The sequence below is a fragment of the Corythoichthys intestinalis genome, chromosome 7, assembly GCF_030265065.1.
Source record: "Corythoichthys intestinalis isolate RoL2023-P3 chromosome 7, ASM3026506v1, whole genome shotgun sequence".
In the NCBI taxonomy this organism is placed as follows: Eukaryota; Metazoa; Chordata; class Actinopteri; order Syngnathiformes; family Syngnathidae; genus Corythoichthys; species Corythoichthys intestinalis.
The window spans coordinates 27,365,187-27,474,882 of NC_080401.1; the positions used below are offsets into that span (position 1 = coordinate 27,365,187).

General features: G+C 38.6%; 1 protein-coding gene across 4 annotated transcripts; it reads right to left on the reverse strand.

Annotated features, from left to right (window-relative positions):
* Positions 1 to 32,936: 32,936 nt before the first annotated feature.
* On the reverse strand, positions 32,937 to 109,065 carry dnajc6 (DnaJ (Hsp40) homolog, subfamily C, member 6). Of its 4 annotated transcripts, XM_057840866.1 has the most exons (19): positions 108,536 to 109,065; positions 102,867 to 103,008; positions 90,242 to 90,377; positions 84,069 to 84,118; positions 82,911 to 83,059; positions 81,354 to 81,476; positions 68,859 to 68,992; positions 66,287 to 66,481; positions 66,014 to 66,131; positions 64,005 to 64,084; positions 62,399 to 62,592; positions 60,689 to 61,066; positions 59,410 to 59,553; positions 56,806 to 56,907; positions 56,529 to 56,666; positions 56,122 to 56,442; positions 54,583 to 54,731; positions 51,799 to 51,975; positions 32,937 to 37,931 (listed from the first exon to the last, which is right to left on the reverse strand). In XM_057840866.1, exons 2-19 carry the CDS (start codon positions 102,877 to 102,879, stop codon positions 37,830 to 37,832), a joined length of 2,703 nt encoding a protein of 900 aa, XP_057696849.1. In that variant the 5' UTR covers positions 102,880 to 103,008; positions 108,536 to 109,065; the 3' UTR covers positions 32,937 to 37,829. The 4 variants fall into 4 exon arrangements, with proteins under 4 accessions (XP_057696849.1, XP_057696848.1, XP_057696847.1 ...); XM_057840865.1 differs by lacking the exon at positions 108,536 to 109,065 and having other exon boundaries at positions 59,485 to 59,553; positions 102,867 to 103,195; XM_057840864.1 differs by lacking the exon at positions 108,536 to 109,065 and having other exon boundaries at positions 102,867 to 103,195.
* Between the last annotated feature and the right edge of the window lie 631 nt (positions 109,066 to 109,696).

Consider the following 109,696-nt stretch of genomic DNA (forward strand, 5'->3'; position numbering starts at 1 on the left):
ATTATGCATTCTGAAAAGCAACCTCAGCTCATTCAGGTTATTCCCATGTCATTAGTGCTTAAAGCAAGATGACGTCAGAGCACAACATCACTGCTTTCGATGAGTCAAACTCAAAATATGTGTAATTATGACATAGTTTTTCTAACAAAGAGGTTGAACTTATTATGTTTCTGTTTTACAAATAACACAGATGGAATCTAATCATGAATAATTCATGATCTTACATTTATCCAGAGAAAACCTTATCGGAGTGTAGGGCTGCATAGGGGACTCACATACCAAAGGGATGATGTCATGCTTCTAGACCTGTCGGGATGATGTCATTGAATGGTCTGATATGATCGGCTGTACCATTCAATTTCAAATGAAGATTGAGGCACTTCAATTGATGACATATGCAATGTGAGATAGTGTGACAATGTTAAGTTTTAAAATGTTCGTTCTTATTTTATGTTACAAAAAAAAACTAACAAGGAATTAATTTGTTTAAATCTAAATTATTACGGTCTTGTTGCTATCGCTACGGGAACCATCCGGTACCCATTGTTTGATAGAATAACGTTATTATTTTGGAGAAGTGATTGCTATAGGGTAGCACAGTGGGTGAGTGGTTAGCGCGTCCTGCTCACAGTTCTGGGCTCAAGGGTTCAATTCTGGATTCTGGCCTTCCTGTTTGGAGTTTGCATGTTCTCTCTGTGCCTGGGAGGATTTTCTCCCAGATCCCAAATACATGCATGGTAGGCTGATTGAACACTCTCAGTCCCCCATAGGTCTAATTGTGAGTGTGAAAGGTTGTCTGTCTATATGGCTAAATTCAAATTAATTTTGACGGTCTGAACAGGACAAGTCGCATAGAAGTGGATAATTTAAAATCCGATCTGGGTCACGTATGTGGTTTAAATCTGATCTGGGCCACATTTTTCCAGAATGTGGTGGCAAGCTGAACTATCAAGTCTCCCAAATCGGAATTCATGCAGAAATTACGTCAGCAAAGAGCAATAGCAGCACGCTAGATGGCAGCGATGTAGCTGTTCATTAGGGTTAGCGCCTAGCTTGAGCTCAGCTTTTACTACGCAGGAAGCGAGCTTGACCACAGTCATAAAAAAATACAGTTAAGAAAAGGATAAGCATAATAATGCTTGATTTATTACTGTGCGCCAAATGAGCAATATTTCAGTATTGTTTTCATAGCCGAGTCAGGGCAAACTGACGCACACGCAGCAGTAAGCTTAAGTGTATGTGTCATGCACGCACAGTGCGTAGTTACAGTGCCCTCCATAATTATTGGCACCCCTGGTTAAGATGTGTTTTTTAGCTTCTAATATATATATATTTTTAAATTCAAATAATATGGGACCTTAATGGAAAAAAAGAGAAAAATCCAACCTTCAATACAAGTGCATTTATTCAGTGGGGGAAAATTTCCACATAAAGAAATAATTATTTGACATCAAATAATGTGTGTCACAATTATTAGCACCCCTGGTGTTAATACTTTGTGTAACCCCCTTTTGCCAACAAAACAGCACCTAATCTTCTCCTATAATGTTTCACAAGATTGGAAAAGACAGAAAGAGGGATCTTCAGCCATTCCTCTTTGCAAAATCTCTCTAAATCCCAGACCAAGTGACGACCCATCTTCAGCTTTCGGGCAGAGGGCAACAGATTTTGATTTAAAATGTCCTGGTATTTCAAAGCATTCATGATGCCATGCACCCTAACAAGGTTCCCAGGGCCTTTGGAAGCGAAACAGCCCCACAGCATCACTGACCCACCCCCATACTTTGCAGTGGGTATGAGGTGCTTTTCAGCATGCGCATCTTTCGTGGCACGCCAGACCTACTTAGAGTGTTTGTTGCCAAAAAGCTCAATCTTGGTCTCATCTGACCAAAGCACACGGTCCCAGTTGAAGCCTGGGAGCGTGTGCTTTGGTCAAGCTTCTGCACATGCCGGTCAGTTTGCTCTTCGCGTGTCAGACTGCGAATTAGTGGTCATACGAAATACTTGAACGGGCTCAATGGACAAAGGCAGTCTGAATGGGCACGTCAAAAAAACAGATTTGACAAAAAATTGGAATTATGTAGTAAGACCTACAGTATGAACCTAGCCTATGTGCCTTGGCTGGCAACCAATTCAATGTGTATCCCGCCTCCTGCCCATAGTACCGTAGTAGCAGGACGAAAGACGAATGAATGATGGCTACGGATGGAAAAGGCCCTCTAATTATCAAAATTATGGTAAATAATTGTCATATTATTTAATCTAAAGGCACCTGAGCAGTAAAGATTATTTGTGTGTGGCCGTAGTGCTCCTGCTAAGCTGACTGAGTGCACAGCCTGGGGGCTAGGTGCACTAGTTTTAAGACCACACACAGGATGGGCTCAAAATCCCATTCGCTTTGTTTTTGTTCTTTTTGTTCCTCTCTTCCTGAACACAGTTAAAATCCCTGGATTTAAACGGGTAGCCCTTATACGTGAAAGCAATTTCCTGGGCCGACTAACACCAAGGTTATGCAGACATTTACCGGACATTTACATTTAGTATAATGTCCGAAAACTTGCCCAGGATGCGGAATGTGTAAAAATGGGCATTTAATTGCCTGTTCACTGCACGAAGGCTGATGACGTAAATATCATGGCAGGTCTATCATCATTTCCTTGATCATCGCAGTAAGACGAAAGCGGCAAACACACATCCCAGATAGCAGACCAACGTTGAAAAGATGTTGGATCAACATTCCGCTGTCAATCTTATATCAATGAATCAACGTCCACTTTTGCACCCTCAATTAATGTTGTTTAACCGTTGAAATCCTTACAAAACCTAAAGGTCATTTTGATTATTAATAATATTGGAACAACACTGAATCAATGTTATGTTTTTGACCAAAACGCCCGCTCATCCATAATTCAATGGCTTTTCAAATCATATTTCCCGGTCAATCATAAATCAACTATTTCTCAACAACTATAAAACAATGTTAACCCAACCATCACCTGACATACGATAGAAAAACGTTGTTTCAACGTCACTTGATGTCGATAATTTCGATGTCAACCATACTGATGATTTTGATGGAAAATCAACGTTTATTCAATGTCAGTGTGCTATCTGGGATCACAATTATCAACATGCAAACTGGAAATAGCAAAATTAAACTGAAAACATAACGAAATTAAATCGCTACTGGATCTTAGAGCCGAGGAAGAGTCCATCGTCGTCCATCTTTGGAAATCTGTGGTTTATTTTGTTGCGTATGCCGAACAAAAATGACGTAAAGTCCGTGTTATAAAATCGCGCCAGCCGCCCTCACGGCACACAGAGCCCAGTCGCCACCGGAAAAGTCTGTGAAAGTGTACCCCAGGTTATTTCTGCGACATCTCTCCATGTGTGAAAGCCGGTAAATCCTGTGTCAAATTACACGGGAATTTACCAGGATACAGTGGGTCAAATAAGTATTTAGTCAACCACTAATTGTGCAAGTTTTCCCACTTGAAAATATTAGAGAGGCCTGTAATTGTCAACATGGGTAAACCTCAACCATGAGAGACAGAATGTGGAAAAAAAAAACAGAAAATCACATTGTTTGATTTTTAAAGAATTTATATGCAAAACATGGTGGAAAATAAGTATTTGGTCAATACCAAAAGTTCATCTCAATAATTTGTTATGTACCCTTTGTTGGCAATAACGGAGGCCAAACGTTTTCTGTAACTCTTCACAAGCTTTTCACACACTGTTGCTGGCATTTTGGCCCATTCCTCAATGCAGATCTCCCCTAGAGCAGTTATGTTTTGGGGCTGTCGTTGGGCAACATGGACTTTCAACTCCCTCCACAGGTTTTCTATGGGGTTGAGATCTGGAGACTGGCTAGGCCACTCCAGGACCTTGAAATGCTTCTTTCGAAGCCACTCATTTGTTGCCCTTGCTGTGTGTTTGGGATCATTGTCATGCTGAAAGACCCAGCCACGTCTCATCTTCAATGCCCTGGCTGATGGAAGGAGATTTTCACTCAAAATCTCTCGATACATGGCCCCATTCATCCTTTCCTTTACACAGATCAGACGTTCTGGTCCGTTTGCAGAAAAACAGCCCCAAAGCATGATGTTTCCACCCCCATGCTTCACAGTGGGTATGGTGTTCTTCGGATGCAATTCAGTAATCTTTCTCCTCCCACACGAGAACCTCTGTTTCTACCAAAAAGTTCTATTTTGATTTAATCTGACCATAACACAGTCCTCTTCTGGATCATCCAAATGTTCTCTAGCGAACCGCAGATGGGCCTGGACATGTACTTTCTTCAGCAGGGGGACACGTCTGGCAGTGCAGGATTTGAGTCCCTGGCGGCGCATTGTGTTACTGATAGTAGCCTTTGGTACTGTGGTCCCAGCTCTCTGTCGGTCATTCACTAGGTCCCCCCGTGTGGTTCTGGGATTTTTGCTCACCGTACTTGTTATCATTTTGACGCCACGGGGTGAGATCTTGCATGGAGCCCCAGATCGAGGGAGATTATCAGTGGTCTTGTATGTCTTCCATTTTCTAATAATTGCTCCCACAGTTCATTTCTTTACACCAAGTATTTTACCTATTCCAGATTCAGATTTCCCAGCCTGGTGCAGGTCTACAATTTTGTCTCTGGTGTCCTTCGACAGCTCTTTGGTCTTGGCTTTAGTTGAGTTTGGAGTGTGGCTGACTGAAGTTGTGGGCAGGTGTCTTTTATACCAATAATGAGTTAAAACAGGTGCCATTAATACAGGTAACGAGTGGAGCCTCGTTAGACCTCGTTAGACCTTGTTAGAAGAAGTTAGACCTCTTTGACAGCCAGAAATCTTGCTTGTTTGTAGGTTAACAACTCTAATTTGGAAATAAATTCTTTAAAAATCAAACAATGTGATTTTCTGTTTTTTTTTCCACATTCTGTCTCTTATGGTTGAGGTTTACCCATGTTGACAATTAAGCCTGAGTTATACTCCCGCGTTGCGGTGACGGCGTAGCGACTACGGCGTCATTCGACATTCGATAGTTCTGCGGTGAGGGAACGCGTTGCTCTGTAATTCACCGCCAAGCCACTAGAGGGATGTGGCGTCATGTTTGTACGGTTTTGGGGCATGCTTGTTTACTTCCGCTAGTCGGAGAAAAATAAACAATGCAATATGGAACTCTTGAAAGTAAATATTCTGCTCATCAACACCGAATAAATATTGAACATACAAATGTTGAGGTGCAGGCGACGCAGAAGATGGTTTCGAGGCGGTCTGGCCGACTTTTGATGCCGCACAGAGTTTTAGACTCAGGTGGAGAGAGCTAGCTGTGGCGGCTAGCTTCAAACTGGCGTCGAGCACTGCGTTCAAGGTCTGCAAAGCTCTCCAGCCCGATTTGTTTGCCGTGTCCTACAACCAGCCAGTGGGAAGCCATAGCAGATTTCTGGCGTCTAGGGAACTTCCCAAACTGCGTTGGGAGGCTTGATTTTAAGGTTATCATAAAAAGCACCGAGGCACTCTCAATCAGTGATGATGTATCGTGTGTGTGAACTGTCTGTTATTGAAAATTAAAGATCAAAACAACTCATGACACCAAATCTGTGCTTTATTCTTTATATACTTGAAGTGTGACACGTAAATAAGTCACAGACTCACAGCAAACATATGTACACAGTAAATGATGAAGTGCACCAACCAAAAATACGACATAAAGTGATAAAAAGTTGGCAGTTTTTGGCCGACTGGGTCACCGCTTCGTGTGGCCACTCGATTCCGACCACCCACGTCTCGGTGGTTCTTCCATTTATTTATTTTTTCGATCGCCGACCTTGCCATTTGGCAATCACAATAATAATTTCTTGACGAGACTTGCTCTTCGATGATACTCCCGTCGGCTTGGTCCATTTTTGCGTGTAGAAAACAATGTTTGATTCTATTGTACAATGGCGGTGTTTTTGCGGTAAACCGGAAACAACAGTCTGAGCGGACCAATCACAGTCCGTTTTCGCTACGTCATACGCGTCTACGCGACGCGAAGGTTACAAAAATCGAGAGGTGCGCATCAGGCTACGGCGTAGGGTCGTAACTCGATTCTTCCTTGACGGCGTAGGTCTGACGCGGAAGTATAACTCAGGCTTTACAGGCCTCTCTAATCTTTTCAAGTAGGAGAACTTGCACAATTGGTGATTGACTAAATACCTATTTGCCCCACTGTATAAATCTGAAAGGGGCGTTACTAAAATGTCTGATCCTATGCTATTCATGGCCAGATAAGCTGTATATGAACTGTAAACTGACCGATTTTTAATATTTTGTCTCAAGGCTGATCAATTAATTACAGACTTATGCTGGGTGCCTGCTTTAGTTGTGCTTATCGTGTCTCCGGGCTGATGATAGTACTTTAGGGGAGACAGCAGTCGTAGTTTGTTTAAACTTGTTTAAAATTTGGCAAGCTTGTTAACCACATTGCACACTGGAGTATGTTGGATATAGCAACATTCAAAGGAACAGCATGGACTTTTAAGAAATATTCACAATATTTAAGAGGCAAAAATAAGCAGCATTGGTTTACCTGTGGGCTCAGTTTTTTTCCATTCACCCCTCCACTGCTCCACTGTGCCAGTCAGTCACGCCCACCTTATCAGCCACTCTCCTCTCCTATGTATATATTTGTTCCGGATCGGCAATCAGTTCACCATCTAAGCATCATCCGCTCCCTCACTTGGCACCTGATTTTTATTTCACCCTCATGCAAGAATCTACTTCAGAATTATCTCATGTTAACTTTGCCTGCCTCTGACCCGCTTCTCTTGACGCATACTGCACAGTGGCAATCACATCAGTCCCCTGTCCCTGAAAATGAGTTCTGTCCCTTTGGCCCATCTTGCTTTTCTGTTTATCCGTCCACATGGCTGTTTGGTGTTGAGCTGCAAAGACATTTCAGTGGGAGTTTGCATTTTTGTCACCAGTGGATCGGTTAAGGTTAAAAGTCATCAACAACTTTTTGTTTTGGTCTTTTGTACAGTATTTTGAGTCGTATTTTGTGTGCACACATGTGCATGAGTGTGTGACTGTAAATCACTAATTTCATGATGACATTGACACAATCTAGGTGTTTTAAAGACCAAGGTACAATATTTGCCAATCTCAGTCTGCCACCATTCAATTCGATTAGATCAGTGGTTAACCTTGCTGAAGGTACCGAACCCCATGAGTTTCACATGTGCATTAACCTGACTCTTTGGAATTAGAATTCTTTTTTTTTTTTTTTTTTTTTCAAATTCAAAATCGATATATCTAAACTAGCAAGCTAAAACCCAGGTGATTTCTATTCACATTTCTTGTCATTTAGACAGCATATTTTGCAAAATGTATGTTTTTATCATTATGTCTGCAGCATTATCAGACCACTAAACCAAGACTGACCCAATGCGCATATCTTAGAACTTTTCGTTCAAATTTTGAGGAATATATCTTATACTGTTCAACATTAAACCTGCTTGATTGCATTAACCTTGACCGTGCAGTTTTAGTCATGTTTAAATCTCAAATTATATCAATTTTAATGAAAAAACCTGCACAAATTTATCACCAAATTTGTACACAAAGTAATTATGTTAAAAAAAATAAACATGTATCTTCTCACAAATCCAATAAACAGTATGAATTTACAACAAATTAAACTCATGACATTCTCATTCTATCACATCTTTGCCTCTCATAGTATTTTCATGGCGTAAAACGTGACGCAAATTTTTATTTCTTGTTATGTAAACTCAGTGCACGGTACCCATAGCTCTGTTGTACTTCCTCATACCAAGTGAAAGTCAACCTTCCACTGAGCAAAGCAGTTTCTCTAGGACTAGCATGTTAAAAGAATTGGAATGAAGCCTGTAAATTGGGGACAAACCAGCCCAAAACATGGTTTAAAACACCACTTTGCCTAGATTTAGTCAGCATCCAAAGAAAGGGCCCTATGTGTGTTATTCTTCACTGAACCCCTTAGACTGGCTCACCGAACCCCTGGGGTTCGATCGAACCCAGGTTAAGAACCACTGGATTAGATTCAAGGGCTTTCAAATGATTGATATGATATGTACAAATTTAACACAATCACATCATTTTCATCTAAAAAAAAAAAACCAACAACACAAAGCATTTTGATATTTTTTTGAGAATTATGTTGCCAGACATTTAAGATCATTTTAATGAAAACTATTCTCTTTAGCAAAACTCCATCTAAACTATAATTATGTTGAACGATGTTTTGTATTTTGACCAATTTCGATTCAATCATGCTTAACTAATCAGTATATCCATTAAGACTAATTGCTTTTCTTTTATTTTTTTTTTTGCCTTTTGTATCTTGTGTTTTTGACTATCTAGCCTATAATTTCAATGTACAGTATATGTCCTACTTATTCTTTTTCTTTTCATTGTTGCTATTGCTGGTTGAGCATTTTTATTCTATCCCTGCTACTATAAGTACTTGTTTTTGTCATATAGTCATCATCTTATAATGCTGACAACGTTGCTGCATGATGTCTTTTCCATGGCACAGCTGAATCATGCCTCCTCGAAAGCTTTGCTAGCTGAAATAGAAGCTGATGTTACATTGGTCATGTGATCTGGCTAATGTAGTAGCTCTTTTGATCGATGAAGCAGACCACTTGTGAAAAATAGTGAATAGTACTATGCTGACATCAGCCATTGTGTCAAATGACTGAAGAAACGGCAAAACAATGATGAAAAATATCCCAGCAGTATAATGGTACTGAAGGCCTGTCAAGTCACAACTCTAGTTGTTCTAGTGGACAATAACTTTCCTAGTCCTACTCCTCTGTTATCCATAAACCGATTATCTTGAAACTAGTTAAGTATGTGGCATGGGCCAGTATGTATCGATCTGCGGCGCCTGATTTTTTTTTTTTTTTTTTTTTTTGTCATGGCTGAGTAATTCATTCAAGACAGCGGAGGACACGTACGCTTTTTGTCGTAGCCTTCAGCACATCATGTGCTGTAGCATACTCGCGCTTGTTATTTCTATTTTTATCATCATTTTATTCCATTATCTAATGCATTTGTTTGTGTCAGGATGCGTGGACGAGGTGGACCCAAACGCATGAAGACAAAGGGGCAAGGCAGAGTGGTGACGACCACAAAAATGTCTTAATAGTAGCAGGGCCGGCCCAGCCTATACGCAGACTATGCAGCTGCCTAGGGCCCCTGACCACTAGGGGGCCCCCAATCTGGCAATTGTTTAATTTATATTCTATTTTGTTTACTACAGTTTGCTTTATTTGACTTTTGTGAGTTTTGATACTTGATTACAAGCTTAAAAAAATAAAAGTTCTTCCTTAACTTCTTTCTTTCCTCTTTTAGAAAAAGGTTTGGCGCTATCTACTGTAAGTACTGACAATCATTTGGGGTGAGAAGTTTGAAGTATGCAGTGTAACAAAATCTGATTAATATACACAATATGTTTGGACGTATGAGTTGGATTGCATGTATGAGTTTCACAGTACACTGTGACGAAATGGTGGGCCAAAAATATGGGCCCCTTTGCATTATTTTGCTTAGGGCCCCCAAATGCCCTGATAGTAGTGACAAAACTTGAAGTACAAACAAAAGTCCAAACCAAAGTACAACCAAACTCAAGAGGTGAATAAAAGACTGGGTCAAAACTTACTCATTTGGAGAAAAAGAACACGAGGGCTGGACACATGAAAACAACACTGGGAGGGACAACAATTTGACAATGACGCAGCAAAGACTGACAGCACAGGGGCACTTAAAGGGAACCTTGGAATTAAAGAATTGTAAGCAACAATTGTTCTATTTTGCTAAAATATGTTATTAGAAACATATAAAATATTGCCATTGATTAAAAAAATCTATAACATTTAGTACATGTTTTGACCTATGAAGGGCGCCATGTTTTATGTGCGCAACGAACGCTCGGGGTGATGACGTAGTTTGTCACTCACTAGACGAACACTACTCGTCTTCTCCAATTCCTACACATGCGCACATCGGTTAAAAGCGGCGAGTACTTACTATTTGTGTTATTAAGTCTTTTATCACATTTTCATTGCCTCAAAATACTTTTTGTATGTGGTTCCCTCTCATACTTTTAAGCATTGTGTTTTCTTGTGGTAGCTTTAAAGCAGATTGTTCATCTGTTTGACCACATTAGTTATGTAGCGATTGAAACCACCCTTATTTGATATTACTACGTTTAAGTATTTTCTTAAGTCATCTTTAGCATGTTTTGTCTGTATGCATCTAAACAAAACAAGCTGAAAGCGCACGGTAGTACTTTGGGTGTCAAATTTGCCTCTTGTAGAATGTTTCGCCGGTGTAGCACATTTTGGAAGAACACCGGTTTTCTCATACTCTCGTCTCGTCTCATCCCGTCTTTCCTGTTCATTTTGCTTTTGCTGCTCGTTTTGTCAAATAACGACAGTGCTGTCATGCTCATTAATGTTCCTCTCGGGTTCAAATTGAAAGGGTTGAATAGATGACATGTTTATGTCGCGAGAGTCATACTCTGAAAGCCCAGCAGCGTAACCATGTGACGTCACCACCCTGCGACGCCAACAACAATGGCGACCTACTAGTAACAGTGTAACCATGTGACGTCACCACCCTGCGACGTCAACAACAATGGCGACCTACTAGTAACAGCGTAACCATGTGACGTCACCACCCTGCGACGTCAACAACAATGGCGACCTACTAGTTAAACTAATTTTACATATTTTATAAAACGAAAACATCAAAAAGGGGTTTTATATCAAATTGCTTTAACTCATAATGAAGTGTATCTTTTAAGAACTACAAGTCTTTCTATCCACGGATGCCTTTAAGTACAGACATGGGGTAACAAGATAATGAGGCACAGGTGGGTGAAACAAGAAGCAGCAGATTGGTCAACACACAAGGAGCAGGCCACAACAGGTGAGAGGCACAGAAGCAAACTCAAAACCATAACCGTTTGACTGCAACGGTTAAAAGCATTCTATTCTATTCTATCTGATAAGCATTGTCAGAAATTGCCTTGAGCCTTTTGTTTATTTTCTAATCCTGACTAGTTGAAAAATTCATAGTAATAAAAGACATTTTCTACTTGAGTATCACACCTTCCCTGTGAACAAACATGGAATCTAAAAAACTACAAGAAACTAGTCTTTTTTTTCTTTTTTAAATTATATTTCAATGACAATGTCTCCCGTCTCCCCCCTCCTGTATTTCTTTGGATTTAGTGTAGGAAAGTCCACTACAATATTGGATATACATTGCTCACAAATCTTATGAGACAACATTTTCCACATTTTACAGAATGAACGGAGACTTTTCTCAACCTCAGTGCTTCACATGTCCCAGCACCTGCTAGAAATTAATTCTCCAGGAAAATGGTGTATGCCAAATGGAAGGAAAAAAACCAGAATGAGTCAATGTAGCCTCTGAACCAATAATGTGTCTTTAACCACAAATCGAACGCTATTTCCCATTGCACTTTCGGGTTCGGACAAATGAACATTTCCCCTTCGTCCTTGTTTTTTCCCTAAAAAAATTCTAGTAGCCCACCCAAAAGTTATGAATCCATAAATTTTCTGGGGTGGAATTTAATGATAATGTGACTATTATTCTGTATAGCAAATCATAATTTGTAGGACTGCACAGGCAATGTGATTCAGTGATGAGTCAGTGAACCAGCATAAACCTAATGACACGGGTGCATGGATATATAATAAGCTATAATGAGTCCTATTACTGAAACACTGTGGCACAAACAAGGACCCCAGGAGAGAGATGTTTTGTAGGTTTCCAACATTTTACCAATACACATTAGGGCCAGATGTGAGTGGATAACATCCAGTAATTAGAAAAGCAGTGGCCAAACATGTGTTCCTGAGAATCACCTGGCAAAAAAAACGGAATATTGATCATCCTGTGTTATTGTGTCTGCTTCACCAACACAAATTAAGACCAGATGCAGTGTCACTGCACCATAAACCTTGCCAACACACTGACGCAAACACATGCATGGTGCATGCATTTTTAAAAAAAAATTAATTCAAAGCATGGTACACTCACCCGCAGAGGCAATGCCCTCATTGTCTCTGTCTTCAATATTGTCATACCTTCCACACCAAGTAGACCCCAGAAAAAAATGGGTGTGTCTCCACCCATTTTCCCCAGAGAAAACAATAGGAAAAAATAGCAAAGGTCTGAAAACGGGTAAATGCTGAGTAGCTCAATGCCAAACGTGTCATCCAGTTTTATTGACTATAATCCAATGAGCTGTCACCATCCTCAAGGAGCAGTCACGAAACAGCATGTTCTGGCAGAGCGCACTGCTGTCACTTATAACCCTTTACAGCAGGTTCTTAACCTTTTTAGCCTAGAGGTCCAAACTTTTCCAGTACAAAGTTGGCAACTGCCCATTCAAATAACTATTGTTACCTTCCAAAAATAATGGCCTTGCGATACAAAAAACACTGAGAAACATTGTGGTTATACATTAATAAACAACAATAATGTTTATTTGCATTACTTATAAAGTGCAAAACACTTTTTCAAAAAATGGGTTTGAGGCAGAAGTGATATTGAAGGATATATGTAAATAAAGTGCAAGCTTTCCACTTGACCTGCATATTATAAACATAGGCCTACTGCATGTATCAGGGAAAAAAACTTACAAAGTGCAGAACACTGCATTTAAGGAAGCAATTACAGCATTAAAAAAAAAATGCACTCTTCTTATAAAAGCAATGAGCAGGTGGTCAAAATTGAACTGCGATATCTAGGGGCCAGAATAAAAACTACAGGTATAATGTAATATTCCGCACCTCGCCCTGTATTCCGCATGTTTTGATTTCCATGGAATGTGTTAAAATCAGCGTTAAGTTCCTCGCGGACTCACAGATTGCTGAGAATCATATGTTTTATATGTTCAGTGCAGGGGCTGGACAGCTTGCACGGTCGAGCGTTTATAAACTCGCGAATATATTTTTAGTTCACGTGAAAGCTTATGTATGTTTTGATGGTATGCAGCAGCTTCAACATAGCGCCGCTCCTCCCACAGCTCTACAGGCCCTTATTTATAGAACTAAAATAGTTTTACAGCCCACTAGAAGGGGCTCACAGCCCAGTTTGTTAAGAATTTAAATTGTTGAAAATAGTGTTACAGTACATATGAATTTAATTCGTTTCAGGAACTGGTATGTAAGCTGAAATGTTCGTATGTTGAGGAGGATTTTCCCATAAGAAAACATTATAATTTAATTCATTCATTCAACAGCCAAAGAATCTACGCTAGATCGTTCATAAATAATGCAGGTACAATCACAAATAGCAATTACACATAGGAAAACAAATAAATTATAAATACAAATCGTAATTATAATAATATAATCATAATAATAGTGTCACGAATCAGGTTCTAATGTGGCGGTTTTCTTTTGCATGCTGTTCCTGAATGCACTGTTTGACTGATGAGAGGGTGAGAGAGGTGCAGAAGAGTGGGAAGTTTTTATTTCCCCTTTTCATGTTCTGTTGTTGTTGCCGTTGTCTACAGCGGAATGTAGCTGTGTTGTGTTGCACAAGTTCTGAAATAAATGATTAAAAACCTGATGAAGCTGGTGACTTATTTGCTGATGTTAGACTAATAATAATTGTCACCTTAGGTTAAAAAGACTGGCGAACGGAGGTCAAAGGAAGACCGTCGAGGTCTTAGACATATTCCGGCCATATTGTCGAGCCAGTTCATTAACGCGCACACTTTGCTTATATTTTTCTATCATTTTCACCTTAACTCATTCACTCCCAGCCATGTTCACCGGAGCAACCCCCTTCGCTCCCGGTCGTTTTACTGGGTTTTGACTGCTTTTGCAAAGCCCAAAGAAAATTCTGTTCTATTGCTATATAAACATGGAACCCACCAAAAGAAAGATTAGACTCTCTTCTTTCAGCAGGAAAAAAAAAAGTTACTTCATATCTTTTTCCATTCTTTAGAAATCAGCAATACAAAATACCTTAGTTTGAGCAATTTTCCAATTTCTGATGAAAAAACAGAGAAATTGAGCTTTTTGTCATTTCAAACATAACTTTGACTTTAACACAGCTATTTTTTTGCTTTTGTGACATCCCAAACACCTGAATAATATTTTCCTTCTACAAAATAACATAAACAACAAGACAAATAGAGCTTTTGATAGCTAAGTAACAGGGGTAAACTTCTCTCTCATCACCATCTGTCTCATCAAGATTGATTTTTGAATCCTTCTTTGACGATGGTTTCGTTTTGTTTTCAAAACACTCCTCCAGTGTCGTTTGCCTTTTTTTCCCCCCGATCGTTCGCCACATTTTTCTCATGAGTCTTCACAAGATCCCTTCATCTTCCGTATTTTTCCTCATTTCCTTCCGAGATGAGTTCTTACCAAATGTGCTACTGCCCTCCAGTGACCAGTTTTATTGCTTTAAAATGGGTTTTGAGCATTGTGCATTGCAGCTTAGTTGCATCAGAACCTAGAGATGCCTCTTGTCAAAAAAATGTAAAAGACATATAAATACGTTTTTGGGACACAGAAAAAATTAAAAATAGAACATATTTATACGTTTTTTGGAGCAAATGATTTAATTTCAATGGTAAGCATCGCGTTCACCACCTGCACTAACCTTCTTGGGACCCATATTGATTTCTATTACAAGACAAGCCGCCGTGCTGTCGTCTTACGGGAAAAGAATGAAATTGCGATGCTGTTGTAAATCGTCGTATTTCGAGCATGTCTTCATATGTCGGGACAAATGATGAGCCAAATTTTACATCGGATGCCGAAAGGATCATACGTCGAGGCGTTGTATATTGAGGTACCATTGTTATATTTATTTTCAAATAATAATTTTATTTCTGTTGATTTGCTGAGACAATTCATATGGTTCTATATTACACTTGATTGGTAATCTTGATGAGCAAAGCGCTTTAACGTAGTCACCTCCAGTCACATAATGATTAATGAAACACTTAGTGCTTAAACGTCCACCGATGACACAGCACTCTGCATGTTGCTCAGGGATAATTGTGCCACGTTAAGCATGGAATCAAGGCGGAACATTGGGGGTGAGGGACAAATAGGCTAACGATGGTCCTGTCCACTTTGCCTTGCATTCGAGTCAGCAAACATTGTTTCTTTCCAAGAAATTCCTTTCAGTAAAACAGGATGAGTGTGTCAATACATACAGTATGTGTATAGATAGATGTTATTAAAATTACAGTATTGAATTACACATCCTGCAGGAAAATCAATTCCTCACACAAATAGCATTTTCTCAAACTTTATTTTCAAAATACATAAAAATGACTATTGCTTATTTACTTATCTACCCTACACTGGGGATGCTGCTCCTTTTCCATCTTGACATTATTATTATATATTATCATCTAACATTAATGCTGAATTCAGAGGTTTACTGGAAGTCAATTCTCTTGTTTGAATCCTCTTGTTGTTGTAAGTTCTATACACTCACGTTTGTTGAGGGTGTGACTTGTTTGAATTGCCTATGTCTGATATTCTCCTCAACCTTACTCCAAGTCACTGCTTGTTCAGTTTTCATTTGGCACATTTTCATACTCACTTGTGCATGAAGAGTAAGAATATTTGGGCAATACCGTCTTTGAGTCATACCTTCACCCTAATTTATAAAATGACAGTTATGTTGTCAAGCCAGCTAGAGAATACAAATTTCACCTGAGTCAAGAAAATTACAGTATATTTGACTATAATGATGGTAACGGCAGTACATCCTCCAACACTGGTTCGTAGTTCATGTTGTTTTTATCCAGCTTCAAGTTTTTTTTTTTTTTTTTTAAAATAATAACGTACCTTGACATTTCAATTTACCGGCACAGGATGAATGAATGAATGAATGAAAGATCCAGCAACAACAAACTGTGTGTGTGCAGATGTGAGTGTGGGAAGGGGGTGGGGGGGTTCCGTGTGTCTGCAAGCGTGTGCAAGCGTGCTCAAATATTGCATTTACTATGTTTTATTTAAACTAGGTACCACATGAGAGTATCTCTGCATGTTTTTGTGCCTTTGATCATCAGTAGCGGAAAAGGAATAGACTTGTCTGTCTGTCCTTTCCTTCATTTGTCTGGCGATCCATCGATCTTAAACTTGCGGTTTACTAAATAGCTGATAAGTAACAATGACAGAGTCCTCTGTGTTTAATTTAAGGACTTGTTTATCCTTAGCATTAAAGGTCTATTGCTGCCAGAAGCACAGTGCAGAATCCCTTCGTTGCCATGGATATGTCTGGGTATGTGTTGTGCAACACCAGCTGAAATAACCCAAATGGTCAAATGGAAGACTAGGCCATTTGCGCTGACATATTTATGAAAAGTAAAAATAAAAATAATAAAACAGGCGTCTTGTGAGACACTACGAAATTGGCTTAAACTGGGCTAGACAGCTTTTCCTAAGGCTCTTTAAAATGTTTGCGTAACAACTGTATTAAAACTTTGAAATCTCATGGCTACCAAACCAAATAATGTGTAAGATACACGTAAATTGATTTGATCTCCTTTGTCAGTTTTGGGGTGGTCGTAGTGTCTCTTGTAAATGAGCCACTGCTTATGGACTCGTTCTGTCACTTGGAAGTGGTGAATATTTGGTGAGACTAGCTTCTAAATTATGCATGGAGTTATGTATTGTTACGTGACAATGCAACTAAATTGTGATTGTCCCCTTCACAGACTTAATAGTGGAAATATGTAGATAAGAACAGATTTACTTTGCTATTTCACACTTGACAGGTGACCAGGCACTCCAGACCCGAGTATGTATATTCAATCAGTGTAAAAGTCAACGTAATGAAGACTGTACTCTTTAATAGTATACTTTATTAGTATATGGCAGAAAACACAGACAAGACTGAAAAAAGCAGTTTCTGCTCTTGCACTCCTCTTTAAAAAAAAAACTGCTGTATTTTAAGCCAAAACAACTATTGTTTTTGATAGAAGAACATGCTATATGCTTCCATAGCGGTTTCATGGCGCATGAAAGCCCCCGAACTATTTTTAATTTGTCCGTTTTACCCTGAAAACCCCGTTTACAGACATCGCGCAACCGCTTTTTTTTTTCAACCCAGCCATAAGACGAAGGTAAATATATTTATTATTCAAAATGTTTGTCGTTTTTTGCTTAGAATTATTCATTGGTGTCCAATATTTAGTTTGGAAAAAAAAAAAACGACTTTAAAAACTGATTCACATGCATATTTTAAACTTTTAAACAAATTACGTCACAATGAAAAAAATGGCGTCTGTAAAAAAGTCACGGATAGCTACCTCATAACTATCTCTTAATAGTATTTTTTGTTACTGTCACATTTTCTCCGATATGTGAGATGATAAATAATCAATCCAAACAAAGAAAAATTGAAAAAAAAATGTTCAAAAGGGTAAATATATGAAAAAGAAAATATCAGCCAATCCTTGACGTGTGCGATTTCTGCATCGCGACCCTTGTTATATTACCATGTTTGACCTATAAAATCCCCCAAAAATCCAGCTGTGGTCATTCACAGCTGTGTCTTGACACTCAGTGATACATGCTACATGGAGTTTTTGGATCGAAACAAGGTAAGTACGCGATAATATCTCGTTAAAGTCATGGCGTCTGTAATTCTGCTCTTGCGTGCTGTCACCTCCAGATTGGATTTTGCTGTTTAAAAAACATTTAAAAAACAAAAAATGCTCTCCTGTTCAAAATTTTTCTTCCCCGAGAAAATTGAGATTTTAAGCTCTCCAAAGACGTATCACACATGCATATCGGACAATTTTGAAAGTTGGCCAAATTGGGGGTCTCAGAGCGGAACTTCAAGTCACCTGACTGTTTTCCACCATATACACTTTCTATCAATGATTAAGCAGAAGAAAACAAGCAAAATTGAAAGAAGTAATAATGTTCAAGTTACAAAACAAAAGCTGTTGTAACCATTTAGAATATTTTGTTATGAAACTCAGAGTTAAACAAACAATAACTCAATCTAAACTCAAAATAAATTAGTTGATCTTGACACAAGCACAAATTGAATGTGTCAAAAAGAGCCATGAGCTGATAAGAATACAATGTTACTTGAAAAGAATTAAACCAAACATAAGATTCAAATCAAAAGGCCGTGTGGGAGTTTCAACAGAAACACAGAAAAACTAACGAAGCTGGTTATCAATTTTCCCCCTCAACAAACTGAAAAAGGCGGCAACATTAACCTGACTATTAAAAGTAAAGTTAATAGGAAAAGTTAAGCGTGTGGGCTGTGTCACATTTCGTATCAACACATATTATATTTAATAATCATAATTAAAAAAAGACTCACCTGTTGCCTTGAGACTTGACTTCTCCAGAATCAGAGCTAGAAATATAAAGTTGGCCACCTGATAAAAGTCCTGACCTGGCGGAACTGTCAACAGCATTATGAGTCCAATGGACTGGAAACTCTATGCAGAGCGTGTCTCTGGGTATACTGAGCTATTTCTGATCTGCGATGTTATAATAAACACACACATGGCGAATGGACCAAGATGTGCATGAGTGTGTTTGCACTAGTTGTTGCGTAGAGTGTAGTTGGCACAGAGCGCAAGGCTATTTATGTATGTTCGTATGTACACATAGTGGGTGTTATAACAGCTGTGGGGCTCAGAGAATTTAACTGACAGGCAGCAGCTTAATGCAGGTCTCACCTTTTGAGTCGGTCACCTGTTTCAATTATACAATGAAGAGAGGGATTTCCCGAGTTGCTGAGTGTAAAAGCGGTCCATTAAAAGCGATGGATGAAACCTGAGCTGTCCTCTGACGCGCAATAACAGGAGGTGCCTTTGACCTGGAAAGCTTAAACATTTTACAGCACCCTGTCAAACTGACTGAAGCAAAGCAGGGCAAACTGTGGAAGCTAACCCAGCTGTTAATGCAGATTGTAATCTTACAAAATCCTTGCAAGTGAGGCCTTCAGCTCTTTACAATTTGTAAAATTAAAAAATTATCCATCCTCATATAATCATGTTTTGATAATGGTTAAGACATACATAAATAAATGTTTATTATTTCATTCCATCAACCAATGACAATAGGGAATCAGATAAACAGAACAGAATTGATCATATGCAGTCAGGTGAAAAAATTAGGACACCCTATGGAAGCCTGTGTGTTTTCGAACATATTTGGTCATATGCGTATTTAATATCAATTTTTTAATACTTTTGGGAGATTCGAGTAATAGAACAAAACAATTAAAACTGAAAAAAGATATTTTATAACTTTCTTTAAAATGTATTTTAAATAAATGCAATTTGTTGAGGAATAAATTAGGACACCCCCACATTCAATCCCACTTAAAATGGCTAAAATCACACACACAAGTATATCACATCAAGTGCAAATGGTTAGAACATCATTACCCAATGTTTTGAAGGAGACTTGCCTTATTTAAACCTCACATTTAGTTAGGGGCACACCAGACTGTTGACGTGAGAGAAAACACCATGGTGAGATCAAAGGAGCTGTCTGAGGCCTTCAGAAAGAAGATTGGTTACGCTTATGAGTTTAGCAAGGGATTTCAAAAGATCTCAAAAGAATATAAAATCAGCCATTCCACTGTCCAGAAAACAGTCTACAAGTAGAGGACTCAAAACAACTGCCAACATGCCCAGGTCTGACTGTTCAAGCAAGTTCACCCTGAGAGCAGACCACAAGATGCTAAAAGAAGTCTCCAAAAACCCTAGAATGTCATCATGGGCTCTTGCTACTGTTGATGTGAAAGTGCATGCCTCTACAAGCAGAAGAGACTTCTCAAGTTTAACCTTAATGGGAGGTGTGCATTGAGGAAACCTTTGCTCTCCAAGAAGAACATGAAGGCCAGACTGAAGTTTGCCAGAGTGAATGTAGGCAAAGACCAGGACTTCTGGAATAATTTTCTTTGGACAGATTAATCTAAAATGTAATTATTGGGACACCAGAACAGAGGATTGTTTGGTGTAAACCCAATACAGCGTTCCATGAAAAGAACTTCATTCCAACTGTGACTGTGTATGGAGGTGGAAATGTCATGGTTTTGGGGATGCTTTGCGTCATCAGGACCTGGCCAGCTCACCATCATAGAATCCACCACGAATTCTATCGTGTATCAGAGGGTGCTTGAGGAACATGTGAGATCATCTGTGAAAAAAAATAAAGCTGAAGCGAAACTGGACCCTGCAACATGACAATGACCCAAAACATACTGGTAAATCCACCAAGGACTGGCTGAAATGGAAGAAATTGGGAGTTCTGGAATGGCCAAGTTAAAGCCCAGATCTTAATCCCATTGGGATGCTGTGTGGTGACTTGAAATGAGCTGTACATGCAAGAACCCCCCCCACCCCCACCCCACCCCCAACATCTCACAGTTGAAAGTATTCTGCGTTGAGGAGTGGGGCAAACTTTCTTCAGACCGATGTCAAACACTGGTAGATTGTTACAAAAGCGTCTCACTGAAGTTATTTCAGCCAAAGGAGGTAATACTAGCTATTAGGTAGTAGGGTGTCCTAACTTTTTCCTCAGTTAGAATATGCATTTTTGTTGATATATTTAGTTTGATTGGATGGATGGATGGATGGATGGATGGATGGATGGATGGATGGATGGATGGATGGATGGATGGATGGATGGATGGATGGATGGATGGATGGATGGATGGATGGATGGATGGATGGATGGATGGATGGATGGATGGATGGATGGATGGATGGATGGATGGATGGATGGATGGATGGATGGATGGATGGATGGATGGATGGTGTTTAAACTTTAAAGGTTTTCAAATACAGCAACAACTGACAGTAATACAACCCCAATTCCAATGAAGTTAGAACATTGTGTTAAACATGAATGAAAACAATGAAATGATTTGCAAATAATGTTCAAACTAGATATAATTGAATAGACTATAAAGATATGATATTCAATGTTCAAACTGATAAACTGTTTTTATTATATAATTGTAAACATAGAATTTTATGACTGCAACACATTCCAAAAAAGCTGGGAGATGTTCATGTTTATCCCTGTGTTACATAAATTATTCTTTTAACAACATTCAATAAACGTGTGGGAACTGAGGACACTTTTCCCATTTTTTCTTGATGTACAGTTACAGATGTTGAAAAGTCCGGGGTCTCCATTGTCGTATTTTACGCTTCATAATGCTACAGACATTTTCAGTGGAAGATAGATCTGGAATGTAGGCAGGCCAGTTAAGTGCCAGCACTCCTTTACGGCAAAGCGAAGCTGTAACACGTGCAGAATGTGGTTTGGCGTTGCCTTGCTGAAATGAGCAGGGGCATCCAAGAAAAACATTGCTTGGATGGCAGCATATGTTTCTCCAAAATCTGATTGTGCCTTTGAGCATTACTAGTGCCTTCACAGATGTGTGAGGTATCCAGGTCATTTTCACTAATACCCATCCCATCACAGATTCTGGCTTTTGAATATTGCATCCATAGCAGTCCAGATGATTCTTTTCCATGTGCTATGAGCCACGTGGTGATATCCTTTACACATTAATGTCAGTTTTTGGAGCTATGCTGCCTGAGGGATTGAAAGTATGAGCATCCAGTGTTGGTTTTGGGCTATGGCGCTTACATGCCAGGGATTCTCCAGATTCTCTGAACCTGAATCTTTTTTGCTCACTGTCACAGTATTTTTTTAATTTATTTTTTTTGGTGGTGGTGGGGTGGGGGGGATTGTGCCACAAAATTCAAAGTTAATGATTATCTGCTAAAATCACTAAAGTTTATCAGTTTGAACGTTAAATTCAATTAGGTTGAACATCATTTGTCAGTCATTGATAAGCGGCTCGGAAAATGTTATTCAGTTTGGAATTGGGTTTGTATGTTTGACATTGAAAGAAGTCCACAATGTACAGTAAATTTACTGTATAAGAGGAAGGTTCATGCCTGCTTGAGTGTAAATGTAAGCATTTTCTATTTTTAGTGGTAGCAACAAGTTTCTGACTTTCCAAAATGAAATGCTCGATTGTACTGCCACATGGCTCACCAGGATAACACTAAGTCTTTTTTTAATAGACTACCAATCCCACCATCTATTTGGATATTATTCAGACAACATGATCATCAAGTGGTTTTTGGTCAAATCACATTGACCAAAAATGTATGGCTACCATACTCTCTAACATTTATCATTTGAAGAATAAGAATCTAATAAATAAATTATCATCAAATATCAGGGCAAATAAATGAATAAACTAAAATGAATTATGAATAAACGGTCAAACTCAGAACCTTATTAAAACTGTTTAAATGCCTTACAAGAGTTAATATTAAGACTATTATTTTCTATCACAGCTGCAGTCAGTTCGTACCCATAAGAAATGGAATGCAAAGGGAAAACTATTTTTAAATTGCCAGTAACCTTCTGGTGACCACAACAGAGTTGACAAGCAATGCACGTTTCAAAGTACTGTAGTTCAAGTCATGACAATACTGGCACATTACATTATTTATTGTTAATCATGATCTTTTTAAGGTACATCTAAAAAAACACAAAGATTAAGTAGACACACACACACACACACATACAGTGTATCACAAAAGTGAGTACACCCCTCGCATTTCAGCAGATATTTAAGTATATCTTTTCATGGGACAACACTGACAAAATGACACTTTGACACAATGAAAAGTAGTCTGTGTGCAGCTTATATAATAAAGTTAATTTATTTTCCCCTCAAAATAAATCAATATATAGCCATTAACATCTAAACCCCTGGCAACAAAAGTGAGTACACCCCTTAGAAACTACGTACATCCCTAAATGTCCAAATTGAGTACTGCTTGTCATTTTCCCTCCAAAATGTCATGTGACTCGGTACAGGAGTGCTGCCAGCATTGCTGCAGAGATTGAAGGGGTGGGGGGTCAGCCTGTTAGTGCTCAGACCATACGCCGCACTCTACATCAAATTGGTGTGCATGGCTGTCCCCCCAGGAGGAAGCCTCTTCTGAAAACGGTAAACAAGAGAGCCGGCCTGTCTCATCAGACCATAGGGCATGGTTCCATTAATCCATGTGCTTTGATGACAAGTCTTCAGCAAACTGTTTGCAGGCTTTCTTGTGTACTGTACACCAATTTGATGTAGAGTGCGGCGTATGGTCTGAGCACTAACAGGCTGACCCCCCACCTCTTCCTGCAGCAATGCTGACAGCACTCCTGTAATGAGTCACATGACATTTTGGAGGGAAAATGACAAGCAGTAGGCTCTACTAAAAACTCTGTGTAGCATGTATCACCGAGTGTCAAGACTCAGCTGTGAATGGCCACAGCCGAATTTTGCAGGCATTTTATGGGTGAAACATGGTAATTTAACAAGGGTCGCGATGCAGAAATCACAGACATCAAAGCGCGGTTGAGATTTTGCTTTTCATATATTTACCCTTTTAAACGTTTTTTTTTTTTCAATTCTTCTATATTTGGATCAATTATTGAGCATCTAAAATATTGGGGAAAATGCGCCAGTATCGGAAAAAATTACAATTAAGCAATAGTTATGAGGTAGATATCCGTGACATTTTTACGGATGCTATTTTTTGTTTTTTTATACACACAAAAGTATCGGCCAATGATTATTATTGATTATATACTGTATAACAATGACTATTATTATGATTATTTACATGGTAAATTCTCACTGAAGGTTATAAAACTCTGAATAAACATGTGTGGAATTATGTACTCAGCAAAAAAAGGTGAAATAACTAAAAACAAGCCTCCATTTGCTGTAACTACTTTTTTTTGCACACTCTTGCCTTTCTATTGATGAGTTTCAAGAGGCAGTCACCTAAATTGGGTTTTGACTTCACAGGTACACTGTATGCCTTTTCTGGGTTAATTAGTTGAATTGATTGCTTTATGAATGGACTTGGGACCTTCATTTGTGTTGCATTGAATGAGGTGTGTCCAAATATTTGGTCTGTATATACATGTATATACTGTATATGTGGGTGCTTGTGCGTGGGTGCGTACCTGTATGGTGCACAGTCTTGGGTACTTAACAGCGACCACCAAATAGGACCAACCCAAACCCATCACTACTTATTTACCCTGCCCACATTACAGCAGAATAATTGGGTCCAGAATTTGCCTCTATGCCCACCTGAAGACCCACAAGGACCAAGAGGGAGGACAGTCACACTAGACCACGAGTGATTGTTGATGGTGCGCAGTCTTGGGTACTTAACAGCAATTTATAAGTAAGTAACTGGATGTAGTCCTGTACCATGTAATTTTCTTGATGTTCTTTTCCACACAACAGAAACAAGTAATATCGGTGGTGCTGTGTCATGTATGTACAGTATAAGAAAAAATGGCCTCCAGTGGTCAGATTACATGCAAAGTAGAAGAACAAAATCCTTAACACAGAACCACAATTTCATTTTGTATTAGATACAGAGTGCAATTTTTGTCTTGACATCTTTAGATAAAGGTCTCAGATCCTTTACTTGTATCCTCTCCTAGTGGCAGGTGTGTTTAAGATTTTAGTTCAGTCATTTCGCTATTAAAAAACAACAACTTTGTGCATTTATCTTACTTAGGGAGTCATATTTCGTATGACCTAGTGATAAATGTTAACTGCCACAACTGCGTACTTGTGGTTTATTTAAGTGCTGCTACCACCACCAAAAACCACATAAAAATGGTTAATTTGGGGTTTGACTTATTAGTAAAAACAACTCAGCCCTTGTCACATATTAATAATACTGATGGAATTTATTTATACAGCGCTTTTCTAAAGACTCAAAGATACTTTACATTGTATTGCATTATTCACTCACACATTCATAAACCAATTGGTTGCTGCTGCCATGTAAGGTGCTGCCAACCCACTGGGAGCAAACTAGGGTTCAGTGTCTTGCTCGGGGACACTTCAGTGGCTAATCAGTAAGGAATCTAACCACTGATCCTTCGGTCCCAGTACAACTTGCATTAACAACTGTTCTCACATTATGCAAACAACCGACTCATACTACTAATACACATTGTTTCTCTCACTAACCACACCTATAGAGAGGCACATTGCACACAGATAGCTGCATGTGACATGCAGAGAAATACAAGATGTAGTTACTGTAGAATTTACTAACACAAACACCTTTTGTTTGGCCAAGATAATGATCTGCTTAACCTACCTGACCAGAGATACACAAAACAAACATTTGGGAGTGTTTTCAAATATAAAACGAAAGGTCACTAATGTGTCAGATTCAGTGTTGTTAATCTTACTTTTAAAAAGTTTTGTTTTGATAGCGCCGCAGTTTCTTTGCTTTGCCGGAAGACGGACGCACGGCTGATTTTCTTGAGAAAGAAATCAACACTGGATCCAAAAAGGGTAATGCAGGTGGAGAAAAAAAATGAAAACGTGACATTTACCATTGAAATGAAGATGTAAATGATAGCAAAATATAAGCATGGTGTGTGCATCCATGAACTGGGTCAACAATAGGGCCATAGAATGTCAATCTCGGCCGGCGGACCTCATCCGTCCGCTAGTCTTTATAAGTTGAGAATGAGAATGCTTTATTTTGGACATGAGAAAATAAAAATAATAAACAAACAAACTAAACTAAACAAAAAAAAATAGACAAACCAATTATAATGCTTGAGATAACAGCAACAATATTTAAGACAATAATAATAATAAATATTAGAATGTATTCATTGTATCCAAAAAGGAGTAGGATGAAGCATTTGCTTATTAAAACCTACCCCCCTTTTCTATTCCTCAATAATATCAGTCCACCTTATTTAATTAGGCCTCATATCAACAAAGAAATAATGCAACCATATACATAAGATGCAAGACAAAACAAAAATGAAAGGAAATAAAAAGTACCAGCCAATAACAGATATGTGAAAACCCCCTATATTAAAACCCTTCCTCTTCCCTATACCCTGTGAAAACCATGTGTTTATACCACTTCCTAAACTAGGTCATGCTTGGACATTGCTTGAGCCCCTCATCTAACTTATTCCACAGCCTTACTCCACGAACAGAAACACAAAAGCTTTTTAATATAGTCCGTACTCTCTGATGCTGTAAGTGAAGCTCCCCTCTCAAACTGTAATGACCTTCAGTAATGTCAGTAATGACCTTAATTGTAAAAAAAAAAAAAAAAAGATTTTAAGATAACACGCTAAATGCTAATGCTAACGAGAATGCTATGCTAATGCTGAATGCTCCAAACCACCGAACATCATCGCGTTTGCAACGGCGTCACTAGCTCCTTCCCTCTTCTGCCCCCCTCCCGCTCTGCTCTTTCCAGGGCAGATGGATGTGTAACAAACAGTATTGCTAATCTTACTTTAAAAAAATTAATTAGTTACAGTTACAAATTACTTCTCCTAAAAAGTAATTGAGTTAGTAACTCAGTCACCTCAACGTAAGAGTAATTAGTTACTTAGCAAAGTAACTGATCCATTCTATATTGTCTTTCACATCAAATATGTTTATATTAACAGATTGAATTGAATTGTCCTTTTCATTCCAAAAAAAAACGTCACCTTTTTTACATTTTTTTAAAATTTCACCTATACAAGAGTGTAATGGTATACAAAATGCAAATGCTGTGAGAAAATAAAAAAGCCTTTTTTCCCTGCTGTATTGAACACACACCAAACCATGTACTGAACACGCGCCAAACCGTGACCCCTGTACCAAAGTACGTACTGAACTGTGACTTCTGTGTACTGTCACACGCCTAATATAGATATATTTTTCAATATGCAGGTAAGGCTCTGAATCTCTTCCCTCTTCTATCTTTGCTATACCATTTTGATTTAAAAAAAAAAAAAAAAAAAATCACACATGGTTTATGGATATGTCATTCAAGAAAAGTTTAGGACAAGTGACTATTTTTGGTAATTAAAAACAGAAAAAAATTATTATTAAATTATAGAATCTACAAGGACAACGCCCACTTGGTGATAATGCATACTGAACAGTCCATTATTTTCAATTAAATGTACCCACCTGAACGCCACGACCTGTATGTAAAAAAAAAAAAAAAGTTGCTTGAGACATTAAGATGACGCTCGCTATGCTAAATGCTAGCGAGAACGCGACTGCTATGCTAACGCTATGACCTCCTAGCATCGCGTTTGCAACGGCGTCACAACCCCCTTCTCTCCTCACCTCTCCCGCTCTGCTCGCTACGTGTCTCCCAGACATCTCTCGTCATTCAACCAAATTGTAGTAACGCACGGCTGCAAATCCTCAGTAACGGTAGCGCCGTTGCAAAGATGTGAAAAGTTATTTATTAGAGTACTCACTACTGAAAAAATAACGCCGTTAGTAACACTGTTATACTCTAACGCCGTTATTAACAACACTGGTAACAAAATCAGTAGGGCTGTCAAAATTATCGCGTTAACGCGCGGTAATTAATTTTTTTAATTAATCATGTTAAAATATTTGACGCAATTAACGCACATGTCCCGCTCAGACAGTATTCTACCTTTTGGTAAGTTTTACAGCAAGGTTTTTTGTGCTGTCTAACAGCGAACTCTTGTGGTCGCTTTGCGACATGGTTTATTGCTTTCTTGCCAGTTCAATATGGCTGCACGACGTCTCGGGCTGACGCCTACGTTGTAATGTTGTGCTTATATGATCCTTGGACAAGATTTGTCCGTAAGTATGGTTGTTGTAAAGAATGTACATATTATGTTAGTAAGCGAAATGTTATATTTTTTGTATGAGACGCTTTTTGTTTATGTTTAGTGAACCTGTATAGCATGCTAAGCTAACGTTGTTGCTAATGCAATGCTTGTGTACTTTTTTTTTGTACTTTCACTACGGTCTAAAGAGGACAATGGTTTGAGGCCATTTTATTAATAAATCAGATGAAAAAGTAGGAAGTCTGATTATTAAGGCGTCGTTCACTAGCTGTCTAGCTTTGGAAAAAGTAGACGCTTCGGAGTGAGGACAGCATAGACAGATTTAAATGACAGTAGAGTGAAATGCCCACTACAGTCCTTATGTACCGTATGTTAAATGTATATATCCATCTTGTGTCTTATCTTTCCATTCCAACAAATTATTTTACAGAATATATATATAATTTACAGAAAAATATGGCATATTTTATAGATGGTTTGAATTGCGATTAATTGCGATTACTTACGATTAATTAATTTTTAAGCTGTAATTAACTCGATTAAAATTTTTAATCGTTTGACAGCCCTAAAAATCAGACAAACTGCGCTTCATTCAACCTAATTGCAGTAATGCTAGGGTGACCATATTTTGATTTCCAAAAAAAGAGGACACTCGGCCCGGCCTCGAGATACTTGAATTTTACTCGAAGTTCACTCAAAGATGCCTATATCACTTTAATATATTTAAAGTGTGCCTCCTCCGTCTGGATAGAAAAATTCAGTTTTATTTATAAAAAAAACAAAAACATAGCCCTATTGACATATAGTATACATTATACAATATATGGAAATATTTTTTTTACTTCAATGGTTACTCAACCATCTTTATTCTACCTAAAAAAAATAATCAAACCTTAAAAAAAACGAATAATGATTAAACAAAAAAAAAATTGCAGACCCATGGAAATGTAGTCCAGTCAATACGCACACACAGTAGGCTATGTGCCAACTCAACTTTTTTAAATTACTATCACAACAATTATCGTTGACAAATTGTTATTCTCACTCATTATTCTCATTCAATGTTCTAGATTGTACGCAAACAATAACCAAAATAAACTGACAAGCTATTCAACCAGCATGTTTCCGAACGCAGCAGTTCAAAACTACATTGCTCATAATGCCTAGCGCGGCTGAGCGAGCTGATGACTACCCTATTAGCGAGTACTGGGACCTGAGGCAAAATCGAACTTTGCTATAAAAGTTTACAATCATCGGCAGTGCAACGATGCGACACCAAACGGAATTTTACAGATTACGCCATGACAAATCTCCGACAGAAGTTAACCGTTGCCATTATATACGTATTTATCGTAAAAAAAACTCTTAACTGGGCAGGCGCTCCTACTTAAAATATAATACTAACATTCAACCAAATACACGAACGCAGAACAATTAATACAAGACTAATACAATATACTGCATCTCTGTGTACACATATAACACAATATACAACAGAAGACACGTGATCGACATTAACATGAGAGAAACTTACAGAAAGGTGTAGGGAGCCAGGTCTTAAAATTCCTTACTGTAGTCTGATCTCTCGCTAAACTGTCAACCGTCATTAGATGGTGGTAATTCCCCATGAAACCAAGGCTAAACTGCCAAATAAAAAACAAAAAGAAGATCTACTCCTTCTCCCGTCCCTACTGGTTGGAGCCAAGTCAAAGCAGGCAGGCGCTGCCTCCTAGCGGCCGGAGGGATTCTCTTCAAATTGGTCCCGTGAAAAATCATAAAAAACTGACATTTTAATGAATTTATGAAACCCGGCCGGACGCTCCGGAGAGCACGTAATAAGAGGAATTGTCCGGGCTAAAGAGGACGTTTGGTCACCCTAAGTAATGCGCCCATTCGCATCCACAGTAACGGTAACAGCATTGCAAAGATGGGAAAAGTAATTAATTAGATTACTTACTACTGACAACAATAACGCCGTTAGAGACACTGTTATACTCAAACTCCGTTATTAACAACACTGGTCAGTGTTTTGTTCCTCCAGCCCTGTTTTATTTTGGACGGGTCCTGTTACTTTGTGTTAACTTTGTCAGCTTTGATTTTCCTGTCTTGATTACATGATTGGACACACCTGTTTATCATTAGCCCTACTCCTTATATACCCCTCTTGTTTCTTGTTCTGTACCAGTGCGTTTTCGTTTGCTGGACCTGCAAGCCTAGTGTCTGTGCTTTAAAAATCCTTTTTTTTTTTTTTTAATTGCTCTCATGGGATAGTCTAACTGTAACTTCTAAAATATCTTCAATTCTTTAAAGTCTTTATGAACATATACATAGCTTAACCATGAAATGAGTGCAACTACAAAACCCAGTTGACTCAAACGATTGTAGGACTGAGGATTAACAATGTCACCAGCCTCCGAAGCAAAGGTTTGAAGTGAATCTAAAATCTGGAAGAAAAATGTTTTTAACACAATATACACAGTATGTGCACTTGGGGATTCTGATGACCAATATTGCAGCACATTGAAAAAATATCTGATTGGACAAAAAAAAAGTACAACTGGAAGCTTGGCAGTCAAAAATCACACAATAAAATAAATACAATAAAATAATAATATTGGAGATTATTGAAACAATTTCATTAAAGACATAAATGTAGGCCAGCGTCTCTGGTAGTCTTATGGAAAGTGGAGAAGTCCTTGAAGACCCCAACTATACGCCACAAGTACAATACTGTCAATCCATCTGCGGGATTCTTGAAACACTCCAATAAAGGACGTGCAGTGTTGGCTCATGCAGAGAAGTTGTGCTTAATTGAGTATGGTAAAACGAAAGATAAAACAGGATGTGCTTTCGGTTTTGGATGCACTTGCACCAATTTTCCCTCCTGAAATGTCAAGAATGAAACAGAGAAGGGTTCGACTGAAGAGTACACCAAATGAATATGTTCGTTCATTCATAGACTTCATCATATTGACGGGACACGGGGCCGATTAACAGGGGGGCTGCATTGTTGGCATGGCCGTCAAAGCTGACGGAGTGGAATCACAGACAAAGTGCTTTTTTCGTTGAACATTCTTGTGAATAAATGCTTAAATCCCTGAATTCTTTATAGATATGGACGTAAAACAGTCTTGATTCTTGGTTAAAAGCAAAAAAAAAAAAAAAAAGTGCAGTTAGCATTTATTTTATGTAAATTTCAAAGTACGATGCTCGTCTGTCAGTCAATATGGCGGCTGCCATGTGTAAGCAGAGCTTTTCCGGTGAAAATGTTTGTGAATAAATGTTTATATCCCTGAATTCTTTATAGATATGGACGTAAAACAGTCTCAATTCTTGGTTAAAAGCAAAAAAACGTGCAGTTAGCATTTATTTTACGTAAATATGTCGAAGAATGATGCTAGTCTGTTAGACAATGTGGCAGCAGCTTTACAGCAAAGAGCTTTCTACGTTGAAAATTATTGTGAAAAAACGAAAAATCCTCGAACAAATCACTCCTGAAACAATCCTACCTGTTTGTATGCGGTACAGTTTTCGTACTTTTTCCAACATAAATCTGGTGTTGGATTGCTACATGTCTCGCTGCGACCGACTGCGAATAAATGAAGCGGATTGTGGGATGGCCCCTTACTTGAAGGCGTAGCGCAGTGAAGGTCGAATCTGACCCGTCAATATCATTATGAAGTCTATGGTTCATTCATTCATATTCTGTACCGCTTATGTTCACGAGACTCATGTGGGTGCTGGATCTCATTCCAGTTAAATATGGGCAGGACTTGGGATACACTCGAATTGGTTGCTGGACAATTGCAAGGTAAAAGAAGACAATTATTCAAACACACACACCCTGGGGGAAATTTGGAGTGTTAATCAGCCTACCATGAACGTTTTTGGAATATGGGAGGAAAACAGTACCCGGGGAAAACCCACACAGTCACAGGAAGAAAGAACATGCAAACTCCACACAGGAAGACTGGAACCCAGGATTGAATTCTTGATCTTTAGGACTTTAAGGCGGAATTTACTAACCACTTGGCCTTTGTGCTGCCCCAAATGTTTATGTGAGCTATCATTTGAGGGAGGATGTATAAATATCCACAAATTGCTCTCGTCAAGGACACCACACTCCTCTTTTGCACACCTTTAACCTTTAAAACGGAAACAGAGAAATTCAATGCATTTTACATAGGGGAAAACAATCAGCATATTAACATGAAGGAGATGGGCTGTAATATGATAAGACTCCATAAATTGCGTTTCACAAACCTAAGCAAAGGCAAAACAATCCTGTTTTGGACCAAAACTCTGAATGACATCAATAAGATGCATTAGCCATATTGGTTTGTGCCACAATTTTTTGGAACGTTTTACAAGTCGTTTTTGGTAATCCCGCTAATAGACAGTGAGGAATACAAAGTCTGTCTTTAGTCAAACGCAATGAATAAGTCACTACGTAGTGGTGATTTGTTTTCCTGCATTCTTTAGGTCTTCCTGGAACACATCAAAGAATGTCCTGGCATTACTGGAAAAGGAATTATGTACCACAACTTGGGACGGAAATTGAAAACTGGTTCTTTTAGAGAATCTTTTCCCGGTAATTTGGTGGCTATCCAGACAATTCCATTTATCGATTCCTCGCAAGTTGCAAACAAGTGTTGACGTCTCTGTGATACAACAAGACTGGTGTGTGTGGTGGGGGGCACTTAGGTTTTGTGCAGTTGTATCTTATTCATACAATGCGTAGTTGCGTCAGAGGTGCGAGTTTTTTTTTCACAATTCAGAAATCAAAGAAATCAACACAGATCTCCAAAGCCAAGTGAACAAACTAAAGGCTAAACGCTTCCCAGGAGGTGTGGCCGAACGTGACTGAACTGACATAAACAAATCTATTGGCTAACATCATTTTGATGAACCTTAAAATATACAGTATAAGGCAGAAAACACAGACAAGACAGAAAAAGCCGTTTCTGCTCTTGCACTCCTCTTTAAAAGAAACTGTTGTATTTCAAGCCAAAAGAACTGTTGTTTGACAGAACAATATGCCTATATGCTGCCATAGCAGATTCATGGCGCATTAAGCCCCCAAACTACTTTTGTCTGTTTTACTTTGAAAACCCCCGTTTACAGATGTCGTGCAACTGCTCGTTTCAACCCAGCCATAAAACGAAGGTAATTAACTATATTTATTATTCAAAACGTCAGTCGTTTTTAGCTTTGAATCATTGGCGTCTCATATTTCGTTAAAAAAAAAAAAAAAAAAACTTTAAAAAATTATTCACTGACATATTTTAAACTTTTAAACAAATTATGTCATAATGAAAAAAAATGGCATCTGTAAAAAAGTCACGGATCTCTACCTCATAACTATCGCTTAAATGCTTTTTGTTACTGTCGCATTTTCTCCGATATGTTAGATGATAAATAATCGATACAAAGAAAAATTGAAAAAAAAAAAACGGGAAAAGGGAAAATATATGAAAATCTCGACCACTCCTTGATGTCTGCGATTTCTGCATCGCGACCCTTGTTATATTACCATGTTTCACACATAAAATCCCAAAAAAATCCCGCTGTGGCCATTTAAATCTGTGTCTTGACACTCTGTGATACATGCTACATGGAGGTTTTAGATCGAAACAAGGTACGTGCGCGATAATATCTCGTTAAAGTCATGGCGTCTGTAATTCTGCTCTCGCATGCTCTCACCTCCAGATAGGGTTTTGTTGTTTAAAAAACATTTAAAAAAAAAAAAAAAATCCCTCCTGTTCAAAAATTTTTTCCCCGTGAAAATTGAGATTTTTAGCTTTCCAATGATGTATCACACATGCATATCGGACAATTTTGAAAGTTGGCCAAATTGGGGGTCTCAGAGCGGAAATTCAAGTCACCTGAGTGTTTTTTCCGCCATATATATTTTAATAGAACTACAAACAACATAGCACAAATTTCAAAAGAGTTGTTTACCTTCATTACAGCATGGTGACCACTAGGTTAGTGTGTCTGCCTCACAGTTCAGACATTGAGCCCTTACTTCGACGTGTTCGCATATTGCCCATGCCTAAATGTTTTTACTGGGTACTCTGGCTCCTCACATGCGTCGTTGGTTTGTCAAACACTTTGAATTGTCCTTAGGTGTGACTGTGAAAGGATGTTTATCCATGGATGTCCTGCAACTCGTTCAGGGTGTACCCCGCTTTCAGCCCATAATCAGATAGAACAGAATCCAGCAACTCGATGACCAGCATGAGCATAAGCGATACCGATAATACAACAATACAAAAGGAGAAAACACGGGAGACAGAGGAATTTGAGGATTTTTAGCAATGATGCTGATCAACAACAATGCAATGATTTTGACAACTTTGACAGCTTTTGTTCTGTTGTTTTGTCCACAGGTAAAAATGACCAAAAAAAAAACAACAACAACAAAAAAAAAAACAGCCCAAGCAGCCAATTACAGAACATTGCCTAATTTCTGACCTTTTCTCTTCATTTCTCCTACCCTGCAAATATGAGTTAGACATGCTAATTATTATTGACGATATTGTTATTGTAAAATTCCTTTTCGGAGCTGTAAGACATTTCACCTTATTACCCCAATATTTAATCACCCCTTCCGTTTCGTACTGTATTACAAACACATCTCACAAGTTTGATATTATTCCTTTTAATTGTTCTTGAGTTATCTTGAACACAAACATACAAACAGACATACGGAACATATAACCAATGCCATCTGTAGGTTTAGTCTTACTGGCGGAGGTTATAATATAAAACGCTGTCTGTACACTGTAAATAAACTGACAGAATATTATGTACTGGTTTGTTGCACATTACAAAACAAAGATTTTATTCTTGCAACCAACATGATTCTTGTCAAGCTCATATGACATGTTATTTAATTGGCTTGGTTAGATCTTCAATGTTGCAACACCTTTCCACCTTCAATTAAAATTTCACTCTGTGTGCTGTGAAACTATTCTGTGTACATTTGTTATCATAATATAGATAAAACATCCTTGTTTTTCATTCTGTGGTTTATGTGAATATCTCTGCATATCTGGCTTGTTAAGTTTTGTTCGTTACCACCACCAGTAGGTGAAACCTACGAGACACGGTTTTGTAAAGTGGTACCTCTACATATGAATTTCTTCATAAATCCTGCAGGGACAATTACAAATAGCAATTACAAAGAGCAAAATGAATAAGTTATGAATACAAATCGGAATGATAATAATAATAATCTAACGAATCAGGTTCTAATGTGGCGGTTGTGTTTTGCATGCTGGTCCTGAACAGACTGACGAGAGTGAGAGAGGTGCGTGAGCCTTTTTACTTTCACTTTCATGTACTGTTGTTCTTGGCTCTGGCTACGACGAAAGGTACCTGTGTTGTGTTGCACAAGTTCTGAAATAAACGATAAAAAACATGACGAAGCTGGCGCCTTTCTTGTCGATGTTACAATAATAGTCACCTTTACTTATAAAGACAGGCGAACTGAGGTCGAAGGAGGACCGTCGAGATTTTAGACATGTTTCATCATTTTATCTTAATTTCAATGGTAAACGTCACCTTTTTTCACCACCTGCACTAACCTTCTTGGGACCCATGTTGATTTCTCTCACAAGTAAATCCGCCGTGCTAGCATGTCGTCATATGTCGAGACAAATGACAAGTCAAATTTTATGTCGGATGTCAAAAGGATCGTATGTCAAGGTACCACTGTATTCATTTCGGTTTTCTGTATGTTTTTGTTCAGTATAACAACAACATTATAAAGGGGTTATTATCAAACATGTTTATATATGAAATGGAAGAAGTGATTCAATTTTGGGTTGAAGAGATCAGAGGTCAAACTTGCAGAATATATTCTTAATATGAAATGGAAGAGGTGATTAAATTTTGGTTGATGAGTTCAAAGGTCACAGAGGTCTGGAAAAAAGTTATTTTGTGATAACGTGACAAAGGATAAGCCTATTTAACTCAAATTTGCAGAGTAGGTGAGATAATAAGCGAGAGGGTCAAAGTTCAGAGGTCAGAAACATGGCAATACTTTGAATCTGGCTGCTCGGGCGGAAATCTGCTCAGAGTGCTTCTTTAGTTGGAGAGCTTTATTGGGTATGGTTTTATTGCATTTCACTTTTAGTAAGCGTTAAATGTGAGCATAACAGTCCTCATTGACTTTCTGCTGTTCTTTGTCATTTGTCAGACAAGAATACTAAATTTTCTCTATTGAAATTACAGGCCTCACTAGCTTCTTTGCTTGTTTTGAAATTGTATCAGCATATTTTGGAGCCATTAAAAGTGGCCATCTTCCACTTTCTTCAGTTGTCTACTACCTTCTTCCTTCCTTCATCTATCTTCTGTGACAGTACAATAAAAAATTAACTGAACACGTAAATTGTATTTTGCTCAGTTTAGTAATGCTTTAACAGTCAGGCAAACACATTACGACAGTCGAAATCACTTCCATACATACAATTTAAGCACACACATCCACTGAGTACAACACTGGAGTTACAGTATTTTTTGCTGATTTGTAAGACTTTAGATGAATATTGCTCTCAGCAAGGGAGCTTACAGTATGAGATATTTCACATTGGTGATCTGTATAAGTACAGCATAAAAAAGGACACTAACTTCATCTGTACTTCCAATCCTGTTTTTCCTGTGCTTCTGAGGTTGACTCTCACCACAGTTAATAGCATTCAAACCTACGGACCCCAAGCATCAATTACAGCAACTTTTCCGTTTAGCTCTATCCAAAATAAGAGTCCTTAAAATAAACCATTTCATCAAATGACATAAAAATGACAACCATCAACAGGGGTGAAATCATTTTGACCCTCCCTGCATTTGTCTCGAAAATTTCCTAGTGAAGGAACACGAACATAGGAACATTATGCGTCAAAATCAGTAAACAGTATGGAGAATTTTCCCACTATCAGTAACAATCAGATGTAATTCTGTTAAAAAGGAGTGTACATAACTTTAATTAGATATGACATGATTCTATTCCTGACAAATTGCATTAGCGTTATTTAAACTGAAAAAGTGTCAGTGCTTTTGATAAAAACAAAAAAAAAAATCGGCGTACAAAACTCTTGGCATCACATAATAAATGTCATTAAATTATTACAGTAGCAGCTGACGTATGGATGCATTAAACAACATTATCATCAGTATTGTATTACTATCCAATTTTAGACCATAAACCATTGCAAAATTAACCTTTTATTGTTTTAGAAAAGGTTAGGGGGAAAGATGTTTTCAGACTAGCAGTGATGGATATATTTGGTGATTTTTGTACCTAAACATAAAACAATCCACAAAAGACTAAACACGGAAATACGGTACCTTCTGACCAATCACTGCTGGTTTGACACTCTGTTGCCGGGTTACTAGCTCAGACATCTGTACCTTTGTCATTAAATACAGGGGCCTAAGAAAAGCATAATATATTAAAACAATTAAAATAAACAAGACCTGGTGAACAGCAATAATGATAAACAATAGATAAATAGATAACAATCACCTTGCTTCAAAGCTCCACAGAAGTTTGTGCTTTGAACACCTTGATAGCCGCCATTGAAAATTAGCTAATTACTTGACAAGTTATGAGAGCCTTCAACGTGGGTCATATTTAGAACTATACATGTGCTAATCCTAAATTACAAACAATAGCACAAGGCTCGAGTTAAACTGTCAGAAATTATATAACTGTTTCGGGTGGAGTATTATAGAGTATTTCAGAATGTATTATGTTGTACTACTTTTTTGTACAGTAAAACTGTCCTCTGCTGTGTTTCTCTTCTCTTGCACTGTTTGGTAATCGTTTGATCTGCTCATTTCACATGTTCCCTAGGCACTCCATTGTGTTTGCTTTGATTGCTGCATTAGATCAGGACACATCACAAGATGGAGTAGTATTGCACAAAACATACAGCAGGAACCTATGCAGTACTGCTGTGATCAGGATCCAAATAGCTGTGGTGGTCTAGCTGAAAGGTGATTCTCTTCGACCTATGGGGTGGGAACCAAACGTAGCTGTATGAATGCCATATTTGACCAGTGACGAAACGTTTCGGGAGCTCCTCATCCTTAATTCCCCTGCAATCAGTTTTCAGTAGAGAGGTTTTTGTCCTTGGCTTTCAAATTCAGACCAAGCATCATTTAGTTCCATGAAAATCATCTTGGCATATTGTTCATAGGGTTGTCCTGTTGCCTGTGAGGAGAAATGAAGACAAAAATGTGAAGAAATGTTACTTCGATTGCATAAGTGGAAATCTGGCTTTTTATCCCATTTGTTTTGACATCGCTTTTAATTTCCCCGTGAGACGTGAAGGTTTACAGTTTACTGATTTAGGACGAGTGATTTAGGGTGAATGTCAGACATACATACATCTAAAAGTTGTTAAATTTTCACCTATATCAAGAAAAATTGCTTTCAAATAATGTTTTGAACAATATCTATTCTTGAATTAAGAACATTTGACATTTCAAAGCTTTTTTTTTTTTTTTTTAAGATTAAATATATAATAATTTATTGCTTAAAATAAGTCTGTTAAAGGGCAACTGAAGAGCTTTTCGGATTTCGTTGTTGAGCGTTTTACTCGGTTGAATTGTATTAAATGCATCCTTTGCTGTCTCAAAAAGTCACATAAAAAAAAAAAATAATTGACCGCTTAGTTTTTGAGTTATGGCCATAGCAACACCATAGCAACAAGGGACGCGCCACCTTGCCGACCGCTACCTGATGACGTAACTTCCAGGGAGCGTCGCCACCACTCTGAACCCGGAAATATAGCACCACTCTATCCTCGCCATATATTGCAAGCATTTTCTGGGTTTTACTCGCGAGATTCGTCATGCCATCTCGATGTGTCGCGATGAATTGCTCACAGGAAGACTCGAGACGATATGAGTGATCCAACAAAAACTTCTCCTGCAAAGTTTTGGACCGTTTTTGTGAGCATGCATACAGGTCCCCAATCGGCTCATTGTTTTCATCATTTCAGCGTCGACAGCTTTAAAACCTACAACAATGCAACCTTGGTTTTACAAAGACGTAAGTAGACCATTACTGGATTTTCTTGATAAACGAGGGGGACTCCTAATGCCTGTTTGTTGAAGTGTGTGTGAAGTGGGGGGTTTTTTTGTTGCTGTTGGCCTGTCATAAGTAGATAGGTTTGCTGACAGGTCATCTACTCATGTGATTTTATTACTATATCAATAGGTTTTATGTAAATTCAAATGTCCCCAGCACCAAATAGGTCCTTGGCTCATTGTTTTTTGGCCTGTCAGAGGGTAAATATAAAGCCTGTATATAAAACAATCCACATGCCAGGCCCTAATGTACCAAATACATCTCAATAAAACAATGACTATTGTACTACAGCATCAACATCAAGGTCTGCCTATTTGAAGAGAGAACAATAGCATCAAATAGATGCTTTTTTATGTTTTCTTGAATTTCAAGAAATTTGAGTAAAATTTACTTGAAGCACTGGCACACAGTTTCACTTATTTCTAGTAGATTTACTCTTAAAACAAGGGAATTTAAGTAGTTTTAAAGATGTGTGTTTTTACAGTGCACCCTACGGCATTCACAATGCACATATATGCCAACACACTATCCACACTCACACTTACACCATCACTAAGCAGGGACTGAACCTATGTGTTGGACTCTAATACAAACATAATTAATTTGCATTTACAACTCTTGGTAAATATTAATTAATAATTAATTCATTGTGTGAGGAAAAATGCCAGATCCTCGACATGACCCCAAACTAAAGTCCCTTCAAATGGCAACTTTCAGGCTTTAGGAAACACTAAAAGAAATCTATTAAAAAAAAATTTAATCGCCTTTCAGACCAAGCAGAGGGAAGAATATGGAATCACCTAATAAAAATTCCCGAAACTAACACCTCCATCAAATGTGATCAGCTCGTTAGTCTGCAGTTATAAAAGCGTGATCACACTTTTTTGAGCTGTTGTACCAGGTTGACTAACCTATACCGTGGAACTAACATGAGAGATGACAATTAAAACAAAGTAGAAGATGACTCCTTTAAGAAGGTAAATCATCTTGCATTGTTGCAAAAGATGCTGGATCTTCACAGTTACATGACAAGGCTCCAACAAGCGAAGCTTATCTGGCAACAGCAATCTGAGAAAGTTGGTGCCAGATTGAAGAGCGCATTTATCACTCATTAAGTCAATGCCCCAGGGACTGTAAGCTGCTATAAAAGCCAGAAGTGTTGCAACAAAGTATTAGTTGTGTTTTGCTTGAGCATTCCATATTTTTCCCCTCATAATTGAGTGACTCCTTGTGAATATACGCTTTTCACAAGATGAATGAATGAATAACTGAGTGAGTGCATATTTTTTTCCTCAGAATTCAGTGATTCCAAATTAAGAATTAAACGCAACTGACCACCACAATTGTTGCCATTTGAAATGACTACAGTTTTGTGTCATGTCTATGGTTTGCTTTTTTCCTACACAGTAAAACAACTGAGTCAACATCGACCGTGACTGGTGATTTCATAATTTTTGCCAGGCATTGGATATCTTTTTGTATCCATTTTCACGCAAGGGTTCATTGTATACATGCTTGCTGACTGGATGTCTCTATGTATGTAAATCAACAATCAATCCAAACCTTTTATGGCCATAACTTGCTTTCATCACTTGAACACAAAGCATATACAGAAGCCAAAACCTTTGCGTAGCACTGTAAATAGATACACTATAAAAAAAAAAAAAAATTGTTGGTAGGAATTATGATCCATATAAATTGTATAAATTATACTAAAAGTATTTAGGTAAGCAAGTGAACTGTATTAAATTGGTTAAATTAAACTCTCTTTACCCAATTTTAATCAGTATAAACATCAACTTGAACAAACAAAATAATATCTACCCAAAAATATTAGGTGTGTGCTCAAGGCTGCACATGCGCCAACGCGTCTCCGTTGAAACTGAAAGGAGGACCGTTTCATTTGGCGAGAAACTAGGCCTGTCGCGATAACAAATTTTAGAGGACGATAAATTTTCTCATAAATTATTGCGATATGCGATATTATTGCCCCCCCCACACACAATTTTTTAAAAACCAATTTACAATAACACAGTAAGAATACAGTATATATTAATAAGACTAATATTAAGTACACCCATTTAAACGCAATAAACCTTTACTCTTAAATTCAAAAATACTTTTTAAGAAGTCACAACTAAAAACAATAGTCCATGCCTCTTTTAAGTAAAAGACAACAATATCAATACTGCACAGAAACACAGAATAAATAAAATGTCTTTTTCAAGAAAAAATAAAATTGCACTTCAATTATTTAAGCATTTAAGCACAGAGGTATAAAGTTGTACTACCACAAACAATTGCACTTCAACAACAACAGAGAAAAATAGATTAAGTAGCAGTAAAAAACATTTGGCTTCACTAAGGCTAGGTTTATACTGCAGGTCTTAATACACAAATCCGATTTTTTTTGTCATATGTGTTTTTTTTGGCGTGCCCTTTCAGACCGCCTTTGTCCATGGAGCCCGTTCAAGTATCACGCATGTGCACTAATTCGCAGTCTGAGATGACAAAACGACCCACGTGCGCAGAAGCATCAAAACAAAAGACACATGCTAGCTGTATGACATTCCAGGATGATCATATTTTGATTTCCAAAAAGATGGCACAAATAACAGACATTATTAATCCCCGTTTAGTCTTTTATTCAAAGTTTATATGGAATGATAGAACGCATACACGCACGCACATGAGCCTTGACTTGTGTACACGACATGACGTGGGTGCGTCAATTTGCCCCGTCTCGGCCATGTAAGCAATACTAAAATATTGCTCATTCGGCGTATAGAATGAAAATAAAAAATTGTCAGGCTTATCCTTTTTAGGGCTGCAGCTATCGAATATTTTAGTAATCGAGTAATCGACTGAAGATTCTATCGATTAATCGAGTAATCGGATAAAACAAATATATTTTTAGGTGAAGAGCAATTATAAATATACATGAGAAAACAAGATATTTCATCTAATCTTGAACCATTTTCAGTCAATCAATGTCTTTATTTTCGATGTATATTGTAGCTAGAATTAAAAAAAAAAAAAAGACTAATTCACTGCTTTTACTCAAAAAGCTTTTAGATCTTATTTAAAAAAAAAATATATATATATATATATATATATATACATACATATATATATATATATATATATTACCTAAAAATGCCGTTACGCTTGATAACACACATCACTTAAAAGTTAGGATTTTTTCCCACGTGTTTCAATTGAATTTCTCTTTGTGTCAAGCCATTTTTAAGTTCTAGTTAAGTTTTAAGTTAGTCTAAACTGTAATTCCTGATAGGATTTTGAGTTTTTGCAGTGTTCAAAATAAATGTATGATACAGGCTGTATTGGAGCACATTAGGGACCAGTGCTACTTGGTGTTTTATCCAGCAATGACTACTGAGCTAAAATTGATAGTTAGCATGATTAAGTTTTTATTTTACACCCTCATCACTCCACAATGCTATGTTATGTTAAAGCCTGTATGTAAGACACGTTAGCCACGCAACGACAGTGGTCATAATTAATTGAAACCTAGTCCTCCGCAGGGCTAACTTTACGTGAGCTAGTAGCGACAGTAACGTTAATCTTATATATTAGCGCTTAGCGCTCTTTATTAGCGCTTAGCGCTGTACTGCTTTAAGATGGCGGCTGTTTGATAACGCTGCCCAGACGCGGCCGAGTCTGTCATTGCGCATCTAGTTCAACATACATGTGATCTTTATGAGACGCATCAGACGCTAGCTGTTACCAACTTAGCATCGTGCGGGCTAGTATTTGGCAACGTCGGCGTCGTTTGTGGCGGCTGTCAGCTGCAGTAAGTTTTTTTTTTCCCTTCTTCCTCTCCGCACGTGACAGCGCGTTGTCCCGCATTAAAAGTAGTCCGAGCAAAACGTGATGCTTAGAGCTGTCAAAATAAACGATTACTCGAGGTGAATAAAATTACTCGGATCAGTTTTTAAACTCGAGTTACTCGAGTTGCTCGAGTACTCGTTTCAGCTCTAATCCTTTTATTATTTTTTTTATGATTATGGTCAAGACCGCTTCGTGCATAAAAGCAGAGTTCAAGCTAGAGCTAATGTACAGCTACATCGCGCCCATTCTGCCTGCCGCTTTCGCTTTGTTGACGTCATTGCTGCCTGAATTCCAATTCGGGAGACTTGAAAGTTCAGACCACCAGCCACATTCTGGAAAAATGTGGTCCAGATCGGATTTAGATCACATAGGAAAGTGACCCGGATTGGATTTGAAATGGTCCACTTCTATGGGACTTGTCATGTTCAGACCGTCAAGTTATTGCTTCACTTGAGTCGGAAAAACACGAAAAAATCGGATTCGTGCATTAAGACCTTCAGTATGAACCTAGCCTTAGGTGTCAGACAACATTAAACAGAGGTAAAACGGTTCGTCCTTTTTGGTTGCCTCGCCATTTTCATTTGGTTTGAAATCAAAATATTTCCACACTGGGGCTGTGGTGTTTGGCTTGGAAATCAGGATTTTCCGTCCATTTTCTGCTCGGTCATTGCTGTACTCTGACAGTGCACTCGGCCCCGCCTCCCTCCATTGAATGATGGTCACGCAAACTCTAATGTATAAAACGAACAGAACTCAGAAGTCAATAAAACAGAGTGAATCCTCGTCACAGCTTATTGCGCTGTTGGTAACAAGGAAGCCGAACTTTTGACAGCACGTCCGCCGAACATCTACCGCACGTGCGCGAACACGCACATACGCACGTGAGGCGATAAATCGCAGCGTGAAAATTACCGCCTTCATTTTCATTTACCGTGTGATAAATGGAATTATTGCATATCGCGACAGGCTTACGAGACACTGCAACTTGGATGGCATCGTACAGTAACAGGTTAGTGTGAACTAACTTTATTTTAAAATTAACAATGCAAAGCCATTAACAAGCCTGGTACGCTGCATGTTAAATTATGAAGCCTCTAGAGTAAAAAATATTTTTATATCTTATTCCTGGCTTTCGACAGTCATTCCTGAAAGCTAGCTAAAAGCTAGCCGTTTTACAGAGCATAGCAACATGGCTCTATTTGAACCAGTAACCTTATTTTCTAATGAACCTTTTAGTTACGGCGCACAGTATTGTCAAATGTTTCGCCCTTCAGTATAATTGAGGTATGCTGGGCTGCTACTGCGTGTAAATGGCAGTAATGGCGGCAACCACTAAAAGCTACGACAACTCGGGTTAGTCAATATGTATTAAGGAACAACTCATCAGCAAGCTATCCAATAGTCTGATAATGATTCTTATTATTTAATTCAAGGTGTGTTGGAGGAGGGAGACGTGGAAAACTGACTGGATAGGTACCCTCGAGGACTGGAGCTGGTGACCCCATCTCTAACATGTTTAACATAGTATAATTGTTGATGCATTTAGGTAATATTTACTGAATAAAATTGGCTAAACTTCACTACACTATCAAACTGAGTGTAAATTGTTACCTCATTTTTATTGAGTAAATTCTATAGGTTGTTTTTTACAGTGTAGGCTATTTGTATCTATTCAATCATTTGCTACTACAGTTGGTCAGGGCACATATGAAAAAAATCACAACACACACACACACATGCAAGCACTGACACGAATATGAAGTATTCTGTACAATTCATAAGGCTTTGCCTCTTATATAAATGTGGCCTGAAATCTTGAGTGATCATTTAAACTAGGGATGTCTCACTGCGCTTTTTTTTTTTTTTGACTTAGAAACCGATCCGAATTTTTTCCAAGATGACTTTGAAGAAAAAAGCTGATTTTCTTTTTTCACAGGTTGTTGAATTCTCTTAATGAACATGTGATGATGATTACCTAAGCTAAATTAATTTATTAATAAATGACCGAATTCCCCCCAGTGCTCCAGGTGCCTTCGAGAAGATTTATCCCCGACCTTTCAACACATACACTTTTTGTTATTTCAAAATGCGAATAAGCAGGCTCATCCCAGTACCCATGTTAACATCAGTGGCTCACAAGAAAGTGGAATTTCACATGGGAGCTGTGTTATCTGTTTTCTGCTTAGACCTTCCTTTACAGAAGAAGCTGAGAGCTGCACACTTATCTCAATCAAATACAGTTAAAAAAGACAAAAAATATAATAAAATTAAACAAATATGTAGGAATAAAAATCTCTACAACATCGATTCGATACCTATATTTCCAGACCAGTAAAAATAATGCAAAAAATCAAATTTTTTGTCGCTCTGCTCGTAACTCCAATAATATTACACGATGCTCTGTTACTATCATTAGTTTCTAAAGAGCAGTAGCCTCACTCAGCGGGCATATTTGCCTAGTAGTTAAATTTAAAGCAGCCAAGAGCACCCTGATACAGAAAATTGGACAAAATTGGACCAGACTTGTGTCCAAATCTGATCCTGTCTGATACTCCAAAAATAGCCACATCGGGCGGAGTTCCAGATTGGCACATCACTCCTTTAAACCACCAGTGAAAAATGCAGGAATGCACTTTACTCCCAAGCACCAGTCAGCCAAGCAACTGCGTCAACAAACTGAGTCAGCTCACACATACATTAAGAGCCAAGGAGTACACAAGGTGCTCTCATGTAAACTACTACTGTGACAAGATTATTCAAGAAGTGGAGGCAGGTTAGCTGCTCACTGTACTTCTTGAAAGCCGGAAAACCTCTTTTGATCATGACAAGGTTAAAGCTTGATTAGTGGGGAATGATTAATGAGATTCAGACATGTGACATGCTGAGAGGAGAAATAGTGGGGTGGAGACTCCAAAGATAATCTTGGGGTCAACTAGCCAGTTTGAGTATTTCTGTTCACTTTTAAACCACTTGCCTGAACCCATATGATAGTGTTGCTCTTAAGTCTGACGGTATTTACTGCATAAACAGGACTTTATTTCTTATTTATTCTTTTTTTAATCTCTGAGTCAAGGATGTCCATCCTTCTCCTTATGCTGGTTTCGGTTGAGTCCATCCTGGGTGCGCCGCAGGTAATAAAGTCAAGAGCGAATGATATCAATGTTTTTCTGACTATGGCATGGCAAGTAGCACAGCACATCCAGCCAAATTCCAGCTGTTATGTATGCGGTTTTATGCCCCAGACGGCCGGCGAGGGCTTGCCTCTGATGGCCTTGCCTGCCTCTGACTGTGACACTTGCCATCTGCTGCATATCCCCTTTTCTTTATCTTACTCTCACCCCGAATGCCCTCGCCTCTCAAAAATGAGACCCTTGAACTGTCCTGGACCACATTCAAACTGTATCAGGTGCATGGAAACACCCACACCGGTTCCTGTTCAGCTCATTCCTCTGAAGTTTTCTTGGTGTCTCGAAAATGACGGGACAGCACCTGTAGGAGAATCGGAATGCCTTCATACATTTAAATGGGATCCGGGACATCCTGACAGCGAGTTCCAGTCGGTGAAATCGCCGCCCCAGCAATGCTTGGAGACAGCAGGTCCGACTCGGCTCAATGCGATTGCTCGCAACGCTGCAACATGCTCCATATCATCTCCAATAGGAATGTTCTGGGTGTGCGGGAACCTGGCCTACCCCTATCTTCCAGTGGATTATAAAGGACGCTGTGGTTTAGCATATGTCATCCCGGCCATGAGAGTGACTCAGTCTTTGCCCAAGAAACCGCCTCTTCAGAGAATCAAACGTGCGGTTTCTGATATATTCTGGACACATCATCAGTCGCCATTCAAAAATGCAATTGGCTCTCTTCTACCTTTTTACGGAGTTATGTCGGCTTTAGATCAAATCGCAGATCTGTCTCATGCAATAGAAATGATTGCAAATGAAACCAGTCGGGCACTCATGCTCGTGTCAAGTGAGCTGGCTTCTGTTCGACTGGTCGCTTTACAAAACCGAGCAGCTTTGGATTTTCTCTTAGCAGCCCGAGGGGGGACGTGTTCTGTTATCGGCTCTGAATGTTGTACCTTTGTACCTGACTATAATGTCACTCTTGGTAATATAATTGATCACCTTCATGATACCACCAGTTTTGTTCATCAGGAAAATAGTTCTTTATTCGACTGGTTGAAACCCACCTTTGGATCATTGACTCATCACATTATCGAAGGGGTGATCATTTTCCTGGTGATCAGTTTCATATTTTATCTCATTGTATCATGTATTAGAAAATTCCTGTGCAATATCCCATAAAATCAATTTGATGGTTCTCTAATGTTAGAGTTGTTATCTCAATTTGCTGGATTGCTCTAGACACACATTCAAACACCTTTGTATTTTGAATTCCTTTACACAGTTTAATATGTATGTTAAGGAACTATAATTGGAAGTATTTAATTTATAATGGACACCTCATGTTTAATAATGAGACGGTGGAACCACGTGAAATTAGTCCATCTAAGATGGTTAAAATTGCAAACACTCTGAAATCAAATGCAATGAAAGGATATTATACTGTATTACACTACACCGGTATATTATAACAGTGGGTTTAATAAAAACATAATTAAATGGAGTTTTGTATAGACAAGTTTCGTGAGCGAAAATTGGGCGACGCCTTCTTTGACATTTTCTGCTACGGACTTCCGGTTTAGACAAAACACCATGAAGTGTGGTTGAAGTAGACAAAGTTTTAAACCGCTAAATCAAACCAGAGAAACCCACAGAATCTCCAAAAATTGATTCAGCACGACGTATACGAGACTACGCGACTTTCTGTGCTGTGCATGGTTGTGTCAACTCCTGGAAGCTATATATATTGTTGGAAGCGTAATGTTTTGATCAGCGCCATACGCCTTTAATCGAAACCAGCAGCAGACAATAAGTTAAGGATGTAGCTCGCTGCTTTAAACTTAAATGATCTAACTAAAAGATTATATGTTCTTTATCATTTATTTGACAAAATTGGACAAAATTCTAACAGTCTGTGCAGCCTGTGTTAACAGAAGGTACAGATTGATACGCCGGCCACCTGAGTGACCAAAATGAGGAGAAATTACAAATAATATAACAGTTGCCAAATGCAGAAGTGCTGCGACGGAGTTGGTCGTTACAAGGAAATACTACATGGTATTTTTCACCTGGTTATAGTTCTGGTATTATGAGCTCATCACAAGCAGTATGTCTTTTATATTGCAGATATTGATCACAATAAAACTTTTGGACAACATGATTCAATTTCTTATTCTCTTAGTTATAACAATTTGTGCGTGTGCAAAACAGGTCAATACAGGGATTCCCCTATATTCAACAGATTGTGGCGCACCGCCACACTAAAATGAAAGCCGCCACGCCTGGCAAATGAGATGTATTTTATTTATTTATTTAAATAAAAAATTTTTTTTAAGGCCGCTTCAAACTAGCGGCAGCCGAGTGGGAGGAGTTAAGCGGACACCTATTCATTGTGTATTGTAGCCTAATGTTCGTAACTATGCAGCCCCCCCCTTAAGAGACGCAAGGGGAACGAGTAGGAAGAATGGGAGAACGAGCGAGATAGCGAGAGATAGCGGTCGCATGTCGTAGCAGCCCGCTGTTATTTTGTTATTGTTTTTCTTTATTATTGTTACCACAATAAAGTGGGTAAGCAAATACAGACTTCTCTCCTTCTTGCCCATATCCGGGGCATTACAATAATTTGGATCGGAATTTTCGGCGAAAGTGAGCGGTGGACGGCCGTCTTGGACGGAAAGCAAACTTTGACTAACTTGCGCTGAGAGACTGCGGAGAGGCGGGGCCCAAAATAAAGCCTTGCTCTATTTTCAGAGCGTTGGTCACAGTAAACGATTTATCAGTTCAAGCAGAGTAAAATGATACATATTCACGGTACAAGAACGTCGTTTCTGGTTCCATCGATTGGTAAGAAAAGGCTGTTTGTACGAGTGACGTGTGGGCGCTCCCGTCAGGGGGGACATTTCACGTGGAGTGGCTATTTTTCGGCACAACACCGGCGCGCCAACTTCAGACAATTACGGCTGACGAAACTTTGATAAATGCGCCCCCCCCCCCCCCACCCAAATTTCGCGAGCTCTGGGACACTCGAAAAATGACTCTCATACCTCTCCTTGCTAAGTTAATGGTACCTCGACGTGCCTTTGTGTGGAAATTTAGTTTACGAACAACGGGGAAAAAACTATTCACCTTCTCACCGAATCAAGTAAAACTCTTTACACGGCTATAAGAATTCCCCCAGTGCTCTAAATGGGTCAGTTGACAGAAGGACTGTTATTGTTGTGGTAATGTAGTACTTATGAGGGTCAAATAAAAGGAAAAAGGAGGACTACGACGGTGGTCTGCAACCCGCGGCTCTCGGGCCGCATGCGGCTCTTTAGCGATGCTTCGGAGCTTTTTTTTTTTTTTTTTTTTTTTAAATGGAAAAAGATGGGGGAGGGAAATATATTTTTTTGTTTTAATAGGATTTCTAGGAGGACAAACATGACACAAACATTCTTTCAATTCATTAATATTGTAATGATTTTAAACTTGTGGTGGCATAGTACAACAGAGTAGTCACGTGGTGCGTCATTCTCTATAGGATCCACTGCAGGGAAAAGAAACATTTAATCATGAAGGCTAATTACGTATTTCTAGCCAACTTAGTCATTTCTATAGTAGGCTAATATAGCTAGTATCGATAATTATAAGGCTTGTACAAGGCTTTTAATTTTTTGTGGCTCCAGACATACTGTATCAGTTTTTTTTTTTTTTTTTTTGGGGGTCAAATATGGCTCTTTCATCAGTTTGGGTTGCCAACCCTGAGTCACTACGAGATGTAAGTCGTACTATTGCCACGAGAAAAAAAGTCGCATTAGTACATCGGGTAACGTAGCTCTAATCAGCTACGCATTTTACATACATGTACTGTAGCTGAGAGGTACAACATTAGCCTGGCTAATGAAATATTTCAAATATATCTTTGTTATGGTTCTTCTTGGGGGAAAAAATGAAGAAAAAAAAATTCGCTGTGGCACGACATGGTGAGGCTGTCCGACTCCGATGCAGCCCACCACCACAGCTTCAAAAAATCCTAGGGGAAACACTGCAATAAAATCAGAATTTATAAAATTCTTGGAAAAATATTAACATAGGGTGAGCTTAACTTGAGCTTTCCATCATCCACAACTTTAGGCAGCATGTGTAAAAAGTAGAATGCACGTAGTCTTGATTAATGTCCATCAGCGTACAGTAAGTTGTTTTGAGGCACGTCAAATTGTCTTCCTTTGCCTAACAGTGTTTTCTACCTGTAAAAGAAACCTGTCACATTTGCATTTATGCATTTAGGCTAAGAAGCAAGTGTATGACTTGTAGTACATGAGTGTTTCCATTTCTTTACCGTTGTATAACTAGGTTTAGCAAAGCTAATGATGTCTCAGCTGTGACACAAAACACAGAACTGTAGTCAAATTGAACATAATTGTACAATCATTACACAGACATTGCACAAACATTACACGTATTGATTAGCAGCAGTAGCAAGCATAGCTTATTAGTTAGCATGTGGTGCAGACACAGCAGTATTTCTAGTAAATAATATTAAACATCCTCATAATTACAATCATCATCGTGTCTTGGTTCCACATCTGCCTTCATGAACACAAAATTCCCGTGTTCATGTATTAGGACACATTAGGGTGACCATATTTTGATTTCCAAAAAAGAGGACACTCAGCCCGGCCTCAAGGTACTTGAATTTTACTCGAAGTTCACACAAAGATGCCTATATCACTTTAATATATTTAAAGTGTGACCCCTCACTCTGGATGGAAAAATGCAGTTTAAAAAAAATAAATAAATAATGACTAAAATATACACACATATACATATGTGTGTGTGCATATAGATAATGCAGACCCATGGAAATGTAGTCCAGTCAATACACATACACACAGTAGACTATGTGCCAACTAAACATTTTTATAAATTACTATCGCGACAATTGTCCTTGACAAATTGCTATTCCCATTCAATTGATATTCTCATTCAATGTTCTAGATTGCACACAAACAATAACCGAAATAAACTGACAAACTATTCAACCAGCATGTTTCCAAACGTAGCAGTTCAAAACTAGGTTTCCCATAATGCCTAGCGTGGTTTAGCTTACTGATAGCTAGCTGAGGCAAAAAATCAAACTTTGCTATAAAAGTTTACAATCATCGGCAGCGCAACGATGCGACACCAAATGGGATTTTACTGTCAAAGCTCCGACAGAAGTCAACAGTTGCCATTATATACGTATTTATCATAAAAAAATTAACAACTTGGCAGGCGTTGTGGCCAAATCGTCAACCCAGTAGATGGCGGTAATGCCTCATGATAGGGGTAAACTGCCAAAAAAAAAAAAAAACAAGAAGAACTACTCCTTCCCTCCCTACTAATAGGAGCCATGTCATGGAACGCAGGCGCTGCCACCCAGCGGCCGGAGGGATTCTCTTCAAATTGGTCCCGTGAAAAATCATAAAAACCGTACATTTTTTTGAATTTATAAAACCCGCCCGGACAACGAGGATACTACGTGAAAGTAAGACTTGTCCAGGCAAAAGAGGAAGTTTGGTCACCCTAGGACACATTCAACTTTGTCCTGATTGTTTTTCCTTCCACTGCCATTAAATCAATGAAATACAAAAATATTTTGACTGTGGTGACTCCTAGCCATTTCTTCATGATGTCCTCCCATGTCGTGATGGCATATGAATGCGGTATTTCCAAAATATCTTTTTTGAGGGATTTTGATGAGTGATGCCGCTTCAGTTTCATTGTTGTTTTGGTTAGAAAACATGTAAAACGGAAGTCGCGAGCAGAAATGAGTAAGTAAAGCGTAAGTACCTCGGAAACTTGTCTATAGACTTTTATGAATTTAGATTACAGAATGTCAAACTAGACATTTAAAAGCAGTTTATCATTTCAGCCAATTGAGGGCAGTAGTGGGCACTTTTTTATTTTGTAATCAGTGAACGTGGCTGGTTTTATCTTAATAAAATGCCTCTTCTCTTCCCTTAATGAGATGAGATAAATGGTCTCACCTTGTCTGGGTGGACGACGAGGACAGCTTTGCGGTAGACCTTTTTGACTTGTTCTGGAGTCACCAGGTCAGCCATTCCAACAGGCTTCCAGCGGGTTTCTCCTTCCCACAACACTGTATGCATAGTGGACAGGAGCGCTCGGATGTTCCGCTCTTTCCCTTCAATCCATTCTAGAATCTGGAAAACACAGGATGGGCATCATCAGCAAATGATGACTAGCTATAAAAAAATTAGGGCTGTCAAACGATTAAAGTTTTTAATCGAGTTAATTACAGCTTAAAAATTAATCGTAATTAATCGCAATTAATCGCAATTCAAACCATCTCTAAAATATGCCATATTTTTATGTAAATTATTGTTGGAATGGAAAGATAAGACACACGACGGATATATACATACAACATACTGTACATAAGTACTGTATTTGTTTATTGTAACAATAAATCCACAAATGGCATTAACATTTTTTCTGTTAAAGTGATCCACAGATAGAAAGACTTGTAGTTCTTAAACGATAAATGTTATAGTTACAAGTTATAGTAATTTTATATTAAAACCCCTATTCATGTTTTCGTTTTAATAAAATTTGTAAAATTTTCAATCAAAAGTAGAGTTAATATAATAATAAGAAGAATTAAAATAACAATAATAAAAATAGAGTGACCAAAGTTTTACGTGTATTTTGCATAGCTATTTGTATATGGAATGCCAGTTCATTTTGCATTGTATTGTTGTTTAAGAATAGGGCCTCATTACTATAGACTGAAGTGCTTTTCTTTTTGTGAATTTTTTTTTTTTTTTTTTTTGGAGAGATAGGAATATTGCAGTGTATCAATTACTTGTTCTCCCCACTGTATGTTTGTTGTGAAGGAGTTGCCAATAAACGGCGCGGTCCAAAGAACGCCTGTGTCCACTCGCCTTAACTGTATTAAATATATCTGTATATATCTTACCCAAAATACAACAAGAGACACATAATTGCCACTAAAAGAAAGAAAACTTACCAAAATATGTGTGGAGCACAAATAGCAATTTGCGTTGCATTGTGAATACAGCATAAACGTCTCACAACTACTAATTCTCCCACGTTTTGAAGAAATAACATGAGTATGGAACGGCGCTGCCCCCAAGCGGCCGGTGGCATTCTCTTCACTCTTAATGCCCATAAACGGCCTCATTGTATAATCTGTTTGAGGCAATATGCGAGATGGTCATTCAACCAAGCGCCAGCAGAGGGCGGCAAAACTCCATAACAACAAGTGAGCTTTTCACTGAACAGTCATTTAAATCTGTCTGAGCGGGACATCTGCTTTAATTGCGTCAAATATTTTAACGTGATTAATTTAAAAAATTAATTAACGCCCGTTAACGCGATAATTTTGACAGACCTAAAAAAAATTAATTGTTGTTTATCACAACTCTTGTCCTCATTATGGCTGTGAGTAAAATGGAATTTAGGGCAAGTGGCAGGCGATACTAGTTTGGACTGGTCGCCAGTCATAGGGCACATATAGTCATCAACCATTTACACTCACATCAACAGTTAAGTAAACAAATGAGCTTGTTTCTGGAATGTGGTAGGTAGGAAGCTCGTGCATAATTTCAATGCATAAGAAAAGACATTTGATGATACCATGTGTTTTTTAAAGCTGTATTGCATCATTATGTTGTATTTAGAAAAATACCTCTTTAATTCAAAATCACTGTAAACTGCAACCAAAACAAGTTGTTAAATGAATTCCTAATAACAATCAGCAATCACAAATTTGAATTTTATCCATAAATGGCAGAATTTGTTATGCTGATTGTTTACTTGGAATGTGAACTACGTAATGGGTCTGTACAGTATATTCATAAAATCTTTGCAATTCATCATTCATCCAAAAATACACAATACAGGTAGTCCCCGCGTTATGAACGAATTCCGCTCCTATGCTGGTGACGTAAACAGAATTTCCGTGTAAATCGTATTTAACCCTTTAAATACCCCAGAATCTCAAAATAACTATTCAAAATGCCCAAAAGTATTGTTTTTTTTTAAGAATGGAGGCTACACTGCCCTCTGGTGGCAGCTTTGGTTCTGGCTGGACTGTCGCCTTGCATGACTGAGGAGCAGACTTGTCCGACATGGATAAAGTACAGCTGCGCTCTGGTTTGGCCCACATAGGGCTGTAAGTTGTTTCAGCTAATATATGTTCGTGTATGCATTTGTAATTAAGTTTAGAGCAACAGATTGTGGAGTTATGTGAGAGCGATTTGCTATGAGAATTGTAGCTACGTTAACATTCGTAGCATTTAACTTAGCGGACTTTTGTTAAGCAAATTAGGCTAATTTATTCTATTATATTTACATATTGTTCAGACTAGATGGAAGTTTGAACACCAATTGTTTTGTGTCAAGTGTTTTATTGTTAAAATGCTTGTCGTTTTGAACATACAGTAATTGTAGATATGTGTGTTACAGCTTTCCAAACTGTCAAAAGTGAAGGAAGTCAAAAGCTTCAAAAACCCCAAATTGCCTTGTTTGGTGTCTGTCAAACTGAACAACTTCACATTTAGTGAGGATAGAACACATCGTATTACTGTAGGTAAAGTACCAAATATGATACTTTGAGGTCCAATAGGCACTCTTTACACGACTAAAACAAACAAACAAAAAAAAAAAACGACTGGAGACAAAATGGCGGACGAGACTCCGACGTCGTAAAGTCGAAAGCACTAAAGTTGAATATGTTGTAACCCGGGGCGGGGACTACCTGTTTACTTTTTGTAAATAACTCCTACTTTAATTTTCTCAGGGTCCATCTCTTTGGCCATTTCCTCCTTCCTCATTTCTGCTATAGTTCTTGGTCCTTTCTTATCTTTGGGTCCTGCAAAGCCTTGACCAGACAGCAGGTCATCAAAGTTCGCATTCGAAGCCTTGCCCCATGAGCCTGAGACAAAAGGAATGCAAGCAAAGGTAGAAAAAATATTAACCCTTTCATGCACCAATTATGATTTCCCCCACCCCCACGCCCCTAAACGTTTTGATGACATTCTTATAGGACAAGGGTCTCAAACCAGCTGCCCCCGTTTGCAATTCAATTAGTGCCGCCCGCCCTGCACGTATTTTGCGATGTGCAATATAAAAATATAAGCATAAATTTACATAAAATGAATGAATTAGCGTATTGGCCTGAATATAAGACGGCCCTGATTATAAGACAACCTCTTCTTTTTCAAGACTCAAGTTTAAAAAAACACTTTTTGAACACCAAATTAATTTTTATACAAAAAATAATTACAGTACATCCAAAACAAAATCATGTTATTTTGCCTCATTCAAATCTTAATATCTGAACATTTAAATATTTAAACTAAAGTGCAATCACATTCGTAAATGATTGGCTTCTGTATTTGAAATGTAAATACACCAATCTATTGTGATAAAACAACAAAATTGCAATAACTGCAGCATTAACCATCAAAGTGAAGTCTAACTGTAACTGTAGTCTTGAAACAAATCTGAATAAGTAAAAACATTGCAATAAAGTAATGCAAACTAGTTAAACTGTCAAGACAGAACACCGCTTCAATGATATCTGGCGCCATCTAGCGTCATTACTGGGGAGAGTAGCGGAGAGTTGTCATGACAGAACATCGCTTCAATGATATCTGGCGCCATCTAGCGTCGTGAATGCGTATAATGTCTAGACTGCGAATATAAGACGACCCCCTCTTTTTCAGTCTTATTTCAATGCAAAAAACACCGTCTTATATTCGGGCCAATACAGTACTTGTTTTGGAGTGGGGGAACAATTATTTAAATAGTAATTTAAAAAAAAAAAAAAAAAATGCGATTTAAAAAATATCCCATGAGTAATAAAAAAACAATAATTCAAAACAAAATAAAATTGATGAAATTTTTTTTTTTTTTTAATTAAAATTATTAAAACAAATTGTAATAAATTGGACATTAAAATAGGTGTGGCCCATGTGTATTTTGTTCTGGGATTTGATTTATTTGTTTTGTTTAATAAATCTATTGTGACCTCACATAACTTAACGCTTTGGCTACCATTAATAGCAATAGACATCCAATCCATTTGAACAAAGTGGAGCTGGAAGCAATCGATGATCGCATTCAGCGCCTCCCAGTTGAAATGGATTGTACATCTATTGTCATCAAAAGGTGTTTTCAATAACAATTTCCCTCTTTTACGAACTACAATATCTCATACTCTTTGAACTGGCCTGACAGTGATTGAGTTACACTAATGATCACTATTGAATATGATCTTTTTTTTTTTCTTCTTTTAAACAAAGACTGGGTTTAAATCTCACCCATCTGTGCTTTGCTCGCAGCACTGGGTGATCCACCACCAGCTGCAGAGAAACTAACATTGTAGTTTGGTCGGTTCTGGGGGGAACTGTGAGGCATGGCGGTATGGCTAGGGCTCGGCTTGGGCTGTGGTGTGGGTCCCTGTGCTTGCCAGCCTCCTGTGCCAGAATTAGGCTGCCATGATGGGAAGGCAGCTCCTGAGTGTGGATGCCACCCTCCTGCATGCTGGGGAGATGGTGGAGGCCGCGATGGGGAGCCCACTGAAGGAAAGGAAGGGCTTGTTCCTGTTGGTGTGGTAGGCTTGCTGGAGAATCCGGAGCCTCCTGGAAGAACGTGCTGAGTTTATGTCATAATATGACAACAAAAACTACAAGGTGTATAGAATGAAGGAACATGAATGTTAACTTACCTCCGAGACTTCCCCCGAGGTTGCCTAAGTCAGCAAAAGGGTCTAGAGTGTTTGGCTTGGTTTGATGGGTTGGTGTGCTGTGGACCGAACCGGTTGGGCTTGTCGTGGCTGATCGACTGCCCATTCCCAAGCCTCCTCCTCCAAAAATAGAAGAAATTTATATTTATATTTTTTAAAGCATCTCTAGAGCGATAGAGATTTAGAGATGTGTCACTCTCACTGGCTTTTCCAATTTAACCAGACAAGGAAATAACAGCAAAAACACAATCAGGTGTACCTGTGCTTGTAGTGGCAGTTCTGTTCCATTCCCAACCTCCCATGATGTTTTGCTGTTGAATGTTGACAGTTGGGGCAGCAGATGATACGGGAGAACTCCGACCTATTCAACAACAGAAATTTTTAGTCCTCACTAGCTTTACAGAAGAAATTGTGTCTACCCAATTTGATTTTGGATAAGAGGAGGGATAAACTTGGAATGCTCACCAGCCAATTGCTGTAAAGATACGTGCATCTGTCAAATTTTACATCTCAATGAACCTATCATTATCATTATTTTGTTTAAAAAAAAGGGGAAACCAGAGTACCTGGAAAACTCATGCAGTTTCCACACAGGAAGGCTGGAATCAAGATTTGAACCCTGAAACCCTCGACTGTGAGGTAGACCAATAAATCCCTGTGCGGCGTATAATTTAATAAATGTAATTTCAAGTAAAAATTGTGGAAGGGTCAATAAAAAAGGGGTTACTGCATTGGGTAACGTGGTAAGAAGGGCCAAATATTACAAAAAGGTTTCTTTTGAGGTATCTGGAGGGAGACAGCACGACAAGAGGCTGGTTAGAATAATTGCCTAACAGTAAGAAAACACAGGTTTTTATCTCCATTTGGAGCACCATCTGTGTAAATTGTGCATTATCTCACCATGCTTGTGTGTGTTTTTTTCTCTCATGCTCCAAAAATATGCCTCTTGGATAATAGAAGACGTGCAAAAATGATCCCGTTAATAGAATGTGAAACTGATATCTACTTTGATAATAGATTTATCTTTTGGAGACATTGTTTTGAAATAATCTTTCAACAGTAAATTGGTTGGATTTCTTTAGTCATCTATTAAAATAGACTTGTGTTTAATCAAAATAAGATTATCTTTACCTTAGGACAAGAAATCTTTATGCCTATGTTCTGACGTGTTATGGACGACTCCAGTCACGGAATCATGAACAGTTATGGTTGTGTGTTTTCTGTTGAAATTTTGTTTTGGAATCTGTCGCAATGATTTATTAAGAAAATTAATTAAAGATGAATTAATTTGTAAAAATAATAATTAGTTGTGAATATGAGGGTAAATGATTAATTCACTTTCTGCCCATAAATTGACTGGACAACATGTCTAGACATTACCCTACCTCAAAACTGAAGTCAGCTGGGATAGGCTCCAGTTACGCTATGAGCCTTTTTGAGGTAAAGCCTTCCAAAAAATGCGTAGATAGGTATTTTGTGGTACTCACATAACTGATCCAGTGTTTTTAGGAGTAAATTTATTTTATTATAACAGCTTAGATACTCTTACCGTATTTATTGGACCATAAAGCATGCCTGATTATAAGGCACATTTGTACATCAAAGTATTGCATTTGTCATTTGTTCATTATTTTTAACAGTGTAGTTATGGTAATATTTATTAATTCATTTTTTTTTTTAAATTGTATTTATTTTTGGTTTAATGAATGATGAATGTATGTATTGAGCACTTTACTGCAGCAGTACGGTATAAAACAATTATAGTCCTACGAAATACAGCGGTATGAAAAAGTATCTGAACCTTGTGGAATTTCTGACCTTTCTACATAAAATCACCATCAAATGTGATCTGATCTTTGTCAAAATCACACAGATGAAAATATAGTGTCTGCTTTAACTAAAACCACCCAAACATTTATAGGAGTTCATATTTTAATGAGGAATGCATGCAAACAGACAGAAGGGGGGAAATAAGTAAGTGAACACTCCGCCTAGGTTGACTTAAAAGAGCAATTGAAACCCAATTTTTACCAAACATTTTAAGTCAGGTGTGTGCCCAATCACCGATGAGTGGTTTAAAGCTGCCCTGCCCACTGTAAAACACACACACTTGATAAGAAATGTCTTGATGAGAAGCATTTTCTGATGTGCATCATGGCTCGGTCAAAAGAGCGGTCTAAAGACCTGCGATCAAGGATTGTTGATTTGTATAAAGCTGGGAAAGGATACAAAACCATCTCTAAAAGTCTGGATGTTCGTTATACAACAGTTAGGGAAGTTGTCTACAAATGGAGAGTGTTTTACAAAATATTAAATGTGAAACTTATTTTTCCCCCCTTCTCTCATTGTTTGCTTACTATCCTCATTAAAATATGAAAACCTATAAATGTTTGGGTGGTTTAAGTTAAAGCAGACACTGTTTTTTCATCTGTGTGATTTTGACAAAGATCAGATCACATTTAATGGTGATTTTATGCATAAATGTGAGAAATTCCAAAAGGTTCAGATACTTTTTCATACCAATGTAGTTTTGATGACATAAGGCACAACCAGAACTCATACAAAAGCCACATTGAACAGGTACCTCATTGTCCAGAAAGTACGTTATACGAGATACTATTGGATTAGATTATAAAGATACTGTCTCAACCTAGTAACATCAAGATACTGACTTTTTTTCAGTTTTCTTTTGTTTCTTCCCAAGCAAATGCTCAAAGACAATGAAATTGCAAGTTATGAGTTAAAGCGTAGCAGTGGACTTTGCAATACATACACCATGCTGTACATATAGTGGAGTATCACAGATGGTACTCATGATGTTGTTGTTAATGTTGTGCAACAGAATAGCAGAGACATGCCTCACCAAAACTTGTAGGCTGCAGGGTGGGTGGTGGAGTGCAAGTGGCATGCAGGAATGGATCTGAATGCCGCAAATTACCTGGTCCGAGGAACGAACCCATCACCTCCTGAGGCTTTGGCATGGGACCTGCCCCAAATGGGTCAAACACTGGGAAGAGAATTAGAGAACCTTTGTAATTTCTAATAATTCATCTGTTATTTTCCATTTGATTTGGATTGATAGCCTAATTAAATATGCACACATATGTTGTTGACCATGAATTTTTGATTCACTGCCTTACACCTTCATATGTACATTGTTTTCGTCAATTTACAAAGGATTATTTATCATGAAAAAAAGATTTCCATAATGTCTGTAAAAATGTTCATGGATGTAATCCAAAGGCACGGGTTAACTTCCGTTCCTGTACAATTGATTTGATTCAAGCAGCAGAAAAGTGAAATAATAGCACAGCCTGTCAACCGTCTGAATTTCCACCAATTCTACTTTTGTATCAATTTCCCTGTTGAAATGTTGAAAGTTACAACCGATGTTCCATTTTCCTACCAAACAAATTCCTCGACGAAGTAAACATGTTCAAACAAAGGCCAAACTAATAGCGTTAAACTACTTAATCTCTTCACTCAGTCACCCTGACAAAAATACAAAAGTTTATAAATTGTGTGCCCAATGTGATCAGAGTTCAATAGCACCAACTTGATGTAATTAACAACTTTTGACAACAGAGGTCACTGTCGCATCTGCTCAAAAGAGCTGTATTTTCCAGTATTACAATACAGGTCAACATCATTAAAGACCTGTTTAAGTGCGTTGTACATTTCAACCCTTTCATGCACCAATTATGATTTTTTTAACCCCCTTTCATGCACCAATTATGTTTTTTTTTTTTTTTTTTTTTTAAACCCTAACAGGGCATTCATTTAACTCATTGGCTGCCATTGACGGCAATACACGTCCAATACAGAATCCAGATTTGATTGGATGTCTAGTGCCGCCATTGGCACTGAAAGATGAGCCTTCGCAGTCCGTCTTCCAGTTCTAAACAAATTGAAAGTCTATCGCCATCAATGGCAGACAATAAGTTATACAATATGAAAAAATAAAATCTACTTTAGAGTGTTACTTTAAAAGTAACCAGAGGTAGTAGTGTATTCATTTCATTAATTTAGTTTTTATTAACATGATCTTAAATCATAAATTAATTTAGTATATTTATATAATAATAATCTGCCTCATCATAATCTATTTTTGCTCAAGTACAGTGTACGTGCAGGCACCTCACCTTGTGGGCCAGGGGATGGAGATGGTGAAGCTGAGCTTGGTACTGTTTTATGTGGAGTGGAGTTGGTGGAAGATGGCCCACTGGTTGGCTGGGGGGGAGTCCCCAAAAAGTCCCCAAGAAGGTCAGTAGTTGCAGCTGCAGCAGATGGGGGCTGGGTTGTTGGAGGTGGTTGCTTGATATCTTCTCCGTCCAAGCCGAGGAGATCTACTTCTGCAGGTGGCTCAGGGTCCACATGGGTGGGAGAAGACTGATCCCCTCTCGGGGGTGCTGTGCTAATGCTGCTTCGCTGACTGGAGAAAGACAGCATCTCGTCGTCGGAAGGCTCGCTCTCCTCACCGTGGCCCCGACTGTCAGGGCCTCCAAGTGGTCTGCTCGGCTCTGTAGTACCATTTAGAGATTGAAGGTAAAATACAGAGAAAGCGTTATCATCCATTATTAAAAACTATACAGCACAGTAGAAAAAAACAATGGATTCTATGAGGGGAAATATTCAGTATTTTGGGGAAGCCAGACACACTGATAGACTAGGTAATGATAAAATGAGGTAAAGAAGGAATTAGGGTAAAAGGCAACTACTGGTAAATGTGCGTGGTCTATTTCGACAAGTATTATTTAATCAAACACAACATTCAAAATGTACAGCAATTTATTGCACATTATTCATCAAATATATAAACATGCTAAGCAAAGCTAAAAAGTATTTTTTAAACTGAACATTCAGATATTTGTGTAAATATTTCACCAAAGCAGGACATATTTAATCAACGCACTGTCTGTATGACTCCACTGCATTGAATGGTATCTGCTCTTCATGTCAAAATGGTGGGCCCTGGAAAAACTGCTTCAGCTCAAGTACTATATACAGTTAATAAAGTGACAGAACTGTTATCTATACCATGAGCATTGAAAGCATTTTTCTGCCAAAATAATGTTACACTGGAGGACAATGATCAGGCTACATTCAATGCAATCAGTGCATACTTTGCACATGATCTAGCTACAAACTATTTGTATGACTGTGGTAGTAGATTCAATAATCTGACTGCATATGCATGTAAACACATATGATGAAATAGAACTGCTCATCGATCCATTTGACTACTTCAGTTTTGTACAGCTCAACTTCAGCACTCTACTCTGCTGTCTTACCCTCCAAATCCAAGCCTTCCATCTCATCTTGTTGAAGAAGAAATAAAAGTTATTTAGTGAGTCTAAGTATAGTTCATCAGCACTATTCTACATGTATTCTGCTGTATTACTTCAATACATAATCAAACATTAACTAATCTTGTAATGAATATGTACACAAATTTAAAACTGGGACAGGTACAGAGAATTAAAAGTTATGTACGTTTCAACTTTTCTTCGTTCTGGTTTTAAGTTGTATGTTTTAACAAAATACAAATTGGGAAAAGGCAAATTTTATACCCATTTTAGGGCATTTACCAGTATTTTTTTCGAAATACAGCGTTACATAACTATTTTAAATAATGATCCTTGTTGCGCATGATACATGCAGTTGTATGATTCTTTTACTAAATATAATCAAAACGTCATTACCTATATTCTCGAATTGTCTAGTGCACATGCTTCTACTAAGTTACAGTGAGGCATGTGGAATGAAACATATTGTCTTCATAAAGTCTTGCTTTTTGGGGGGGACGGGGGGACAGGTGTATACCACAACACAGTAATCAGTGGGTCAAGTACCAGCAATAGCGAGTGCATCCTGATGTTCTTGATGGCAGGTGAAAAGTACATTGGGACTTAGGTCTTTCGATGGAAACTGTTCCCAAGGTGGCGTCAGGTCTTTCTGCTTGTCTAAGCTCTCGACCTCCACGTCCACTATGACATGAAACAGCTGAGGATACTTGTCAGGAGATTCACATGCATCCAGCTCCGCTCTGAGAGGATAAATGAAGGCTAAGTTTAAAGGCATTTGTTGAATAAACTAAATAACATATCATTTATTTAAAGGCAATTTAACTGTATTTTAAATGTCTTGAGGACATAGTAAACCCATGTATTATATGATACTCATCCAGTAAGATACAAGTGGCTTATCCTTTTCCTTTAGTTTTAATTTATTTTTAAACCACTGTCATGATGACAAGCACGAGGGGAGATGTATTAACAATTACGAACTTGTACATGCTATAACTTCCAAAAAGTTCTACCCAGTACGACAACCACTAAAAATGAGAGGTTTCCTGGCTGGTCTAGCAATGCTATAGAAAATAAGAACAGGTCATACAAGGTCACCATGACAATAGAGATCTACGATCCACGTCATGACAATTCGGGGTACCAGGAATTGTTAAAATCAAGTAATTTAAGTAATGAAGTCATCATGACAATTCAGGGTACCAGCAATTGTTAAAATCAAGTACCGTAATTTCCCGAATATAAGGCGCACCCGTGTATAACACGCACCCCAACTTTACCTGTAAAATCTAGGGAAAATTCATGTACCCGTGTATAAAGCCCATCCTAATTTTAGCACCAATAAATATGAGTCTCATGTCTCGAACTTTTATAAAGTACGCGGTTGCTGCATTTTTTTAATCCTTTTGTCAATTTTTTTTTTTTTTTTTTAATAGAATATTAAATTTCTGTGGTAAAAATGCTCACAGTATACGATAATAATTTTCACAAAGTAAGGAGTGGTAGCGAGTTTTAACAGAATTCACCAGCGGAACTAATGTTGGCAAGTTGTGCACTTCCCGGGGGGAAGAGTTCAGTTAAGGGAACAGCCGGAAGTAAACAAATGTCCCGCGATTTGCGTGCAAGACGTACGTTGTTACTTTGTGAGTTTCAATGTAAATAAAACAACGCGGCTTGGCTCAGTGGTTCGACACTCTTCCTCAGACTCCTGTCCTAGCTCGCCACACGGTCAACATTTATACGAAACGGATCGCTGTATACGTTCTCTTCAAGACAACATCGCCGTGTGCCGGCATGTTGCAACGCAAAGGTTAGAAAAATGTACCGGTAAATAATAAACGAATAGTACAAAAAAACATTTTAATTTTATTAGATGCTAAAAATATCATGAAAAAAATTATTTACCACATGAAACTTGATTATTATATCACTGTCGTTCCGATTAGGTAATATAGTGCTGGTCCATGCGTACAATGGAACATGAATCATGATGAATTTTTCTGTCTCCGTCCCTGTACCCATGAATAACGCGCACCCACGATTTTACGAGTAAATTTTGGGGGAAAAAAGTGCGTGTTATATTTGGGAAATTACGGTAATTTAAGTAAGGAAGTCACTAAAGTTGATGCATTTAAAGTCAAATGAGCCTTACTTGTTAAATTTTAACACAGTTGTTCCAGGAGCAATAAAGCCAGTGTGAAACTGGATCTGGAATATTTGTGTGTTGGACACCTAAAGAGTAAAGAACAATTTTAATTTCAGCAAGTGAGGTTGAAAATCTATTTAAATGTTCAGTTAAATGTAAGACTTTTTTATATTGCTCTGATCTAATGATTTTTGAGAGTACAGGTAGTCCCCGGGTTACAACGTACCACACTTATGTGATTTCGACTTTACGACGCCCGAATCTCATCCACCATTCTATCTCTGGGGTTTGTTTTTTTTCTTACACTAAGTCGCGTAAACAGTACCTAGTTCTTGCTACATCAGGATCCCCTCCTCCCCCAGCAACGTCGCCGCCGTCCTGCAGTTCCTGAGTGTCTGGCCCCACTTCCTTGTTCTGACGCTGCTGCTTCCCCAGCGCCGAATTCTCTTGCGACTCCCGATCCGATTTTTTGAGTTCGGACGGCGGGCTCACGTGAAGAGAGGCGACGCTGGCAACCTGAGCAGCCATGATATTAGGGGTGTGCCATCTTAGGACCCCACGATTCGATTCGATTATTGAACGATGATCACGGTATTGACGATGATCAAGGTTATCAGGATTATCGATGTATCGTACACTACTAATTAATCAAGTAGCCAAACAAATTTATGTCCATTATTTATTTAAAATATCCTAATGATTCAACAGGAAATATGGAAACATGCCCATACAACAAAAAGCTGCCCTTAAGCTGCTTTTTTATTTTTTACAAGAAAGTGCAAAAACATTAACCATTTTAAAGGCAGTACTTATTTCTCTCAACAATACAATAAAATTTACACAGGTGGAATGAATTCCACATTTTCTGGAAACAAAGTGTCCTTAGAAATAAGACTTCTTTTAACCAATATACTTTGTTTTCACTGATTTCTATACTATTTCGCATGTTTGTACTGTTACCGTTGTACTTAATCATGGTTTTACATGTTCTGCATATGCAATACACGTTAGCGAATTAGCTAATTAGCTTAGCTCGGCGCTAACTATTAACATCTCAAAATCAACAACAATAAAGGCTAAACAGTACAAGAGGGCTCGTGAACTCACCTCTTATAGACGCACACGGGTCTTAGCAACACATGACATTTTTCAATTGACATGACTTGAAATTACTGCTGGACATCTGAAAGACAAGGAGCAACAAACTATTTCTCTTCCCCTCTCGCTCTACAAAATAACTTGCGCACAGAAGCGCGACCGCTGGGTCTGCCTGTCACATACACAAATTTTTTTCCCAGTGTTTTGAAAATGAGTAAATCTCTCGCCCAGTAACCGGCAGCATCCATCATAATGTTGTGCGTGCGTCCGTTAAAAGTGTCCGGGCGGCAGACCTGTCTTGAATTTCGTTCCGCTACGAGCGGCTGTAATAAAGATATTAGGGAAAATCATCGTTTTTGAACCTTTGTGAAACGTAATCGAATCGTCACGTGTCGAATCGCGATGCATTAAATAATCGATTTTTTGGAACTCCCTTCCATGAGATCCCCCATCTCTCGCCACCCTACTCTTTTCACAGTGCCCTTTCCTCTCAGCAAGGCGACTCACTCGGGAGTAAACCCTGAATATATATATATATATATATATATATATTTTTTTTTTTTTTTAAAGCCTGAATAATCATTCAGTCTAACGGCATTTAACACAACATACCTCGCAGTATCATATTTTTTACTTCATCTTATTAATATGACAACTAATACATGTTTCTGGACAGTTATTTTGTATTTTAGGGGTACTTATAAGGTTAATTCCAACTTCCGCAGAAATTCGGGATACATCGCCAGCCTAGGAACGGAACTCGTTCGTAACCTGGGGACTACCTGTATTGTGTCTATCTAAAGATGAAATATCATAAACCAATCATAGGTGTGCATCACAATTTTTCATATTGCCTCTAGGATGTGTCACAACACTTTGAATTCACAATAAAGTCACAAAAAAGAAAGAATGTCTACCTTGGCTTGCAGACGTCCCCCAATAGTGGACCTCATGTGATAGACAGAAACTACCACATCTCCTTGTACGCTGACGCCCAGAGGAAAAACCACTTTCCCCTCTTGAACTCTGTGCTCTCTGGACATACATGGATAAAACACAATGTAAAAATAAAGGACAATGTTTGGCAAAAAATAAACAGCGCCCTAATTGCTAAGTGTTAGCTTGCCTTTCATTAATACAGAACAGTGGCTTTCATGTCCACCAACATTTTACGTTGCATCTGAGCATACCTCATTCTTTCATACTCCTGCGCCGTGGTAAAGATTTTTGTCTCTCCAATGAGAACATCACAGAAAGGCCGACAGCCACTCCGTTGCTTGTTGAAGCAGGGAACTGGACTCATGGTGAGAGCCTTGATAATCAGAGGCTTGCTGTGGGGTAGACTGGGCTTCTCTGAAACCATGCTACACACATACCCAATGTACCTGCCAGAGGAAAAGGTTCAATCTTTATAAAGCATGTGGTTCTCTGCTACATACAGCACAATTGATGTCAACGGTTTTCTATGCGTCAGCCCAGTGATTGACTGGTGATCGGACAAATGTGGATTTATTGAAGTGAGAAATTTGGAGACTGTTTGAGGCAATGTGGGTCTCCTATTCAAACATTTTTCCCGATTAATTTGAGACTGTGTTCCTGCAATAGATTTCTAAAAACATGGGGTTGGAAAATGACTACACATTAAAATATGAGATGAAAAGTTAACTTGCCCTCATGAGGACTAATGATAAAATATCAGTCGTCTAGCTGTGACTGATTCAAAAGGTTACAATGACTAATGATACAATATCAGTCGTCGAGCTGTGACCGATTCAAAAGGTTACAATCTTTGACGGCACTAAACTCCATAGACTGTACCATACTAAGCCTATTACAATATAAGGAAAAGTGAGCCTGTTCTTAAAGATAGTATTACCAGAAGTAAAGCATAGACATGTAATATTTTTTTACTCACAAGCATCAGATTCAATTTGTTTTTCATTGTATTTCATTACAAAGTTTTATTAGAGTTGCGTAGTATGGTTTTGGTATCCACATATTGTAGTTCAACAGTCATGCACTGTACTAGTCCTTCTAAAAAAAAAAATAGCATATTGTAATAAAGGTCATTATTTTTCTATACTGTAATGATAAAAATGAAACTTTCATATATTTTAGATTCATTACACATAACTGAAGTATCTCAAGCCTTTTCTTGTTTTAATATAGATGATTTTGGCAAAAACGAAAAAGAAAAAAACAATAATACCGGCCAATAAAAAAAGTGTTTTTATTACAAAAAAGTCAACCTTCAAATAATTGTTGTTGTAAATGGTCAGTTATGCACTCAATACTTTGTCGGAAATATTTTGGCAGAAATGACTGCTTCAATGCGGCCTGGCATAGAGGCAATCAGCCTGTGGCACGGCTGAGGTGGAGGCCCAGGTTGCTTCGATGGCAGTCTTACTGTAGGCTATTCCCAGAGTGCTGTATCAAGGCACATCAGTGGGAAGTAGGAAGTAGAAGAAGGAAAAAGCGTGGCAGAAAACACTGCACAACCAGAAGCGGTGACCAGACTCTGAGGAAGATCGTGGAGAAGGGCCGATTCCAGACCTTGGGGGACCTGCGGAAGCAGTGGACTGAGTGCGGTGTAGAAACATCCAGAGCCATCGTGCACAGGTGTGTGCATGAAATGGGCTAAGGTGCCGTATTCCACAGGTCAAGCCACTTTTGAACCAGCAGCAGAAGTGCCTGATCTGGGCTACTGAGAAACATCACTAGACTGTTGCTCAGTGGTCCAAAGTACTTTTTTTTTTTTTTTCGGATGAAAGCAAAGTTTGCATGTCATTCGGAAATCAAGGTGCCAGTGTCTAGAGGAAGACTGGGGAGATGGAAATGCCAAAATGCCTGAAGTCTAGTGTCAAGTATCCACAGGCAGTGTTGGTCTGGGGTGCCATGTCAGCTGCTGGTGTTGGTTCACTGTGTTTTATCAAGGGCAGCGTCATTACAGCTAGCTATCAGGAGATTGGGGAGGACTTTATGGTTCCATCTGATGAGAAGCTTTATGGGGATGAAGATTTCATTTTTCAGCACAACCTGGCACATGCCCACAGTGCCAAAACAACTGGTAAATGGTTTACTGACTACAGTATTACTGTACTCAATTGGCCTGCCAACCTTTTCTGACCTTAACCACATAGAGAAACTGTGGGATATTGTAAAGAATAGGTTGAGAGACACCAGACCAAACACTGTGGATGAGTTTAAGGCCGCTATCGAAGCATCCTGGGCCTCCATCTCACGCTGCATTGAAGCAGTCATTTCTGCCAAAGGATTCCTGACCAAGTATTGAGTGCATGACAGAAAATAATTATTTGAAGGTTGATTTTTTTTTGTATTAAAAAGACTGATTGATTGGCCAGATGAAAAATGCTAATTTTTATCGAGATATCGGGATTTCTGTTTTTTCTTTACTTTTTTGCCAAAATCATCAATATTAAAACAACAAAAGGCTTGAACTACTTCAGTTGTGTATAAGAAATCTAAAATATATTAAAGATGAATTTCTATCATTAAATCATGGAAAATAATGATTTTTATCACAATATCCACATTTTTTGAGAAGGACTAGTATATTGTGTGCCATGTGTTCTCCACTTAAGATTAAGTTATAAAACATTGTGATAAAGGGCTATAACATACTTTTAGGAGACTGCCATGGGCAAAATTCAAACAACTGCAGTCCCAGTTTTGATGTTTTTTTTCTCTCTTACAACAGAGTTCACTGACTTTATAATAAATTCGTGTCAGGTCTAGTCAAACCTGCGGTGTGACGGCCAAAGGCCCGAGCCTGGTCTCTTAGCGCTGAGGAGTTGCATGGCAGGAACTGGATTATTGAAGAGGTGGCAGAAGCAAAACATGGCACACACCAAAACACCTGAAGGAGCACGCCCATCCTAAAAAGCATAGAGCACAAACTGATGACACCCAGCAAAGTTCTATTTCTCTGTAAACGAGCTGTTTGAAAAATAAAGACATTTCAAATATTGCAGACATAATTACGAAAATGTACCATTATTGTCAACTCATTCCGCAGAGTTCATTACAAGTTAATGAGAGACATCATTTGCAGCTACAAAAAGGTGACAACCAACACCAGCTCTAAATGAAAAACATAATTTTCAATTGGAATAAATAAACATTTACATGAAACAAACACACAATACATTCAAAATTGTGTCCACAGCCAGTCAATTTTGGTCCTATAAGAAACAAGTACCAAAAAAAATTGCTTTACCATTGGAGTTGAACATCTCAAAGGAAAACTGAACTCAATACAACTCTTTTAAAGGAACAACTTAATGTTTTCCTTAAAGGGATCCTCTATTTTTAAGACAAGTAATTCTTAAAAGATAAATGTTAGTATGAGTTATAATAATTTGATATTAAAACCCCACTTAATGTTTTTGTTTTAATAAAGTTTGTAAAATTATTTTAAGTGATAGGTCGCCATTCTTGTTACGTCGTAGTGCGTGACATCACCGGGCCCGTTGCCGAAATTCCAGCGTGTCACTCGTTAGCTTTCCCAACATGTCATCAGTTCTACCCTTCCTATTTGAACCAGATCTGAAAAGTGAAGAGCAGGACAGCACTGTCGGTTGTTCACAAGACAAGCTTCAGGGAAAAATGCGTGCATCAAATACCTGATAAGACAAAAGTTGGGCAAAACTGGTGATGCACTCGCTGCAAGTGAGTCTCAATGGCAACAGAGCGAGAGAGTGCTGTTGGGAACTCCGGTTGGGAGCGTAAGTGTATGCTGTTGGGAACTCCGGTTTTATTAGCAGATATTCAAGGTAAGCATATTGCGTTTTCAAATTTATCCCAATACAATTATGTAGATTGTTAGCATCTAGAGCTGTCGTGTGCTTTACATACAGTACAGGCCAAAGAGCACACTTTGTGCAATCCATGTCGTGTACATTGTAATGCGTGGTAGGTAGGATACGTGTATAAAAGTACCAAAAAGGGGAGAAGCTTCCACCTATGCAAATTTTATTCACAAAAAATAATATTTCCACCTTGACCACTCTTCAGTCGGGAGATCAGCAGTACGCAAACATGCGTTCCCTGAGTCAGAGTCACTGTCGTCACTGTAGCGTGCCATAGTGCTTTGATTATTCGGTATGATTTTGGGAAAACTCCCACGAAAAATAGTCAACAAAAAAGATAGTAATAGTAATCCAAATCCGCGTTTTTTACTCACTTGAATATCCAGGAATTAGACCGATCCCATGGCAATGTTGCAGCGCGATCAGGCCGTCAATTCCAGAAAATAGACTGATCCGAAAAAGCCGCTGTGGGACCGACAGATTAAAAAAAATAGACAGATCCGAAACCAATATTGCAGACGCGGTGGGACCGTCAGATTCAGAAAATAGACCGATCCCTTACTTGACTGAGGATCCAGGAAAAATGTTCGGGCGCCAGTTGTAGTGTGGTGGTTAGGATACGTGCATACAGGGACCAAAAAGGGGAGAAGCTTCCACTTATGCACATTTATTCACTAAAAATAATAATTCCACCTTGACCATTCACTTCACTCCCCTTGTTTCCATTTGACTGAAAATTGCATCCAAAAGCAGCACATCGTGGCATTTTACTTCGCGAGTTTAGCCAGCAATAAGCAATTGTTGAACACGCTACACATTTGGAAAGATCCCAATGACATCATCACTGCGAGCCCGCAAACCACGGCGCCAACTAAGGATCAAAATATGTAGTAAATACTATAAAATATTGCCATTGATTTTACATTTTATGTGTTTCTAACAACATATTTTAGTACAAGAGAACAATTGTGGTTTATTAGAGCCTACATGTCTTTAAGGTAGAGGATCACTTTAAAGAATGTTTAGCTGTACCAGTGTCTATAATGACTATCTTTACGCAAATGGTTTTTTTCTTTTTTTCAAACAAATTTATATAACCTTACTAATTTCAAGTGACAACCATTTTTCAAATGTTTTTTTAATCTTTATTACTGATATAGTGCTAATTCAGTGACGTGCGGTCAGGGGAGGCAGGTGAGGCAGAGCCTCACCTGTCATCATGACAAAAAAATAATTATAGCATCAAATTTATATTTTTACATTTTTATGTATGACTCATTTCAAACATTTTTTATAGTCAAAATCGCTGAATTTGCCCATTTCCTGTTCAAATAAAGAAATGAAACGAGAGGTGCGGCAGCAACGAGTAAAGCCTCACCTCTGATTGCGCAATCCACAACAAACTGGGTTGATACATGGAATTGGAGCGTGCTGGTTGCCGTACATCTGCATGTCGCCATTATAATGTTTCCAGATACGTTTATTTGACCTGATTTTCCACAGTCTGGCTAATGTCTTTATCCCTTAAAGTTTAATGCTTGTTAGCGACATATTTAGTTTTGCTGATGGGAAATAAAACCGCAGTGAAAAGGCACAGGTTGCGGCAGATAGTACTCTGCCGCACTGCCAGGGGGCGTACGTGAAACTGGACTTTCCGTTAAAAGTGGACGCGGTTAACACAACACCGGAGCTAAAAGGTTTGCTTCAAACAACGAGACAGAAGATAACTCGCGCTTTTCAAACGGACTGGTACACCCGAAAAGACTGGCTATGTGGCTGTCCTTCGAAAAATCGCCTTTGCTGCTTTCCCTGCCTTTTCTTTTCAACTTGTGCCAATGTCTGGACTAACACGAGATATTGTGACATTAAAAAACTACCACGAAGCCTCAGCAAACACGAGAGCTCGACCACTCACATTCAAAGCCTGATTGCTTTAAAAACTTTTGGAAGCTCAAGGATCGATTTGGCTTTGACGAACAGCGGAAGCTCAACGGTAGCATCCTCAGTGCTAAGGTAAAGAAAAGAGTTTGAAAGACCTCATTAATGCAACCTGCATCCTAGCTAAACAGGAGTTAACATTTCGTGGTAACGATGAGCGTGTAGCTCTTCTAAACGTGGCATATATGTAGAACGATTACATGGTTTTGCTGAGAAAGATGAAAGGTTAGCTAGACTTTTGGACACATCCACTGTGTTTTCTGGCTTGTCAAATAGAACACAGAACGATCTAATTGAAGCAATCCTCTCCATTGAGGCGGAGAGATTTTTTTTAAGTAAAGGAAAATAAGGAGGACTTTTACAAAAAGGGCGTAGGTTTGCATAGGGACGGTAGGGACATAACACTACCAACTTTTCAGGATGCTAAAATTGTCCCCACCAACGTTTAAGCAACCTTACCTTTTTTGCATGATATAATGTTCAGTTATATAGAGAATTTAGATCTTTCAATAGTTCCATATGTTGTAAGGATAGAATTGACCCTGCCATTATTAAGTGAATTATTTTCATTATGTTTATGTTTGCTAATAAAAAACAGACATTTATTCAGGAAGTTTTCAAAATGTTTCTTTAGTATTTTTTGAAAACAAAGGTTTGAATCGAACAGTGTATCATCTGAACCAATGCATGTAAAAGTTATCAGAAGATAAGGATTTATTTTGCATTGATCATTTTGCCTATTAATTGATTAGGTTCATATACATGAGAAATGTGGCCCTTTGCCCCCTTCATCCAATCTGTTTGGTCTAATTAATGTCCCGTCCCCAGCAAAAAGTGTACCTACATGCAGGTTATGCTGTTATATCGTCCCTACGAATGTTGAGACCAAACTTATGCCCTTCCAAAGTAACGCCAGTTTTTGTGGTGAAGGACAGGTGCAAGATCACAAACAGTTTTCATTTCAATCTTATAAAAAATAAATTAAAAAAATAAAAAAAGAGCTTAGACCAAGAAAAATACAATAGAATATTTAAAAACTAAATTTTGGCCTTAAATAAAATATTCTTTGTTTTTCTTTTCACACTTTTTTTTTAGCAATCTGTAATAAATTGTACGACGGAGGATTAGGGCCAAATCAAGGAGAGAAAAAAAAAAAAAAAGAAAAAGGACGACGAGATTAAAACCGTACTGGTACTACAAGACTAAACTCATTACATAGCGTAACCGCTACGCACATTACGTACATGTACCGTAGCTGAGCGCTACGACGAAGCATCAATATAAAGCAATCTATTGATTATAATTTTATGTAGATGAGCCAAAAGATAACGTGTTTCTTTATTTATGAAGCAAATTATAAAATATAGGCTCAGGAAAAGCACAATATCACCCGAATACGCTATGACGTCACTTACGGCGTACGTAACGTTATATTGACTTGGAACAACAGCGTGCATCTCGAGAGCGGTGGTGATTCTGTACTTCTGGATTGTTTCAAAAAGACGTTTTGGTGCATTGGCATCAAATTACAATCAATATAAAGAGTCATACACGTCGTGGCTCCCAGCCAAGGTAGGGTAACTTGTTATTTTAAGTACTTGATATAATATCCGTCGTAATCACACACAAAGCTTTCACTTCATTAAGTTTTCACCGTCAATTGCAGCCAATGAGAAAATACTGTGATAGGGCCAAATGTACGTTTTATTTATATTAAAAGGTAATAGTCAAACGTACGTTTTGCTCGATGTATTTATATTAAAAGTAATAATTTATGTATCGTGAATCTTCACAATTCTTCTACATGGTGTGTCTGTATATCCATTTTTCATAGTTCTTCCCGAGCGCTTACATGTTTTGCATCTTCTCATTTTTGTCTTCCGAGTTCCCGATTTTCTTGTTTATTCAATTCCACCGATCCAAGATGGCAAAGAACTTGTTGGAAATTGTGACTTTCCTGAGACGTCGGAGTGTATCAGAGGAAACAATCAATTGGATTGAACAGCAAAAGGTATTTCTTACTTTTTTTTACCTTTTCATCAGTCAGTTCATGTCATTTGTAAATAACAATGTTTCAATATGCATTTGTTTCGACTATTTCTCCGTCTCTTGTTACTTTTCTCATCCGCCTCTCCTCATATGCACTTTCCTCTTACCATCCCCATCTTCTCACCTGCTTCTCTACCTCACTTCTCACACAGTATCTCACAAAAGTGAGTGCACCCCTCGTATTTCTGCAGTATTTAATTGTCCTTTCACGGGACAACACTGAAGATATGGCTTTTTCAAAAGGTGAAAACGAGTCGGTGTACATCTAATAATACAGTGTAAATATATTCTCTCAAAATACAGCCATTAATGTTTAAACCACTGGCAACAAAAGTGAGTACACTCAAGTGAAAAATCCCCAAATCAGTACACCTTTTTCCCTCCCCAGCGTAACGTGAATCATTAGTGTTACGTGATCTTAGGTGCAAATACTGTAGGGAGCAAGAGTGTCAAATGTGGTATTACTGCTCCTCTCTCGTTCAACATTATTGGCTGTATTCAGAGACAGATCTGCAGTTTCGTGGGATACTGTACCTTCTCTTTTCCTACAAATCTCCTCCTCCTTTCTCCTCATTACCCCCTGAGCATTATAGTTAACTAGGAGTGATGTATACTAGGGCTGAACGATATTGGAAAAAACTGACATTTAGACTCTATAGGGGTTTACGATGTATGTTGTGATATTGAAACGAAAAGAATTTTCACCAAAGAACTTGCATAGCTCTATTTGGGAAGACTTTGGTTGACTCACCTTGACAACACTGTATTCATATGATACCGTTAAATCCAGGCTAAGGTGGTTCATCTGTGAATGATGAAGATTGCTGCAAATAAAAGGAATCCAGGAGGACATGTCTCTGCACTATTGCTGCTTTTATGATGCAAAACAAAAATATACATGTCCAAAAAAATAATAATAATGAAATAAAACAATCACACGTCCTGCGATGGGACAATTGTGCTTGCGCACATTGCAATGGCGATGTTCAAACTATATATTGTGCAGGCCTAATGTATAGCCATTTTAACTAAAATTGAGAAATGAAAATCGGGAAATTTGGAACGTTCTGGAAATCAGTGGACTTAATAGTGTTATGAAATAGAGTTCTGGATGAAAGTTACGTTGTCCTTTTTTTTCTTTATTATGATGATGTGTCTGTCTTATTTTCAGATTGACAGCGAGGTCATCCTACTGATGGAAGATGCTCAACTGGCGAATTATCTCCCATCATATGGAGACAGGATTGCTCTCTTTAACTTTTGCAATCACCAACCACAGTCATCAAAGCGAAAGCAGGGACTATTTGAAAAGCTAAGTGAGAAGCTCAAACTTAGAAAGGAAAACCATACAGAGAGTGAGGAAGCAATCACCTCCAATAAAACAAAAAGACCTAAACCAAAAACAAGAAAGCTTGAAATAGGGTGGATTCACACTGAAGGCCAACTGACCTAACAAATCAGAGCAAAACAAGGCGGAGGGACAAGAAAGATCTCAATTCGAAGTGAAGAAGGTTATAGTGAGATACTAAAACAAGGAAAAGTCACTTTTCTTTCGATACTTTTCTAGTCGATATTTTGACGACAGATGTTGCTGTCTGATTCCATTCAGTTTGAAATACTCAAACTGTTCTTTTCAAAATCACTCCATGAAGGGAATACTGTATTCACATAAAGATAATCAGAAACACAATTGTTCAATACCAACATTTACAGTTTTACTACGTTAAATGTACAGTAGTCTGCTACTGCACCATATTTACATAGATGAGTTTTACTGTTACACGTACAGTATATATCACATTACGATGTTGTGTACGATGTTACAGTTAACCTTTAAAGAAGACCAGTATTACAATGCTACATGTAAACAGTATATGTAACTGTGTTACAAATCATTCTTATTATTTACAATTTACCATTATATACCATGTTATATGTATATTTATGTAACATTGGCTTGGTAATGTAACTGTTTAACAGTTAATTGTGCTATTTACAGATAATGTGAATCATTGCTTAAAATTTCACTGCTTCTTTCTTGGGGACCTTGGCTGAGTGAACATTTCAAAGGGTCGCTCGCATTTGTTTGTTTTTTTCCCACAAGTTCTATTTACTTTATTTGTTCAATAAAAGGTTGTAAATACATCTACATTTTACTGTGGTACATCCATAAAGCATAGAGGAATGCCATTTCCAATATTTCCACACTTTATGTATGTTTGACTATTTCATTCCTTAATCGTGAATAGAGTTCTACTGCAGCATATGCATCTGAAGGAGCATTCCAGCCATTTTCCTCCATAAGGAGAGTGCAAAGCTCAAAAACCGTCTCATCGCAGGGATATGGCCCTTTCGGGGTGCAATACTCCTTGCAAACAGCTATTTCCTTAGCATGGACAGGCTGCAGTTTGTCGTCTGCTGCATACAGCCATGCCATGCTGAACATGAGGATGGGCCGTCCTCCAGGCGTCCCATGGGCAGATCTTGGTCGTATTTGGTGTGTGTTCCAGCTCCTTACCACTTCATCCTATTCATCCTGCATGACAATTAATAAACAATTGATAACCAATCAATAGAACCACTGTAAACTTTTTTAACTGTAGTTGTGAAAAAGTAGCCTTACGTCACATTTCGTTTTGGCAGATGTTTCAAAGTATTTTTATAAATGATATTGGATTATTCCCATCAATTCGCCTGCTATATATCTCTGTGTATGTTTATTATTCCTCCTCTTTATGTCTCACTCTCTGTCTGTCCCAATCTTTGTTGATATTATTACAGTACATGGGCAATAACTTCCTTTGTTAATTTAAATAGAATAGATTACAACTATAAACATGAACTATTCCTTTTTAACCTCTGTGATGGAGGTGCAACATGTCATTTCTCGTAGTGGAAGTAACAGTATGACTTTTATTCTCGAAGTAACTGTATGACTTTTATTCTCGAAGTAACAGTATGACTTTTATTCTCGAAGTAACAGTGTGACTTTTAATCTCATAGTAACAATTGGAGTTCTATTCTCGTACTAATAGGGTGACATTTTTCTCGTACTGTTACTTCAAGAATAAAAGTCATATTATTTCGTTGTCCTAATGCTACTTACCTGACGTCGCTTTTACACTGTTTTGTATTGAAAGCGTCTTGTGTTTTTGAATCGGATCTACAAATAAGGAAAAGGAAATCCTTCATATTTTGGCTCATCTACATCATTATTTACAGGCTATCAACACTTTGTCGTAGCTCCCTGTAAGTAGCATTAGCCCAACGAAATAATACGACTTTTATTCTTGAAGTAACAGTACGAGAAAAATGTCACCCTATTAGTACGAGAATAGAACTCCAATTGTTACTATGAGATTAAAAGTCACACTGTTACTTCGAGAATAAAAGTCACACTGTTACTTCGAGAATGAAATGTGACGTAAGGCTACTTTTTCACAACTACAGTTAAAAAAGTTTACAGTGGTTCTGTTGATTGATTATCAATTGTTTATTAATTGTCATGCAGGATGAATAGGATGAAGTGGTAAGGAGCTGGAACACACACCAAATACGACCAAGATCTGCCCATGGGACGCCTGGAGGACGGCCCATCCTCATGTTCAGCATGGCATGGCTGTATGCAGCAGACGACAAACTGCAGCCTGTCCATGCTAAGGAAATAGCTGTTTGCAAGGAGTATTGCACCCCGAAAGGGCCATATCCCTGCGATGAGACGGTTTTTGAGCTTTGCACTCTCCTTATGGAGGAAAATGGCTGGAATGCTCCATCAGATGCATATGCTGCAGTAGAACTCTATTCACGACTAAGGAATGAAATAGTCGAACATATATAAAGTGTGGAAATATTGGAAATGGCATTCCTCTATGCTTTATGGATGTTCCACAGTAAAATGTAGACGTATTCACAACCTTTTATTGAACATATAAAGTAAATGGAACTTGTGGAAAAAAACAAACAAATGCGAGCGACCCTTTGAAATGTTCACTCAGCCAAGGTCCCCAAGAAAGCAGCAGTGAAATTTAAAGCAATGATTCACATTATCTGTAAATAGCATAATTACCTGTTAAACAGTTACATTACCAAGCCACTGTTACATACAGTGGGGAGAACAAGTATTTGATACACTGCCAATGGGTTTTCCCATTGTCAGTGTATCAAATACTTGTTCTCCCCACTGTATATATATACACATATAACATTGTAAATAATGGTACATTGTAAATAATAAGAATGATTTGTAACAGTTACATATACTGTTTACATGTAGCATTGTAATACTGGTCTTCTTTAAAGATTCACTGTAACATCGTACACAACATCGTAATGTGATATATACTGTACGTGTAACAGTAAAACTGTCATCTCTGTAAATATGGTGCAGTAGCAGACTACTGTACATTTAACGTAGTAAAACTGTAAACGTTGGTATTGAACAATTGTGTTTCTGATTATCTTTATGTGAATACAGTATTCCCTTCATGGAGTGATTTTAAAAAGAACAGTTTGAGTATTTAAAACTGAATGGAATCAGACAGCAACATTCGTCGTCAAAATATCGACTAGAAAAGTATCGAAAGAAAAGTGACTTTTCCTTGTTTTAGTATCTCACTATAACCTTCTTCACTTCGAATTGAGATCTTTCTTGTCCCTCCGCCTTGTTTTGCTCTGATTTGTTTGGTCAGTTGGCCTTCAGTGTGAATCCACCCTATTTCAAGCTTTCTTGTTTTTGGTTTAGGTCTTTTTGTTTTATTGGAGGTGGTTGCTTCCTCACTCTCTGTATGGTTTTCCTTTCTAAGTTTGAGCTTCTCACTTAGCTTTTCAAACAGTCCCTGCTTTCGCTTTGATGACTGTGGTTGGTGATTGCAAAAGTTAAAGAGAGCAATCCTGTCTCCATATGATGGGAGATAATTCGCCAGTTGAGCATCTTCCATCAGTAGGATGACCTCGCTGTCAATCTGAAAATAAGACAGACACATCATCATAACAAAGAAAAAAAAGGACAACGTAACTTTCATCCAGAACTCCATTTCATAACACTATTAAGTCCACTGATATCCAGAACGTTCCAAATTTCCCGATTTTCATTTCTCAATTTTAGTTAAAATGGCTATACGTTAGGCCTGCACAATATATCGTTTGAACATCGCCATTGCAATGTGCGCAAGCGCAATTGTCCCATCGCAGGACGTGTGATTGTTTTATTTCATTATTATTATTTTTTTAGCCATGTATATTTTTGTTTTGCATCATAAAAGCAGCAATAGTGCAGAGACATGTCCTCCTGGATTCCTTTTATTTGCAGCAATCTTCATCATTCACAGATGAACCACCTTAGCCTGGATTTAACGGTATCATATGAATACAGTGTTGTCATGGTGAGTCAACCAAAGTCTTCCCAAATAGAGCTATGCAAGTTCTTTGGTGAAAATTCTTTTCGTTTCAATATCACAACATACATCGTAAACCCCTATAGAGTCGAAATGTCAGTTTTTTCCAATATCGTTCAGCCCTAGTATACATCACTCCTAGGTAACAATAATGCTCAGGGGGTAATGAGGAGAAATGAGGAGGAGATTTGTAGGAAAAGAGAAGGTACAGTATCCCACGAAACTGAAGATCTGTCTCTGAATACAGCCATTAATGTTGAACCAGAGAGGAGCAGTAATACCACATTTAACACTATTGCTCCCTACAGTATTTTCACCTAAGATCACGTAACACTAATGATTCACGTTACGCTGGGGAGGGAAAAGGGCGTACTGATTTGGGGATTTTTCACTTAGGGTGTACTCACTTTTGTTGCCAGTGGTTTAAACATTAATGAATGTATTTTGAGAGAATACATTTACACTGTATTATTAGATGTACACCGACTCGTTTTCACCTTTTGAAAAAGCCATATCTTCAGTGTTGTCCCGTGAAAGGACAATTAAATACTGCAGAAATACGAGGGGTGCACTCACTTTTGCGAGATACTGTGTGAGAAGTGAAGTAGAGAAGCAGGTGAGAAGATGGGGATGGTAAGAGGAAAGTGCATAGGAGGAGAGGCGGATGAGAAAAGTAACAAGTGACGGAGAAATAGTCGAAACAAATGCATATTGAAACATTGTTATTTACAAATGACATGAACTGACTGATGAAAAGGTAAAAAAAAAAGTAAGAAATACCTTTTGCTGTTCAATCCAATTGATTGTTTCCTCTGATACACTCCGACGTCTCAGGAAAGTCACAATTTCCAACAAGTTCTTTGCCATCTTGGATCGGTGGAATTGAATAAACAAGAAAATCGGGAACTCGGAAGACAAAAATGAGAAGATGCAAAACATGTAAGCGCTCGGGAAGAACTATGAAAAATGGATATACAGACACACCATGTAGAAGAATTGTGAAGATTCACGATACATAAATTATTACTTTTAATATAAATACATCGAGCAAAACGTACGTTTGAGTATTACCTTTTAATATAAATAAAACGTACATTTGGCCCTATCACAGTATTTTCTCATTGGCTGCAATTGACGGTGAAAACTTAATGAAGTGAAAGCTTTGTGTGTGATTACGACGGATATTATATCAAGTACTTAAAATAACAAGTTACCCTACCTTGGCTGGGAGCCACGACGTGTATGACTCTTTATATTGATTGTAATTTGATGCCAATGCACCAAAACGTCTTTTTGAAACAATCCAGAAGTACAGAATCACCACCGCTCTCGAGATGCACGCTGTTGTTCCAAGTCAATATAACGTTACGTACGCCGTAAGTGACGTCATAGCGTATTCGGGTGATATTGTGCTTTTCCTGAGCCTATATTTTATAATTTGCTTCATAAATAAAGAAACACGTTATCTTTTGGATCATCTACATAAAATTATAATCAATAGATTGCTTTATATTGATGCTTCGTCGTAGCGCTCAGCTACGGTACATGTACGTAATGTGCGTAGCGGTTACGCTATGTAATGAGTTTAGTCTTGTAGTACCAGTACGGTTTTAATCTCGTCCTTTTCTTTTTTTTTTCTCTCTCTCCTTGATTTGGCCCTAATCCTCCGTCGTAAAATTGATTAAAGTATCAGAATTAAAAGTTTTAAAAACAACTGAATATTTCACTAAAGGTCAGAATTGAATTCTGTGGTTTTGTACACCACTCTTTACTCTCATTTATGTTGCATGAATTATAGAATTGCGACGACCAACACATTGAGGGTGTAGAGCGAATGCATGTTATTTTCTTACTTTTACATATCGATAATATGTACCGTGTGTGCGTGTTTTGTGAAGAATGCTGATGAGATATGAAATAACCAGTAGCCAATTGAATAACCTACCCTTTTTGGTTTATATATTTGGAAATCTGACACTAAAGGAGTCAGTGCCACACCAACCGTGAACCTCACCGCACGTCACTGAGTGCTACGGATATCATCTTACCGAGCAGGTGATGACACACACATTCTTGGGGTTCTGTTTGAGCCAGTTGTGCATGTTCTTACATACAGCAAAGAGGTTGTGGAGGCTGGGAGCCTGGCGAGCAGGCCAATTACACTCTGAAACCTGGAGCGGGAGGGGAAGAGGGACAAAGGCATGGATGGCAAAACACAGAGTACAAATATGAAGTGCAAGAAAGAGGAGGAGAACGACGGCGGAAAATTAGCGAGAAAATAAAACGCATGGCGAGAAGAAAAATATGCATGTTAGAGCCATAAACTTCATAATGATATTGACGGGTCAGATTCGACCTTCACTGAGCCACGCCTTCAAGAAGGGGGCCATCCCACAATCCGCTTCAGTTATTCGCAGTCAGTCGCAGTGACACATGCAGCGATCCAATGCCAGATTTATGTTGAAAAAGTAGGAAAGCTGTACCACATACAAACAGGAAGGACTGTCTCAGGAGTGATTTGTTCGAGGATTTAAGGTAATTATTTGTTTTTTCAAAAGAATTTTCAAATTTCAGAATCGATACTGTTTTACGTCAATATCTATAAAGAATTCAGGGATTTAAGCATTTATTCACAAGAATTTTCACAGGAAAAGCACTGTTTACATACGGTGGCCGCCACATTGACTAACAGACTAGCATCGTCCTTTGACAAATGTACATAAAATAAATGCTAACAGCATGGTTTTTTGTGCTTTTAACCAAGAATCGAGACTGTTTTACGTCCATATCTATAAAAAATTTCAGGGATTTAAGCATTTATTCACAAGAATTTTCACAGGAAGAGCTCTGTTTACATATTGCGGCCGCCACATTGACTAACAGACTAGCATCATACTTCGACATATTTACGTAAAATAAATGCTGACTGCGTTTTTTTTTTTTTTTTTTTTTTTGCTTTTAACCAAGAATCGAGACTGTTTTACTTCCATATCTATAAAGAATTCAGCGATTTAAGCATTTATTCACAAGAACTTTGTCTGTTATTCTACTCGGTCAGCTTTGACAGCCACGCCAACAATGCAGGCCCCCTATTAATCGGCCCCGCGCCCCATGTCCTGTCGATATCATAAGTCTATGTTAGAGCACAGGAGCAGCAGGCGGGCAGCACAACACAAGCTGTCATTTGTGAAGGAGCAATAGGATCCACAGGCAGCTTATCTAGGCCACGTTCATTCCACAATTGCTTTCAGGTAAGTGTTATAGTTTGGGTGGCTTATGTGCAAAAACTTTATATGAATCATCAAGCTCACAAATTGGTCAGTGAAAAATAAAAGAATAGTAAGTAGAGTCTTGGGCGACCATTAGATTTTAGACCGAGTAATACTAGCCAATCGTATGGCACATGTAGACAAAATAACTTAACACTCACTTCCATTTTGAAGCAATAGTATTGCATTGGTTTAGAAAATAATCACATTCATTTAGATTAGCAATGTTCTTGTAAATATGTAATTCACAAAATGAATTTAATCAAAAATGGTTTTATTTGGAGGACACAAACTAAGCGGTTATCCTACTGTAAGTGCATGAGGCAATTATTTTACCCTGTTGGAGAATTTGGCTCCACGGTAGTTGCGTTGCGACAGGTTGAAGACAGTATAGTGGTCAGCATGGCGGCCGTCGAGGAAGGATCGGATGTCTTCCACATGGTTCTGGTAGCCAATCTGCACCGACTCGGCTGGGTAGGTCATCACTGAAAAATAACGCAGGAGCAAAATTTATTTAAATTGCATCTTTCTTTCAAATTTCTAAAAAATAGTCACAGCTGTACTACAGTCAAGAGGAGTAAAGTAAAGAATAAATTACTATAAAGGATAATAATAATAATAACAGCGTGGAGAGCATTGTTCACGCAAACTCAGCAATTAACTGTTGCCCTTTTCTTTTAGTCAACTTTCTTTCAGTAAGTGGTATTCTGAATTCAAGTACAGCAATTTTCATTAAAAAAACATTAATAGGGATAGGACTTTAATGAGTTAGTTATAATTAATTAATTACAGAATATTTACAGAGTTAAGGAAATTAACGCATTCTAATTGCAGGTCATGTTTAAATCATGAAACCTTTAAACAACACGGACAATGCACAATTTTCTGGTACACCGATTAAGCTGATGCACTTGGTAGCTTTGCTGAAGGGAGAGAAATCTGAATATACTTGCAAATTTCATCTAGAAAAAAAAGGTGGGTTTGTTTAAAATTATATTAAATATAGAATGTGCTATTTTTTTACATAATTTACTATGACCAGCTCTTTAAAACAGTATGTCAAAATAAGTCTTCACATTAAAATCAATCCGTGGGAAAAAATAAATCCCAGGCAATTGTTTTTCTACGGTTTTATATTAAATGCAATTAAGTAAAATTTTCTATAGTATATTACAGTATTTTATTCATTAATCCACTTAAATTCTTTCAAATAAAAAAAAAAAAAAAAAAAAAGCTTTTTGGAACATACATTGCTCTGCGATTTAACTGTGATTACCGGTAATCAAGATTATTTAATTCCGAAGCCTCTGATTAATTACATTGCTTTTTAATCGATTTACACATCTAATCAATATTATTATCTACTTTATTATCTAAGTCTTTTTGTCTTATTCAACAAATGGACAGTGAAATAATAATAACCGGTATATGATCATAACAAACATGAGATGATTCCAGCGATAGTCAGGCATACTTGTGATTCTGTGTACTTGCCTATGATTCGTGTTGTGATATAGGCAATATCCAATTCACCTTTAGTGTACCTGCAACAAAAAGACAATTTGGAATATTCTCACACAGAACAGTAAGAGCAAAAAAATTGAACAAAAATTCACATTTGGAATTTTTTTTATTTTATATTTAGCTGTGGGTTGGTTATATAGACCCTACTCACCTACGTCACAAAATGGGCGTGTCGCTGTTTCCGGCCGCCATATTGTACCTCTTTTTCAGACCTATTCTCATTGTTTTCAATTAGTCGAGCAAGTTATAGAGCAATTCATGGAAGCCCCGGTGTTATCTGACGCTGTAAACTCATTGGATCCGTTGCATAAAAGGCGTTACGTGGAAAAGCTTCAGTTTATCCATTCGCCAGATCCGTATTTGATGCCTAAATCGATGTTTTTCGACCCGCTGGCTTCGCCTGACATCTGACATCCTGATATTTACAACTATCTTGTCCACACAAAATCAGCCTATTCTCACGAAAGTTTGAAAAACTTTAAGAGCTTGGAGGCTTATAAATGCTACGTTGCTGGTTGGGTGAAACAGGTCCTCGTACACGAAAATTCGGCAGGAATCTTGTGCTCGGAAGGTGAGTTACTAAATTTTCAATTCAAAATCTTTTGTTCTTGCTAACATCCACTGTCAAGTCTAATGTATTTCATGTCATTTGTCAATGGAGCTAGGGCTTTTAATGTTTATATGGTTTAGCGATAGCACTCTGACTACATACATACGTGTATGTTGTCGACGATTAGCCTAGCAATGATCTTAATTGTGGTTGTCAGCCCAAAACCCTCTAAATATATATTAAATGCATCTTACCAGATATAAAATGACTACTACATAATCTGCGGTAGTCGTTTGGAGCCCAGTTTTCTCGTCGAATTGCAGCAGTCAATGTCGGTCTCCTCTTCGGGTCTCTCGGAATACGGTAAAAATTCAAGTCTCTCCGTCTATCTTCTCTGTTTTTGCAACTGACCGCCACACACGACTTCACCGTTTTGATTATTAATGTTAACGAGCAGAAAAACACGCCATAATAGGAGGAATTTACGAAGCGCTAATGCATTAACATGACTAGTATCCGGACATCATGGCGCGGGGGCGTGGCTGTGACGTCACGTGAGTAGGGTCTATACTTATCCGGGGACCCTTTATCTGTGATTGTGGGCAAGATTTCTGACATTGTGCAGCATATTTCACTTTGAATGCCTTAATAGTCTTGTGATTTCAAGGTAAATGGCAAATTGAGTTACACTTGTATGCCTTTCCAACTATAAAGTGCCTGTGACACAAAAAAAAGCATGTTTATTTCATATTACACGTGGTATTTTATGCTCCTGAATGAATTGGCCTGCTTGGATGTGTGTGGAAGCGATCAACATATTTATTCAATTTTTTAATCCTGCGCCATGAAAATGAGTGACTTCCGGCTCGAGTCTCGGGTTGAGAAAAAAGACGAATGTGACGTCAGCGGTTGACATATTTTCACAATACACCCATTACTACAGCATGCAAAAGGACTGCGGATTCAGCTGCATTTTGCAGATTAAATTTGTTTATTTTTTGCGTCACGCCAGCCCATTGCGCTGCAGGCTTTTGTTGCTACATCAGGGAGGGTGGTGTGAGGCTTTTTGGATTTCCAAAAAGTTGTGTTTATCGTGAAGAATGGGCAGAACAAGTCTGACAATCTAGAGACCACTGAACTGGTTACGAAGTGAGTAAATTACGTGTTTTATGTTATGTTAAATACTGGGAACATGGCAAACGTTTTAATAAGGAGGTGGCTTGCATTTTGCGGGTGACAATACTCCCTGTTCACCGAGAAGGCCAGTCGGCCGACGGCCAGCGGCTTGTCGCACACCATGGTCGCCGGCCGAAAAAGGCGTGCCCGCCTACAGAGTGCTTTCCTCGGCTTGGCCCCGAGCAGCCCCCCGCTCCGACGTCTACCGGTTTGTCCACCGAGAATGCACTATTTCCGGCTTTCAGTCCCCAGCGACGACAACTGCCTGCCTGCCAGGACCGCAGCAAAACGCCGAGCCATAACTTGGTCGCTGCCGGGGGCTGGCCGATCGGTGAAGAGCACCCCCGCCACCATGTGTGACATGAGTCGGGGTAGTTTTGTGTGATTTTTCATTTTCGAAAGGTGAGAAAGATACTTGGAAGAGTCATTCAGTTCGGGTTAGCATGTCGCCTAGCTGTCATGCCACAAGTTTTGTTAACGCGCTTTCCTCCGTCTCCGAAGCCGGGCAGGGAAATGACAAAAGTCGGACGGTGGCATAAAATACCGTTCAGGAGGTTTAAGATGTAGGCAGTTTTGACCATTATGCAGTAATTTAGCCCTATCGTACTGGATAAATGCATTTTTAATATTTCATATTCCATTCAGCACAAGACTGTTATTTGTCATGACCAAACAATTTATTTAGCAAGTGGGGAACAATACTTAGGTAAAAAGAAAATCCTGTAAAAATATTGTAGTACAGAGATTAAAAACAATGATGACATTTTGCTGCTCTCTGTCACATTTTCCTCATTTTGATCTTCCCCACTGGGCGGAATTCTAAATCAGCTGAAATCATTCCACTTCCGACGTCATCACACAGCTGGAGGCGCTAGAGCGTGATAATGGCAGGCGGGGCTAAACGGCAGATTAAAAGACACATTTCTTGTCATCTGCGCTTGCCTAATTGTTATATATAATGTCGAATCTTCTCAAAATATGACTTTAATTCACATGTCAGAGGCACTTTAAGGCACTGAAATTGCTTTGACACTTTATCCTCTTTTATCTATGGAAGACACAGCATGAGGAGGAACATGCTTTTCAGTAACTTGCTCTGGGATACTTAGACAAGGTCACCAGAGCAAGGAATCTAACCCACAACCTCTGGATTGGGGAACAACTACTCTACCACTGAGCCTAGCCTCCCCAACGTATGTTCTTTGGTCCGTATGCATTATTTTAACATACGTGTGACTTGCCAGTAACCTCCAATTAGGTCCAACAATTTTTCAGCAGCTTTGTGGCATGCTAATATGCATTGTGGCAAATTCCAGTACCAGTTTTGAGTTATTCCAGTGTCCATCATGGGTTTTTCATTCTAATAATGAAGAAGTACCAACATTTTTTTTAATCAGCCATTATTGTACCAACATTTTTTTCAGTGTGTGTATGCCCTAAAGAAAGATTTTTACCTTTTGTAATAGATAAAAAAGATTTTTACCATTTGCAATAAAGAAAAATGACCAATCATGTACACAGTTTGTTACAAGTTCTCCAAGACAGACTGATGTTACCCGGTATTTTAAATGACCCTGCAGACATTGCGGCAATGTACCATTCACCTCCAACCAACAACCAGAACCATGGCTGTGTTGTCCTTGACAACAAAACCCCTCCACCAATGAGTGTCACTAACTGTGTTTTCGGGAATCACGATTAGGGTGGATGCATTTGCAATGCTTTGGGTCTATATCTTTGTAGACAATGCAGCCACATGTAAAATACAGTGAATCGGGACATTCATACAAGAGCAGGCCATGCTGCACCTATATTGTTCACTGACAGTGAGTCTAAACTTAAAAACTACTCAGACCACATTTAACTATTGGTGCAAGGTAGAGAACATTAGTACAGTAAACACGTTTACCTTACCATACTGTACAAACAAGGACAAGTGTTCTACAGCACACTACATGATGAAGGTTGTGATGACGAGCGCGCATGCCCTACTGGCTAAATTGTGGCCTACAGGTCTATAGGTCAACAAATAAATAATCAGGTCTGACACAAAAAAACGTGAAAAAAATCGCACTCCGAGGATCGATAGATACTAGCCCATGCTACATTGCTGCCAAGTTTTAAGACAATCGGTTCACCAATAATGGAGAAGGACTTCAAAGTTAAAAAGTCCACAAGAATAAGAAAAACAACTACTTGAGTGGCGATTTGACAGGTTGCACTCAGCTTGTAAAAATTCGATGTATAGGACGGTCAAAATTATATTTTTTACTTTTGTACTAAAGTATAGAGGTACATGTACTTTTTAATATTTGTGTGAGCACTTTTCCAATCTATGACAGGAAGAATCATTATATATTGAAATTAATCCTGCTCGCAGTAACACAGAGGCAGAATCGGTTGATCGTGCACAGACACGAGCAATCGGAGTGGAACACAGTCTGCACTCTTCACAGCATGGATCTCCAAATAATCTGGACATGGAGGTCAGTTCGCAATTTCTCATAAATGTGCTTGGCGCTTCAACCCCCCACACTGGGGAAAATCAGTTTTTTACTTCCGTCACATCAAGGACCACCAATGCGACCCTAGCACGCTACATTTTGAGGGGATCAAATGACCCATTTTGATGGGTGGCAGAAACCATAAACATTTAACTTTTTTTATTTGAATTCCTAAACAGATCAGTTAAAGCACTAAACTGTTGCAGGTGGCACTATTTGGGCTTTGTTGAGAAATTCGGTTGAACACACAACTAACAGTGTACTGTTAAGGCAAGAAAAAAAAAAGAAGAAAAAAAAGAATTATTGTGGCTCAGTATGGTATATAATCAGTATGATTCTTGCTTGGTAAAGGAATATTCCCTGAATATAAAAGAACAGCGAGTAGGATATTACGCATACCTTTCAAAAAGGGGTTGAATAAAACTCAAGACTAATGCAACCTTTCTATAATTATTTTGTTTTTAAACAACACTATCTCAGGAACGATATGTAATATTCTATTCACACAAATCTCCCCTGAAAGATAATTATTACCTTTCGCATTCATCAGTGTTAGTAATAGAGGTGTGACAAATAGATTTTAAAAACACCCACTTCACAGGAACATATATGTTCCAGCATACTGTTGGAGCAATCTGTACATCTATATTTGTTTGCTAAAACCAATGTGCCATAAATTTTGATTTAGGATATTGTTTTCTCCATTGTTTGGTCTTCTATCCATCTGCAACTATTTATATTTACCATCTAAATATACAAACAGGTGGTCACAACCTTCATCAATTTAGCAAAATGTACTCGCTGTGTTTGAATGGTTCCAACAAAGGTAGACAAAGTCCATAGTCCAGACCAATGTATGTTAGGTTAATTAGGTGGTATTGAATGAATGTATTTGATCAATCTCACGTACAGTATGCAATGGTAGGCTATGCACCACTAAGACAATGAAAAATAAATCAGTAGAAAGCTCTTTCTATCAACATGCTCTCTCCTAGCTTTCTGCTGGTTCCTGTAGCAGTACCCTAATTCTTCATACCTCCCACTCACATACAGTATATGCAACGAACAAACATGCAACAGACGCGGCCATAATGAAATGCACCCTTCTGCATAACAGCAGTGCACTAGCCATTTAGCACAATGAACAAGCATGAATTATTCAATCATGAGTGCAGCGACAGACAGCAGAGAGATGAGCAGGGATGAAAACAAGAAACAACAGGACAAGAGAGTGCGAATGTTAAAGGGGAGACACAAGGCAGGAATATTCATGATCAGACCTGCTGAGTCAACAGTGAGAGGAAATGTGTGCGGTTTGCCAACAACAGAGGCCCCTTTGTGGTCCTAGTACACAAACAGTGTGCACACTCACCAACTGTGCATGGACCACACCGTGTCAGACTCTAATGCTCCTATAACGACACTGTTCTGGTTCACGTCGCTAAGCGTAGACATCTTTTTAAATTTAAAAAAAAAAAAAAAAACTCAGCAAAAGCAACCTGGAAATAATGCCCTGCTCCTAATCATAAACTCAACTCAAACCCTGATGGAAGTTGCTTAAGTATAGATATGCTAAGAAAAAAGGCATTGAAGTCACATGATATCCTGTCCCATGAGCGCACATAAAATAAGTTAACCATAGTAACTTCAAAGGTCTGCTTTGTTTTTGCAACAAAGAATGATACAACAGGTCAAACAGTACAAAGGTATTTGGACACAACTGGAGCATAGTATGCTACTATGCTAGCTGCACATGTTCTTTAATCTTTTTACCATCCACAGAAAACGGTAGTAGTAAGTTGGTAGTACATAACACAGTAAAAATACAAATGAATAAAAACTCAGGTGAAATTTTTAATATAAATTCCTTAGCTCATTGTAAAAAAATAAATGTGTAATTTATGAAGACTTACGTGGAAACCTGATGCATGACCTTGGTGGATGTGTCTTTCAGTGTGTCCTTGAGATTGTCTTTGAAGTTACTAAAGAATTTTCCAGCTCCGCCCTTTACCATATCAAGCAGTCCTCCACCATAGTTAGCATCCATATCTGGAGAAAGAAGAGCTTTACTCAATCATTCTGAAGAAAATTGTGTTGTTTTACAACAGAAATTGTGTTACATTCAAAAATATTTGGACGGTGAGTTTTGCATTTTTCCTCTATCCACAACCACAGTGGATTTGAAATCAAAGTGTGACTCTCCATTCTAATTTAAGAGGTTCCTATAAACCTATTCCACAATTTACATTTTATGTACAATATTTCAATCTTGAAGGGATAAAAATATTAGAACATTTTGATTTAAATAAAACTGTAATTTGTTAAACTTGTATGAAAATAGATTGCAGTCAATGACAGAATAACACTGGAGCCCAGAATATAACCAATGTCTGTATTTACCAGTAGCAACCTTTAATTTTATCAACAATAATATTGACCTAGATCAGTCCACTGACTTGGCCACTGAAGAAAATTGCATAGTATGCCATGCCATTTCCAGGTGGTGGTTGCCCAACACGAGGGCAGATATTTTATCAATGCCCGTAATATTTCAGCCATTCAGAAGTGTGTATAGCAAATTGCCCACACTTTCTCATTATGTCATTATCATTTTGTATTATTCTATTTTTTTTTTTTACCTTTCTTGTTTAGCTGCTGAGACACAATATTCTTCATATCTAAGGAATCTGGAATCTGGGTGTCCTTATTAGGGTTGGGCATCGTTTGAAAATGAACGATTCTGGCTCCGATTCAATTCCATGTTTCGATTCCTGTTCTGAACGATTCTTGATTCTGATTCTTTTAAGAGGCGGGGTTAAAAAAAATAACCCCCCCCCCCCAAAAAAAAATACAGGGTAAAAAAATTTAATGTTTAAAAATGTATTAGTTTATATTAATGTCTTAACTTCTAGATGATTTTTTTAATGTATGAATTTTATATTAGGTATCATGTATTATTATTATTTTATTATTTATTATTAAAACAATAAATATGAAATTTATGATTTATATGAACTTCTCACAGGGATATTTTTAACTCTTATAAATATCAGTCTTTGAACTTAAATGTGATGAAGTTCCTTTCCATAGGAGTGCAACTTCACAAAGATGTTTATGTTTCAAAAGCTCACGGAGAAAACATTTACACATATTCTTTTGCCATACGTGTACCTTAGCTGGGAGCTACGACGAAGCATTAGTATATATTCTTCTATTGGTTATAATTTGAAGATCTTTTAATACTGTTAATTTTAACAGAGGCGTCTACTGCTTTAAGATGGCGGCTGTTTGCAAATGCCAGCGAGTCTGTCATTTCGCATCTAGTCCTCTATACATGTTCTAACTCTGCCGAGTCTGTCATTTCGCATCTAGTTCTATATACATGATATCGACCATAGCCCGACATAATAATACGACTTATTCTCGTACTATTTTCCATCCATCCATCAATCATCTACTGCTTAATCCGGGGTCAGATCGCGGGGACAGCAGAAGATAGACGTAATTTATTGTTTTACTTACCTTTCTGACTGGTTAGAGGACCGGCGCGGCACTCAGCTATACTACTCGGCACTTGGACGCCGCACGGTGTCCATGGTTGTACTCAAATTGCACAAACACACGCTACATGTGGCTTTTTCTCGTGGTTTTAGGCAGCAATTTTTTTCCGCTTGTCGGTCAGGGCATCGAAACATGGAATCGAAATTTAACAATTTGAACGGTTCCGGGACCATCGGAGTGTTAGAACCGGGTACCATCGATGCTCAATGCTTGATGCCCAACCCCAGTCCTTATGGTCTGAACAGTTTTAATGTATCACATTGTAGTTTCATATACTGTCATTGTGGTTGTTCATTATGTTTTATTTATTAAAAGAAATCAGCAAAAAAGAAAGGCTTAAGAGGGGACAGAAAGGAAGGAAGTAGACAAAAAAGAAGAACAAACAACAACAAGAAATACATTATTACACGCCTATGCTACCTATGAACATAGTGGTGCTCTCGTTAGATAATAATATTTACCCGTGGAAACCATTTGGGGAGCCTGATAACCAAGGCGAAAGAGGAGGGAAGGTACGCCAAAAGGAGACCTGATTAGGCTGGATGGAGCGTAGACAATTCAGCAATGTGAGGTAGCTCAGCCCATTATTATGTAAATCACCAGTAAGTGTGGATATGTTGGCATCATATTCTATGCTACCTGATCGCTAATCCTGGCACCGAAAATCTCTCTACTTTAGTGTGTCTAATTGCACCCAGTCATGCGTGAACCCAATCAGACGCACGATTGTCCTTCAGAAAAGTGGAAATGCTGCGCTGGGGCTGCCCTGGGGCCCTGACACCGACCCCACCGTTCAAGAGGGGAGCGAGTGCGGCACAACTCTCCCCCCACACCTCTGGTGAAGGGGTCATTGTCATGCCACTGGCACCCAGGGCGGTCCCCCGGATCATCCATGCCAGCATTAACCAGCTTTAAGAGAAAGGACGGGGGGATGTACTACCGCCCACCCCAAGTCCGCACCCACCGCCGCCCGCCCACTCAGACAACCAGCCATAACTGCAACCTCTAACCGATGCGGCACATCACGGCACCCCCGCAGCCCGGGGCAGGAAAGGACCGGAAGGGGTGACACCCTGGTGCCCCGCCGGTGAACCGTGCTGGGGCCCAAGGAGAATGCCGAGGTAGAAAAAAGAGAGGAAGATGGAAGCGGAAGAACGCCAAAAGGCCACCGCAGGGTGTCGTAGGACTGGAGCCCCTACCTCTCCAACCCCCGCAATCGACAGCCCAGACGAAGAGGAGGCCCAGCCCCAGGAAGTCCGCCATTCAGAAAAGTGTGGAATCCACATACCTCCCTATTGCTGTGGCTGTGAGGTCCCCGACTGGCAGCCAGTACCCAGCACCGTGATGGGATTGTGTGGGGAGGATAGTGCAGTGTATGCATTAAAATAGTACAGCCCAGCTGAGAGGGCAGTGAGTTTGTCTGTGGTTCAGTTTGGGTTTGTCTGATCAATTCATTGCAGACTTATTGTGAATATACATTCCTAGTTAGCCGGTCGAAGGTATGCGTACAGCCTTCAGCCTGTTAGTGTGCTGGGGGTTTTTTGTGTTTAAACCCTATTTTCTCCATCATAAGAGGTTTGATAAATTTGCATACTTAAATGCTTTGAGCAACTGTGTTTTACATGAAGGCCAAGTGTTGTACTTCCCTTTAAGGGCATGTAGAGTCAGGTGGCCTAAAGCACTAGTCCCTAAAGTTTTTGCACCACAGACCAGTTTAATGTCAGCATTATTTTCATGGACTGTCATTTAAAGTAGTCTATGACAGAACAATACAGCAAAAACAAAATTAAATTACTAGCATAAAAACAAATGTTAGGTACATAAAAAAAAACAGTCACTATAATGCTGAATCAATGTACTGTGACTTTTTAATCCTCTCCAACAATTGCCTCTTAAACAATTACACTCAGTGACAAGAACGTCGAAGGAGGCACCAGCACTCACAATAGTTAATGTGATGCTTGATAGTTAATTGCTTCTGTCCTCGCTCACATTCTTTCCTTCCACCCTTTAAAAACTCCACACCATCAAAAAGCCACACCATCAGAGAAACAGAAAAACAAAAAAAAAACTAAAGCTGTCCACAGGCCCAAGTGGTTTCATTACCTCGTTTGGTAACTTAATCGCCACACATTATGCATACTGCTTACTAGGGCGGCGTGGCTCATTGGTCGAGTAGTCATCTCCAAACCGAAAGTTGTTGGTTCGATCGCCTGCCATGGTGACCATGTCAACGTATTTTTAAGCAAGATGCTGAGCCCCACATTGCTTCTGATGCTATGTCGTAAGTAGGTAAATGAGGTGGCAGTGTCAAAGCGCTTTAAATGCGCTGAAGGTTGGAAAAGCCAATTTACTTATGTATTGCATGAGTCAGTTGTTGCGATGAACCAGTATATTAGGTGGGACCCTTTACATTTCCTGTTAAATGAAGCCTCTGCTTTTGGGAGGTCGTTGGCATTTTTTTTATAACCTCACAGTTTTTTTTAGCAAACAAGCGCTACCAAGACTTAATTTGTCTACTCATATTTGCCGGTTTGTGAGCTTATTTTTCAGAGTAACATATCACGTGACCGAGGTAAGGGTCATGATGCGTCAAGAGGCACAGCAAGGTTTCCCCTACATATTAATTATTGTGGCGGACCGCCACACCAAAATAAAAGCCGCCACGCCGTGCAAAAGAGATGTAGATTTTTTTTTTTTTTTAAATTTAAGGCAGTTTCAAACTAGCTGCAACCTAGTGTGTAGGGTTCAGCGGCAACCTATTCATTGTGTATTGTAATGTCCGTAATTCCGCGAGGCCCCTTTATGACACAATCGGAGGAGGAGCTGTGACGTAGAGGGAAGCGAGATTGCGGTCGCATGTCACGGCAGCCCGCTGGTATTTTGTTATTGTTTTTCTTTATTATTGTTACCACAAGAATGTGGGTAAGCCAATACAGACTCCTCTCCTTCTTACCCCCATCCGGGGCATTACAGTATTTTGGATCGGACTCTTCGGCGAAAGTAAGCAGTGGACGGCCGTCTTGGACGGAACGGCAAGTTTGAATAAAATTGCGCCGAGAGGCGGGGAGAGCGCCGCCGCGCTAATATCAACAACGTGTTCAATAGCAGAGGGGCAGGCGTACTTGTATATCTGCTACCAGGCTGTTTCGGCGGACGGATATACACAATCACGGCTGACGAAACTTTGAGAAATGCACTCTTTTTAGGGGTGCAGCTATCGATTATTTTAGTAGTCGATTAATCAATGAACTAGTTAGTTCGAATAATCGAGTAATCGGAAAAGGAACATGAAAAATTAAAATACCCGAGCTGAGCCTCAAACGGTATTAAAAAAATAAATAAACAAGGATCTATGTACAACAAAAGAACAATTGGCTAACTTACATAGCAAAAGTCCGCTAGCTTAAATGCTAGAAAACGCAGTTTTTTTGTTGTTTTTTTTTACAATGCTCTTAACAAATGGTTCAGACACATATTCCTACAAAAAGGGCTAAATATACCTATGAACTAACTAACAAATGCATTAAGAAAACATTAGCTCAAACAAAAACTTGGCTTATGTTGGTCTTAACATGGAGCAGCTGGATTCAGCCATGTTAAATGAGGCAGACTGGAGGGCAGTGTATCCACCAAAATCAATAAAACTAAATACAAACACTTTCAAAATTAACCATGACAACACCACTTTAATTCAACGAATACTCGAAGCAGCAAAATTTAATTTGAATCTTTTTTTCTAATCGAATACTCGAGTTAATCGATTAATCGTTGCAGCACTAGCTCTTTTTATCCAAGTTTCGCGAGCTCTGGGACACTCGAAAAATGACTGTCATTCTTCTCCTTGCTGAGGTAGTTGGTACCTCAATGAGCGTTTGTGTGGAAATGTAGTTCACGAACAACAACAGCAAAAAATATTCACGTTCTCAACGAAACTAGTAAATCTCTTTACACAGCAATTAGAATTTCCCCCTACTCCTTGAAATGGATCCATTACAAGGGCGTAGGTTTGGTCTCGATATTGGTAGGGACCATATAACAGCATAACCTGCATGCAATGTTCCCTCTAAGCTGCGCACGTGCGCAATCGCGCACTGCTGGCACCTACTCTGCGCACAAGAAATTCTATGCTGCGCACACAAAAAAAAAATCAACAGAAACGTATTATTGCGTTGTAACTCGGTGAGTGACAGGTGTCCAGCAATGATACGATAAGGTTCACTTCCGCTACGCAGCCAATCATAGCGTTGACATTGCTTGTGTATTGCCCAGCCTACACGCGCGGTGTAGGATAGCAAGCTATCAACAGTGCGTGAGTGCGGCAGAGTTGCGAGACGCAAAGGCCAACCCCTTATCATGGCGAAACGAATGGGCAGTGACACATCCACTCACCAAGCCAAAGTAAAAAAGAAATGTGGTTCATATAAAATGGAGTGGCTGCTGGAGGAGCATATGCAAATAGACGAACAAGCGGTGAAACTGTGTGATATTTGCCACGAAGCCAAAGTATCAAGTGAGTTTTCAGAGGGAAAAATGCGGGCTGAATGGAAGTTGGACTACCTCAAGTGTCATATTCAGCAGAAAAGTCATTTGAAAGCTGTTGAAAATTACGAAGACTCAAGATGGGACAGGCGATTGGTACATTATTGCGGGAGAATGCAAAAAGACCGACAGAAGAGAAACGAGCCGTCCCACAAAACAAAATCTGACCCAGAGCAAGTTGAAGTTCTCATTGACGATATTTTACTTTCCATCGAAATGAATGCGCCAATGGTGTCAGTTCAAAAAATCCGCAATCACATGGCAAAGTATGTAAGTATACCAGAAAGCTAGCGAAGTAAAAACTATGCCTTTGAATTTGTAAACTCAATAAATGAGATCGTGGAGAACGAGACTATGTGCAGTGTTAAAAATGCACCCTGGCATACACCGATAGTAGATGAGAGCACTGACATATCAGTACACCAAATGCTAGTCCTATATATTAAGATGTGAAAAATAAGGTGCAATTTAAGTCAGATTGGTGTGTATTCTAGTGACATTTATTAAGATATTTTAATTATGGATATTAATCATTAAATGCTCTTAATACTAGATAATTTACGGGCAGTAGAAATGCTAATAGGCGTGAAAAGGCGTGATATGGTGTGTGGCCGCCATGTACCGTATTATACAGACTATAAATCGCAGTTTTTTTCATAGTTTGGCAAAGGGTGCGTCTTATACTCTGGAGCGACTCATATTGTATGTGAACTTATTCACACATTATTATATCATTGTTGCTAGTTAGCATGTTCTTTATGCTATAGTTATCTGAATAACTCTAAATAGTTATGTTACATTAACATACCAGGCATGTTCTCAGTTCGTTGTTTATGAGTCATGTAATGTTAGCATACCGTAGACTTATTCAGCCTGCTGTTCTCTATTGTATTTTTATTCTAAATTGCCTTTCAAAATGACATGTCTGTTCTTGGTGGTGGATTCTACCAAATAAATTTCCCCCAAAAATGCGACTTATACGATGGTGCGACATATGTTTTTACCTTTTAATTGCGCATTTTTTGGCTGGTGCGACTTATATTCCAAAAAATACGGTACACATCTGATGTTGCTCACCGTGGGCCGCAGTGTGCTCAGGGAGCAGGTGTGTTTGCTCAGACACACAAAAAATTAGAGGGAACATTGCCTGCATGTACACTTTTTGCTGGGGACAGACATTACCGTAATAAGACCCAACAGATTGGGTGAACGGGGGTCAGGTCTACATTCCTCACCACCAATTAGAAGCTAATTAATTGATAGGCTAAATGATCAATGCAAAAATAAACTGTATTGACGTACCAACTTTCGCAATGCAAATTTAGAACGTTTAAATACAATGATTTTTCTGAAATCTGAATAATTTTCTCCATCTTGTTTTGAGTGTTTAAGACTAGTTAACAGATTAATGGGTCAGATTATTCAATTTACCTTAGGTAAATATTACCATTTGTTCTTATTAAGCCCATACATCTAAAGGTTGGTCATTTTTCACCAAAATCAAGGAGAAAAATGCTTGTTGAATTAAGAACATTCCTGACGAAAAAAAAAGCTTTTTTTTTTTTTTTTTTTTTTTGCTTAAAATAAGTGTGTTAAAAATAGCTATCTGAAAATAATCTTATTTCAAGAAATCTGAGTAAAATTTACTTAAAGCACCGGCAGATAATTTCACTTATTTTTAGATTTCTAGTAGATTGAAAACAAGGGAATTTAGTCATCTGCCAATCAAACGTGCATTTGAGGGGAAAAAATGGTATCAGTGTAAGTCTGAACATAATGAAAGTAATTCACTAAATAATGGTAGGTTCAATTCTATCCTTACCAAATTTGTGAAGACCATCTAAATGACCTTATAACTGAACTCATTATAAAATGCAAAAAAAGTTGCTGAAAATTTGGTGGGGACAAGTTGAGCATCCTGAAAAGCTCCTAATGTCCCTAACGTCCTTATGCAAACCTACACCATGTATCCATTAACAGAAGTACTATTATTGTTGTGTTAATGTAGTATATATTAGGGCCAAATAAAAGGAAAAAGAAGGACTACGAAATGCAAGTCATCCTATTGGTAGGAGAAAAACCAGTCTTATTATTACGTAGAGTAATGTAACTGTAATCAGCCACGCATTTTACGTACATGAACCGTAGCTGAGAGCTATGATATTAGCCTGGCTCATGAAATATTTCAAATAGATCTTTGTTATGGTTCTTTTGGGAAACAAAATGTAAAAAAAAAAGTCATGATATGACGCAATTTTGCCATGGCACGACATGGTGAGTCAGTCCGACTCCCATACAGCCCACCACCGCAGCTTCAAAAAATCCTTGGGGAAACACTGCACAAGAATTTTACATTTGAGAAAATTTGGTAATTTTTCACGATAAAACACTCTTATAATCATCATTATATAATCAAGTATGTGTGACTGTGAAAAACCAGCGTGAGCTGGTGTAGTTTTACATGTTGCAATAAAACTGAGTGAAAACAGACTGCTTTTACTGCACACAACATTGCTGCTAAACAGCAAAGATCAGTTTCGAGGACTTGGATCATTAACCAAAACAACATCTCACAAAACACAAGAAGCCTTTTAAAGCTCAGTTTATTTTCAAGTATGTAAACGATTATTTCACGAGGAAATATTACACAGGAAAATTTTGCATCAGCATGTGGTATTTTTGGGCTACTCAACAGTTCACACTACACAGCTGTATTACTATTACGGGGTGAAACTCAGGTCTAATAATGCATGTAGTCAGATCGTCTCAAACTATCAAACGCACACAAGAGCAAACTTACTCAAACTTCTCAACAAGTCATTACTTCATCCTATATTTAAACTGATTAATTTTAAGATGCACAATTTGCTGTAACGTGCAGGCTATGACAGTGGTTAAAGGCCTTTCTCACACTCAGGTATATTTGGATTTCTTATAGACAAGTTTCCTGAGCGAAAATTGGACGGCGCCATCTTTGATATTTTCTGCTACGGATTTCCGGTTTAGACAGAACAACATGAAGTATGTCTACACACTGCTTACCTCGACCAAACTTAAAACTGCAAAATCAAACCAGAGGAACCCACGAAATCTCCAAAAATGGATTCAGCACGACGTATATGAGGCTCTGGGACTTTTTCTCTGCTGTGCGTGAACTCCTGGAAGCGCCTATATACAGTATGTGGTTAGAAGGGGAATGTTTTGATCAGCTACCAGCTAGTAGCTACAAAGCGCCAGTGTGGATTTACCTCGCCATACGCCTTAAATCAAAACCAGCAGCTGACAATAAGATAAAGTGCCGATCGGTTAAGGCTGTCACCGTCGTCGCCTCGTGTGACAAGAGTTGGGGTAGTTTTGTGCCATTTTTTGTTTTCGAAAGGCAAAAAAGATGGAACAGCCGCTCGGCGCTCATTCTCCAGATGCTTCCCCCTCAATGAGCCTTCCTGCCCGCAGCAGGGGAATGACGAGCTGTAACTTGCTTGCCGCCGATCGGTGAAGGCTGTCACCCTCGCCGCCGTGTGTGACATGAGTTGGGGTAGTATTGTGCATTTTTTCGTTTTTGAAAGGCAAAAAAGATTGGAACAGCCGCTCGGCGCTTATTCTCCAGATGCTTCCCCGTCAACTAGCATTCCTGCCCGCAGCAGGGGAACGACAAGCTGTAACTTGCTCGCCCCCGGGGGTTTGCCGATTGATGAAGACAGTCATCCCCCCCACCGTGTGATGTGATCCGTGGTAGTTTTCTGTGATTTTTCATATTCGAAAGGTGAGAATAAGACTTGGAAACACCGCTCGGTTCAGGTTGGCATGGCGGTTAGCTGTCACGCCTCCTGCTTTGTCTACGCCCTTTCCTCTTTCTCCGAAGCCGGGGAAGGGAAATGAGAAAAGCCGGACTAACTCCAGTGGCATAAAATACCATTCGGGAGGTCAAGAAGTGGACAGCTTTGACCATTATGCAGTAATTTTGCCCTGTCGTACTGAATAAATGCATTTTTAATATTTCATATTCCATTTAGCACAACACTGTTATTTGCCATGACCATACCATTTATTTAGCAATTGGGGAAGAATACTAACCTAACCCTAACTCCTGTAAAAATATTGGAGTAGAGACATTGAAACAATGATGACATTTTGCTGCTCTGTGTCGTATTTTTCTCATTCTGAATCTTCTCTCTCAATGGGCTGAATTCTAAATCGGATGAAATTGTGACCCTGCCGACGTCATCATCCAGCTGGGGAGGCAAGAGCGCTATAATAACAGGCGGGGCTAAACGGCAGATTAAAAGACTAATTACTTGTCATCTTCACTTTGCCAAATTGTTGTATATGTCGAATCGTCTCAAAATATTATTCTAATTCACATAATAATGCTATTTAAGATTTTTGTCATGCTGTCACAGGCACTTAAATTAAGGATGTGCTTCAAAGCTAGAGAATCCACCTAAAAGATTGTATGTTTATTCTTATCACTCCGTTATCGTTCGTGGAAAAATTTCAAACAATCTGTTGTGTTAACAAGAGGTGTAGATTGATACGCTGGCCACTTGAGTGACCAAAATGAGGCGAAATTACAAATAATTTTACAGTTGCCGAATGCATAAGGACTGACATGGATTTTGTTGTTACAAGGAAATACTGCAAAATATTTTTCATCTGGTTATAGTTATAGTACAATGACCTCATCACACATGTACATATAAACACAAATAGTATGTCATTTTTTTAATTGCATATATTGATCACAATAAAACTTTCGGTTAAAATGATTCTATTTCTAGTTTTATTTCAAACAATTGGTGCATGTGAAAAATAGGTCAATACATCACAATTTATAAGAAAAATATTAACGAAGGTGGAGCATAAATCGAGCCTTCCATCATCAAGATTGACTTAACCTGGGTTAACTTAATTTTATTCAAACACCAACAAACACTCTTCATACTGTTTAAGACATATTTACAATGTAAACCAATAGACAGAGCGAGGAAAGATGAATAAAAGTAGAAGACCCATTACGTATAACATAAATTTGTAGTACCGCCCATTTGTAGTACTGCTTATAATAAACAATATCAAAGTGTGACATGTCTACGGCTGACTTAGGCCAAACTATAACCTACATCCCAGAGTGGTCATTAGTTAATCAAAGGGGCGACTGAGTAGGAACTGATGTTGCACCTGCAACACGAAAGTCATCAATTATCTTCATCATATATTTCGGAGGATACTCACACCAAAAACAAACATTAAGAGGCAATAATAATAACAACCGCTCCAGCTTCTCATAATCCCTTTTTGAAAATTAGTTGTCCACCTCTACTATAGATCATTTCATAATGTTTATCAACAATAAATAATGAATTAATTACTTTCATAATAATAACTTTTATAACTAATAACTTTTTTCCCTTTTTGCTAAATGTAAGCAAAAAAGGGATTGGCTATTGCTGAACTGATTTGTTTTACCACAAGTGCCACCGAAATCAATCCGGCAAAACCTGTTGGATGTCCGAAATTGCTTCAATAAGTATATTGCGACTCTCTGGTTGCATATTTGCCACCTCTGAAAAGACAGTCTGACAACGATACGTCCATTGGGTTCGTGTTAGACATTTTCTTACATGCACAGCATAATGTTTGGTTGTGCAGTCTTTGAGTAATTTAGCAAAACATGAAAACTAGTCTTTAGCTGAAGTGCCATTAATCCAGGCAAAAGGAAAATTAATTGATCATTCCCTAAATGATTGTGTTAACTACAATATATCTGGATTCCCACCACATATGTTTTTGAATCATCCTACTTGTTGAAAAGTAAATTATAGCCATCATTCCATCTCACTCTAAAGAACTGTATATGAAGATATCTTTTTTTGACTCAACACTTGACATATTTGAACAATAACAACAGAAATCATTCTTCAAGCCACATAGCCAGTTTTCTCAATCACTCTGCCTTGATGAAATGGGTTGTAGGGGTTTGTTTACTAGTGGTGCAATTGGACACGGCTTGGCATTTTGCCAGCCGGAAGTACATATGATGTCATGGTGAAAAGGTCTACAATATGGATATATTTGGATATACAGTCTTTAAGTGGACAATGTCTACTCGTCTTTAGCCTACTGACAATGTATTTGAATGATTACTCAATGGGGCTGAGGGCTTTACTCACGTTTGTGAGTTTAACACTAACCTGGCAGAAGTGGATCAAGACACTAGAACAACTCAAACTAACCAGATATGAGCATATTAGTGATTGAAACCACACGGGTACCAGAAGGAACGCTCAAGTGATAACGATAAAAGAGTCACTACAGTCAGAAACCATCTGCTCTTCCAGATTAAATGTGGGTTAGGGTGGTCAAGCCATTGCACGAGTCGTTTCCAGTTACAAAAGCCATAATGAGAGTGACCAGAGACGTTGTGTGGACACATACCTGAGCTGTCCATGGTGCTGCAGTTTTCCTCCTTTCCTGAGCTGGCCTTCTGTCCGTGGAAAGCCGCTACCGGGCCTCCAAGTGTGCTGCCTCCTCCCCCTCCTCTGCCGGTACTGAAGCTATCTCTACCGCTATCGACCAACTGCAAAGATTCATAGCCATCGTAAGTGCTCTTTTTCTTATAGGCGCCCAGTAAACTCATCACAGAATGGCATGTAATCAAGATTATTGGGGCTGCGGTTCAAATAATATATATTTTTTTTAAGGAGCCCAACAACGGGCTGGCTGTGCCGTCGCCTCCACAGCCGCTGATGCTACTGCTGCTACCGCGAGATGCACCACATGTCCGAGAAAGAGAGTATACGGATGGTCTCACTGCTGTCTGGGGGAGGTGCTCTCTCTCTCTCTCTCTCTCTCTCTCTCTCTCTCTCTCTCTCTCTCTCTCTCTCTCTCCATCTCTCTCTTACACAGTCCCTCTATTTCTCTCTCGCTCTCTCTCTCGCTCTCTCTCCCAGACTCCATCCCTCCCTCTCTTTTAGCTCAGTGCCGCAATGTTGTAGTCGTGTAATATGCTGCTAAATCAATGGCGTAGCGCCTCGGGCAAAGCAAGTAATGTGCCCCCTTAATACGTGAACCCTATGCATGAATATCGTTGCCTCATTATTTCCCCAACACCAAAAAGTAGAAGATAAAGGCATTTAAAGCTACCATTCTAATGTACGTTATAGGAATGCCCCAATCAAATAATTTGCTACTAGTCCAAGTCCCGATCTGATACCTCAACAATGTATTTAGGAGGGGAAAAAAACAGCACACCTAATTTTTGGGGGTGAGGGGGAATACTGTATCCCAACAATGATCTATAAAAGGGTTAGAGCAGCAGTGTTTTAAACATAAAAACATAAACATAAAAAAATATATACTATATATTCAGAATTACACTAATTGCAGTAACAATAAAATATCTTATTAGTAATAGTTGAATAAATTAGCTTTACACCGTGCTAGTCAAACAGGGAAAATAAAGTTAAATATATTTTTAAGATATCAGTTTTTCAGTATAATGTATTTCAATCAACTGACATGTCATGACATGTCACATGACATGTCACTAAAAGTGACATGATTGGGCACCCTTTCCAATCATGTGATGGATCGGGAATATGTTTAGTATAGTATATAAAACAGGGTGACCATGCATTTTTCTGAATTGAATAAACATAGAAATGTTAATTTTGCTAAGATAAACTACTGTGCAACATAAAAGGGAGGACCTTGATAGACAGACAGATAACCATTCCCTCTCACAATAACACCACTACTCTACTAATTGGGAACTGAACGACATTAATATTCACACCTAAATTAATCTATCATCATTTTAAAGGATTGATGAATATATAAATGAGAGCCTACATCAACAACTAAGTGACCATATTAAGAGTTCTAAAGTAAATCATTTACAACCCACTTTAAAGTAAATCATTTGTGATAAAGTGATATTATCTACATTATTAGTGTAGTGATGAGTCACAAGAACAAGCACTTTACTTCAGTATGGACAATACCAGACAATTGCCACTACCTTGTAGCCATGAACATCATACACAGTAGCAAAACCTAAGGGCTAAATAGAAAAAATGTAGCTCTAACTGATTATACAGTACAAGTAACTTCAATATAGTTATATTTAAAGCTTCTGTTATGACCTTGAGTCTATGCAGCGCAAAACACTGACCAATGGTTGAATGCTTGCTTCTTTTGCCTTGTCCCCTGGCAACACTTTCATGGTTTTGAAAAGAGGACATAAGCCTGGGAAACTTTTTTTCTCGAGCGGACGGAAGCACAGAGCTCAGCAGGAACGGAAAGTCCAAAAAAGAGGGAATGATATCCCTCAGTTGCCAGACCCAATGCACTACCGCTTCATTGTAACTGACATGGCAGCCTGTAAGTGAACATGTAGAATACGGAAGAGCAGCACTTGAACTACATCATCCCATGATTTATCTAATTGTAAATTTTACACAAATAATACAAAAAGCATATAAGACCATTTATTGAACATTTTTTTTAATATGATAAAACACGTTTTATTATTTGGAACTGGGCACCATTAGATGTGTTGCTATCATTAACATGTCCAACTAGAATGTTACTTAAAGCGCAAACTTCCACCAAGGCCTAACTATAATTTGGCACACCATGCTTGCATTTGTCATTTACAGGTTATTTCATGATGAACATGAAAGACAATGGAAAATGGTAATAATATATATAGCAAAATCTACACAGAATTGAATCACCAGACAAAGAATCAAGTTCCTCCCATGGCCATCTCAGTTCAGTCCCTAGACTTCAAACCCATTAAAACCTGTATGGTGAGGTGAAGAGGGTAGGTGGTGACACCGTTGCAAACGCAATGATGATTGGCTAGGTGGTTCAGAGAGTTACCATAGCATTTGCGTTCTCGTTAGCATTTAGCGTGGCGAATGTCATCTTAAGCTCTCGGGCAACTTATTTTTTATATACAGTTTGTGGCGTCCAGGTACAATTAATTGAAAATAATGTACTGTTTTCCTGCTGAGTTTGCATTATCATCAGCAAGTTGGCGTTGTCCTTGTAAACGCTAAAATATAATAACTTTTCACTTTCTTGAATGACGTATCCATGAAGCTTGTATGATCTTTTCTTTATCAAAACAACTAGAGCAAAGATAGGAGAGGAAGGAGATTCAGAGCCTTACCTGCATATTGAAAAATATATAAATGTATATATATTAGGGGTGTGACAATCACACAAGTCACGGTTCAGTACGTACCTCAGCACGGAGGTCACGGTTCGGTGTGGGTTCAGTACAACAGTAACAACAAAAAGGCTCTTTTCTTACAGCATTTGAAATTTAAAGTTTGTGTACCTTATACGCTTATATAGGTGAAATTTAATAAAAAACAAAAAAAACGTGTGACCTACATTTTTGGGGGAATGAAAAAAATCAGTTCAATTTATTCAGTTAATATAAACATATTTGATGTGAAAGATGTTATGGACTTTATAATGTAATAACATGTAGAACATGAAAAGTAACGAATTACTCCTACAATGAGGTAACTGAGTTACTAAGTCCAGTACTTTTTGAGCCCCTGATGTCTATACCCGTCAATGCCACTGAAAATTAAGACTCCACAGCCAGTCCTCCTAGTTTAATTGAATTTAATGCCCATCGTTTTCAATTGCAGGCAATGGGTCAAAAAAATGTCAGCAAGCATCCGCCAGGACTGCTTGCCGGGGCCGCAGCAGGGGAATGAAGAGCAGTCATAGTCCGCTGAAAGTTGCTCGCCGCCGGACGCTGGCCAATCGGTGAAGGTAATCACTCCCACCGCCGTGTGTGACGAGTAGGGGTAGTTTTGTGTGATATTTTGTATCCGAAAAGCGAGAAAGATGTGGAAGAGTCGCTCGGTTCAGGTTAGCATGTAAACTAGCTCTCACGCCTTCTCTTTTGTTTATGCCCTTTCCTCCATCACCGAAGACGAAGCAAGGAAATGAACATCGAAAATGGGTCATTCTCGGCGGACAAACCGGCCGGACCCAGGGCAATGTCAGCAAGCCTCCAGAGGGACTGCTTGCCAGGGCCGCAACAGTGTAATGATAAGCCGTCATTGTCTGCTGAAAAATGCTCGCCGCCAGAGGCTGGCCGATCGGTGAAGGCAATCACTCCCGCCGCCGTGTCTGACAAGAGTCGGGGTAGTTTTGAGTGATTTTTCGTGTTCGAAAGGAGAGGAAGGACTTTAAAGAGCTGCTCGGGTGGGGTTACCATGTAGCCTAGCTCTTATACCTCCTATTTTGTTTATACTCTTTCCTCAGTCTCCGACGCCGCGGCTGGGAAATGACAACAGCTGGACTAACTCCGGTGACATAAAATATCGTTCAGGAGGTTCAAGTAGTCATCAAACAACAAACATATTTGGCTTTGTGTCACATACTTCCTCTGGATCGACAATATCGTTTGAAAAATCCACACTTGAACCAGAATCGCTGAAAAACGCTTCCTCCTCCTCCGTGCTCAATGCGAAATATTTCACCTAGTGAAATATTACCAAGATGGAGGCGCCAGAGCACTATGATGACAGGAGGAGCTAAACGGGAGCTTTAAAGACACATTTCATCTAGCGCTGCAACGATTAATCGATTAACTCGAGTATTCGATTAGAAAAAAAAGATTCAAATTAAATTTTGCTGCTTCAGGTATTCATTTAAGTGGTGTTTTAATGGTTTATTTTGAAAGGGTTTGCATTCAGTTTTATTGATTTGTGTGGATACAGTGCCTTCTAGTCAGCCTCATTTCACATGGCTGAATCCAGGTGCTCCCTGTTAAGACCAACATAAGCTATGTTTTTGTTTGAGCTAATGTTTTTTTTAATGCATTTGTTATTTATTTTTAAAGGGGTTTTTTTAGCCTATTTTTGTGGAAATATGAGTCTGAACCATTTGTTAAGAGCATTGTAAAAAAGTTACCATTTTATAGCATTTAAACTAGCATACTTTTGCTATGTAAATTAGCCAATTGTTCTTTTGTTGTACATAGATCCTCATTTATTTATTTATTTTTTAATACCGTTTGAGGCTCAGCTCAGGTAATTTAATCTTTCATCTTCCCTATCCGATTACTTGATTATTCGAACTAATGGTTCATCGATTAATCGACTATTAAAATAATCGATAGCTGCAGCCCTAATTTCATCTTTATCTGCGCTTTGCCAAAATGTTGTATGTATTTGAATTGTCTCAGTATGATTTTCTTTAGGTGTCATATACACTTTAACATACCGTTGTAAATAACTTTAGTTATTAGATAATGTAAACGCTTGTTTGGAAGGATGTATTAATTGTACTGGAAGATATAGGTCTGAAATTTTTATTGTCCGCAGTGCTTACAGTTGTAGGCCCTATATTTACAAAAAAAAAAAAAAAAAGTGGCATCATTTTTATTTGCAATTAAACCGACTCTGATACTGGATATGTAATGCTGTTCAGGATGGCGGTACGAGGAAAGGAAAATATTTTTTAGGTCATAGTGGAGCAGGACATTTGAGAAAGACTGTTCCAGAATGCTTGTAATCGTTCCGTTTCTCGGGTTAGTCACTCAACTCTGGAGCATGAAACCTAAGCGTTTCTAAGCTGCTCACGTGACGTAACTGTTATGACGTCACATGACAGACCTCGTTCTCCCCAACGTATTGCTAATGCGTTTTGTAGCAGTTTCCAAATGAAACCGTTTTATTTTGGAACTGACGACATTATATCGACGTGATTGATGACTTTACGATTGTGTAATGGCGGCGACCGGTGTTCCGCCACAAAATGCATCATTTGCACAACAACCCATAGCTACATCATATGACTGCATTCGCGATGTAGGAGTGCAGCTTGTACGGCAGTAAAAGAGCACATGATACAAATATAAATTTGATAAATTGTAAAAAGGAAAATTAATGCACGGTATTCCCTGTGGATTGTCGCGTTTGCTGCCCTACATGTTACGTAATAACAATAACATCCGGCTTTCTCATCTCTGGCCGGTAACAGACTGACTTCACATAGGAGCATATCCCAATGCTAGTTGGAACAATAATACACAATAATAATATACATGCAATGTGAGTTTACTTCACCTTTCAGGAAGGACTGTGGCATTCTACTAAAAGCGCCGTCCTCTCGAGCCGCAAAGATGCGCTGCCTGCCAGCGACCTTTGTATTGTCATCCGCTGCGAGTCAAAGGTCAAAGCGCTAAGTGTCCTAGTAGCTATACAAGATATGCGTTTGCACCCGGAGGCAGCAACGGGCTACGTTGACACGATGTAATTGCATCCTACTGGAGGAGGAGACCCACACAGCTTCCGAGCATGTGGTAACTCTTGACAAGATACGGCCGGTTGAGCTCAGCTGTGCTAGCACACGCTGCGTGAATCCGCAAAACTGCGTCCTCGGTGCATCCTGCCTGCGCTACCACGACAAGAGCAACAAGGTAAAACCTGGAGCGGATTTCTAACGTGATCCATTCACTTGCGTAATCATGAATTTCGGTGGATCACCTCCAATTCCAATTCTGACAAATATTTAAACACACCCATATGGGGCGCCGTTTGTAAAGCAGCACATGCTGAAAATTACGACAACATTTTTCTGCGGGATGGTTACTGAGACGAGCGGCGCAGGGTACTGAGAGAGGCGGGCTGCAGCCAGACTCCTCTCCTCTCACATTTTCTCACATTTAGCGCCACACAGTGTTTAAAATGGTGTGAAATTTTTAGAGTCTCTCTTACTTTTTTTTTGCACATTTACAACATTATTTAGCAACTTAAATATCTATTTTTAAATAAGAAGAGTTGTACCTGATTGTTTAAATCCAGAACTAAATATTTAATTTAAATCTTAAATTTATATCCTATATCGTAAATGTTAAATCAGGAAACGCTCGGGACTAAATATTTAACTTAATAGACCCTACTCACCAACGTCACAGAATGACGTGTCGCTGTATCCGGCCGCCATATTGTCCGTCATTGTTTATCCGTATTCTCAATGGTTTCATTTCAATTTGTCGTGCAATTTATAGTGCAATTCATGGAAGCCCCAGTGCTTTCAGACACTGTAAACATATGGGATGCGTTGCATAAAAGGCTTTATGTTGAAAAGCTTCAGTCTATCCATTCGCCAGATCCATATTTGATGCCTAAATCGATATTTTTCGACCCGCTGTCTTCGTCGTCTCTGCCTGACATCTGCTACCCTGATATCTACAACTATCTTGTCCACAGAAACTCTGCCTATTC

What these genes read in the sequence shown, in the direction of transcription:
- dnajc6 (XM_057840864.1), bottom strand. Translation starts at nt 103,068, where the DNA reads ATGAGTTTACTGGGCGCCTATAAGAAAAAGAGCACTTACGATGGCTAT. An exon ending in GAGCCAAATTCTCCAACAGG is followed by an intron (nt 81,477 to 82,910) that starts GTAAAATAATTG and finishes CTCCCGCTCCAG; the next exon opens with GTTTCAGAGTGTAATTGGCC. An exon ending in CAGGAGTATGAAAGAATGAG is followed by an intron (nt 66,132 to 66,286) that starts GTATGCTCAGAT and finishes ATGTATGTCCAG; the next exon opens with AGAGCACAGAGTTCAAGAGG.